Source organism: Leucopleurus acutus (assembly GCF_964270905.1).
Source record: "Leucopleurus acutus genome assembly, chromosome: 8".
Taxonomy (NCBI): Eukaryota; Metazoa; Chordata; class Mammalia; order Artiodactyla; family Delphinidae; genus Leucopleurus; species Leucopleurus acutus.
In genome coordinates this window covers 84,886,512-85,030,690 of record NC_139151.1, presented here as the reverse complement: position 1 = coordinate 85,030,690, position 144,179 = coordinate 84,886,512, and the positions used below count along the sequence as shown (strand labels likewise).

The 144,179-nt window shown below is 43.0% G+C and overlaps 3 protein-coding genes across 5 annotated transcripts; all 3 read left to right on the top strand.

Annotated features, from left to right (window-relative positions):
* Positions 1-16,320: 16,320 nt before the first annotated feature.
* On the top strand, positions 16,321-27,036 carry LMO2 (LIM domain only 2). Its single transcript, XM_082845781.1, has 4 exons — positions 16,321-16,759; positions 16,881-17,106; positions 21,194-21,409; positions 26,050-27,036. The coding sequence occupies exons 1-4, from the start codon at positions 16,753-16,755 to the stop codon at positions 26,267-26,269; spliced, it is 669 nt and encodes a 222-aa protein (XP_082701907.1). The 5' UTR covers positions 16,321-16,752; the 3' UTR covers positions 26,270-27,036.
* Positions 27,037-85,312: 58,276 nt separating this feature from the next.
* On the top strand, positions 85,313-117,560 carry FBXO3 (F-box protein 3). 2 transcript variants are annotated; one of them, XR_014326378.1, is made up of 11 exons: positions 85,313-85,425; positions 89,811-89,900; positions 91,836-91,999; positions 100,659-100,773; positions 102,289-102,493; positions 104,061-104,106; positions 106,970-107,054; positions 107,899-108,021; positions 109,325-109,440; positions 111,047-114,997; positions 116,378-116,489. XR_014326378.1 is itself a non-coding variant. In XM_082844610.1 (11 exons), exons 1-11 carry the CDS (start codon positions 85,322-85,324, stop codon positions 116,552-116,554), a joined length of 1,416 nt encoding a protein of 471 aa, XP_082700736.1. In that variant the 5' UTR covers positions 85,313-85,321; the 3' UTR covers positions 116,555-117,560. The 2 variants fall into 2 exon arrangements, 1 of the variants encoding a protein (XP_082700736.1); XM_082844610.1 differs by having other exon boundaries at positions 111,047-111,237; positions 116,378-117,560.
* Positions 117,561-120,744: 3,184 nt separating this feature from the next.
* On the top strand, positions 120,745-141,797 carry CD59 (CD59 molecule (CD59 blood group)). 2 transcript variants are annotated; one of them, XM_082845487.1, is made up of 4 exons: positions 120,745-120,846; positions 130,251-130,335; positions 134,040-134,141; positions 140,253-141,797. In XM_082845487.1, exons 2-4 carry the CDS (start codon positions 130,269-130,271, stop codon positions 140,453-140,455), a joined length of 372 nt encoding a protein of 123 aa, XP_082701613.1. In that variant the 5' UTR covers positions 120,745-120,846; positions 130,251-130,268; the 3' UTR covers positions 140,456-141,797. The 2 variants fall into 2 exon arrangements, with proteins under 2 accessions (XP_082701613.1, XP_082701614.1); XM_082845488.1 differs by lacking the exon at positions 120,745-120,846 and adding an exon at positions 121,529-121,551.
* Positions 141,798-144,179: the final 2,382 nt, after the last annotated feature.

The following is a 144,179-nucleotide window of genomic DNA, read 5'->3' as shown; positions in this document are numbered from 1 at the left end:
TCAGGGGATGAAGGAAGGCCTTTCTAATAAGGAGAACCTCCATCTGGAGAATAAGATTCCAGGGAGAGGGAAAGAGCAAAGGCACCTCCTGCCTCTCCCAACCCAATCCAGCCCCAGTACAATCCAGTCACACCCCTTCCCTGCTCAAAAGTCTGCAAAGGACTAACGGCTCATTAAGTTCACATTCTTAGACGCTGATATTCAAGACCATCTCCAGTATGATGCCACATTTACCTTTCCCACCCATATTCTACTGCTCTCCCAGAAATATTAAATACTAAGGGAGAGAGTCAGGTGCACTCTGTCACTCCCAGCAGAATGACTGAGAAGCCTAACCACACTCCCAAAGACAAATTGACTGCAGTGGAACCTTACCCCAGATTCCCTGAGCCATTGTATGCTCCAGCCACGGTGGACATGACACCTGTCTATTACTGGTTCACCCCTCCCACCATGCTACAATATCATGAACTCCGTGATAATGGGACTTCTCTTAAAGCTACAAAATGGCATATGGTTTCCCAAATCACTTTTCTTTCACTGCTCTTATCTCCCCTGATACCTGCCCCTATAGGCCCCTCACCCATAACAAAATGTCCTTATTTTGACTTTGCTGGTTCTAATGGGAGATCCAGGCTCAAGTCATGAATTCCTACATCCAACTCTCTGTCCCAAGATCTCTCCATCCCCCATTCTTCTATCCCCTTTCAATCTGCGCTCAGTCCACAAAGGACTGGTGCCTGGTCTGAGGGCAGATCATAAACTGGGACCCGCTGGCGCTACACGGAACAGCAAAATCCCTGATACTGTGCTTCTTCCAGCCTGACGAACAGGCACCACCATCCCCTAAAACATCCCCCATGGTGGAATTTATGATGAATTTATAGGCTGGCTAATTTCAGGTCCTTCTCCCAGGGAAGGCCCTTGGACTGACACCTACCACCATGTGGATCTTGGAGAAAAGCAAAAGAGATCCTGGGCCCCAACACCGATATTCTAAAATAGTATTCCTGAGGCTTTCTGTTCCCCACCACATGATGCTGAAGCAAGGACAGGCACTCGTAGCTGTGGGATACGGATGCCCCCTAGCATTATAAATGGGCAATCTTAGATACCACTGTAGAGCCTACAAACCTGAAAATGTTATTGTTGGGCTTCCCTGGTGGCGCAGTGGTTGAGAGTCCGCCTGCCGATGCAGGGGATGCAGGTTCGTGCCCCGGTCTGGGAAGATCCCACATGCCGCGGAGCGGCTGGGCCCGTGAGCCATGGCCGCTGAGCCTGCGTGTCCGGAGCTTGCGCTCCACGGTGGGAGAGGCCACAGCGGTGAGGAGCCCGCGTACCGCCAAAAAAAAAAAAATGTTATTTTTGAACCTTTAGGTTATCATTAGCTGGCTATGCTTGTTATGGTTGATATAGCCGTGGTCTGGGACACAGTTTTCCTACTCAATGCCAGGACACCTGGGCAATATTGCACCCACACTGTCGTCCCTATGTTTGGAGTGTACCACTCTTCTTCCACAATACCATAGGCCAAACGTATTACATCATCCTGAGCAGCCATCAGGAGAAACAAACAGGAATGTGGTCCTGCATTCTAGTGCCCCCCAAAGGCTACCTCCACCATAGTTATGATGCCCAACCGGCTGCCCAGCACATAGCTACATGTGACTTCGACCACTCCTTCCACCTTGCACATCTTTGTGACAGCCTTGCCAATGTCAATCTATGCCTCTGAGGCCTGGCTCAGGGAGCCAACCACCTCATTACAGGTGATGACCGCGGCCCAGACAACCACTCCATCTCAGAAGATGACTACCCGGCTACCCACATCATCTACCAAGGTGCCCCCTGCCAGAACACAGGCATCTTCCCCTCAGGGGATTCCCCCACTCAGCATGTACCACACACCCAAAAGAGTGAACACCACAGACCTCCAGACTCATAACCTCTCTCCTCCCCACCTTCCCCGCTGCGCACAATAAAGCCCATTACCGCTGTGGCTAAAACTTCCCCTCCTGGACTTCCTAAAGCAAACCTCCTGCTTAAGGCCATCCCCAGGCTAGTCTGTATGTACGTCAAGACTGCATCCCAGAGGCCCAGCCACTGGGTGCACTCAGCCCCCATGAGCAAGCCACCTCCTTATTCACAGCATGCCAGATGACCCAAGGCTCATGAAAAAGGCCCACAAAACCACCAACACTAATGCTACTGGTCTAGGCTCCTGGGTCTTGCCCTGTCTTATCCAGGACCTGATGGACAGGACATTGACTGAGGTTGTCGAGTCTGGTCCCTGGCCCATGAGTCCAGATCATGCATCTATCCAAATCCACAGGCCTATGTTGATACCTTCCTAGGCCCTCACAGCATGACGGGAGGCATAACCCTCCGCTGGCCCAGAGAGTAAAGGAACATGAATGATCAGAAGACCCAGAAGGAACCTGGTTCACCGGTGCCCTACCCTAGATGACGCCCTCCAGATGTCCCAACTCCTTAAACTCACACGCACACTCTGCTAACTCCACTGACCTTCTTAACATTTTCCAGCCACCCCATGATGGGCTCCTGCTGTTCACAGTCCCCAGGCAAAGGTGCTAAGCATTTCCCTACCCATCGCCCTAGGCATAAGAGTGACATTTGGGCTGGAGGAGTGGGACTAAAGGCTCGGTTACACAAGGAAAATAGCAGATGCAGCAGAGGAAATGTCCAAGATTCTATCAGAACCTTGTGACATTCACAGTGTAACGTAAACAGTGGCAGCACTTGAGGCTTTCACTGAAGGGCAAAAAGCCTAACTGCCAGGGGCCAGGGTGGCAGATAACAGACAAGCTCCAAATGATGTCCTGACTGCCCAAGAGGAGTATGTGCCCTCCAGGGAATTTCACATTTTGTGTGGATAAACAATGCAGGAAAAGTAATCTAAATAGCCCAACAGATGCACCACCAAACGAAAACCAAATTTTATACAAAGCACCCTGAAGTCCCTAGTTCCTGGATATCCCCTGCATCCTGGGGTGACCTTGTTACAGGGACCCTTCTGCCAGAAAGTGGACTTTACGTGCTGAACTGGCCACGAAAAACCAGTACAGCCCACAGCCAAGTATGTTAATAAGAGATAATTAATCTCTCCCCTCTACCACCTCCCAGCATTCTGCAACAGGTGGGTTCCTGTCCTGTATCTGTGTCCCCAGGACCATGCGTTCTCCCTCTGAAGATGATGGGGAGCCCTCTTTTCAGTGGGCCCCTCGCCTGGGATTTCCCTCACTTAGCCAATGTCTGAGTCGGTAATAAACCTTTGAGTCACTTGTGATCATGGCAGGGGTGGTGTGTTTGGACATGTAATGCCTTTAAACAGGAGGGAATGGCAGACTGGTCGTTGAGTTGCATTATAACAATATTCCCGGAAAAAGCAACTTGAACATGTCTTTATTCCATCACTGCCCCAGAACAGCACCTCAGACTCCTGATCCCACACCCAGACCCTTGCTCAGGCTTTTTCCTGCCAGCCACACCTGCTTCACTCACCAGGTGTTTAGGAGAAGTGGCTTTGAAACCACTGGCTGTTAATCCCTACTCACTTCTAAGCTCTGTGACCTGGAACAAGTTCCTTAGCCTTTCTGTGACTCACTTTCCCCATCCATAAAGTTATGAACACAGTACTTACTCCATTAGGGTGTTGTAAGGGGTATGAAAAACCCCACTCTAGGTAAAGCTCACAGTACAAGTCGGACACAAAGGAAATACCTAGGTATTTACTCATTTAGAGGCAACTCAATTTCTACTTCCTCCAGAAAAACTTCCATACCTATTCCCACTTCAGCTTATCCTTAATCCGACCAGTCTGATTGCATTTCTGTTCAGCACCTTGCTGTTGACCGTCTGTCTGTTCTCCATTACTTATGCGTTCACTTTGACCTTCCCAAGTAAGAGATAAAGGTCCATGAAGGAAGAGACAACATTATACCTGGCTCTCCTACTGACTTGCTGTGTCATCTTGCACATAATTTTCTTAGGATTGAGTTTCTTTCCCTGGAATGGCAATTACATGGCATGTGTACCAACACCTCCCTACCCCATGGCCTTGGGAGACACTAGTACCCAATAATAATTCTCTTCCCCCGAACCTTGGTCCAGACTCAGAATCCTTCTTAACACAGTGCTTTGGACGATGTCTAGTAATGTATTCAATAAATATGTATTGAGTACTTACTAGGTACTACTTCCCATTTAGTATCCTGGAGATAAAACTTTGGGCGTCCTGTCGCTGCACTTATGGAACTTGTCACTTAGTGAGGAAGAAAAACAATATGTAAATTCATAAATGAGGAAATATCAGATAGTGATCAGTACAGTGATGAAAATAAAATAGTGCTGTGTTAGTGCCTGGGGAAAAGGCTACTTTAGATTGGGTGTCCAGGGACTTTCTGAAGCCCCTGGAGATTTTGATCTGGTAGATTTTGTGTGGGCTCCAGAATATGTGTTGTTAACAAGCAAATGCAGGAAATTTGGGAAAGGCTGACACGGTGAGTAAGAGTGAGGGTACAGGGTCAGAAGACCTAGGTTCACATCCCGTTTCCTACACTTACGTAGTTGTGTGACCCGAGCAAGTTATTGAACTTCTGTGACCCTCAGTTGCCTTATCTGTAAAATTGGAATAATACTACTACTCATATCAGAAGGTTATATTAGGATTAAAATAAGACAAAAAACAAGATTTAAGATCCCTGGCACATAGTACGTGCTCAATAAAAGGCAGCAATTACTTACAACAATAGGCCCATCTACTCCTAACTATAATCTTCTGTTTGAATTACTCGAAAGACAGACCCAACAAGTACCACTTAGTAGGCAGTTAATATAGCCTCTAAGTTGATTTTTGCCCAATAAAACTCTTCCTCTTGAAAAATAAATTCTCAAAAGACCTTCTTGTGAGCAGGAATGCCAGAGTCCAATGAATGTATGTCCTACGGCACTCTAGTTTAGGCAGGTTTCAGGTTTGGAAGGGCTTTGGCCTAATTTCCTTCCTATCAAAAGGGAGCCTGGCTACTTGCCCTTTCTAATTCAGTGGGCAGTGGGGGGGGGGACATATTTCTGAGACCTAAAGGGATGTGAGATTTGCAAAGTGTAAGGCACAAACAGGACACTCGCCTTCTCAGAGCAGCCAGCCCATCCAACTGAAGGGCCCAACAGCAGCTATAAGCACGCTCCTGCTCTACTGGCCTCCACTCATTTGGAGAAGGGGGCTGCTCCCTCACGTTATAAGCTGAGCTGGTACATAAGGAAGAAAAAAAAAGTTGGGCAGGAAGCAGCCTTTTCAACCAGTGAAGAAACCGTTAGAATCCATCCCTTTGCCCTGATGCCAAAGCTCGGCCTGCACCACCCAGCTACACTATCGAGGACACTCAGGCTATCGCAGAGCCCTGGAGGTATTTGTCCCTAGTTTATCAGGGACCTGTGGAAACATTTCTCTAACTGAAGATAAAGGACTCTTCCTCCCCACCCCCGTTCTACTTCTAGCTACCTACCAGAGAGTTTCTCTTTTTCTTTCAGTAACACCAGTTCTGAAAAGAAGATATTTTTCAACCTGGACTTGAAGTAACTGGTGGAGAGGCAGGTAAGATGAGTTTTATTCATTCATTCCTTCAATAAATAATTATTGGGTACTTCCTATGTGCTGGGCTAGGCTCTTGGATTCAATTCCAAGCAGAAGGAGCTTGCAGTCTTTGGGGGAGCTCAACAGAACTTCACAACCACAAAACATAGAATTATCAATTGTGATCCAAACTGGGAGTGAGTAGATAAACAGCAAGGTCCTACTGTATAGCGCAGGGAACTATATTCAATATCTTGTAATAACCTATAATGGAAAACAATCTGAAAAAAAATAACTGAATCACTTTGCTATATACCAGAAACTAACACGGCATTGTAAATCAACTATACTTAAATAAATAAGTAAAAAGAAAAAAAAGGGAAAAAAACAATTTAAAAAAACCTGGGAGTGAGATCATATAATGATGGGTTCTAATCTAGTCATGAGAGGCTGGAGGCTTCCCTGCAGAAGTAACATTTGAGCTGAGAGAGAGTGCGTATAGTAATCTTCTAGATTTCGCTCTTGCCCTCCAAGTGGGTGTTTTCAGGGTTAAAAAGATGCCTCAGGGCCAGAAAGAATCGCTGCCATGCCATGCCAGTCCTGTTTTGAAGACCAAGTCATGATTCCTTGACCCTGGTGAAGGTTAGGATGGAAATATCTTATTGGAGTGATAGAGAGGCCAGCATAAACCTGCCAGGACCTCCTTCAAGATTCAGCTTTGTAAAAGTTGCCAGATAAAAGATATTTCCAGATGGAGGGCCACGCAGGAAATACAAATGGAAAAGGTTTTAATAGCTCTTCCTTTGCAAGCTACGACCCAAGGCAGCTTTTTGCAATGCGATGGGAGGCACTGTAGCCTGCTACCATAGGAGGAGCTGAACTGGCCCACGAGCATCCTGGGGGCCTTTGGAGAGGGGCTGTGGCCTGAAGGGAGCATTAAAGATGCTCTACTTACATGAGACCCCTACTCCAGCCATCCCCACCCCAAATGGAACCTGTGCCTGCTATACTCTAACCCTCGGCTTCTCAGAGGAGAGGGCAGATAGGAATCTACAAGAGCATGAGTCCCTTTAAGGATGTGGCTGTACTTATTAATAACAAGCTGCCCCCTTTTCCCCTGTCCTTGGGGCCTAGTGGGCTCCTGCAAAGAAGGTCACCTAGAAGTCAGGGACCAGTGCTGCTGATGGGGGCATAAGTGAGCAGGAATTGCCATTGGGGACCTGAAGAATGTCTCAGAGCTCACGGGACTGACTTCACCATACATTGGGGTTGTTAAATTGGTCCATTGATGAACCTGAGAATGTTGTGAGCTCCCTGAAATGAAAGGTAAAATTCTGCACCTTGGACAGCTCTGCACCTAGGGAAACGTCTTTAAATTTTATCTAAAAACTTTTAGATTTTGTATGTGTGTGTGTGTGTGTGTGTGGTAAAAATATACATGGGCATAACACTGACCATTTTAACCACTCCTCTGTATATAGTTGAGTGGCATTAAGCATATTTACATTGTTGTGCAACTATCACCCACCATCCATCTCCAGGACTTTTTCTTTTTTTTTTTTTTTGCGGTACACGGGCCTCTCACCGCTGTGGCCTCTCCCGTTGCAGAGCACAGGCTCCGGACGCGCAGGCCCAGCGGCCATGGCTCACGGGCCCAGCCGCTCCGTGGCACGCGGGACCCTCCCGGACCGGGGCACAAACCCGCGTCCCCCGCATCGGCAGGTGGACTCCCAACCACTGCGCCACCAGGGAAGCCCAGGACTTTTTTAATTCTTCCCAAACTGAAACACTATATCCATTAAAAAATAACTCTCCCCTCCCCCCAGCCCCTGGCAACCCCCATTCTACTCTCTGTCTCTGTGAATTTGACTACTCTAGGTACTTCCTATGAGTGGAATCATACAGTCTTTGTCCTTTTGTGACTGGCTTGTTTCGCTTAGCATAATGTCCTCAAGTCTCATCCATATTGTAGCACGTGACAGGACTTCTTTTTTAAGGCAGAATAATATTCCATCGTATGCATATTTATTTATTGGGTATATACCCAGAAGTAGAACTGATGACTCATATAGTAATTATTTTTTTAATTTTTTGTGGAACCTGCATGCACCATTTTATATTCCCACCAGCAGAGCACAGAATTTCCAATTTGCCCACATCTTTGCCAACACTTGTTATTTTCTGTTTAGGGGATAATAGCCGTCCTAATGGGTGTGAAGTAGTGCTTTATTGTGGTTTTGTTTTGCATTTCTCTAGTGATTAGTGATGTTGAACATCTTTCTATATGCTTATTGGCCATCTGTATATCTTCTTTTTTTAAATTAAATTTAATTTAATTTATTTTTCGCTGCATTGGGTCTTCGTTGCTGTGTGCGGGTTTTCTCTAGTTGCGGCGAGCGGGGACTACTCTTTGTTGTGGTGCACGGGCCTCTCATTGCGGTGGCTTCTCTTGTTGTGGAGCACAGGCTCTAGGCATGAGGGCTTCAGTAGTTGTGGCTCATGAGCTCTAGAGTGCAGTCTCAGTAGTTGTGGCGCACGGGCTTAGTTGCTCTGCAGCATGTGGGAACTTCCAGGACCAGGGCTCAAACCCGTGTACCCTGCATTGGCAGGTGGATTCTTAACCACTGTGCCACCAGGGAAGCCCCTGTATATCTTCTTTAGAGAAATATCACTCCAAGTCTTTTGCCTACTTTTTTTTAAAAAAACAATTTTTTAGTTCTCTTCCTTGTATTTTTTAAAATTTTATTTAATTCTGGCTGCGTTGGGTCTTTGTTGCTGCACGCGGGCTTTCTCTAGTTGCGGTGAGTGGGAGCTACTCTTCGTTGTGGTGCGCAGGCTTCTCATTGAAGTGGCTTCTCTTGTTGCAGAGCATGGGCTGTAGGCATGCGGGCTTCAGTAGTTGTGGCACACGATCTCAGTAGTGGTGGCTCGAGGGCTCTAGAGAGCAGTCTCAGTAGTTGTGGCGCATGGGCTTAGTTGCTCTGCAGCATGTGGGAACTTCCAGGACCAGGGCTCGAACCCGTGTCCTCTGCATTGGCAGGCAGATTCTTAACCACTGCGCCACCAGGGAAGTCCTTGTCTACTTTTTAATTGGGTTTTGGGGGGGGTTTGCTGTTGAATTGCAAGAGTTCTTTAAATATTCTGGATATTAACCTTTTATTAGATATATAATTTGCAAATATTTTCTCCCGTTCCATGGGTTGCCTTTTTAGTCTCTTGATACTGTCCTTTGATGCACACAAGTTTTTAACTTTGATTGCAGTCCAATTTATTTGTTTTTAATTTTGTAGCCTGTGTTTTTAGTGTCATAGTCAAGAAATCATTGCCAAATTCAATGTCATGTAGTTTTTACCCTATGTTTTCTTCTAAGAGTTTTATAGTTTCGAGTTGCCAGGTTTTTAAGAAGTCTATGACTGACAATGCATGGGGCCATCCTCAATACCGATTCTGGGGAGATCCTCAGGTCTTGACGAATGTGAAGCTAGGAATTGGGAAATTGATAACATGGATGTGATATCTGAAGCCTTTAATTCAAAAGGAATTATTGAGGATCTCCAAATTTATATCAATACCCTGGGAACTAGTAAAAATGAAAATCATGGCCTCTCTTCTCTAAGAACGTAAGCCACTTAACAAGGTGGCAAGATGGTATGCACACATAACATTATGGCACTGCAAGGCAGTCTAATGAGCACCTAACCAGGCCCTAGAGCCAAGAGCTGGAAGGAGTTGAGGTCAGGGGACAGAAAAACCTTCAGTGCAAAGATGTGGCTTGAGTGGGGTCCAGGCTGATGGACACGATTTGGAGAGGCAGAGAGGAGTCGGAGGCTTTTGGACTAACTGCAGTAATGACTGCCATTTACCGAGCGCTCACCCTGTGCCAGGCTCTGTGCTCTGACTGCTGCACACATTATCTCAGCTCTGCCTCCTCACCCTATGTTTATCATTGCCTCTAGTTTATCACTGCAAGCACTGAAGCACAGAGATTTGCCTAAGATTAATTATCCAGATAGTAAGTTGTAAAGTGGAGCCTAGAAACCAGGTTTATCTCTATTCTTAACCCCTCTGCTCTTCTAGCACCAAAGTTTTGAAGCACAGACAAAGCAGACATTCCAGATAGGAAGAACAGAATAAGACAGTGCGCAGAAATGGTCATGAGCAGGATGTTTGAGGTCAAAGAGGAGCAGCCTGCCTGGTGGGAAGGTTCAGGCTCTAGGGCTTTGGGGTATGAAGTTCATTTGATGGCGTGGGCAGGATCACAGGCACCTTTAATGGAATCATGGGGAGTTTGGTCTTGATTTGCTAGAAGGACAGAATCACACACAGAGCTGCAGCTCTAACCTTCCAGTCAACCTCTTTCCTCTATAAAATGAGAACATCGAGGTCCCAAGAGGTTAAGCTACTTGCCAATAATCAGAGGAAACAGGGAGCCATTGCAAATTCTTGAGCAGGGTGGTAACAGTGGAGAAAACAGTATTCCAGATGGGTTAGTCTGGCAGTCAGATACATGACGGGCAGCTGAAGGGAAGCAGAGAAAACTGGCAGGAAGAAGCAAGCAGCTCTTTCTCTCGTTTTGGCTGAAAGCTACCTCCCTCAGCAATTGGTATTTCTAGGAGCGTCACACACAAGACTCCTTTCCGCTGAGGTTTAAGCTTAGGAAGTCAAGTGTCATCAGGAAGGCCAGAATCTTCTTCCCCTGCCAGGCTCAGTGCCCTCAGCTAGACACGAGTGCCAGAAAACACCACTTCCCCGGAAGCAGCCTGGCCTCTCCTCCAATGGAAGGTGTGTTTGGAGTGCAGTGTCTCAGACCAGAGACCCCCAACCCTGAAGAGCCAGTGACCAGGACAGGCTCCTGACACCATCTCTTTATGTCGCCTTCCTGACCATGAAGCTAGACCAGGTGTCTGCAAGCCTAACCCATCTGCCCCGTGGGGGTTGGGGGTTGCCAGAGAAGGTAAGATTAGGCAAGAGTCCCCCAGGCAAGGAGGCTGACCCCACCTGCTTGGGCTGAGCCCTCATTGTGGCAGAACTCCAGTTATCCACCTCTGTGTCGAGAAAGGCCCGCCCTGGTTGACTATCCTCCTCTGAGGTTCTCTTTGCTTAATTAATTCTAATAATAGCTGCCGTCCATTGAGCACTGTACTAAGCATTTGACATGCATGGTCTCGTTTTATTCCTCCAGCCCTGTGATGAAGATATAATTATCCCTATTCTACACGTGACAGAACTGAGGCTCAGACTGTCAAATAATTTGCCTAAAATCACGTAGCTGAAAGAGCCAGGACTCAGACATAAGCCTGTCTATCTCCAAAGCCTGTGCCTTTACCCATGTAATTGACTGCATCCTACACATTGGTCCACTGTAGCCACATCTCCTTGTGGGTATGGGGGCCCTGCAGTGGAGAATCAAGCTTCAAAGTGGGGCCTTGTGGCTTCCTGAAAACACCTGTATCTGCGTGTTCCTAGCAGCCAAGAGCTTGATCTCAGTTCCCAAACCAAACTCTTGGGTCTGCATCTGAATGGTATCTGGGCCCTTATCGTCTCCCAAAAGCGATGCTCAAGGAAGACAAGGGATCTTCAAGTTCCTTCTTAACTTTTACCCAGAAAGCATAATGCAGGCATGCTTTGGCCAAAGGGGAAGGCTACCATTTGTACATTCATTCATTGAATAGTTATTGAGGGCCTACTGTGTGCTAGGCACATTCTAGGTCCTGAGGACACAACTGGAAACAAGTCATAAAGAATTTCTATTCTCATGGAGTTTACATTCTAGCTGGGAAGAAAAGCCAAAACCAAACCCATAAAAAACTACAAATACATGTGTAAAGTATAAGTAATGATGACACTAGGAAGAAAAATAAAGCAGGGTGAGGAGATGGAGAATGACGAGAAATGGGGTTTTAAAAGGCTCTTATGAGGGTAAACATTTGAACCTGAGTGAAGTACATGGGAGCTATGGGATGATCTAGAGGAAGAGCATCTCAGACAGAGGGAGGAGCAGGTGCAAAAGCCCTCCAATAGGAGTTGGCTTGGTTTGTTTTAAGGACTAGAGAAAAGGTCAGTGTGGTTCAAGCAGAGAGAGTGAGGGGGTTGTGATGGAAAAGAGCAGTAGGGGCCAGATAGTATAAAGCTTTCTAGGCCACATAAAGGAGCTTGGATCTCAAATGTGCTGTTGCAGGGTCCCAGGCACTGTGGTGTGTCAGCCGGGTGGGGCTGCCTCTGAGCAGCTAAAGAGAGGAAATGGAGCATGTGAGCAAAGGGCCCTGGGACAGCTCCGCGAGTCAGCTAGCTCACCCAGCTCTGACTCCCCCTTGAACACAGAGCAGCAGATAAGTTCAGGTCTGGTACCCAAAGAGAGAACGTGGGGGAGGATTTGATGCGGGCAGAGGTGGAAGAAGGAGCTGTTGACTCCATGTCTCATTTGCCTTGTCCATCAAAGGGGCTCTGAATCACCAATGGTTGTTCAAATATTTTAAAGTTGGAATCTCTCTGTATAAGCAAAATCTTCCACAGAAGCTTACTATGTGCCACTCTCCTTTCCAAGCACCTTATATGTTTCATTTCACAGAATTGTTATAGCAGCTCCATAAGAGAGGTACTCTGAATATGCCCACTTTACAGATGCAGAAGCTAAAGTCCAGAGAGGCTGAGCAACATGTCAATAAGTGCAGAGCTGCTACAGTTGGAGCAGGGGCGGTGGAGCCCACTAGGGAAGCACTTCAGAACCCCTGCTGCTCCAAGGAGCAAGCTGGGAAATCACATTTCAGAGGCTCCTTCTACTAGGACATGCTGTGAGGTTAACTCTGCTAAGACCTAGCTGTGGAGCTGTGACATTTGGGGGCAGTTACTTTAGCACTTGATTTTGCCTCTTCGTTGTAAAAGGTGATTTAGAAGTTGTTGGAAAGGGGAAAAGCAGATGAATAAAATCAGGGATGTGGCTGAAACAGGCAATGTGGTAGGGAAGCAGTGAAGCTGTCAGCAGCCTACCCAGGACCTAAATGGGCACAATCCTGAATTTCGGTTGAAATATGGGGGCTCCCCAAGCCTGAAGCCTGCTGATGTCTCAGGCACACTTCAGCTCTTTCTACAGCACCCCAGTCGCAGCATTCTTTGCCGGATGTCCTGACTAGCTGGGAGATTGTTGCTACCTAATACGGTGGTGATGACTTCTGAAAGATAGGGTAAGAACAACAGGTATCATTTCTGAGCATATATTATGCACCATCACTGTACAAAGCATTTTTACACACTTTATCCTATTAAATCCTCTTAAAATTCCTGTGAAGTAAGCAGGCATCCCTATGGCCTCACCCTAGTCCCAGCCCTGCTGAGTGTTACTATTGCCTCCATTTGACAAATATAGAAACTGAGGTTCAGAGAGGTGAAGTAACTTCCTCCAAGTCACACAGCTAGTAAACAGCTGAGCTATGCCTTCTGACACCTATGCTCATCTCCTAAACTCAGTTGATAAAGATTTTTTTTTTAGATTTTTGGAGCTCTTTTCTACTATATAGGAAATCTGGTTTATTTATCACTAAGGTCACTAATAGGTCTAACATTCTGGAAACATACCCATCAACATGCCCTGAAATGTTCTGAAATGTGTTTGGGAGCCAGATACTTGTGACAATTGAGTAGTTTAAAGAAGTTTGCATGGGAGCTGAAGCCATAATAAAATAAACCTTTATTTTTGTTCCTGTATGTGAATGTCACAACTAACAGGTATATGACGCAAGTTGGCTTCTAATGGTTGGAAAAAAATAAAAGAGGTAAATTGTCATTCTTGACATTTTCCCAATGACATTTGCATTTTCCTTTCTATTGGAAGTCCATTTTAACAAAGAAATGTAGCCTTAGTCACTTAAACTGCTCTTCCGGAGAAGACAATTGTAGATGTAATAAGCAAAAAAAGAATAGAAAATGCCAACAGGAAGAAAGTAATCCACCTAGGGTCAGATTCATCATGCCAACTCATTCAGTCTTCCTCTGACATTCACATTCAGGACGGAAAACTTGGAAATTTTCTAAATTTTAGGGTATTTAAGATCTGCAAGGAGTTGGGGGAGGGCAAAAGGAATTAAATGACAATCCCACTGGATAGGGATCAAGTATAGATTTCCCCAACTCTCAAGAACCATTTTACATGTTCAAATTGCCTCATAGGTACTGAGTCCCTCTTCTGCATAAGGCATAAGGTTGCTATGGAAGGATACAATAAGGTCATGATTGCTTTAAAATTAGTCATAATGAAAACACATTTTGAGACTCGATTCTAAATGTTAAACTTAAATTTGAGCAATTTAATTGCCCATTGAATAGAAATGAAATCCCACCGGTAGGCAGTTATTTCTTACAACTACTGTGTGTGAAATTGAAATCTTAAGATACCATTTCAAATATTCACTTTCTCTAAGGAAGTTCTCCCCAAAGAGTGGTGAGAGATAAGAAACTGACCCAAAGTCATCGGCAGTAATCGCTCTTTCTTTACACATTCGGGTCAAAACAGAAGCATATTATTAAAAGGAAACTTCATGCCCCAAAGTTGGCCGTTTAGAGGTTACCTCCGGAACCCAAGGATATATTTAATATAACAACTAACTTAAGCCCCATGCAAAACTATATAGCAAGGTAGGAAGCAACTTATCAGATTTAATAAAAGCAAGCAGATGCAAACATATCATGTAATCACCAAGGCAGTGAACATTAAAGTGGAAAATGCATATATGTTTTCTATACGAGCACAAGGAGGTGAAGTGAAGGGACCCTCCTCTGTTTGCTTTTAAAAAATGGGACAGTTTTTTTAATTTGGGCAGGAAATTCTTATTTTTAACCCCCAGCTCACCTTTAAATTTAATTTCAAACTCTTTTTAAATTCTCCCAACGATATTCTGCTGTAACACAGAAGCTACAATTTATGAGAGCTTAACACACACCAAATACTATCCATGTATGTAATCTCATGTCTGTATCTCCCCCAGCTCATTACACGTCTAAGGGCCACACTGCATGCAATCACTCATCCTCACAACAACTCATCAATAGATTCTGGCACCCCCATTGACAGATGAGGATCTTTAAATTCCTGCTGTTTGCCCAGGTTCACAGGTGGGAAATGGTGGGTTGCGGTGCAGGCTGTCTGACTCCAGAGCCACTACCAATACTGCCTCCTGAGGTTAAGTAACTGTCCTAGAAAGGCCCCGCTAGCTTATAACTAAGAGCTTAAATCAAACCCAGGCAGTCGGATGCCCAAGTCCTAGCATTTAATCACCACGTTGACTGGTTGTAAATAGGTGAACTGCTCCTCACAGCCTATATATATGTTTATTTTCATTTCCAATTGTAGAGTAGTAGGTTACATGGTTATCACATAATTTAGGCTGACCTAAAAATTCTAGGCATTTTCCCTTTTTAAATTAAAAACAAGGAGCAGAGAAGGCCTTTTTAGAGACTCAAGAAGGCTTTGAGTTGGACCCAAAGCTGCTCTTAAGGCTTCCTTTCACACACACACAGACACACACACACACACACAGACACACACACGCACGCACACACACACCCCGGAGGGGTGGAGATTGGGAGAGATTTTAAATATACCCATAGGGACCCAAGCTTTGGACATGGAGGTAAGGAAAGGACAAGAGCATGCAAGCAATAGTAAATTCTGGTTTTACGTGTGAGAAGTTAGTGAGGATAAGCTCTGAACAGGGAAAACGATGCCTACAGGGATGCAATTCTGATTTCAGCCACCACCTTTCAGGGTGAACTCATCCAGGTCCTTCAGTGCCATCTTTAAAATGGGAATACAATATCCATGACCATGATCCAGACTGCTCATATAAAACTATGGATCCTGAAAGTACTTGGTAGTTTCTTCCTTACAAGACTTGTGACTGGTGTCATGCACAAGTAGGCCTTTAGTAATCATTTCTGAATGCAGTTATTTTCAAGGAATTCTGATGAGGCCCAAGGGACCTAAAGTTTTGCTCTACACAAGGGCAGATTATTAGCCTCCTCCTCTCCCCTTCTGCATTCCTCCCTCTTCCTAGAATTTGCCCTTGAGGTTGGAGGGGAAACCTGAACTCGAAAATCAAGTCTGGCTTCTCTCGCTTTCCCTGACCCAGGGCAAAATAGTCTCTCCCTCATTGGAGAGGCACTCTTCTCTGTGCAGAGTACTATTGGCACTTTACAGGGGCCAGTTTAACCGCAGGAGTCCGATTTTTGAAAGATGCTGAGGGAGGGAATTCTGCCGCCAGCAGATGGAGAGGAGACTGAGATCAGCTTGGTCCCTCCCAACCACGCTCCCTCTGGGATTAGCAGCCCCTGGCACTGCTCAGGCGTACCCAGCCCGTGCGGCCTCTGCTCGCACAGTTCCCGTCGCCTGTCTGGAGCGCGGACGCAGTAACAAGCCCGCAGCCAGCAGAGCCGCGCTGTCTGGGGCATCTCCGCGCTCCGTGTCCGCGGACCTGGAACCTCGAACGGGCGCGAACGCCACTCGGAACGCGTGCATCTCTGTATGTGCTTATTTCGCATTCTTGTCTTTTCTTTCTTCCTCGAGCGGCCCGCTGGTTACTTTCAATCTTAGTTTACCAAAAGGGCAACGCCGAAGAGGGGAATCCCTAAAGAATGATTTAGAGGCAACCCAGCCGCCTCTCCAAGGAGAGGTGTTCACTGAGAGACTCTCCCCGTCCCCGACGCTGGCCCCTTTAAGACGCCAACTCAGTCCTGCGGCGGAGGTTGCGGCGGCGGCGGCTGCCGTTTGTATCGCTAATCCCCAGGAGCCCCGTTAAAAAAAAAAAAAAAAAAAAAAGAAGGGGGGGTGGGTACCGGGCAGCTGTCTCTTTAAATGTGATTTCCTTCTATTGTATTTGAATCGTGATCAGGAAAAAGGAAATGAAACCAGAGACAGAGGGAAGCTGAGCGAAAATAGACCTTCCCGAGAGAGGAGGGAGCCGGGGGAGAGAGGCGCGGTCCCCTCCCGGCCCCCAGGCCGCCGCCCCCTCCCTGCCCTCGGCGGCTAGCTGCGCGCCGCGACCCGGGCCGAAGGGACGAGGGGCGAGGGGCGGCCGGACGGTCGCGCCCCATTCCCGCGGGCGGCGCGGAGCCGGCGACAGCGCGCGAGCCGAGCCGGACCGGGCGGCGGCGGCGGCGGCGGCGGGACCGGGATGGAAGGTTAAGTCCTGAGCAGCAGCGGCAGCTGCAGCCGCCCGGGGCAGGCTGCGCGCCCCTGTCCCCGCCTCGACCGCGGCGCGCGGCAGCCCGGTGATTCGCTCTCTCTCTTTGGCGTTTGAAGGGAGCGCGGTGACTGTCCTTGAGCGCGGAGGGGCGAGCTCGCCGCCAGAGCGCCGGAGCAAGAGGAGGCGCAGGAGCGGAGGCGGCGGCGCCCGAGCATCCGAGGGGGTCCGAGCCCCGGCAGCCGGCCAGCCCCGCGCCACAAAGGGAGCGCCCCCGCTGCCTGGCACACCACCTCCCTCCCCAATGTCCTCGGCCATCGAGAGGAAGAGCCTGGACCCGTCTGAGTAAGTGCGGCGCCCCTGCCACCCACGATGTCCACGGCCTCGCGCCCCGGGGCGTCAGGGTGGCGCGGGCGGCCGGCGAGAAGGCTCCAGGTGCGCGCCCGCAGCGTGCCCTTGGTTCCCTCTGCCTTGCGCGGGGCTCCCGCATCCTATCGGGTGACTCCGGGGACACTGGGAGAGGGGCTGGGCGGCGGGCGGCAGGAAGAGAGGATCGACCCGGCGCCGCTGCGGGCCCCTCCCGGCTACCTGGGACTCTTCCCAAAGCCACTGCGGGCCAGAAAGTTTACACCGGAGCAGGCAGAGGGGGAGGTCGGAGGCGCGCAGGTGCAGTCCCGAGAGCCCTCAGGACTCGATTCTGCTCCTTTCTCCCCTCTCGTTCCTTCTCGGTCCCCTTTCTCTTTGTCCATTTGGTCCTGGAAAGGGGGACATTACAAGTGGAGGCCTCCCGAGTCCCCGACGGCCCCCTTCCCGGTCCGCAGGTGGAGCGGCTGCCCGCAGCACCAGGGACCGGCGGGTGAGGAGGTGCGAGAATTCACCTCGGAGCTCACTCAGGCCTCCAGAGACTTTAGAGCAGCTAAACACGGAGTTAATCTGGATACACGTCCCCGTCTCTCCCCTCGGGGTCCACCGATGGGGACCTTTGAACCTTGAAAGTTAGTGCACCATTTTGCGTATAGGTGAATTTTTTCTGGGGAGCGGAGTCTCACGGCTTTTATCACAGTCTCAAAGGGTTTGGAGTCTGGGAACCGGAGCTCTAATGAACTGCATTTGTTTTCTGAGGCTCTGACTGGTTTGAAGTAACCCCTCTTCCCAATGTTTACCTCCAGCCCATTCCTTAGTGTTAAGACGCGGAGAAAGGGTTGTTTTAAGATATCATTTAGCCGTCAGCGCAAATGCCCTTTTAAGATTCATTAGCTGTCTGGTTTTGAGAACATTTATTCCTTTGAAGTCCCCATCTAATCCTTTGAAGGGATTTGTTACACAGACCAAAGGAGCTGGTTAATGACTTGTCCATTTGTGCTTTTAAGAGGCATTTGTTTTGTTTTGTTTTCTTTTCTTTTTCTGCTTTAAAAGAATTGTGCTTTCCTGATTGAAGTACCTCCTCCTCCCAATTTCAGTCTCCTATGGTGTTTATATACCTGGGTTTTACCCTCAGTTACGAGCATAAAAGCTCAGCGTGTTCTCATAAAACACAGGAAGTACCATGATCTAGTGAGAATATAAACAGCCCTATTCAATCTTGAAGGTTCAGATGCCAGTTCTATAAGGAGTCTGGTTTGTTCTAACAAAAACCCAGCTTCCTTAAATTCTCAGGAGAAAGATAACATTCCTTTTTAAAAGTATATATCTACGAAAACACTGGGTTTAAAGGGGTGGTTTGCTCTTTTTTTTTTTTTTTTTAACAAACCAAGAATTACAACTTAGCCCTGAGTTTTCAGAGCCTGGGCAAGACCATAGTAATACAATAAGAGAGTGAATTGGATGAATTACCTTTGAAAGGCTCCTAATGCCTTTTCGATCAGTAGAACTCAATCACTAAGCCTTTTATTAGAAGATAAATCTGGAGGTTTCAGTTCCCTGAAGGAAGTGTTTCTCTTTTCAAAGTTTGTGCTTTTTCACTGAGATTGGAAAATTGAAACATCTTTACCTCATAACACAGCAAAGCACCTACTGAAGGGTGCTCTTCTCCATCCTTTGCTTCACTATTTGCCCAATGCAGACAAGCTCTCATTGGAGGTGGACCAGCTCACTGAGAAATTACTGCAGCACATTTTTTCCCTATCGCTCTTGGGAATTGTTGAGAAATTATCCCAGAAATCCAGGCCGAAGTGTGTTTAGGTATAATATTCAGATAGGCTCTAGGAGAATATAAAATATTAGGGAGTGAATCCCACTCAGTTATTGGCTTGGAACATCCACCAAAGATAATGTGATATTATCATTAATTATAGAAAGATAGAGCCAATATCTTATCCTATCCTTTCCTATCTCATCTCAGGCCATCACATGCTTACCATTTCTACTGCGAACCACTAGTCTACCAGAAGCTTCATTGTGTACATACTTGGGTCAGTGCAGCTGAGGTCAGTCTGATCAGCATCTCCAAATTACACACAGAAATTTGCCAAGGCATATGCAAATGAAACATTTAGACAGAAAGACAGCCAGAATTCACACAGAGATTTCCTCTACTGGACCACCAGTGGCCCCTACCGCCTCCCTGTGAGTAACAAGAGCAGTTCATTTTAATTCCAGGCAGTTTTGCACCAGCTAAGTGCAAATTCTCTTCTTTCACAGTTGGTTGGCAGCCTCAGCATCAGGGCATCCAGCAGTGTTGAGGTTCCATGAGTGTTTCTGAAAGCCTAAAGTAAGACCATGGGCTGTGGAAAGGGAAGAGATGCGATTCTGAGGTGATGCATGTGAAAATGCTGGTGTTTTATTTTTCAGGAGGGAGAATGGAAGTCTTTATGTATAACCCGTGGAAACAAAGAAAAGCAAGCCAGGCTTCAGTGAATTCTTAAAACTATTCAAAGTCTTGAGTTTTTAGGAGGAAACTGGTTTGGGTTTTACATTTCCCTGTTCTAAAAGGAGATCATCTCACAAAGGACCCTCATACTTGATCTACAAAGTGTGGGCTCAGTTTCAGTAGCCCTAAATATTCACAGGGAGGTATGCACATTACAGACAGAGTCACCCGAAGCTGTCAGAGTGTGTTATCAACACTGGTTCCCTGAGCCTTGTCATCCCTAGGTGTAAAGGACGCTGAGTGCTGTGGGCACAGGCCAATCGGGACACAAGGTCACCTGGTAAGTTAGCGTCAGCTGGAAATAGGAGACACAGATTTATACCCTCAAAGTACCGAGGGGGAAACTCCCTTTGGGAATTTCACAGTTGGAGGCAGTTCCATTTTTCAAAACATAATAGAATTTTGAAAAATAGATTTGTGTTTGAGTGAGGTTCAAGAAAGCACTTGTTAATTGTCACAGATCAACAGGTATACTGTTTTTCCTGTGTCCCATCTGGTGAGAGAATCATTTCTCCCACTCCCTTTATTTTCTTTTGGCAAATAACGTTATTTCTTTTAAAATGTAAAAGAAGTATTCAGATTCCAGTGAAGCAAAGTGAACTGGAGACACTGTATGACATTGTAGTGAAAGAACACACATCACAGGCTCACTCCTAACAATTGCCTGGATGGAGATTTCAGAGTCTGTTTAATTGCCTTCCACTCTCTCGAAAATAATTATTGCCCCTCTCCCCATTTTCTTTCCTAAATCAACTTCATCCGAATCAGTTTTGCTGCTGTAAAAATGTTCACGTGCAGAAAGTTCTGTTTGACGTCCTTTCTAAGTTTAACAGTGGCCTTAATTAACACCTGAGATTTTTCTCCAAGGATTCATTCAGTAAGAAGGATGGGATGCGGAATTTCTATTTAAAGATAATAATAATGAGAATTTCTATTATATCCTGATGGAATTTTTATCTTGGAAAGAGAAAGCAACCTAAAATAACTTGGGGTCCCTTTCTTCTTTCTTCCTTCCTCACCTCTGCTTTTGTGCACTTGGGAAGGGTTTGAGGCAGGATGGCACGGAGATTCAAAAGGGAATTTGCAGATTCTTAGCCCTCTAGGAAGTCACTGTCCTGGCAGCAAGCAACTCTTATAGTCCTGGGTGCCTCCTCTGGGTTTGGGCAGTGCCCTTGGGTCCTGGGTATGTGAGGAGCAAAGAGGAGAGGTGTGGAGATGGAGTAGGAGGGAGATAAAGAAGAGAGACCACAGGTGCCGAGAAAGTGGGGCTGGACTGTGGGTAGGGGTGCAGTACCACCTGCAGTTGCCTTGGTGCCTCTTGGTGCCCCGCACTTGCTTCTTCCGGGATCTAGGATGTAGGGTCTAGCTCTCTCCTGTCCTAACCCAAGGCTGGCAGGGTCTCTCTGCAGTCTGCCCTAGGTATATGCTATCCCCTCCTTTCTCCTATGTCACCTACAGGCAATTGAACGAGGTTTCCTTTTGGGCACAGCATGACTCCTGACCCCTCTCCCGTGCTTGTCTCCCCAAGATGAGGTCATCCCTAATGCTTGGCCTTCTTTCCAGGGAGCCAGTGGATGAGGTGTTGCAGATCCCCCCATCCCTGCTGACATGTGGAGGCTGCCAGCAGAACATCGGGGACCGCTACTTCCTGAAGGCCATCGACCAGTACTGGCACGAGGACTGCCTCAGCTGTGACCTCTGCGGGTGCCGGCTGGGCGAGGTGGGCCGGCGCCTCTACTACAAGCTGGGCAGGAAGCTCTGCCGCAGAGACTATCTCAGGTACTGTCCTCGCTGCCCTCCTGGGGCTGTGGGTCTGTCTCCCCCAGTGCCTGCCTCTTGCCCCAGCGAGGTCAGGCTGGGTCTCAGCTGCCCGATGCAGGGAAGCAGTCGGCCTTTCTTCCTGTTCGAGAAGCATGTTCTCAGGGATACATTCCTACATGGTCAGATTCTAATATTTTAAAGGCAAAAGAGTGATGAACACAAAATTCAGAATAGCGGTTCCCTCTGTGGGGCAGAAAAAGGGAGAAGGTTGGGGAGAAGGCACAGGACGTGCCAAAGGAACTGGGAGCTTTGTAGTTTCTCAGTTTGAGTGGTGGCTCCTAGGAGCTCATTTAATGCTTCAAAATATACCTATAGGTTCTAAATAGTCTTTTGTAAGATTCCAATATTATGTGATGAGAAATTTAAAAATAGAAAGCATGATCTCGCCATGGCATTACAAGGATTTGACGGTCACAGCAGGAAGGCCCTGAAGTCAGCTGTAGGTTTGAGCCCCGGCACCACTGCTTTCTAGCTCTGTGACCTTGGACAAGTTATGTAACCTTCCTAAGCCTCGATTTCCTCATCTGTAAAATGGGGATAACAGCGATACCTACTTCCAAGAAGGAGTGGGAATTAGATGGGGTGATTCATGTGAAGTGCTTAGCTTGCTGCATGAGTGTGAGGATCAAATAGGTGTTAGCTGCTCATGACATTGATCATTAGAGTCTTTTCCGATCTAATGAACAAAGAAATGGAAGAATGGAAAGGCAAAATAGGAACTCTAGAACACCCAGTGAGACAGGCACTGAGGCCATCTTGGATGCTCTGGGTCATAAGTTTGGCTATGTGAATTTTCCAGCACTCAGATGAGTGCCTTTGCCCGGAATGTTCTAGCAGCTCCAATTTCATATTAGCTGCTGCAGAGGTAACTCTGTGCCCTCTGCTGTCAAATCTGCTTAACTGTGTAGCTGTCAGATTTTTGCCACCTTCCTGTGGCAGCGGGTCTGTGGAGCATGGAGCCCTAATACATTAGAACCACCCAAACCAGGGAAGCTTGTTTAGACTCCAGTGCCCTTGGCTGCCAGGCCAGCTCTTCCTCCCAAACCTGCCCTCAGAGCATTTTACATTAAAAAAAAAAAAAAATGCAGGCAATTCCATGGTGAAGGAAGCTTATCTGTTCACCCAGAGACTGACAGAGTAAGCTTCCCACCCCCAAATTTCCTGATAAAGTCCTTGCAAATTTGGTGGTTCAGAGAAAAGAAGTCAGGTTTCCAAGGATCATGATTTTAATTTTGGTCAATTTTTTATTAAGTAACAAGAAAATGGAACTGGGATAGAGACCTGGTTCTGCTCACTATCAGTTTGCCAAGACAGTGCAGAAAGCAGACGGGTAAATGATTCCCATTGGGCCCCCTGACTACATCCCTGTCAAATCATTTGAATCTTATTAAATGAAGTACAGATAGAGTAAGGTCAAAAGAGCCCGGGCTTCTCCCTATTTCTGCGGTTTTTATATAACATTCAAGAATAAACCCCGTGCTGCCTGGGCTTGTTAATCTCTTGCATTTTTAAAAAGGAGAGAAAAAAAACAGTCTGGGAGAGCCCAGTGTTAATTAACCTGTGTCTTGGTGACATGAAATAATTCTTCTCCCTGTTACATTCCTAGGCAACATGTTAATTAACTCTGTGTTAGTGCAAGCGTTTCCAGCCATCCTTTCATATTTATATTATTGTTATTAAAATGGGCAGGAGGGAGCTTCAGACATGACATCTCTTGACAGAGGAGAAAAATCATTTCTTGCTGCAGGCATGGCCCTTTAGCCATGGACTTGTTTGCTTGCATTCTTGACATATCTGGCAGTGTCTTTGCAAAAGGCAAGTTGGAGGAGTGAGGAAATGGGTTCTATGATGGGGTTCAGTCCTTCTCCCCCTGCCCACCCTCCCCTGCCCCAGGAGAACTTCTCCCCCTGAGGGTTTCCAATGTTTGACTTGCCTGTTACTGTCCCTTTCAGACATTTAGCCTCAAATATTCATGAGACCCCCATGCAGAACCTAAATAAACCCTGTGCTATTATGTTGTTTTCTTGGGAACCGAAGAGTAGCTGTTAATATCAGTGCCCAGCCCAGATCCCCTCGGATCGCTTTTTACCAGTTTTTGTGTGCAGTGCCTCCCCACCCCTAAGTGTTTTACTTTCAACAGCCAGCACCTGTGTCTGTTAAAGCCAGAAGTGTGCCCACTGCCCACCCCCCCCCCCCCACCCCGTGCCCAACAGACCTGGCCCAGTGGTTGGCACTGCCGGAGACCAAAGTCCTGCAATCTTGCCGGGAGCCAGGGCTGCTTGGAGACATAACTTACACCCCAGAGTCCCCGTGCAGTCAGGCTGAAGCTCCCCTCGGACTTGGCCCGAGTGTGCAACTTTGCTTGCCTTGCACCCCTTCTGTCCGGCTTCCCTTGCCACCTTACCTGTTTCCCCTGATGACACATCCTTAACAAATCCTGGTCTCAGGGTCTGTTTCTGGGATATCCAGCCTAAGGCACCAGTTCTTGGTGCCAGAGGTGAACACCCAAGTTAGATGTCAAGTCCTGGCTATTTTCACTATTAGTGAAGTCCCAGCACACCAGAGCTTGTAAGGGCCTGCAGAGGCCTTCTCTTCCAGTTCTCTTGCGTTATAGCTTAAGACACAGAAGCCAGGGCAGAGGATGTCATTGGCTCTGGGGCACCCGGCTAGTTAGAGGTGATGCTGGGACCTGAACTTGTCTCCCAAATACAAGTCCTTCATCCTTCCCTTCGTTAGCTGCCTGACGTGTGTTGTAATTTACCCCCAACTTCCCTTTAATAAACGCTCTCCTTCCGTAAGGGTCACACACCCCAGGTGGTTGGCTTCATTCCACACACACTGTTTTGTAAGTCACTTGGGCCCAAACTCAACTTACTGAACAATCAGGAAATCAGAGCTGTCTTTCCACTCTGTGACCTCCAGGGTGGCAGTTCCCTACAGCCCCACCATCTGCTGCCTTGGGATAAAATGTTCCCCCCCAGTAATGAGCTTGCTCCCAGGTGGTGCCTTGAAAACACTCAGAGCTCTTCAAATGGAAAGCGGGATTCGGAGGGAAATTAGCTGGCCTGGCTGTAACCATGAGTTCTCTACCCACAGACCACGTCTTCCTGGTTCCATTAATTTTGTTCATGTGTTTCAAAATTTGTCAACTGCCCTCATCTCCCCTAGAACCTCTCAGAACGTACCAGTTGATTCTCTGCTCTTCTGAAGTTAATAAGAACTTCCAAGAAGAACAGGCATTCACCTAAAACCGCCCTGAAGGTTTTCCGTGAAAAGGACCTGCTGACATGCCATGTAATCAGGCATGTGGGAAAATGACTTCTGGCAGCAAGACTGGCCCTGTTGTAATACCCCCAAGATGTGTTAAAACCCAGCCAGCGCTGGCTTTGCCCTTGAACGCTGGTGCTTTGACATGCTGCGTCCATCCTTTAACAGCCGGGTGAGGGGCACGCTATGATCACTGCCAAGCTCAGAGGAATCAGAGGTCTCACCAGGGTCACTCAGGCACTCAGGGCTAGTCCTGGCTGAACCCAAGTCTTCTGATTCCAGTGCTTGTGTTATCCCACTCTTGCGGGCTGATTCTCAAACTTCAGCCTGCAGCAGAATCACCTGGCCGTGCTCAGGACCACACAGATGGCTGGGCCTCACCCGCAGAGCATCTCAATCAGGAGGGTCTGAGTGAACATTTCTAACAAGTTCCCGGGTGATGCAAATACGGCTGGTCCCAGGACCACACTTTGAGAACCACTGCACTAGGCTCCACCATATTGCATCTCCCACTTTGGCATGTGGCATCTCCCACATGTTGCTAAATATAAGTAACCTGTCAGCTGAGACTTAGGAGAGTCTTGATTTCAATGTCAGAAGAGGAGTTTCTCCAGAGACTCATGCCATTGGCGCAGCAAGGATCTCGAATTAAGATCTTCCATTCTATGTGGAGAAATGCTGCCCATCCTCCAGATGTCCGAGGCACGATTAACTATACTGCGTGTTTTCGGTTGAGCTCCCTCTGTCTCCCAGAAGCTGGGGTCCCAGCAAACAACCATGCGGAGATGGCCCTGGTACCTTTGAAGGAATTCAAGACCAACCCTCCCTATGGGTGGAATTAGTGGCTGTTGATGTGATAGAATTTGGGAGCCTCAGAAAGATGCCCATTTCATTGCATTCCTGGTCAGTTTCCTCTCAAAGGGGCCCCTGGGGTTTACTCCTGGCCCCTCTTCTAAAATGAAAGTTCCCCTGGGAAGGGACACACAGTCCATGCCTAACCTCCGAAATCACTTCAGCTGAGAGTCTTTTCCACGGAGGTGGGGCCCGGGGCAACCTGGAGGCGTGGAGGGTGGTGACTGCAGGCAGGGAGAGAGCTCAGAAAAGGGACGAGTTATGCCAAACACAAATGCCACAGATACGGTCTCATCCCAGAGGACCCACTTCCTTCTAGGAAGCACTGCGAACGAGTCAGCCATCGGTCTGGACCCAGCTCTTCCTTGCTGGGACGTCTTGGGAATCCAGCCTACACCATGGAACCCATCCTCAGGCCCTTTCTTGCAGTATTATCTGTGCCACTGTCTCTTTAGCTCTTCTCTCCGTTTTCTCCCCAGGCTCTTTGGCCAGGACGGCCTCTGCGCATCCTGTGACAGGCGGATCCGTGCCTACGAGATGACGATGCGGGTGAGGGACAAAGTATATCACCTGGAATGTTTCAAATGTGCCGCCTGTCAGAAGCATTTCTGTGTGGGTGACAGATACCTCCTCATCAACTCCGATATAGTGTGTGAACAGGACATCTATGAGTGGACTAAGGTCAATGGGATGATATAGGCCAGATGCCCCAGCATCTCTGGAGAGGTGTTTCACTGAAGTCACTGTCTCCGTAGGGTCTTCACTCTTAGGCATTTGGGGGATTTGAGGGTGGGCTGAGACATTTCTTAGGGGATGAAAGACCCTAATTGGACACCAAGAACCAATACACAGCATCCAAGTGACATAATGCAAGGGGGCAAAACTTAAATGTGACAAAATGACTGGCCTTGAGGGAGAACTTATGGACAATGGCCACAGCCTATGGGTAATAACTGACATGATTAGCGAGGGAGAGAGTGTTGGGGCTTCTGTGCCGTCATGATGGAACTTCCCATCTACAGATGGGGACTTGTTCTGCCCAGACTTGTTATGTCTTTAACCCTTGAAAACTAGAGATGTGCAATTGATTTCTTTTCTTCCTGGCTTTTATGAGAACCCTGTTCCAACCACTGTCCTCCACACAAGGGAAGGACAGAGAGAAGAGTGGCCATCCTTTTATTCTTGGCCACCTTCCCAAGGCCTTAAGCTTTGGACCCAAGGGACACTGCATGGAGACAACATTTCAGTTGAGAATGAAAACTGCAACTTTTAACCAAACAATTCTTGAAAGCAATGCTGATGAACCATTGTTTTTAGACACCTTAGTTTTGAAGTGAGGAGTTCCACAGATCGTTTCTATACAAATGTAAATCTAAAAAAAAAAAAGTTGTTCACCTATTTTATTATCTTAGATTATATCAAAGTATTTGTTGTGTGTAGTTTAAAAAAACTCCGAGGACAATAAAAATGACTGACTAAAATACGCAGTGTTGTTTACCTGGTAATGACTTACAATTTGGGATGGCAGGAAAAAAACGGCTTTTTATATTGTAAAGGAGAAGTAAATAAGCAATTTACTTTTCGGTCAAATAAAAACAAGTTTATGGCTAGGGTTTATATGAGGCAGGCACGTTTCTATATTACTAGCAATTAGTATCTAACGGGTCATCATGTAGCTCAGAGGGATGTAAAATAATTAGATTGCTATTGTAAAACCTGCATTTCACTTCAGCATTGTATAGAGTGAACAGAAGGCAAGATCTTTGCCTTTGGGAAACCTGTAACCTAGGAAGGACACAAATACATAAAACAGATTCCCTTGGGAGAGAAGGTAATTACCTAGTTTGAAATGTGGCAAAGATGCTGAGCTTGACACTTCGATTTTCCAAGACGTGTGTCTCAGGGTATTTTATGACAAGTGGTTAAGGGAACCTTACCTTGAGGATTTAAAGCAGGCACCTTGTCTCTGCGGTTGCCTTTCACCGCATCCAGGCAGCCATGAACTGACTCAGAGCGCCACCTGCTGGTCATCACCTCTCAGCTCACTAGTTCAAGAACGTCCCAATGAAAGACGAACGGGAGATGTATTTCAATTGTTACATAAAAATATTGGCAAGTAGCAAGAAGTCTTAATGTGTTTAATTATCAAGACATCAGAAACATGCATCTAGTGCTACAATTAATTAACTGTGATATTCCTTCAAAAAGTTCATCACTAGGGTTTGCTTGGTTTTTTCTTCTTCTGGAGAAATAATTAAGTGATGGCTCTCTTGGTCTGTAAAATACTAAAAGTGGTTGGGAAGTTTGACTGCTTAGGGTGGCCTATTTAAAACAAATCTAGTTATACTGAATTTCAACTAGGTGTTGGTAAGGGACTTCCAGTGAGGGGATATTTGTTCTAAATCAACAAAGGGAAGTGGTTCTCCGATTGTGGTCCATGAACCAGCAATATCAGCATCACTTGAGAACTTATTAAAAATGAAGATTCATGGGCTCCATCCCAGACAGAAATGCTGGGGATGGGGTTCAGCAATCTGTGTTTTAACAAGCCCTAAAGATGATTCTGACTCATGCTGAAGCTTAAGAATGTTCTGAAACATCCCCCAGTTTGGTAGATCATCTGCTCTAAGTTGTTAATAGTTAGTATTTGACACAATGGTTAATCACTGAGTAACTTTTCCACATGTAGACCAACACTGTCTACCCCTGGTCCCTAAGCTGAAAACCTTTACATAATTCTGTCACTCAGCTAGCAGTTGTCATCTACCAGATCAATCACAATTCAATCCACCATTTTTAACCGTATCGACATTAATAATAATAATAATAGATTTTAGTCACGTGAATGATCCTATGTGCAGTATTAGGTCAAAATAAAAATGGTTCTTGCTTTTGAAATGTAAACTTTATTCTTAATCCCCATGATAGTATAATACGCATAAGATTCAGGAGCTCAGCCAATACCTTTGCCATCCTCAACAGAGTGATAATTAACGTTTTCCATTTGTCCATGGCGCCATTTTGCAGAATTGTGAATGCGCAGGCAGAGTCTTTGTGGTAAGTCACCCCAGGGGCCCAAATGTCTAACCCACAACTGACTTGAGAGGAAGGACATGTAAAGAGAGGGACCAGCTCCCAGAATCTACCCTGGTGGTCCTTGCCTGAGCATGCAGGCTGTGTGCCCAAAACCCAGAGGCAGAGAACCAGGCACCTGCACCCTTCCCCCGTCCATGACTTACTTCAGCAATTTGGTGGAACATTTCACTTCCTCTTACCTTCTTAATGTCTTGTAACCTGAACCAGCTTCCTTTTATTACTGTCTCTAATAGAATCACTGCTTCTCAGGGAATCTTGGAATCCTACAAAGTTACAGCAGAGCAGTGGCTAGGAGCTCTATCATCATAAGACTGGGATATGAATGGCAATGATGTGACTTAATTATTTAACGAACATTTACACAGCAGTTACCACGTGCCAGATGCTCTTCTAGGGGCTGTACAAATAGCAACTCCTTTAAGTGACAGAACAGCGCCACGTGGCAGTTTCTATTTATTATCATCCACATGGACTCCCGGGGAAACTGCAGCACAGACAGGCTTAGTCACCTGCCTAAGGTCCTACGGCTAATAAAGGGCAGAAGTAGTCTGTAACTGAGGCCTCACCCTGTGCTCTGCTGCCTCTCTTAGGCTCACCTCCCTGAACCTCAGGTTTCTCATCTGCAAAATAGGGAAAATGAGTACCTTTCTCCCCAGGTTATTTGAAACCATTTGAGTACAGTTTAGCCAGAAATGTAACCAAAGTACAATGATATGAGATTAGCACCATAATAAAGATATGTCGAAAGTGCTATGGAAACACAGATGAGGGAACAATTCTATTGGCCCCTGGGCGGCTATCTGGAGTAAAGCAGAAGTGACATTTCAAATGCCCCTGGACCAGCAAGGAGGTGACACAGGCAAGAGCAAAGACTCAGAGACCTTGACCTAGTGGAGCAGGTAGTCAAGTGAGCCCAGAGTTTTCATGGTGGTGGTGGTGGAGGTGGTGAGCTTTGGCTGGAGGGGGGCTGGGCCAGTGAGTAAATAACAGGGGAGATGAGGTCTTCCACAGTTTTGAGACTGAATGGCAAATCAAAATCCAAACGCAGGAATCTCTGAGAGGTGGAGGGAGGGTGCAAGGAAGGTATAACAGGGACCTGGAACATCTTATTATGCTAGAAAATAAGGAACTGCTTTTAAAAAAGTGATGTAGGTATGCCACAAGGACAAAGAAGCCCGCTTGAAGGGGCTGGCCAATCTGGAGCAATTTGACTACCAAAATAATTAAGGATAGTAATGAGTTACAAAGTGTTGGGGGGAAAATAAGAATTCGTGAGTTCATACCAATAATAAATAAATGGAGAGAATAAAGGGCTCTTGTTTACAGCAGAATCTTGAATGCCAACAGGTAAATGTGAAGAGAGTGTGGGAGTTGGCAAGTCATCATTCTGCAACTATCATAGTGAAATGATAGAATCAAGCAAGAATCATCAAGAGTTGCTAAATTTCAACAAAGAGAGAGCGGGATACTTGGACGGTCTTAAAGTACCTTTCCATATATTGTTATTTGTTGCAAGGGGGAAACCCGTAATTACACAGTGGAGCTGACCAGGTGATCAGTGAGCTCCACTCACTGACCAGGTGATCAGTGAGGAGCGGATGGACCATGTGTGCCTCCAGATGTGATTCCCTGTGAGGGACATACCATCACTGTTTTAGGATTCCTCCTGAGAATGCATAGCCTGAATCTAAGTACGAGACAAATTACCAGGCAAACTCAAAACGATGAACATTGTATTTTTAAAAAGGGAGGAGATGGGACTCTATTTTCAAAAATGTCAGTGTCATAAAGAATAAAGAAAAGCTGTGGGAATGTTCCAGATTCAAGAAGGCTAAGGAGACCTGACAACTAAGTCCAATACCTGGCCCTTTACTTTCCCTCCAGTACTGGAGGGGGGAAATGCTATAGAGGATATCATTGGGGCAACTGATAACATTGAAATATGAGTGGGTAGATTAGTTCAAATTATTGCACAAATGCTAAATTTATTGAGGTTGACAACTGTACTGTGGTTACATAAGAGACTATCCCTATTTTTAGGAAATACACAGTGAAATATTTAGGACAAAATGGTCATGACATATGGAACTTAGTCTCAAATAATTAAGAAAAATTTACATGTGTGGTGTGTGTGTGTGTCTGCTGTGTGTGTGTAGAAAGAGACAGAGACAGAGACAGAGACAGAGAGAGGGCAGGGTGGGAGGAATAAATGGCAAAGCAAATGGGTAAAAATGTTAACAGGTGAATCTAGGTATGGGATACACAGGTACACTATTTTTATTCATGCATCTTTTCTATCAGTTTGACACGTTTACAAATAAGTTTTTTTAAACTTTAGAAATCTTGACCTTTTCTTTTTGGGAGCTTTTGATTTAATTAGGAGAAGAATAGGAGAGATGATAAAGAGAGGGAAAATATAGTTTGGAAGTCAGTGATACTCTACTATTCGTTTATCACAATTTTAATGTACTTCTAGCCTTAGAAGTAAAGTTCACGTGTCTCAAGCCAGCAGTTCCTTGCAAACACACACATGTAATGTAAATGATGTGTTTAGGAGGATTCACTTAGTGCCAGTTTCTGAAGCAGGTTATTTCTCAACCTTATAAAATGAGCTTGATACACATTCTTCATTTCCTTTGAAATTAGGATCAAGATGTGATCATCTGGCTCTGAAATGTGTGTATTTTAGGACCAGGAATCTAAGCTATAATGTTTTGTACGTAGATCTAAGAATTGAGTTGAAAGAAGTTTCAAAGCACTAAAGTGACTTTCGTCCTCTACCAGTGGCTGTGTGTTAATTCACCCAGAAAACCATCATTTCTCTGAGTTAATAGAATCTTTGAAGCTAAATCAAGTCCATTTCCATTGTAACGTTGTGAAGCTTTTGAACTGGGCTCACGGAATTATCCTACTTGATGGCCACCTTGAAGACGGCTTTGTGGTGAGCCTAAGAAAACTCACAGCTGCAGCTTCTGTGTATCACGGCCTTTCCACCCCACCTGATTCAGTCTCATTACTTAATGAGCAGCTCAGGACAAATGCCCCCCACCCCACCCCTTAGATAAATAGTAGGTAAAATAGATATAAAGGCAATCTAATGTGGTAGAAAGAACCCTGAAATGGAAATTGGAAATGTGATTTTGCCTCCAATTAGGGTTATGTCTTCAGGCAGACCTCAGTTTCCTCATCTGCAAAATGAAGAAAGTATTACAGGTTATCTCTAGGAATTTGCTACTCAAATTTTGGTTTACAGACAGGGAAGTGTGGGAATTGGGAATAAGCATTTGTAGTAGCTGGTCTCCAAGATGTCTCCAGAGATTCTCGCCTCCTGGCTTCAGGCTTATGCGGTCTCCGCCCACATCAAATAGGGCTAACCTGTCTAACCAACAGGATATTGCAGAGATGATAGAGTATGATGTCTGATGTTAGGTCAAAAAGGACTCTGCGGCTTCTACCGAGCTCGCTCTTGGATGACTTGCTCTGGAGAAAACCAGCTACCATGCCTTAAAGGTGCTCCATCAGCTCTATGGGGAGGTCCATGCAGTAAAAGGAACTGAGGCCTCTTGCCATCAGCCAGCACTTGCCTGTCCTATGAAGAAGCCATCTTGAAAGCAGATCCTCAAGCCCCAGTCAGGTTTTCAGGTGACTGTAACCCTGGCACACCTTGAATGTAACCTCACGAGAGACTCCTAAGCCAGAATTAGTCAATTAAGCTGCTTCTGAATTTCTGACCCACAGAAATTATGTAAGATAAATAATTGTTTTAAGTCACTGAGTTCTGAGGTATTTTATTATGCGGCAAGACATAATTAAAGCACATTTAGAAACTTTTATTTTTATTTTTTTGCGGTACACGGGCCTCTCACTGTTGTGGCCTCTCCTGTTGTGGAGCACAGGCTCCGGACGCGCAGGCTCACAGGGCCCAGCTGTTCCACGGCATGTGGGATCTTCCCGGACCGGGGCACGAACCCATGTCCCCTGCATCGGCAGGCGGACTCTCAACCCCTGCGCCACCAGGGAAGCCCGAGAAATAACAGTGGCTTGGACGAGGGTGTTTGCAGTGAGGATGGAGAAAAGGCGACAGGTTCAAGATGTATTTCAGAGGTAGCTGAAATTACTTAGTGACACTAAAATAATGGTTGTTTTCTTGTTATTATTATTAATAGGGACTTCTTAAACATCTTGGGTGTCAGTTTCTGCTGATGAAACATTGTCTTCATGGTGTTTGTTGCAACACAATTTGCCATGTTCTCTAAGGTTTTACTTGCTTCGTGTGATCAGAGGAAATGAGCTACTAAGAAAAGAAAATTTTTCAGGCTTTTCTGGTGGCACAGTGGTTAAGAATCTGCCTTCCAAGGCAGGGGTCATGGGTTTGAGCCCTGGTCCGGGAAGACCCCACATGGTGCGGAGCAACTAAGCCCGTGTGCCACAATTACTGAGCCTGTGCTATAGAGGCCACAAGCCACAACTACTGAGCCCACGTGCTGCAACTACTGAAGCCTGTGCACCTAGAGCCTGTGCTCCACAACAAGAGAAGCCACCGCAATGAGAAGCCTGCGTGCCACAACTAGAGAAAGACTGTGCACAGCAACAAAGACCCAACTCAGCCAAAAATAAAAATAAATAAAATAAATAAATTTATTTTAAAAAAAAGAAAATTTTCATTTGAATATAGACAAATATTTCCTTCCTTACCCGGTGCTTGAAGAAAAAAAAGATAGTTGGTCTTAGGTTCTGGGTAATTGGTATTGTTAGAAAAGAATGTGAATCTTCTTTTTTAAATTGAGGTAACTGGTTTAAAACATTATATGTTTCACATGTATTTCTGTATACACTAGAGTGTGCTCACCACCAAAAATTTGGTTTCCAACCGTCACCATACAGTTGATCCCCTTTACCCATTTTGCCTTCCTCCCCACCCCTTCTCCCTCTGGTAACCACTAGAATGTGAATCTTCTGATCCTGCCTGCCACGGCTTATAACAAAACCAAGGTGCCCAGTGATGAGTATACCCAGCATACACCCAGAACAAAGGGAAGGTAGGATGCGTCAGACCCAGCTGTACACAAAGATGTAGTAGAATCTAAACTGGAGAACGTTTAGTTTGGGCAAGATGGTCACCTAGGATAACCTACCACACCTATAAAGGCTGAATAAAACCAATCCAAAGATATTTAAACACAAAACTGAGCTGCAGGAAAAGCAAACATAGAAAATATTAGGTCCAGAAATAAATAGAGGTGGAAAGAATTGTGTAAAGCTGATCCTGAGATGCCCTGGGGGAGTTACTGGCCACTGCAATCTGGCTCCATGCAGGGATTAAGAGATGAGAATTGTTCTGAAGTAGGAGATTGGAAGCAAAAACCTACATAAAAGCAGAGATGGCAAAGGGCCACATCCACAGTGAAAGGGTAGACCGGAAAAAAAAAAACCTATCCACAGTCTCAGAGAGATGTCAAGGAAGTTTGTAATCTCTGCCTGGATATACTGGATGAGAGCAAACAAAAGTTTCCTCTGGGTACCCAAAACCTCAGGCCTACTGCTCACAGATTCTGAATTTATAATAAATGCACAGCCCAGAAAATTAAAATGAAAATCTACACTGGGCCAGTGATTCCTCTTGTCTCACTGGGAAGAAGAAAACATCAACTTTCTCTGAAGGGACATTTTTGCAACTTAGATAATTCAGAATTTCCATGGAAAACTAAAGCCTCACTCAAGAAGAGCTTTAAGTAAATAAGTAAGTAAAATCCAAAGTATGTACTCCTTCCATGAACAAGTATCAGAAAATACAACACACAGAGACCCCCAAGAACTTCAGTTCATAGAAAAACTGTTTAAAGGATAATATAAAATAAATATATTTTTAAATGATTAAATACATTAAGAATTGAAATCTATTAAAAGAACAAGTCTATTTTTTTTAAAAAAAGGTAGATTTGAACAGGTATCAGATAAAACTTCTAGAAAGAAAAAGAACTGAAATTTAAAGCTCAATGAATGGGTTAAACAGTTTAGACCACTGAACAAAGAATTCGTGAGCCTATAGACAGAGTTAAGAAAATCACCCAGGGTGAGATTTAGAAAAATGGAGGTTAGAACAAGAAGTTTCAACTTATACCTACTAGGAGTTCCAAAACAAAAGAATAGAGAGACCTGAGAAGAGGAAATATTTGAAGAGATAATGGCTGATAATATCCCAGAATTGATTAAATCACACATGAATTTTCACACGCCAGAGTCACAACATATTAGCCAGTGTTCTCCAGAGAAACAGAACCAACAGGATGTGTTGTGTGTATTTATATAGATACAATAAAGAAAAACCCACAATTAAAATTATACATAATGTGAAAGACTGAATACTTTCAATTTCGGTTTGGGAAAAATTCAAGGATGCCTACTCTCATAACTTCTCTTCAACATTGTACTAAAGATTCTAACCCGTGTAGTGAGGCAAGAAAAAAGAAATAGAAAGCATATGGACTGGAAATTGTCTTTTCATAAACAGAATGCTTGTCTAGAAAACTTGAAGGAGTTTCCCAAAAAAAACAACTTAGAACTAAAGAGTTTAGCAAGGTCACAGACAAAAATCAGTTGCATTTACATATACTAGCAATGAAAAATCAGACTTTGAAAGAAAATTAAATACCATTTAAAATAGCATAAGAATATTAGATACTTGGGGATCCATCTAACAAAATGTCCCAAACCTATACACTAAAAACTGCCAAACATTGCTGAGAATGATTAAATAAGACCTAGATAAATGAAGAGCAATACCATGTTCATGGATCTGAAGAGTTAGTATTGTTAAGATGTCAATTCTCCCCAAATTGTTCTGTAGATTCAGCATAATCGCAATCACGATCCCAGGAAACTTTTTAGGCGGTAGATATTGATAAACTAATTCTAAAATTTGCATAAAGTGCAAAGGATATAAATAGCAAAACGATTTTGTAAAAGAACAAAATTGGAGGACTCACCTACTACCTGATCAAGATAGAGTGATATTGGTGTAAGACTAGACAATGGAACAAAGCAGATAGTCCAGAAATAGACTCACACATATACGGTCAATTGATTTTTGACAAGATGCCAAGGCAATTCAATAGAGTAATTCAAATGGTGTTAAAATAATTGAAAATCTATACTGGAAAAAAGGGTAAATCTCAATCCTTTATGCCATACAAAAAATTAACTCAAAATGAAATGAATTATAGACCTATATGTAACCCATAAAACTATAAAATTTCCATAAGAAAACTTAAGAGAAAAATCTTGCAACTTTTGGGTAGGCAATGATCCCTTAATGCAATATAAACAGCATAAATCCTAAAACAAAAAATTGATAAAAGGGACTTTATCAAAATTTAAAGTTTTCACTCTTCCAAAGATACCATTAAGAAAATGTAAAAGCAAGATACAGACAGGGAGAAAATACTTACAAAGCATGTATCTAATAAAGGACTTGTATCCTGAATGTATAATGAACTCTTATAACTCAATATTGGAAGACAAGTCAACTAAAGTGGGCAAAAGATTTGAATAGACACTTCGCTAAAGGAGATGTACAAATGGAAGACTACTCAGCAATAAAAAGGAAAAATTAAAACCTACTGATACAGGCAATGTGAATAAATCTCAGAATCATTGCACTGGGAAAAGCCAGACACAAAAGGCTATGTATTATACAATTCCATTTACATTAAGTTCTAGAAAAAGGAAAATAAGTGATGTAAAACAAATCAATGGTTGCCAGGAGCTGGGATGGGGGTAGGGAGTATGGATTTCAGAGGGGCATGAAAGACATTTGGGGATGATATACGTGTTCCGTATCATGACCGTAGTCATGGCTACGTGACTGTACTTTTGTTAAAACTCATTGAATTGAACACTTAAAACTGGTGGATTTGATCATATGTAAATTATGCCTCAACAAAGCTTATTTTAAAAACTAGACATGGTCTCTCACTAGACAGGGCTAGAAATATATGAACAGTTTTCTGTACCCTTTGACCAAACACAATATCTGCGTGACTTTGGATAATGTAATTAACTTCTCTGGGTCTTGGTTTCCTCAATGCAATGTGGGGGTAATAACAGAATATTATGGATTGTTATGAGGACCAAATTACATAATACATGTAAAGTACTTTGCACAGCACCTGACACAAAATTCAATCACCAGCTCAGGGACACTTTCTAAGCCTCTTGTCTTTGTCTGACTCATTCAACAGCCTTCACAACAAACTTCTGTTAAGATTTGTCTTCCCTAGGAGTTTCCTCCAGGGAGAGTTGGCCCAAAGAATGTCCACTTCCCTAGATAATTTTATTTCAGAATGTTATAACTGCATTCTTGGTTATAGTTTAATCTCATGTGAGTTGCTTTCCTATCTCCCATCACCCTCTGGGAGGCTGATTAGATCCTGTCTCTAGACTTGCAAGGCTGAGAGCCTGATTCCATAGTGTGAAGGAAGGAGGCCCAAATGGGTGGACTTCCCTGGTGCCATTTCTGGGCCATCAGGCTCTAATGGTAATTCAAGATGGTGGCAATAAATGCCAGAGGGAAGCTGACCTCTCCAGTAACTTCCAGTCTTTAAAAATATTTTTGGATACAAGAAATATAGTTTAACTTGCTCAGGGGAGAGAGAGAGGTGGAGGCACTAATGAAGTATGATTTCATTTTCCTGGAATAGGCGTAAGTCTGGATTATTTTGTATGGCTATTCTGGCTTACACATGATATCCTCTTTTCTTGTTCCACAAGGAATTCCTGACTTTGAATTGAAATGCACATTTTGGTGGAATTCTCATTTCCAGTAAGAGCAGGTAAAAAAGAGAATAAATTCTCTTCTAATGCTTCCTAATATTCCCATATCCTGGCACATATAGAGCAGAATGCTGTGGTAATGGGAGGAGGCTGCTTGTTGCCCAACAAGATTTCTGAGTATGCTGATAACATAGACCCAGCTGTAACCCTTTCTAGGCACCCCAGGGTTCCCCAACACACCAATGGCTCTGCTCCTGGAGCTATGGCTGCAAATGAAGAGCTTGCTAACTAGGAAGGAATAATGGATCTAAATGCTGGCCAGCTGCAATACTAATTCTGTAGCAAGAGACCCATAAGTCAATCAGAACATCTCAGTGCAGACCCGTGACCACGTTCCTGGACAGTTTCCATGAAGGTGAACTGATATCACTGCTGAGTTTATCTTTGCTCCTTCAACATTGGCTTCATGTCTTAAGGTTCGATCCTAAATTCATGAATCTAGGAGAAAAGCTGAAGCTGGGGACATGTTGTCGATGAATTTTCATCCATTCATTACCTCTTTTTGACTGTCTGTCCAAAGTACTTCTGTAGCAGAAACAAGATATATTATAAATTATTTCTTACAACTGTTAAATTGGAATAATAATTCCTACCTACCTACTTCACAGGGTTGTTGTGAAAATAAATAAAGCAGTCGAACAGTACTGGTCACAGAGCAAATGCTCTGTAAATGGTTGCAATTATTATGTACATGTTCACTTTCTTAGAACCAATTAGTAGGTTAATAAAAAGTGTCAAAATGTTAAATTTTCATATTAATATTAAAGGAACATGACTTTTTTAGGAAACGTGGAGTCAAGATACCTGGGAACTTGGTCAATGCTACTATTAGTAATAAATTGTCAAATGAAATAATAGAATCAGGGAATTGAGGATGCGGAGGAAAGACCAACACTTTCCTTTTTTAGATGGAGAAAAGGAGTTATAGACAAAGAAAGCCACAGTGGCAAACCTGTGACCAGTAGCTCATATAGTCCCCATCCACAGTTCTTCTCCAGAACGCTACGCCATGGATAAAAAGGCTTTTTAAAATAAGTGCTTCAGAAAAGCTAAACACTGTACAAACAAGAGGTAGCATGAGCACTATATTTGGACAAATAAAGTCCGAATCTGCTTATCAGCTACCCTAATGGAAACGACAACCAGCACAAGCAAAATGCTTTGTGATTCAAAAGATAACAGGACCCAGCTCACCAGATCTCCTGTTATTACTGACGGAATCCTCCCAGCTATTACACCTTGGGAAAATATTCACGTGCTCAGCCAACAAAGACAAATTTAAAAGACGAAGCAAGTGATGCTACACATTGCAATGCCACCCGATATTCAAATGTGCTCTTCTGAGCTATGTCTAATGACAGCATCATTTTTTTAAGGAGACATATCAGTTTCAGTCAAGGTTTTTATTTCACTTTCCCCATTCTTCACCGCCTGGACTAGGAAAAAAAATAAAAAGAATTACCAGCGACATTACTTTTTAATTTAATGCCCTTGAGTAAGGGCAATAGCAAGGAGGCAGGATAAGAGATTTCGATTTCGGAAGGACAGTGGATGGAGAACAGTTGTTAATGCCACATCTTCCATGAATATTGGTTGCAGCAGCTGTCTCTGCCATCATTCTCTCAAGGTAATGCCTTGCTTCCCATTGTCATGGTATCTCAGAATCAAATTATTTGAATTCCAGACACATCGACAACACACTGAAGGACCCTTGCCAATTTTTGCAGCTCGCTTGGAGGAGAACATCACGAAGCATTACTCATTTATACGACTCCCAGGCTCCTGTTGTAAATTCAGCACGCAGCACTGCCTCCACGTGCTGCCCTTCAGCTTAGCTCTCTAATCCTGTAACCCTTTACCACCAACTCCTTCCCATAAATTTGTGCAGAAAATCCCCAGGCCAGGTCCTGCCCCTCTTTGAGCTTCCGTGGGTGCAGATGGAGTCCAGGCTGCCAGAGTCGACCTGGAGACAGAAGCCAGCTATTTTGCCTCAGTCTGGCCTAGGGGTGAAAGCCCCAAAGCACAATTGAATCATCCCCAGAGCCATCCCGCTGACATTCTCATACAGGTGAAGTCCAGTTGAAATTAACATCTGTCCTGCAATAGTGAAGCAGCTGATAATGGCCCGTCTCTTGGAGTGCGAGGGAACCATAAGCAAGGGTGTTTTGGAAGATTTCTTGTTAATGACCTAGGAAAAATCTCACCACATAAATGAAAAAAAAAGTGTGTAATCCCATATCTTATAGCAGTTTTATATATGCATGTAGGTATATTTACATATACGTATATATATATATATATATATATAAAACTAGAAGAAAACACATCCAAATTAACAGTGATGATTTTTCTTCTTTATTGTTTTCTATATTTTCTAAAATAAACAGGTATTTCTCTTATATTCAGGAAAATAGATCCTCTTTATAAAGAAAATTTCCATCAAGGGTGTTTTTTAAACAAAAGGACTGTTTTCAAAAGGTTCACTACCTAGTCAGCCCACACTCCCCCATTCTGAAAGCAAGGGGTTCCTTCCCACTGGCCCCTGTTTAGAAGAGCTGCCCCAGGGGTGTCCTCTTAGCACGCCCTTGGCAAGGGGGTTCTAATTAAGGAGTTTTGTCCAGCAGGACCCAAAGTGACCATATTAGTCCCATCGAATTCTTTCTCTTGAATTGACCCACACAGAGAAAGTAGCAAAGGCAGAAGAAGGGAAAGAGGAAAGAGGGAGGGAAAGAATGAGTCACCCTTGAATGGCTGCAGTGTGGATGGCTGAGGACAGAATAAACGAACTTGATAGGTAGAGCTGCCTTAGACCCTGGACTAGCTTCTGATTCCAGGATTCTATGCCACGCAGGACCACGATTCCTATTTCTCCCATGAGGTCTTGGTGGTTGGTCTTTCTGGGTATCTGCAGACAGACCCATGGCCAAATATCCTGTTCTCCTGAGTACCATGAATATCCTTGTAACAATCTATTTGGGGACAGATTATACTGTGATTCTTCTAATCACATGAGACAGGAATTTCAGGATACCAAAACCCTGAGACCAGGCAAATGGGTTTCATAGGTCATTTTATTCCTTATTAAGTACACTACACAAACCAGAGCTACCACCAGACCACTTGGCATTTTATACAACTTTGAAAAAGCTACCCCTTCCTCAAATTAACAAAGTTAATTACTTCTCAATAATAACAATTACTAAAAAATAATAATAACAATTACTAAAGAAAAACAGTCATTTTATATGAGTTGCACAGGTAAATGATTCATCATAAAATGATAGAAAATTCAAATGGTTAATGATAATATTAGAAATTTAAGTCACTTGGATCTAATGATTTGTTGTAAAATTCATAGACATCTTGCCTTGGTAGAAATAATTCTTTCTGACAGTTTTAATGCTTACTTTTTTATATAGTTCATATTTTATAGAAATGATCACCAGATTGGCAGTCTTTCTTATGACACTGTGGACTTTACCTTGGTTTTAACATATTCAATTTTGAGATGCCACATTCTTCACTGATATTGATATTTAAAAAATTAGTTTTACCTTGAAAGTTTCAAAGTTATTTGGAAATGGATAAATTATTGTCACTAAAACATTACAATATTTTGGTGGGAGAATATGAGATTATAAAAAGACAAATTTAGATTTTTAGCTCTTTATACATTGATGAATGATGCATAAAATTCTTTAATATGCTCATCAGTCAATTTCAGTCATACATTTTTACCTAGCTTTGGTACTTGGTATTGATAGTAATTCTTCAAATCACATGAGATATCCAGAACTCGGCTACTTCAAGTACCCAGCATTAGGGCATCACCAGGAGCTTGTTATAAATGTAGAATCTCAGGTCCCATTCCAGAATTACTGAATCAGAATTTGCATTTTCATAAGATCCCCAGGCACTCTGTATGCACAGGAAAATCTAAGAAGTACTGATCTAGGACACTGTAAAGGCCATCATATTCTTTCAGCAATATAAACCTTTCTTTTAAAGATAATATCAATATTACTGTTACCATTATAGAAAAAAACAGAAATCTATTTTGGATCAGAGGTGGTTTGATTGTGGAAATAACATTTGAAATGAATTTTCCTCCCCCTGTCTGGTGTTTTTATACTGAAGAAGTTGGAGTCAATGTCAAGAAGTTGCAATTTGTTGAGCAGCAATAATATCTTTTTGTAATTATCATAAATTCATTTTTCTTGAAAGATTTTCTTAGCTCATTATCTGTGTTCGAGGGAATAATAGATGTTGACTTTTGGCTCCCATCTAATTTTGCTTACAACATCAATTTTACCTTCACTTCAAATTAGTACTGAGCAATGCATTTTAAAGAGAATATTTTCAGAAGTATACTCTGACTTATATTTGAGAATCTGTGCTTTTATTTGTAACATCAATATGCACTGCATACTCCCTCTAATTAAGTTTTAGTAGCAAGATGGCATCTACTCAATTTCCCCATCTCATATTCAACAATGATTTAAAATTTTATGTCCCATAAATGCATTTTCAAGATACTTCAACATTTGATTGAAGCAAAAAGAGTAGTTTTATAATTTCTTGGATGATATAAAAAATTCAGTGCTGACAAAATAGATTTTTGCCACATGATTCAATACTAAATGTAAAGAAGATGCAAAACAAAAAATATAAAATGCCCTAGAATTTTTGAGGATCTTCTGTAACAATCCATTACATTCTGTACGCATACTTTTGGCATCGCTGAATCCAAGTTTTCTTTAGATTCAGTTTTTGTAAGTAGCCTTCTGAAAATACACATATGCTTTCTTTTGTCTTGTCATTTACTGGGCAACCCCCTTTGTCCAAACATTCACATATGAAATGTTTACTTGTTGAAAATCCACAAATCTAATAACATTATCTGTTCTACAGGGTTTATACCAGGGGTTACATCTAAAATGGTCCAATAATATTTGCATTTCTTACCTTTTTCAAAAATAATTCATTCATTGCATCTATTATAATTTTAATTATTTGGCTTTATATTTTATGACTTTAAAAATGTGTAACATTATTTGTTAATCGATGTGCCATTATGCTATCGAATTTTGTATAGTTTCTGCCAAAGGAAGGCAATTCTCATCATTGTACTCACAGTTGCCTGGATAATCTTCTCCCTGGATGTGGCCTTGCCAAAAGTTGAATCATGCATAGTATGTGTTCCCAGTGTTGTTTCTCATTTTCATAGTATCTTTGTTTGTCTGCCTCTCTCTCCATACATAGCTTTCAAATCATACTTTAACTTTGAATTCTTAACACTATCGGTGAAGTGCATTTTACCCTCTGTCTATTAGTAATGTGTGACGTATACTGCCAATCCTTCCTCCCTCCCTCCATCCCTGAAGAATTTACAATATAGATAAAACACAGAAATCATTGAGGTAGAATAATGTAGGGGCTTTGATCATTAATAAGAATTTATGAATAAACAATTTCTGAAAACTTCCCACCTGCACTGATGGTAGTTAAGTTTGATAAACTTTGATGAAAATTTAATGAAAATAAATTTAATAAAAAGTTACATAATTTCTTACATAAGATAGACAAATTTCAGCTAGAATCTTGTTAATATTCAAATCATTAAATATTCAAATTACATAGCCAGGTACCTGGATAGACAAAATATACATAAACATATATGTATATTAGATTGATAGATAGATGATAGATAGATAGATCAATCTCCAGTTTAATGTTTTCTTTTTCTCTTCCACATCCTAATCCAGCAGTCTGCCCCCATTCCATCTTCTCCAAAATGTATTTAATGATCTAAATTATTCTTTTTCATTTTCTTCTCTGTTTTCTGATTCTGAAATCAATTTTAAAATCTCTTTCATAGTATCTGAGCAAAATCAATAATTAGTATTTTATTTTAGAACTTAGATGTATGTAACACACAAAATACCTAATCGACAAGCTGCTAAATATTGTCGTGTTAATAGTATTACTAACAGAATATCCATAACAACAAGTGATTGCTATTATGTAATTTCCAGATCATTAAATAGTGATTTCTAATTTATGTGCATATAATTTTTTATGGATTATTTGAGCATATGTATTTAGTTTGATGATGATCCGTAGAATAATGAAAATCCTTGCAGATTTATGCTGGGAACACAGCAATACCTTTTGAAAACAGCAAATAAACAGGAGGTGATGTGATGCAACATGAAACATTAAATTAGTTGGTGCACTAACAATGGGGATTATTTATTTTTAATTTTTGAAATACTCACCTATCAGTATATCAATTAGAAAAGCAGTTTCTTGTTTAGAAGCAGAAATATTTTAGATGACATTAGAGCTGTTGTTGGTTTTGATTATTGATTCATTTTTCCTTTGTGCATGGAAGCAGAACAAAATATATTAAACCTCTTAAAACAAGACACTTCACTGCCATCTGCAGGGAGGTTGTAATAAATATACAAAGCACCCATCCCTGCGATAAACAATAATAACAAACATACAAACATTTGCAGGATAATAAAGGTGTCTGTGATGTGAATGGTGCCCTCTTAGATGAGGAACACATGTGCAGTGCCCAACCAACATAATCATATGTGGCAGCCCCAATCTCAACTGCATCTAGATTTCATTCTTGTCGTTTTCAATCTTCTGACAAAGGAGAAAAATTCCCATTTTAAAGACATTCTTGGGGTCCAGTCTGGTGTTGCTCATTCATGTTTTTGGGTAGAAAAACAGGGGAGGGGGATACAACCTACAATTCAGCTGCTACAGAATAGCCCCTCACTCTAGCAGGGAAGACTGGCTGTTCAGGACTTTCATCACTGGCCCCAGGCCAGAGAGCTGAGCTGTATTTAGTCTCCTCTGGGCTAAAGCCATTCACCCTGCAGGGAGTGGGAGTGGGGGAGGGGTTGGGCCCAGGCAAACCATCAAAGGAAAAATAAAAACTCTGCCTAAAGTTAGGGATGGGCCAGCAGGATCCCTGAGCAAAAGAACTTCAAGTGGGGGTGGGGATGGAGAGGGAGCTTTACACATATTAGTTATTCTTCAGTGCAAACTCACAATCATCTTGCTAGAAAGATGCCCTCTGGCATATTTTGCTTGGAAACAATGGTCATAAATCCAAGAATATTTTCTATTCTTGGAAGAAGATAAATTGTTAGATGGCAAGGTGATAAGAAATTCCCATTACCCAATCCCATGTATTTGAAGGAAAATATTGAGTGAGTCTATGTTTCTTGCAATTCAAATCGCAAAAGTTAATATTACCAATAACTAACACAGGGCAGAAAGTACCCCTAGTCCCTGGCCCATGATGGGCATTCGTTTGTTGAATAAATGAGAAGAGCTCTACTCCAGAGTTATCCCCAAAGTGTCAAGTGAGCACAGAGGATGTAGAATTGGGGGAACTGGGGAGGGCTTCCAGGTGAAGGTGTTACTTGAGTTAGATATTGACAAGGAGGCAGAACGTTGACAGGCAGACAGGCAGAGGTGGAGAGAAAAGGCATCCCAAGTGGAGTTAACAGTAGCAGCAGGACCCACGGAGTGGGAGGAGAAGGAGGGACGTCAGTCAGGCATTCGGGACAGGAGAGCATGGTGACAGTGTCCAGTGAGGGAGGAGTGTCTAGCAGGGGCCACTGCAGCTGGTGGCCTTTGAAGGTGGACATGACAGCCAGATTGCAAGGAAGGGTAATGATTAAGTGGGAGAGGAAGGAGGGAGGGAGTAGAAAAGAGAATTAGGCTACTCTCTCTCTTCTTTTGTTAATTTTCTATTGAAGTTATATATATTTATTATTATATATTATTAAAATATACATATTTTAATATACATTTATTGAAGTAATATATAGCATATAAAACACATACTCAGTATAATGTATGCTCTTTTATACATATAATATGTGTTTATAATAGAGCATAGTTGTGTTTACATATGTGTAGTATGTATATGCATATGTGTGTGTATATATATATATATATATATATATATATAGCAAAGTGCACGTAGTATAAAGCTCAACAAATAACTGCTTTCCTGACTCCTAAAAGCATAGATTAGTTTTTAGAGCTACTTTTTTGTTTGCTTTTGTTTTTTAAGAAGTAAAAGGAGAGAAACGGGATGGTAGCTTGAGAGGCAGGATCAATGGAAAGGGATTTTCAGGCCACAGAATCATTGTTCTTATGCCAAGCGGAGCCAATTAAGAGGGAGAGATTGGATATGTAAGAGGATGAGGGAACAACCGATGGAGCAGTACTAATGGACATGAAAGGAGCAGGCTCAAGGTAATGGATGTGGTTGATATTAAAAATAGAGAGGAAATTTCTTCCTGGGCTAGCAGGACCCAAGCAGAGAGATCAGTGTGGGGCAGTGGCTGGGTGTGTGGCCCTGGGACCAGAGAGTCCTGGATTCTATCTCAGCTCTGCCACTTACATAGACAGTTAACAGTCACTCTGGCTCCTTTTCTAAACTTGAATTGTCATGATAACAAAGGCAACAGCAACAAAAATAGCAATGACTCCTGTCAGAGTCCAAAAGCCCTAGGACCACCCTGAAATGGGACCTGCTTTTAAATTGGACTCAACTAAGTACACAAGACTTCTATCCTGACCCTAACCCTGCCCTATAACCTTGCCAGGAGACAGCCCACTTCAGGTTAGCCCTGAGTGTCACAGGAAGTGCTGTGCCAGCCTCTGGAATTCCAAAAGACATTTCAAGCCAAATCAGTCTGAGGGTCCAGGGTTGAAGTTGGAAAGTCCAGCATTTAGGAGGACTTCGGCCCCCAGAGCCTCCCTGCTGGTTACACTCACTGGTGGGTGGCACTGGGGGAGACGATGGCAGAACTCAGCTGCCCAAGGACAGAACCTCCCCCTCTTGGAGAGATAGCCAGAGCAGAACAGGACCAGCCAACACATGTTGTCAAACCTTTCTGAGGCCCACGCCAACTTCTCCTTCCCAGGGTCCATGTTTCCCACAAAAGGATTGAGTAAGAACCTCTTTGAATTCACCAAATATTCCCTGAACTCTTACCTCCTGTCGGCCCTGATCTTGCCTGAGAACCTCTCTCCCTGAAGGAACCTCTCTCCCTGAAGGAACTGGGGATACTGGTTGTATCCCCCTCCCCTGTTTTTCTCCTAGCTCTGTGGCTAGGACGGACTCACAGGTGAGGCTGAGCACATCTGGGGCTCAATCCACAAGAAGTGGGAAAGCAATGGAGAGAAGTGAACATAAATTTTTATTTCTGAAACGAAATCAAAGCCAGACTCTGAGGTGAGAACTGAAGGACACGTGTAGAGGGGAAGCCAGACCTGGCAGCTACGTTTCCACCTTTTCTTTGGGTGACAAACCTCTCACTGCTTTTCCTGCCACCAGTATTCTGGCTGCACAGGCACACTACTCACTCTTCGTACTCCCTTAATTCCTTGTAAGGCGTCTGAGACAAGACTAGAAAGTTCAAATAGGACCTTAGCAAATGCTGAAGTGAAATATAAACTCAAAGCAACATGGGTTATAAAGAGGGCCATGGAGCTACAGAGATCATGGGATCCAGAGAGGAGGTGAAACTTCTCCAAGATTGCTGAAATCCATATGAAGTTTTCACGGCCTCAGTCAAATCCAAAAGTGGAAAAGAAATCCAGCAGAGGAGCAGCAGGGTGTTATGGTTAAGGGACCAGACACAGGAGCCAGATGACCTGGGTTCACATCTCAGTTCTTTGGCAAAGTTCTCTGGGGACCTCAGTTTCCCCATCTAAAAACAAGGGCGATACTAGTGCCTACAGCATAGGGTTCTTATGGGAATTAAGTTAATATATGTAAAGCCCTTACAACAGTCTTTGGCTCATAGATGTTAAGTAAGCTTGGAATTTTAACATTATTAACGACATGCTCAATGTGACTAAAGGAAGAAAAGAGATGGGGGCCACCTGGGAGATAGGCAAAGAGGCAGGAATGAGATGGACAGGAATGGCACCCAGGAAATGGAGGCCACAAGGAAGGATGGAGGAATGAGAGGAAAATAACATATAGCGTGGGACAGGGGTGGGGCATAGGAGACACTCAGGTGAGTGAGACAGATGGAGAAAGGCACTGCCGCCTTTACACCGGAGCAAGAGACCCACACTTGAGAGAGCCTGGCTCTGGCTCTCCTCTAGACTCACCATCCTTCCCACTGGGTAAGAAATCCTGGGGGCCAAGGGATGTGCCTCCTCAGCCACCCCCTTTTGGCTGCTTAGGACTCTGGAATTCCCTGCCCAACCCCCAAAACCCCACTGCCAGGTGCTGCCCTGTTCTGGTCACGCCATCCTAAGGCTGCCGTCTACCCCCAGGTGAGAACACCCATAAGTTCAGAGGAGGCCAAGGGGCCGCTACTTGCAAGAGCATGGACAGAGCTTTAACGCGGCAGCTGAGGTGTCCTTTGGAGGCCCCTCAAGGTGCGGGATGGAATTAGGGGTGAAGGTGGAGTGTCCCTGTGAAAGGCGTAGGGGTTCCAAGTGGGGTGCGGGATGGAATTAGGGGTGAAGGTGGAGTGCCCCTGTGAAAGGCGTAGGGGTTCCCAGTGGGGGGCAGGATGGTCCCTCGCTTTCCTTTGAGGTCTTTCCGATAACCTTCGCGCTGACCGCGAGGTGGTGCTCCTTCCCTGTCAGTGTTCCTGTCGGACCCCAGTCCTGAATCTCACCAGTTAACCCAGGGGCGCTGCTGGAAAGAGTCCCAGCCTTTTGCTAGGCCTCCGGCAAACTACGCGAAATGAATGCGGAGAAAGCCAGGCAATCTGTTTCCACCACGCAGTTTCCTCACTGCGGCTGGGCTTCCGCCCAGGTGTCCGCGGGGCCGGGTGTCGGGTTCACCCCAGGTGGGAGGTGCTGGGGACCTACCTCGAGGCCCAAGAAGGCGAGGCCGCCCTTTCCCACCTTTTAAACTCCCTGCTTCTGGGTTTCGCTCTGTGAGCCGCCCCCGTTCAGAGAGAAGGCGGAGGATACCCTCGCCGGTGTTTACCAGGAGGCGCGGCTTTCAGCGCCTGGCTCTGGGGAGAGCGCAGCGCCTGAGTGTGGGGAGAACTCTAGCGTAAAGTCAGATGACTTTCAGCCCTTGCGCTGCAGGGTCGCCACTAACGTAGCGCGGGAGGAGGAGCCCGGGCGGCGCCGATGCCCTTCCGCAGTGGACTGCGGGCCCCTTGGCGGCACTGGGCAGGCAGAGCCGGGCCGAGACGTCGCCGGGTCTCCGAGAGGGGCCAGAGCCACCTTCGGGACGCCGCCGGTCACTTTGTCCCGGGAGAGGTGAGGAAAGAAAGAGGGATTGGAGGGCCCAGGGGTTGAAGCGATAAGGGAGCCTGGCTTGATGGCCGGAATGGACCGGGGGAGAGGGGTGGTGATCTTAGATGGTGCCGGGGAGCTGGGACCCAAGCCCGAGCACGACCCCCCCTCTTCCCTCCTCCTGCCCGGGCGCGGGGCTCCAGGCTTGCTATTCAGGCGCCTCTCCAGCACCTCGCTGGGTCCCAGGGTCTGGGTTTCACCCTGTGGCTGCTCCGGGATCCTCCAACCCGGAGGGGAGACAGCAGCATCCAGCGAGCCCCGCAGCCCTGCAGGGGAGTTGCGTTTCTAGGTGAAACGCAGAGAGGGACTTATTCTCCGCAAGAGGCAGTGTTTGAGGACCTAGTACCCCATGCAGCGCAACCTGACCCTAACCCCCGGAGGACCCGGAGAAAGGCTTCCGGGGCTCTGGGCGCTGCAGGGTGCCCAGGAGCCGCTGAAGTGTATCAAGTGGGGGGCGCACACCCTTCCCCGCCGGCCTCGGGCCTCAGTGTCGAGGCTGAGTGCCCTCTGCTGGCCTAGTCATGTCCTGCTCTGTGCCCCAAGGTGGGGAAGAGAAGGCCTAGTCCTTCCGACTTACTGGATTTTGCTCGTTACGCAGCTCGCTACCAATCAGAGCTTTATCAGGAAATCCACCCGCAAGGAGATAGGAGGCAAAGCTCTCAAATCTGTCTCCTTGATCCAGGGTTCAGGGGGAAATTATAGGGGTTAGGGAAATTTCTAACTTGGATGCTGATTGACGGTCTTGATTTAGTCCATATAAGCTACTACTGATCCTGGAAGCCAGATTTTCCTTATTGAAGGGCTTCTCGCTTTTTAAAGGGCTCTGGTGGCATCATTTCTATTCTTTGAGTTCTGTAGACTAAAATTCTCTGTTCCAGGGTCATCCTGGAGACAAGGGTTCCCGTCTTGCACACGGAGCAGTGCTGTTTCTTTAAAATAATTCAGGTTTGATTAATCTATCAACCTGTCTAAGGAGGTAAAACCAGTTTAAGCTTGGGCTGTTTCACCCTCATGGCTCCATCAGGGAGGTCCTGGAGGGCAAGTTCCCTGTGAGGTGCTTATCTTTCACTTCATCCCCAGATGGTGACAGTGACCTGGCTTTAGGATGAGGAGTGTCTGAGCCAGAGCGCTGCAAGAGCCTGGGACCGTCCTGCCCAGTGGGGATAGGACCAGCAGATCCCCCTGGGCAGAAGTGGAGACCAATCTGCTACAGGGAACTTCTGAGGCTTCCTGTGATGTTCTGTGAGGAAGTAGGGGTACCCTGAAGTGGGCTCTCCCCTGGTAGGATTAGGGGCAGGGAGGGTCTCAGAATAGGAGTCTTGTGGGTTCAGGTGGGATTAGCATAAAGTCAGGTCCCATTTCAGGGTGACCCCAAGAACAATACTGTCATTGTTGCTGTAGAGGTTGCTGCCGGTTTGTCTGATGACTTGAGCTGAGAATATCAAAAGGCAAGTGCAGAAGATACAGGTGAGGAGCAGACCAGGCTGGGAGTGGGGAGGAGAGGGGCTGTGAGCTCTGGCTCTCCCCTCAGCCAAGCATCCAGAGAGAGCGACACAGCATGTTAAATTGTGCTCTTTAACACCCTTCTCCACTAAAATGAATCAGGGCTCCGTGGTGAAAAGTTTTTTTAATTTTGAGAGCTGGGATTCCCTTGGAGTGTAGGGATAAAATGGTTGTTTCAGCACTTGCTAACAAAGCAAACAGGACGAATAAAGTCCAACGTTGGCTAAACGTCATTCAACAAATATTGATTGAGTACCTAATATGTTGCAGGCACTGTTCATAAATAATAGAGCAAAACATAAATAACGGAGACAAAGATCCCCCTTGTACTTAGCTCACTCGTATTTGTGCATGTGTGCCTTTGGGATAGAATTCCTAGAAATGGGGTCCCTGAGTCAAAGGGCAGCTGCATAGGTAGTTTTGCTAGATAGCGGTAAACGTCTCTTCCTAGGTACTGTACTATTTTATATTCCCACTAACAGTGTATGGGCCTGTTTCCCAAGCCTTGTCAACAAAATATGTTGTCAACTATCAGATTTTTGCCAAGCTGATAGATGTGAAATGGTATCTCAGTGTAGTTTCCCTTATCATGAATGAGGCCCATCACCTTTTCCTATGTTTATGGGCTTTCTTTTCTATTAACAGTTTGTTCATATCTTTTGGTCTTTTTTTCTATTAGGTTATTGTACACAGTAATGAAATGAGATAGGCTATTGCGGTAATCAAGGCCAAGAATTGGTAGGGACTTGGATCAGGGTGGTAGCAGTGGAAAGGGGAAATATGGTCAGATTCGAATTGAATTTTGGAGGTAGAATCCACAGAATTTATATATGGAGTGTAAAATAAAGAGAGGAGTCAATAACAATCAGGTTTTGATCCTAAGCAACTAGATGAGAGTCATTTTCCATGACTGAGATGGAGAAAACTAGGAGGATAAGGTGTGACGGGTCATAGCAGGATTAGAAATGTGTATTAGACCTCCAAGTGCAGAAGTCAGTTAGATAGTTGGCTATATGAGCCCAATGGTCTGGGCAGAGGTCAGGGCTGGTGATAGCAATCTGAGTATCATCCAACAGATAGTTGAAATTTAAAGTCTGAGGCAGGAGCTGAGCATGGAAGAGGTCCAGGGATTATGTTCTGGGGAGCTCCAATGTTTGAAAGTCAAGGAAAGGAGGAGGAAGCAGCAAGGGAGACTTGAGGAGAGGCCAGAGGAGGAGGAGGAAACCAAGGGTACATCACAGGGGAGAAACCAAGTAAAGAAAGTATTTCAAGGAAGAGAGTGATCGGCCATGTCAGATCGGCTGGTAAGTCAAGGAAGATAAGGCCTGAGAATTAAACATTGGAATTAGGAACAGGAAAATACTGGGAGGCCTTGATAATTTAGGCAAATGTCCTTCTGTATTTTCCCTTTGCTTATGCAATCATATGATTTTTTTTTTTTTTGCGCGGTACGCGGGCTTCTCGCTGTTGTGGCCTCTCCCGTCGCAGAGCACAGGCTCCGGACGCACAGGCTCAGCGGCCATGGCTCATGGGCCCAGCCGCTCCGCGGCATGTGGGATCTTCCCGGAACGGGGTACAAACCCGTGTCCCCTGCATCGGCAGGCGGACTCTCAACCACTGCGCCACCAGGGAAGCCCTGACTTTTTTCTTTTTAACGAACATGATATGATTCATGTAACCAATTCTTTTCACTTAATATATTTATACATTTTCCAAGTCAACATATAAAAAGATATCTCTTTCTTAAAAATAACCAAATAATATTCCATTGCAAGGATTTTCTATTTCAAGCTTATAGGTGCTACACTGATGCAGACCCCGAGGCCCCCCAAAATATGGCAATGGTAAATATGACCTTCATAGGGCAAAGTGCCCAAGATATAAGAAGAAAATTACAAAAGTTAGATGGTACATTTGGAATGAACCCTTCGCAACTGGTAGATGCTGCTTTTAAATGTTGAGCAACAGGGAACAATGACAGAAGGAAGAAGATGCAAAATGGAATGCAGCTTTTCTGGCAGCAGCATTAGATTCTCGGAAGGCGAGTAACCCGAAGAGAGGTAAGCCACCGCTGGGGAGGGAACAGTGTGCTTACTGTAAGGAGGAAGGGTATTGGAAAACAGATTGCCCTAGACAAAAAAATAAGAATGAAAACAATGAAAGAAAGATGGGGGCCTCTCATGTGGTAGAAAGAGAGGAACACTCTGAAAATGAATGAAGAGGCCTGGGGGCTCGGCTTGAGGCGTCCAATTCCAATTCCCCCACAGGAGTCCCAGGTAACTTTGACAGTGGGGGACAAGTTGATTGACTTTCTGATAGATATGGGTGCAACATACCCTGTGGTAAATACCAAGGTGGCGCAGAAAACATCTCAATCCATCCTGGTCAAGGGAGTTTCTGGAGAAGTACAAAATCATTCTTTCTTACAACCTCTAGAATGCCAGTTCGGGGACCTCACCCGGAAACACAGTTTCTTATATATGCCAGTATATCCAATCTCTCTTTTGGGCTGAGATCTCCTTTGGAAATTAAATGCTCAAGTAATTTTTTTGCCAGGACAGCTTGACATTGGGGTCCCACCAGAGCACACTGTAAGCCTACAGATGGCCCTCATGGACACCCCAGAAAAGGAGACAGAGCTCTGTCCCCCCCGAGGCTTCGAAAAGGTAAGGCCAGAAGTGTGGGCTGGTGGCACCCCAGGGAAGGCCAAGAACGCATGGCCAATGCAAATGCCCTTAAAAAGAAATGCTGGGACACCTAATCTAAGAGGCCCAAAAGGGAATGCAGCCAATTCTCAAAAAGTGTTTGAAAATAGGACTGAATAAACCTTGCAGGTCCCCATATGACAGCCTTAATCTCCTGGTCAAAAAGCCAAACTCAGCAGAGTGTTGCTTTTCCAAGACTTGAGGGCTGTTAATGAAATAGTCCAAGATTTGCAGCCCTAATGGGTGGTACCTAATCCACTCTGCTCACAACTATTCAGGGAGAACACAGCTGGTTCGCAGTTCTGGACTTGAAAGATGCTTTTTTTCTGCATTCCTATTGCAGAAGAATCATAGCAGCTGTATGCTTTTGAATGGCAGGGCCCAGAAACACAGGTAGTCCAACGGTATTGTTAGACAGTCCTACCTCAAGGATTTAAGAATCCCCCTACCTTATTTGGGGAAGTGTTGGCTAGGGACCTTAGAAACTTCATGTTGGATGAAAGACTCCTATTCCGGTATGTTGATGATTTGCTCATAGCGAGTCATACATATGATAAGTGTTTACAAAATACCATCAGAACCCCGAACTGTTTGGCCAGTTGTGCATATAAGGTCTCCCAGAAAAAAGGCCCAAATATGTAAGCAACAAGTCATATATCTGAGCTTTGTCCTTTCTCAAGGACAGCGGGGTCTTTTGCCTGATAGAAAACAGGCAATTGCAGGCATTGGAACACCCAAGACTCACAGACAACTGAGGGGGTTTCTGGGACTAGCAGGGTTCTGTAGGATTTGGATCCCCACATCTGGGCTCATAGGAAAGCCCCTCTATGAGGCTTTAAAGGGACATGATTTTGAGCCCCTTACTTGGACTAAAGAGTGCCAAACAGCCTTTGAAACAATAAGAATAAAGTTAATCTCAGCCCCAGCTGTGGGACTACCAGACTTAGAAGAACCTTTCCGATTATATGTCCATGAGAGACAAGGCATAAATTTTGGCGTGTTCATTCAAACTCTGGGGAATATCCCTCTACCCCGTTGCCTACTTCACACAACAACTAAAACAGACTGTTAAGGGATGGCCCCTTTGCCCTGGAGCTATAGCAACTACTTGTGACAGACCTCAGGAAGCTGAGAAGTTTACCCTGGGGCAGCCCACCACTGTGTTTGTCCCTCACCATGTCCGTTCTTTACTGGAGCAAAGCGGGGGCTGCTGGCTGACTTCTGGGAAAATGGGAAAGTACCAAGCCATTCTCTTAGGCAACCCCAGTATCAGATTTCAGGTCACTTCAGCCCTAAATCCAGCCACATTGCTTCCAATTGATGCTGCACAGTCCCCAGAGCACGACACCTACACGTCATGGAGCTAGCGCGCTCTAGCAGACTGGACTTAATGGACCAACCCTTGGTCGAGCTAGATATGGGACTGTTCACCCATGGAAGCAGCATCATGGACCAAGGTAGGCCACACTCTGGGTATGCAACGGTACCCTTAAAATGACTGTCGAAGCCAAAGCCCTGCACCCAGGGAGCTCAGCTTCGAAGGCAGAAATCACTGCTCTGACAAGAGCCCTGTTTCTCACTGAAGGGAAGTGAGTAAATATTTACACAGACTCTCGCTATGCATTCTGTGTGGTGCATGCTCACGGGGCAATCTGGAAAGAAAGGGGGCCCCTCACTTCAAACAATAAATACATAAAACACGCTTCTGAAATCCTGTCACTATTAGAAGCAGTCCATAAGCCCTCACAAGTGGCCACAAAGCACTGCCAAGGCCACCAGAAGGACGAAACTCATATAATAAAGGGCGACTCGTTAGCTGACCGAGCTGCAAAGAAGGCAGCAAAAGAAGGCGATTATCAAGCCATGATAGGGTCACTTCTCCTGCAGATCGACTTGTCAAAATACCAGCTGGTGCATTCAGAAAAGGACAAGGAGAGGCTGAAAAGTGGGGATTCACTTGATCACACCTCGCCTGGCTGGAAATGTCATGCACAAGGAATTGTTTTGATCCCTGAGACACTCTTGGACACTGTGCTGTGGCACGTTCATGATAGTGCCCATCACGGGAGAGGTGCCACCTTACAATGGATTCAAAAATATATAATGGGGCCTAACCTACAAAGGACCGTCCGACAAGTCACTCAAAATTGCATGATTTGTGCTAAAAATAACCCTAAGACTGCTGTCAGACCTCCCCAGATGGGGACCCAACACAGAGGAACCTGCCCCACCAAGGACTGGTAAATAGATTTGACTCAAGTGAGCTGCAGGAAATTTCAGATACTTGTAAGTGTTTGATGACACTTTCAGGATGGGTGGAGGCATATACCACCCAGACAGAAAAAGCCTCCAGAGTGGTTAAAGCCCTCCTTAAGGAAATTATCCCCTGATTTGGACTCCCTGCCTCCCTTCAAAGTGGTAACGGGCCTGCTTTTGTCTCTAGTATAATCCAACAAGTGTCCAAAGCACTGCAAATTAATTGGCTGCTACATTCATCCTGGAGACCACAATCAACAGGAAAAACCGAGAGAGTGAATTATATTAAAAAGGAACATTGCTAACGTATGTCAATTTAACTTGGGATAAGGCCTTGCCAGTTACCCTGCTGTGGGTCAGAGTGGCTCCCAGAAGCAGGCTTAAATTAAGCCCCTTTGACATATTGTATGGTAAGCCTTTCCAGGTGCCTGCCCAGGTGGGAGAATCTATAAATGCTCTGAAAGACCTAGCAGTTGCCAATTATGTTAAAACTCTGGGCACTATACTAACCTCTGTTCATGAGTTTGCCTCCAGCAGGTCTGCCTATCCAACTGAAGTAGCCTTACATCCTTTCCAACCTGGGGATCAAGTCCTCCTTAAAACGTATAGAGAACAAAGGCCTGAACACCAGCTAACTGCACAGTGGACAGGACCACACGTGTTATTACTTACCATGCACTCATCTGTCAAGTTAGCTGCACTAAAGCCATGGATTCATCACACTCAGTTTAAAATAGCCCCACTGTCATCCGAAAATGACCCAACTCCTGAGAGGCCTAGAGAGCAATGGGTTTCTGAACCCTTTAGAAGACTTGAGGTTGCTCTTCAAAAAGGATAAGTATTGAGATTAAAATTTCATTGTAGAAGAGATTTCATCAGGTTCAAATAGTTGTAGATAAAGAAAGAAAGAGAACTTCCCTGCTGGTGCAGTGGTTAAAAATCCTCCTGCCAATGCAGGGGACACAGGTTCGATCCCTGGTCCAGGAAGATCCCACATGCCACAGAGCAACTAAGCCCACAAGCCACAACTACTAAGCCTGCGTGCCACAACTACTGAAGCCCAAGCACCGCAACTACTGAAACCCACATGCTCTAAGGCCCGTGTGCCACAACTGAGCCCGCGTGCTGCAATTACTGAAGTCCTCGCGCCTAGAGCCCGTGCTCTGCAACAAGAGAAGCCACTGCAATGAGAGGCCCGCGCACAGCAACAAAGAGTAGCCCCCACTCACTGCAACTAGAGAGAGCCCACGCACAGCAATGAAGACCCAACACAGCCAAAAATTTTTAAAGAAAGAGAATTGTATTACTTACTAAAAATTTTAAAGAATATTCCTGGCCCAAGGCTGATCAATTCCATTCCACGATCACCCCTTCATCACCCCTGTTCAGTAGGAAGTAGCCACAATGATTGTTACCCCTTTTTCCCACAAGACTGTAGAATGGACACTGACAGTGGGGAATTGTAATAGGGGTGGGCCGGCCATTAGTGGTCCCGCTCCACCAATGGGCAGCCTCACAGTGGTCTCCACAGTCACCAAGTTTGCAACAACCAACCACACCCTCTATCCCCCTCCCCCTTCTTGTATAAAAGAAGCCTGAAGTCGGACTGGGGGAAGATGGTTTTTTAGACACTAGTCCACCATCTTCTCGGTCTGCTGGCTTTCTGAATAAAGTCGTTATTCCTTGCCCCAACACCTCATCTCCCGATTTATTGGCCTGTCGTGCAGTGAGCAGAACGAGTTTGGACTCGGTATCAGAGACAGTTAGGAGGTTAGTTTAGCAATTTATGTCTGATATGAGGTAGCCTGTGCTAGAGATGAGCAATGAAATGGTAAGAAGCGGGTGGATGCTGAGCCATCGTACCTGCTGTTCCCTTTGCCTTGCGTGCTGTTTCTTGTATATCTGCTTGCCCATCTTCTTCAGTTCTCTGCCCAAATAGCACTTTATTAGAGAGTCCTCCCTTGACCAACCCATATAAAATTGCAACATCATGCCTATATATACCCTCCATTTCATTTTCATACTGATTTTTCGCCATAGCATTTATCACCATCTAGCATATCTCTTTCTTTCGTTTAATTATCTTCCTCCCCTGACTAGAGTAAAAACTCTGATAGTAAAGACTTTGGCTATTTTGTTCACTGCTATACCCCCAGTACCCAGGATAGCTGACCCATAGTAGCAGCTCAAAAGAACTGCGTTAGGGGCTTCCCTGGTGGCGCAGTGGTTGAGAGCCCGCCTGCCGATGCAGGGGACACGGGTTCGTGCCCTGGTCTGGGAAGATCCCTCATTCCACGGAGAGGCTGGGCCTGTGAGCCATGGCTGCTGAGCCTGTGCGTCCAGAGCCTGTGCTCTGCAACGGGAGAGGCCACAACAGTGAGAGGCCCGCGTACCGCAAAAAAAAAAAAAAAAAAAAAGAACTGTGTTAAATGACGAAGTGAATGAATGGATCCCATCCTCTGTATTGGTTATCTATTGCTATGTAACAAATTACCCCAAAATCTAGTAGCTTGAAATAATAGGCATTTATTATCTCACACAGTTTCTGAGCATCAAGAATCTGAGAGCAGCCTAGTGGGTCCTTCTGGCTCAGAGTCTCTCATGAGGTCCATTCAACTGTCAGTCAGGGCTGCAGCCAGCTGAAGGCTTGAGTGGGGCTGAGGATCTGCTTCCAAGATGGATCACTCATGTGATGTGGCTTTTGGCAGAAGGCCTTGCTGCATGGGTTGTCTGAGTGTCCTTACATTCCTCAGAGCAAGTTAACACACACACACACACACACACACACACACACACAGATATCCCAATGTTGTTTACAACCTAACCTCAAAGATGACATACCATCACTTCTGCCATGTTCTCTGGTCATACAGACCAACCATGAGACAGTGTGGAAGGAGGCTGCATGAGGGCATGAAACCCAGAAGGCAGTCATCCTGAGCTGTGGGGGCCATCTTGAAGACTGAGCACAACGCCCTCTTTTTTTTTTTTTAAGTATCATTTCTGGTTTTTTTCTTTTTTTTTTTTACGATGTTGGGGGTAGGAGTTTTTATTAATTAATTAATTTATTTTTGCTGTGTCGGGTCTTCGTTTCTGTGCGAGGGCTTTCTCTAGTTGCGGCAAGCGGGGCCACTCTTCATCGCAGTGCGCGGGCCTCTCACTATCGCGGCCTCTCCCGTTGCGAAGCACAGGCTCCAGACACGCAGGCTCAGTAGTTGTGGCTCACGGGCCCAGTTGCTCCGCGGCATGTGGGATCCTCCCAGACCAGGGCTCGAACCCGCGTTCCCTGCATTAGCAGGCAGATTCTCAACCGCTGCGCCACCAGGGAAGCCCACAACGCCCTCTTTTATCAAGACCTTTCTCCTCCCCGCTCCAGCTATTTGTAACGCACAGGTAGTAAACTCTCGACCCACAGCTATATTCAGGGTAACTGATTTTTAAAAAAAACATTACCATGTTTTAGGTTATTAGACTCCACATTTAAAAATAAGGGGAAGGGCCAGCAAGCCATTGGGATGGCCAGATGGTGAAGGGTTGGTGCTGGATGACAGTTGTGCAGTTGGAATGAGGCAGCCGTGAGGAATCTGAGAGACAGTTGGAAGGCAGCCCTGACCTGGCCGGTGGGATGTGGGAAACAGAGGCCAGGGGTGAGGCAGGGCAAAATTTCAGAGGCAGGAAGAAAGGATAAGTAATAGTTCCCTGAGCAGAAACAGGGAAATTGGGAGGGGATATGATCTGAGAGAGAGCTGAATCTGCCTTCAGTGCACGCGAGGCAGAGAGAGGCACCAAGAGGACAGGGTTCTGCCTCCGGGTACCTCGCGGCTGGGTAAAGGAGACAGGCAAGCTCACAGGAAACTAGCCTGCAAGGCTGAATGAAAGAAATTCGCCGATGAAGCTGCAAAATCACATTGTTCGAGGCCAGAGGAAGGGGTTTGAAGTAAGTCTGGGGCTCTCTGATCCTGAGAGACCATCAGGAGGAGGTGGCCGGCAAGCTCAGAGGTGGGAGGTGGGCTGGGAACTGAGACTTGGGAAAGAAGTACACGAAGCTTTGTGAGCAAATGAAGCAGGGAGAGTTGCTTAAGGTGGAGCAAGGAGTCCCAGACCCAGACTGGAGCACTCAGAACCACAGGCAGAATGGAGGCGTGGTTAAAAGCAAGGGGCCTGGAGCCAGACGGCTTGGATTTGAGCACTGGTCCTGCCCCCTGTTGGCTGTGTCTTCTTGGGCCATTATTACCTTCTCTGTACCTTAATACCTCCATCTGTTAAATGGGTGCTATTATAGTACCTATGGTGAAAGCCACACATATTTGTTCTTCTCTTTCTGACTTACTTCACTCTGTATGACAGACTCAAGGTCCATCCACCTCACTACAAATAACTCAGTTTCGTTTCTTTTTGGCGCCAAGTAATATTACATAGTATATATGTGCCACATCTTCTTTATCCATTCATCTGTCGATGGACACTTAGGTTGCTTCCATGTCCTGGCTATTGTAAATAGAGCTGCAATGAACATTGTGGTACATGCCTCTTTTTGAATTATGGTTTTCTCAGGGTATATGCCCAGTAGTGGGATTGCTGGGTCGTATGGTAGTTCTACTTTTAGTTTTTTAAGGAACCTCCATGAGAAGCTCAGGTTTGAAGCCTTCTGGGTGGCCGCGCGTCTGGAGTTGGGGGACATCTGGGTGGTTTGGGAGAGATCCGAGAAGGAGTTGGTGACTTGGAAGCTGTCAGCACGAAGGTGAAGTCCCTAGTCTGGGGACAGCGTGTGGAAGAGTCCTGCTTCATCTGCCGGGGAATAGAAGACTGCTCAGCCTGGGACAGATGAGAAGGTCAAGGTTTGGTTTGGGTTTTTAAGGCAGAGGAGAAGCTGACAGGAAGGCAGTGGTAGAGAGGCAGGGGGTGGACTCCCAGCAGAGGGAGGGGAGTCTGGAGTGGAGTAGAGTCGGGAATCCACCTCGGGCAGGAGAGGAGAAAAAGGAGTAGGGGCTGAAGTTTCACATGCTGCTCTAAAGGGGAGGAGAGAACAGAGCAGGGAAACTTGGGGAGACTTGGCCAAGCAGTGCAGGAGCTGGGCTGGGCTGGGCTTGGAGATGGTCACTCCGCAGGGGCAGAAGAGGGTGATCTTTGACTATTTTTGTCCACAGGACTCGAAGCTCAGGTGCAGCGGAGGAAATTGACAGGAAGCTGAGGCCTGTGGACCACAGACCAGGAAGGGCCTTTGCACCCACCCTGCATTTCCAAGGAGTGAACTGAGGTACGCGGGAAAGACTGTGGGACAGCCCCCGACAGATGTCTGCACCTGAGCTGTTTGAGCAGCCCTTTCAGGGGAGTGTAAGGGGCTTCCGGCGAGAGACTTCATCCTGAGGGGCATCAAGGCCAATTCTGATCACAGGCCTTTTCACTAGAAGAGCAGACAAGGGTCTGGAGGGGCCCACAGGGCAGCAGCCCAGCTCAGTGAGAGACCACTTGTTTGTGGGAACATCTGTCATGCTCATGGGGGCCGCCAGGGAAGAGGGGGTGTGTGCAGGTGGCTTTGCAGGAGGAGAGGAGCTCGGGGAAGCAGAGTGACCGCGGGTGCTGGGCTCAGCTTCACATCTGGCTGCTGCTGCCCGGGGATGCTCCAGCAACATTTGTGCACACAGACCACCTTTAATGCAAAGCTCACACCCACTGTGTCCAGGGCTCCTTATAGGCCAGAACATTTGCCCACCAAGGACATCATTTAATGCTCACAATCCCATGGAAGGGGCACTTTGATGCCTATTTTGTAAACAAGGAAAGAGCAGATTGGAGAGGTTAAGTGATTTTTTCTGAGATCACACAGCTCAGGTGTGGTGGAATCCAACCTCAGTTCATCCTCATCTCTTTTCCTCTCCAGCTGACGTTCTGTGGTTGTTATAAGCAGTATCCCATGTACACCACAGCCCCCTTCCTTGGGCTTATCCAGCAAGCGGCAGCCCCAGTCAAGATCAGCTCTTGGCCTGCTCCCGCCTCCAGGAGCATAGCTAGAGGTGGCTGGAGAAAAACCTCCACCACAATGACCGAATTCATGACCTTTAACCTCAAGCAGGTCCACGGGGCCTTGGCGCTGGCTGGTCCTTGCACTCTCCCACTTTCCCAGACAACTAGTTCATACCTCCTCCTTTTCTGAGCTCCCACTTCCTGGGAGCACCCAGGGCCCCAGCGCGCTCTGTGGTTTATGGTGGAAAAGACCCATCTCTGACCAGAAGGAGACTGAGGTCTGGAGGTGGGCGCTCATGGCGGAACTATGCTTCAGACCGTGGCTCCCCCATTCTGCGTGACTGAGGGCTGGGCCTCATACCTGTACTGACCACTCCCCTGCCCCGTCCTTAGGGATCAACTAAACGTGCAGAAACCGTCCACATTTTGGCAACAGCTCCTCTGACACTAATTCATGTATTTTGTATGCTCTTTGGGAGCGAAGGTATTTTGAAAAGAGGTTCCACTGGTACCAAATTTTTCTCTGGACGTGCAGGGTTATGGGAACCATGACAACGGCCCTCCAGGAGGAAGCCAGTGGTGCTCTGCCCTGTCCTGTCTTTTCTGTCTGCATCGGGGGAGCCTTGGAACTGCAAGCTGGCTGCGTATCACCTGGGAGGGGTGAGGTTCCTTGGGGGGACACATCACTGCATGACCAACTTCTTCTGGAACCCTTGGGGCCAGCAGAGCTGCTGTCGGTTCTACCCTGGCCTCAGGCACCACCTTTGCCTAAAGAGCACCTGGCACCAGGAGAAACATGATGTCACGATGTCATTAGAGCCGGATAACTCCTCCTGGCCAGCCCTGCCAAGGGTCACGGAGCACAGAAGTTGGACTAGGCCCCAGTCTCTCCTGACTCCAGGGCCACTGTCCTTTGCTTACAGAGATATTAGCAAAAATTATTTAAAAGCATTCGATTTCTAATAACATTCTCGCTCCATACCTATCTCAATGACTGCTGGAAACAGGTAGGCACTTCCTCCTTAGGCTCCAAGTCCAGGTGACCTTCCTTAGTGGCCAATGTTGTGTTTTAAAACCACGAGTCTCAGAGTTGACTCTGGTAGGTTGAGTCCACACGGACACGTAGACATGCTGATGACATGTCTCTTACCCATGGTAAGAGTCTCTTAAGGGTAAGACACAACAGAAATCAAAGTTGAAGAAGTGACAGATGTCCATAAAGTCCTCTCAGTGGAGGACTTGGTCCAAATGGATGAGGTTGGAGTTGGCATCCTTCTCACAGGGAGACCAGGCTGGGTATTTTGCTGGGAGCAGGCCTGTCGGATTCCCCGGCTACCTAGATGCTTAGCAGCCCTGGGAAAACCCAAGTCCACAGACCAAGGTTTTTCTGTTAGGTCTCGGGGTCCTGGCAGCTTGTCTTCTGCCTGTCCCCGTGTCTGTCTGGCCAGTTCCCCGCCCTTAGTTCTTATTGCAACAGGCCCTCACACCTCCCCCGCTGCCACTCTCCTGACTCCATGGGCGGATGCCTCTCTTGTGAGCTTCCCAAGCACTGTGCTTCCTGAGAGCCTACTGCTTCCCCAAAACCCCAGAGCCCTGGAAGTTGCAGGGACCTGGGAAACAAAGCAGAAGGCTTTTCCGGGATGTGACCCCTGCAGAGTCCCCCACGTGGCCTGGAGTTTCCATAATGATGGTAAGGAGTCTAAGATTCTAAACTGAAAAGGCAGCTGGTCAAGTGAGACAGTGATAGGGAAGAGGAATCTGGGGGGAAAAGAGCTCCAAGGTGAATTGCGGGGGGCTGGGGGAGGAATGTGTGTGGGCAGGGCACAGATCTGAGGTCCATTTTTTGTCTCCCACTCTCTGAAATGACTTTCACACCTTGTTGTCACCCCCCCCAAAACCTCCCATGCCCTACCTCTCTCCCTCTCAGCTGCTACACTTCTTCCTGTTTAACCAAGAAAACAGATAAACCGCCTCTGATTTTATCAATAGGCTGTGGACCCCACCCCCCTTCCTAACCAAGGACATCCCTCCTGCAACTGACCTCTATCTACCTGCATCACTAGGTTTTCCCTCCGTATGGGATCCTTGTCAAGCAAATAAAATCACTCTAGGAGAGTGAATTTTTAGAAATCAACTCTATTGAGTTATGATGTGGATATAAAGGCACCCATTATAAGTGCAAAGTTAGATGAGTTCTGACACGTGTATTCCCCTGTGTAACTGCCACCACCGCTGTGAGGTCAGAGGTCATTCCCTTCAACCCCGTGAGGGATCCCACTGCTGAGGAGTGTTCCCTTGTATGGATGCAGCACAATTTGTTCATGCCTTTGCCTGTTGGTATACAATTGGGCTATTTCTACCTTTTGGCTGTTATGAACAAAAAGTGCAGTGAAAATGTATAAGTCTGTGTGGATGCACGTTACTTCTCTTGAGTAAATATCTACAGGCAGAATAGCTGGGCCATATGATAATCTATGTTTAGTTTTACTAGAAACTTCCAAACTTGTTCTCCAAAGTGGCTCTACCATGTTACATTTCCATAGTGGTCCGTGAAAGTTCTAGATGCTGCAATTAGCATTGCCAGTTTTTTCTCCCTATCTTTAGCCATTCTATCGCGTGTATAGAGGGGTATGCATTTTGGTTGTAATTTGCATTTTTGTTTTATGACGAATCGTGTTGAGCATCTTTTCAGGTACTCATTGGCTATTCAAGTATCATGCACATGTATTGTTTCACAGTTTCCATGGGTCCTGCAGGCCTGGCTGAGCTGGGCCTTCGGCTCAGGGTCTCACAAGGTGTTGGCCAGGGCTGCAGGTCTTTTTCCAGTCACACATGGTTGTTGGCAGAATTCACTTCCTTGCAGTCGTAGAACCCGTGGTGATTCAGGCCAAAGGGAAAGCTTTGCCGCTGCTTCTAGAGCCTCATTTAAAAGGCTCACCTGATTAGGTCAGGCCCACCCATTGGTAATCTCCCTTTTGACTGACTCAAAGTCAACTGATCAGGAACCTTAATCACATCTGTCAATCCCTTCATATAATATGATGTAATCCAATCACAGGAGTGACATCCACAATATTCACTGGTCCCACACATACTGTAAGGGAGATTATTATACATGGGCATGGGTCATCTTAGAATTCTTACCACATCCATTTTCAATTGGCTGGTTTGTCTCCTCCTCACTGTGTGATATGAGTGCTTTATAAATTCCAAATACAAGTCCTGTACAGATACATGTATTGCAAATATTTTTCTCCCAGCCCCTAACTTGCCTTTTCATTTTCTTAATGGTGTTTTTGGAAGAACCGAAATTTTTAATTTTGACGAAGTCCAATTTGTCAGCTTTTTCTTTTATGGTTCACACTTCATATTTCCCCACAAGAAATCTTTGCCTACCTAAAGTTTACACTATTGTCTCCTATGTTTTCTTTTAGAAGTTTTATAGTTTTACATTTAGTTCTGTGACTCATTTTAAGTCAACTTTTGTGTATCATGTGAGATAAGAGTTGACATTCACCTTCTTTTCCCAAATGGATATACCATTTTACCAGCATTATCTGCTGAAAACACCATCATGTCCCCCATTGAATTACCTTGGCACTTTAATTGAAAATCAATGAATATGGGTCTACTTCTAGACCGTTATTCCATTGATTTCTATTTTTATACTTAATCTATAGTAACCTACTTGATTACTGTATATTTACATTGTCTTAAAATTTAGACAGATTACACCCTTAAGCTTTGTTCTTTTCCAAAATTTTCTATTTTATGACCTTTTGATTTCTGTATAAAATCTCAGAATCAGCTTGTCAAATTCTAAAAATCAGAAATAAGCCTGCTGGGATCTTGATTGGGATTGCATTGAATATGTAACTCAGCTGAGAGAGAAATGCCATCTAACAATATTGAGTCCTCTAATCCATAAGCCTGGTATATATCTCCATTTATTTTCTCCCAGCTTCGCTTTATAGTTTACAGCATGCATGTTTTTCACATATTTCATTAAATTTTCCTTTAGTATATATCACCTTTTTAGATGCTTTTATAAATGGTACTTAAAATTTTCCTTTTCCAGTTGTTCATTGTTAATGTATAGAAGTATAATTGATTATTGTGATATTGACCCTGTATTTTGTGACTTAGCTAAGTTCACTTAATAGTCCAGTAGATTTTTTTTAAGATTCGTTAGAATTTTCAAGTACATGATCATATCATCTGCAAATAAAGTTTTGGTCTCTCCTTTCCAATCTGTATGCCTTTTTGCGCTAGCTCGGACCTCCAGCACAATGTTAAAAAACAAACAAACAAAAAAACAACTGGAGAGACCAGACATCCTCACCTCATTCCCATTATTAAGGAGGAAAGCCAGCCTTTCCTGAGGATTATTCAGTAGCTGCTAAGTCTCAGGCAACAGTTCTGAATCACTTTCTCTCTTATGTGTATGGACATACACATAAAATTTTATATAAATTTCAGTGGATTGACCCCCATTCAGGCTGCATATGTACCTTATTTGGTTGTATGGACCCAAAGTTAATAAATCTTTGACTAACATCAGGCCCTGCCTACAGAAATAAGAGGAAGGTAAAAGTGGGCTTCCAGCTGCTTCGAGAGAAATGGAAAACAAAGGGAATCTCTGGACTACCGAGAGTTATGACCAAACACCCCCGACTACCAGTCTAGGGCGGGTGGAGACTTGAGATGATGCGATAATATTTGTAAAGTGCCTGGGAAGTGAGTGCTTAGCGTGAGCTTTATCATTATTCACTGCAACTTTGGGCAAGATCATTTCTCTGAGCCTTGGTCATCACTGCCCACCTCACAGCACTATTGGTTTTTCTTTCTTTCCATGTCACATTATTCTCTAGTTCTATGCAATGAATTCATCAGATACTACTGGTTGACCCTTGAGGATGATAACTGGACCTTATTTGATTCCTTGAAGCCCATTTTAAAAAAGCGTAGGGACTTGCCTGGTGGTCCAGTGGTTAAGACTTCGCCTTCCAATGCAAGGGGTACGTGTCCCATCCCAGGTCAGAGAGCTAAGATCCCACATGCCACGTGGCCAGAAAACCAAACTATAAAACAGAAAAAGCAATATTGTAACAAATTCAATAAAGACTTTTAAAAAAATGGTCCACATCAAAAAAAAATTTTTAATAAAAAATTTTAAAAGCCTTGGCTAGGATTAGCCCCATACATTTGAAAATAAGGAGACAAAAGTGGACATTCAGTCTCCTAGGAGAGAAGAGGAAGACAAGGGGATCCCCCGACTACCAAGAACAAGACCAGACTCTGGCCTGAGGTGAGGACAGGTGTAATACAAGATGGGAAGCCAGATGTCCCCTGGGGAAGGAGGAAGTTATACTGCAGCTAAGAGAACACGGAGCCGCCAAGAGCTGCAGAACCTCCTTAACGCAGGATTCCTACAAATCGCGGGGTTTGATTTGTTTGTTTGTTTGTTTGCTTGTTTTGTTTTTCCTTTTCTTGGTAAGAGGAACAAAACTGATTCTAGTCAAGTTTTAGGAGTACAGGTCATTCTTGGCAGTGCCCTTGGCCCACTGTTTCTAGAAGTCACCAACAGGGGTCGCTCTGAACGTCTCTAATCAGTACCTTCAAAGGCCCAAGATCGTGCATAATTTTGTCTCTACAAACAAAAGAACTGACTACTACTAACCAGCCAAGTAAGCTCTGGTCCCCAGCAGATTCAGGAAATTTTGAGCATCCTCTTGCGGGAGAGGGAGGGGTTAGGGACTAAATCCCAGACCTAGTCCTGGTTCCTGCTGGTCCAGTGTTTGTAATTTTCCTGGAGCCATTCCTGGTTTTCCCTTTGTACCCTAAGCCTCTCAGGGTTTTTGCCTCCAGGAGTAGCGAAATCCACGCCAGGTTTTCTTATCCGCTCACCAGCTTGGCTGCGAGTCAGGCAGCGGCTGCTGCCTGTCTTCTCTACCCGCCGCTGCCTTTCCATCCTCTGCTTCTGCCACCCGCCTCCCTTTGGCAGCCTCGCTACCAGGTTTTTCCTCTTAAATCTACCTCTTAAAAATGGCGCACTCGCTTTGCGGCTGCTACCCCTCCGCTCCTCTCCCCCATCTCAGAGCCCACCCACCCCGAGCATCTGGATTCCCGAACTCTGAGACCCTCACCCACTCTCCAGCCCTTCCTGAGACCTGACACGACCTCTGAGAAGAAATGTTTGCCACCTCTATGGTGGCCCGGCTTCAAATGACCACTTGCAAAAACTAGAGACAAAGTGGACGTGTGCCTCTGTGGTCGGAACCCTCATACGGGAATACAAGGGTACGCACCCCACTGAGGTCGCACGCAGTACAAATAGAGTTCATGGGACACCCAGGGGCAGGGGAGGCAGAACCTCCTACGCGCTCTCAGCTCAGCACACAGGGTGTGTCAGGGCCGGACAGGGCTGGCCTGGGCACTGCAGTAAGGTCTTGGCCGCCGAGTGTTGCTCTTTCTCTAGGGGGGAAAGGGAGGGGGGGCCATGGGGGAGTCCACATTACAGCAGGTCTTCCTGGTTGAGGAAATCGGTTTGTTAGAAAGGAGACGCCTCTGGAGTCCAGACTGTCCTTCCTCTGAGCTAACTCAGTCCTGCCGACCAGCACCTTGAAAACCACCAAAACACAAGGGCAACCTGCCTGGGTCCCTCCTTAATCAAGTATTGCCTTTCTTCCCTCTAGGGTCTTAAGAGCACAAACAACATCACATTAATCTTTGTAACTCCCTCAAATACTGAGGAAGGAAAAACCATCCCTGCTATTCATCAGGCTGGGACAACAGACACAAATAAAGACGGCTGCCAAGTTCACAGTAAACAGTATTTCTCCCAAGGAAACGCTGAAAAGTGCCATAGGACCCCTTCTTAGGATGACTACTGCTGTCCTACTCGCCATTCACCTGTCCTCTAAAATCAGACTATCAGAAACTTTGCTGTTTGAAGTTATTCCGGTAAGAATGAAACCCCCTCCAGTTTTGCCTGGAATAACCAAGACACTCTGACACAAAGAAGCGACCTTGATTTACAACCCAGGTGCAGACATTCAGATAAAGGTGTCTGGAACACAAGAGTCCACATTTATCTTAACTTAGTGGTTTCCAAGGAAGTATGACCCTGGATCCATTTCACAGTCTAGCCATGCTGTGACCCTTTTGCACTCACCCTGCATTGCTTTAAATGCATTAAAACACCTACTTCATCTGAATTTTACCCAGGTTCCATGCTTCCCCCAAATTCTATAATAACTCTACTTTTCCCTTTGTTTGTTGAGAAGCTCCATAGTAACTAACTCTACCGTGTGGTTTTTCTCATTGCAATGAGCCAATAAACCTGACTTTGTCAAACTGCAGGTTTGTCCCTAGTGGTCTTAGGCTGCCTGGGCTCTGACAGTAACAAGCACAGAGACTCACATGTGCACTTCTGATGGGTTCTCCAAATGGTCAATATGGACTGTGAAATAGATATGGTGTAATTATGTAGAGGTGGGCAGTGTTCATTATACTGAGTATATTCATTTCTGCAGCATTATCCAACTGTTTTCCTGAGAACACGTAGTATATGAAAAAATGATCAACTTTGTTTTTAAAGTGTACAGTTCAGTGGTTTTTAGTATAGTCACAGAATTATGTAATCATATCCACTGCCTAAGTTCAGATGTTTTTATCACCCCCAAAGAAACCCTGTACCTGTTCCCAATCACTCCCCACTCCCTCCTCAGCACATCCTCTGGCAACCACTAATCCACCTTCTGCCTCTTTGGATTTGCCTATACTGGACATTTCATGTGAATGTAATCATACAATATGTGTTCTTTTGTGATTGGCAACTTTCATTTAGTATATTTTCAAGGTTCATCCGCATTGTACCACTGTCCTTCGGTTTGTTTCATTTCTCTTTTTTTGCCAAATAAGATTCCATTGTATGGATGTACCACATTTCATTTATCTGTTCATCAGTTGATGGACATATAGGTTGTTTCCACTTTGGGGCCGTTATGAATAATGATGCTATGAATATTCATGTGTAGGTTTTTGTGTGAACAAATATTTTTAATTCTTTTGGGTATATACTTAGGAGTGAGTCTGCTAGACCATATGATAAATTTGTATTTCATATTTTGAGGAACTGCCAAACTGAGAGGTCTTACGGTAGAGCTAGGACCCACTATTTTGAGCGAACTCTGTATTATATAAACCAGTCATCTGTTTGGTCCTTAACACAATTTTAATTTGGATAGATTTATTCTAGTCACGTCATGTGTCAACATGTAAACTTGTTTGGATTAAATAATTTTTTATCAGAAAAAGGTGACTGAAAAATTTTATCTTCCCACCAGCAATATGTGGGGTTTCCAATTTCTCCACACCCTCATCAACATTTGTTATTATCTGTCTTTTTTATTATAGCCGTCCTCGTGGATGTGAAGTGCTGCCTTATTGTGTTTTTTATTAATTTTGTTTTATTTATTTATTTTTTATACAGCAGGTTCTTATTAGTTATCTATTTTATACATACATTGCCAAGGTCATGAAGATTTACCTATATGCTATCTTCTAAGAGTTTTATGGTTTTAGCTCTAATTTAGGTCATTGACCCATTTGGAATTAATTTTTGTATAAGGATCCAATCTTATTCTTTTGTATGGGATTAGCCAGTTGTTCCAGCCCTATTTGTTGAAAATATTATTCTCTCTTCACTGAATTGTCTTAATATCCTTGTTGAAAATTGACTTAAATATACAGGTTTGTTTCTAGACTCACAATTTTATTCTGTTGATCTATATAATTCTCTTTATGCCGGTACTACACTTTCATGATTGCTGTAGCTTTCTAGTAAGTGTTGAAATCAGGGTATGTGAGTCCTCCAACTTTAATTCTTCTTTTTCAAGATTGTGTTGGTATTCTGAGTCTCTTGCATTTTCATATGAATTTTAGGATCAGCTTATCAATTTCTCCAAAGAAACCATCTAGGATTTTAATAGAGATTGAACTGACTCTATAGATCAATTTGGGAAGAACTGTCATCTTAACAATAAGTTTCCACTTATTAAGGTCTTCTCTAATATCTTTCGATAATGTTTTAGAGTTTTTGGTGTAAAAGTCTTGCACTTTTGTTAAATTTATTCCTACGTATTTTATTGTTTTTGATGCTATTGAAAATGGATTTGTTTTCTTATTTTTCATTTTGGATTGCCCATTGCTAATATATAGGAATACAATTAATTTTTGCATATTGATCCTATATCCTGCCACTGTGTTGAACTTGTTCATTAGCTATAGTATTTTTGTGTGTGTGTGGATTCCTTAGGATTTTCTACAAACAAGATCATGTCAAATGCAAATACAGTTTTACTTCTTCCTTTCCAATCTAGATGCCTTTTATTCCTTTCTTGTTTAATTACCCTGACCGGAATCCCCAGTATAATATTAAATAGAAGTGATGAGAGCAGACATCTTTGTCTTATTCCTGATCCTACAGGTAAAAGCTTTCAGTCTTTCCCTGTTAAGTGTGACATTAGCCGTGGGGATTTCATAGATGCCTCAGTCTACTGATTCAGTTGTTAATCTCACCCAGAAACACCCTCACAGACACATCCAGAATAATGTTGGACCAAATGCCATTGTCCAGTGGAGTAGCTAGATAAAATTAACCATCACACCAGTTATCACTGTAACAACAAAACAATACAAATGTATAAAAAGAAATAAAATAATTGTCTCCCTTCATGCGCTCTTATTTTCCTTACTCACGTTTTCTACAACATCCCTGTCTCCATCCCCAGAGAAGCCACTTTAAAAAATATATCTTTTTACACCTTTCTCCTTGATTTTACACACACACACACACACACACACACACCCATGATAACATTGTTTCTTTCCCCCAAAAAAGGACTCAACTGAATTTATAAGTTTGAGCTTTGAAAACACTCATAACAACAAGGACAGTAAAAAGTATATCTTTCTGGAAAAAGAAGTTCTACATACCTCATTTTTCCCATTACATACTTAGTATATAAAATACTGTAACTTAGTCATGGTATACCCAACAGATAAATTCCTAAAAAATTTAAAATTAATGAACCCTAATCCATATGGTTTAACAGACTGCATTCCTTGACCACATTTAGATCCTTGAAACATGTCCTTTTCATAGGATAAAGTAGGTTTTCAATATATCTTTGCATGCTAACTTCATCAGCTAAGTACAGATAAGAAACAAAAAGACATTTAATTTCTATGAAGTTCATTTTCTGCCATAATTACTAATAATATAAACCAGGCTCTAAAAATAGATGACCTCAATCAAAAGAATCACAGTTTTAAAAGAAAGCATATAATTAAAAATGATAAGGCTGCATCTTTAATAATCCCATGAATGTCTCGGACTGATTAGGCATGGAAAAAAATTCTAGCTCCTTGAAAACAGTCACACATCTAGGCTTCATTTTCTCTCTACAAGCATTTTACTTGGCAAAATCCGAACCATCCCATGATGTTCAACTCAGCTGTCACATTTTTTAGGACGCTTTCCTTCACTGACCCGCCCACTGCTAAATTAGTCACTTCCACATTTGTGCCTTCATGACGCTCTGCTGACACTGACATTATCCCAGTTAATCTCACTGCAAGTGAGGTCAGGTTTCTCTTGTCTCTTGAACTGTCAGCAAAATGTGGGAAGATTCCATGGTGCTCCCTGCTCCATTGAGCACATGTGAATACGCACACACACAGAAATGCACCAACACTTACACAAACATAGAGCAAGATATGGAACTTACATGTCAATTCCACTATTTTCTATTCCTAATTCTTTCCATTATACTTTTCCTTAATTTATATATATATATATATATTTTTTTTTTTTCTTCCTTGTCTAATACAGAAAATATTTAAGGTTTTTAATTTGCTTCTAGGTAAAGTTTTGGCAGAAAAATAAAAAAATTTATTATATGCCATTCTGGTTGTCATTACTGTCAAATAATTCTGTAATATCTGCTTTAATTTCTTCTTTGACCAAAGAGGTTTTTAGAGGATATCTTCATTTATTTGCTTTTTGAGACTAAACTGGTGGGGCTTTGAGAATATACATTTATTATTTGTTCCTGATTTTACTATATTTGGGTCAGAGAATGTGGGTCTGTACTACTTCTATACCTTGAACTCAGTGCTTTGTCTGTAGCCTATTTTGAGAGTCCTTTAGAAATAGGTGACAAACTATTTAAAAGTTTGTAAATTTGACCCAGCGATTCCAAACCTAAGATTTATGCTATGAACGTAACAGTAACAATTCACAAAAATGAATGTACAAGGATACTTATCACAATGCTTTTATTATAACAAAATTGGAAATTGTCTATATGTCTCATAATAGGAGATTAAGTAAAATATGATGCATTCAATTAAGAAACATACATCTAGTCATTAATAATGATAATGTAGATGAATATTTCCTAAGAAGGAAAAAAGTTTACAATCTGTTCCAAAAATACAAGTTGTACAAAAATATAAGGAGAATCCTTTAAAAATATATATGCATTTCTTTTTTACTATATTTGTGTTTATTTTTTATCTTTCCCATTTTATTTTTTTCAGCTTTATCGAGGTATAATTGACAAAATTGTAGTTAAGTGTACAGCATGCTGATTTGATATACATGGCAAAAGGAGTCCCACAATCAAGTTAATTAACACATCTTACAAATTCACCTTTAAAAAATTTTTTTTTGGTGAGAACACTTAAATTCTACTCTCTTAGCAAATTATACAATACAGTGTTATCAACAATAGTGAACATGTCATATGTTAGATTCTCAGACCTTATTCATTTTATAACTGAAAGTTTGTACCCTTTTACCAACCTCGCCTCACCTCCCCCACCCCTCAACCCCTGGCAACAGCCATTCTATTCTCTGTTTCTATGAATTCAACCTTTTTTTTTTTAGATTTCTCATATAAGTGATACCGTGCAGTATTTGTCTTTCTCTGTCTGGCATATTTCATTTAGCATAATGCCCTCAGGGTTAATCAATGTTGTCGCAAATGGTAAGATTTCCTTTTTTTAAGGCTGAATAATAGTCCACTGCATTACATACCCTGCACTTTTTTATCCATTCATCTATCTATAGACACTTAGGTTGTTTCCATACCTTGACTATTATGAATAATGCTGCAATGACTATAGGAGTACAGATATTTCTTTGAGATAATGATTTTATTTCCTTTGAATTTTTACTCAAAAGTGGGATAGCTGGATAGTTCTATTATTAATTTCTTGAGGAACCTCCATACTGTTTTCCATAGTGGCTGCACCACTTTACATTCCCACCAACTGTGAACAAGGGTTCTCCTTTCTCCACATCCTTGACAGCATGTGTAATTGCTTGTCTTTTTGATAATAGCCACCCTAACAAGTGTGAGGTAATATTATATTGTGATTTTGATATGCATTACCCTGATGATTAGTGATGTTGAGCACTTTTTCATGTACCCGTTGGCCATCTGTAATGCCTTCTTTGGAAAAATGTCTGCTCAGGTCCTTTGTCCATTTTTTAATTGGATCATTTGGTTTTTTGCTATTGAGGTGTATGAGTTCCTTGTATATTTTGGATATTAACCCCTTATTGGATATATGGCTTGCAAATGTTTTCTCCTATTCCATACATTGCCTTTTCATTTTTTTTGGTTGGTTTCCTTTACTGTTCAGAAGCTTTTAAGTTTGATGTAGTACCACAGGCTTATTTTTGCTTTTGTTGCCTTTGATTTGATAACAAATCCAAAAAATCATTGCCATGCCCAGTGTCAAAAAGCTTACCCCTATGTTTTCTTCCAGGAGTTTTACAGTTTCACCTTTAAGTCTTTAATCCATTTTTGGTTGACTTTTGTGTATGGTGTAAGATAGTGGTCTAGTTTCATTCTTTTGCATGTGGATATCTACTTTTCCCAAAACCATTTTTTGAAGAGACTATTATCCCTTGTTGTATATTCTTAGTGCATTTGTTAAAATTAACTGACCATTAGTTAATTAACTAATGCACTAGTTTATCTCTGCACTCTCTATTCCATTTATCTATGTGTCTGTTTTTATGCCAACACTATAATATTTTGATTAATATAGCTTTGTAATACAATTTGAAATCAGGAAATGTGATGCCTCCAGTTTTGTTCTTCTTTCTCAAGGTTGCTTTGGCTATTCAGGGCCTCTTATGGTTCCATACAAATTTTAGGATTGTTCTATTTTTGTGAAAAATGCCATTGAAATTTTAATAGGGATTGCATTGAGTCTGTAGATCACTTTGGGTAGTATGGATATTTTAACAATATTAATTCTTTCAATCCATGTACATGAACTATCTTTCCATCTATTTGTGTCTTCTTCAATTTCTTTCATCGGTGTTTTATAGTTTTCAGTGTACAGATCTTTCACTTCCTTGGTTAAATTTATTCTTAAGTATCTCATCTTTTTTGATGCTATTGTGAATGAGATTGTTTCCTGAATTTCTCTTTCTGATAGTTTGTTGTTAGTGTATAGAAATGCAACTGATTTTTGTATATTGATTTTGTATCCTGAAACTTTACTGAACTAACTTATTAGTTCTAACAGTTTTTTGGTGGAGTCTATAGTGTTTTCTATATATAATACCATGTCATCAGCAAACAGAGATAATTTTACTTCTTTTCTGATTTGGATGCTTTTTTATTTTCTTGACTAATTCTTCCTTGTGTTAATTATTTACCTCTTGTCTTTTAGCTTGTGGCTGCCCTTATGTTTTCTATTCAGTGAGGGTGGGCCTGTAAGACTGAAAATGACACTTCCCTGATGCTTCTGCAAGCTGAATTCCGGTTAGGCACTGCCTATTGGGAAGCACTGGCAGGAGACTGGAAGGAAGGAGGGGCGGGGGAGTCTCCTGCTGATTTCCAGCCCCTGCATGTCTCTCTCCGGAGGTCTTTAGGCACTCTGATCCCCAGCCCCAGGATGCCCTTTCAGGATCCAAATCACTAGCTGTGAAGTTGTCCTTTTCAAAGGTCCAATACCAATCAAGTGGTACCCTTTCGAGTAGGGTTGCCAGGACTCCTCTATATGACATGTCTTGTGTTTAACGATTGTGCTCTGTATTCTGTACTGACTTTGCCCCAATGCCTTCAATGCCCTCTAGACAGCTTTTCTTTTCCAATAAATTACCAAGTATCAGCAGTTAGAGTATTTTTTTGCTATAGTAATTGAAGCTTAAGTCACTTGAATGCAACATAGCTGAAAATCATACCTCCACAAATATAGTTATGGACAATTCCACATGGTCTGTCCTGCAGGTTTGACTTAGGATAGGCCAAAAAGGAGGTTTGAGAATTAAAGTACTGATTCTTCTTATCATCAAGAAAGAAAAAGATTGTTCTTTGGTCAAAGTCCCAGGCCATGAACAAGAAACCACCACTAATTAGAGATAACCTGTGTTCTGAAAATCAACCAGTCAATGACAGCCTCACTCCAATAACGCACACTACGGAAAGTTAGCAAATCACAGATAGCCCCCAAACTTCTGAAATTGAGCCAGTCGGTGACAGCCAGTACACGTCAGCACACCAGCTCACAATGCAATTGTTGAGCGTGTTTTCTCATTAATGGACGTTCAGTAGACAAAAGAACAAAATAAGCTGGATGTGACCACTGTAGAAACTATTTTACAATGTAAATGAAACAGATTGTAAATTCAAGGACTTATACATGCAAATTCTGCAACACAAAGAAACGTTAGGGAGACCCAAATCACCAGGGAAATATAATTAAAGAAACAGGTAGGTAACTTATGTAGTTATAATTTATTTCAGATAGAGAATGAATAATATTTTAGTATAAATATGTCCCATGTGATATTTTTCTTTTATTTCAATGTATATGCACATAAGCAATTAGAAATCATTCAAATTTAACTAGGTTTCCTGGTGGCGTTGTTTTTCCTTTGTTTTTTTGTTGTTGTTGAAGGTGGTGATGGTGGTGGTGGTGGTATGTGTGTATGTGTGCTAAATCTGGCGACTTCAAGACTCTGAGTATCTGCTGTGAGTTACCTGCTCTGATATGTTCGTGATAGGGACAGAGTAAAGGGCCAAAGTAGGTAATTAAATAGTTAATCCCACTAGGGGATTGTAAGTTAAAAAAAAAAAGCCTGTAAGTTAATGATCACTCAAGAAAGCAGGTTTGGGGCTTCCCTGGTGGTGCAGTGGTTGAGAATCTGCCTGCTAATGCAGGGGACACGGGTTCGAGCCCTGGTCTGGGAGGATCCCACATGCCGCGGAGCGACTAAGCCTGTGCACCACAACTACTGAGCCTGCGCGTCTGGAGCCTGTGCTCCGCAACAAGAGAGGCCGTGATAGTGAGAGGCCCGTGCACTGCGATGAAGAGTGGCCCCCGCTTGCCACAGCTAGAGAAAGCCCTCGCACAGAAACGAAGACCCAACACAGCAAAAATAAATAAATTAATTAATAAACTCCTACCCCCAACATCTTCTTTAAAAAAAAAAAAAAAGAAAGCAAGAAAGCAGGTTTGCTTAACTGCAAAACCAAGCAGGCTTGCTTAGCAACAAAACCATGCAACAAAAGCATGAGACATGCCCCCAAACAATAAAACAATGGTGGCATGAAATCCACATCCTGCCCAGTAAGCTCAGTGAGTTAATAATCCCTAGGACGTGAGCTCTGCACACAAAAAAATAATAATTTATGTAAAGGAGGCATTTCAAAGTGAAAGACCCTCATTGTACTACAACCTGAAATAATTTTACCAGAGTGCCCTGACAGTCCCGGCTTAACCATGTAGGGAGAAGGAAACTCTCCCACCTGATGAGGAGGAGCTAAAAATGGAAGTTTAATGTCTACTAAAAAAAAAAAAAAAAAAAAGTGGTCTTTTCCCCCTCCCCACTTTTCTTTTAATTATGAAACTGTAGCCCACTAAGTTCTTGGGGCACAGCACCCTCTCACCCACCCGCTTGTAAGCCTCACAAGCATCCTAGCCTAATAAATCACTTCTTATCTATCACTTTTCCTCTCACCAAATTCTTTCTGAGCTAAAGCATAAAACACCAGAGCTCCTCGAAGCCCCCCGAAACACCACCTAGCGATTTCATTAGCACCAGCTGTGAGGTGACCCCTCTCAGAGATCTTGACACCAGCTGCACGGGATCCCTCCCTTAGACATCTGATCATTCGATCCTCAGGCACATACTTCCAGCTCCTCTGTTCTATAAGCTCTTTTCCGTTTTGTTTCCAGAGCCCTGGGGTGGTAGCTGCTTCTGGCAGTCCTAATTTCTGGATCCCCTCAGTATTCTTTCCCTGCTCTTTCAGCCTTTCCACATTGTCTAACAATTCTTTGTGTTAAATTTCCTCTTTTGAAATATGGAGCATGAATTCTTTTTCCCCAAAGTAACCTGATACATTCCTCAACTGTGTGTTATTCCATGATAAGGGGGTGGGGTGGAGAGAAGAGTGTCCTCTTCCCACTTACATTTTCCTCTGTGCCTCCTCATTGACTCCCAGGTGCCCAGTTGCTCAGTCAAGGCAGAGGGTACTATGACAGTGTGCAACTTACAAATGGCCCAAGACAGCTGAACAGGCCAGGCTTGTAGAGACCACCAGGTCATCACTGGACAGAGTGGGACAAGAACGCAAGCTTTTTCAGTAGCAGTAGCTTCTATTTGTGTCAAAAGAATTTCCAGTTGGGTATCCCCATCCTTTTGGTGGTTCCATTGGTGTAGTGGATTACAGCATAGAGTCAATGGGCTGCCATGGATAGACACAAAGCCCATATATACCTCATCAGTCTTTTTAAGTAGGTTGTTTTCCTCTAGATTTTGCCACTTCGTAACTATGTCCACAGGGGATGCCCCATATTGTTATGCCTCTATTAATTCATTCTTTGGGTGTCCCAATGGTCTGACCAATTGCTAGACCATTAGGGATGTTCTGTGTATGACAGCCATGGAAATAGCTCAGATCTCCTGCTGCAGGTAGCATCATTAACTGACAACTCCCGTTTGATACCCACAACGTTTCTGCATCAAGGTCACACTTCCTCTGGGGTGCTCCCAGTCCAGGCCTGACCATGATGGGGTGTTAGCGCAGGCCAATCCCGTGGGTCTCTGGACTACTCCAGTGGGCAGCTTTGGCTCAAGGACTCTCCATCGGCCTGGCTGAGACATTCTCAGAGCTGCAGTCCAGTCTGAGATTCTTCCTTCCCAATCCTCTTTCCTCCACCTTCTCTTTTCCCAAGCATCAGAATTGCATCATGGTCTGAGGCTCTTTTTGCCTGTTCTCACTCCCTATTTTTTATCCCTCACAACCTCTACTCACAACCGCAGTGCATCTCTCATGAATCTAATCCTATCCCAGCATTTGTTTCTTGGAGGACCCTAATGGACACACTGCGTAAAGGTTTGTTTCTGTCCATCTTGGGGCAGCGTGCCCTACAGCCAAGAATAGCATCTGAAGTTTACCACATTGTTCAGCATGTCTAGTGCTGAACTCCACAATTTATGGCTGTGGCATTCCATGGGGTTTGCCCATCTCAGAAGCAAGCTATTTCATCAGTGAACCATGCTTTTTTGTCATATGGAAGTCTTGTTGAAGAGGTCCCCAGTGAGCCAACTGCTTACGCTTAACAGTAGGTGGGTCTCTCTGTGTCTAACGGGTGGGCAGCCACCTGTTCCTGAAGTTGGCTGAGGTATCAGGAAACAGGCTTGGGCCTTGACTGGAGGGACCATTTCTATATCACTACAGAACTTTCTGGGTATTCCAGTTCAGATGGTATAGGACTCAATGCAAGTTGAGAATGTCAGGTGGCAGAGTCATTTTCTTTTCACTGACAGTCTCTTTTTCCAGAATGGGCTAGCTTCAGGCTTGGCAACAGAAGGAAGTTCTTGTAGACCTGGCTGACGAGAAAGTAGAGTCCCATTTCCACAGTCTACAACCTGCTTCGAGATTGAACACTGATATCTGTGATTCCATGGGTGGTAAGGAGATAGGAGAGGAGGCCTCCAGCACAGGTTTGCTTTACTGATGACTGGATCACTTTCCAGGCTTCTTGCCACATGTGCCCCCTCCCCACGTGTGGTTGTTTGTCTGGTATATAAAGGCTGTAGTGAAATTCCTAGGTACGGAGAGTCTTGTTTCTAAAATAGGCCAATCAGAGGTTGGGCCTCCAGTCCCATAGCTAGTAGCCACACAGGAAGTACCCAAGAAGGTCCCATGAGTGGCAGAATCATTTCTTCTTCTTCTTTTTTTTTCTTTTAAAGATTTATTGAGGTATAGTTGATATATACCAAAAGTTTCACATATTAACTGTATAGATTTTGAAGAGTTTGGACATATACATACCCCTGTGATACCATCACCATAATCAAGGTAATAAACATATCCATCACCTCCAAAAGTTTTTGAACCCATCCATCTTTGGTCAATTTTTCCAACATGGGACATGATGGAATGCATGAAGTACACTCAATGCTTGTGTCATCAATATAGTGGAATGTTTGGCCCCAAGCAGCAGTTCTCACTGTTTTAGCCTGAGTTCAACCCACTGATGATGTACTAGGGAGTTTCTTACAGTACTGCTTGCCTGGGTGGGTGAAGGCAAATGATATCAGTCAGGGTCTTACAACAAAACAGACAAAACTTTCAAAGGGACATTACTGAACAGAATTCAATGAGGAGATCACGTAAGAGGTATGAACAGGATGAGGGAACAAATAAGGGATGGTGAGGTGCCCAGGGATTAGTAAACAGGGGGGAGATGTCTCCAAGCCTGAAACAGCAATGGGAAGGAATAGTGTTACCATAGTGGGACAAGCCAAAGACTTCAAAGAGGGCACCAAAAAGTTTGGTCTACACAGAGAAATACCCTAATTTCTCTTTTCTCCCCCGCTCCTCAGTTGCCGACCAATGCTTTTCATTGGCTGAACCCCACCAGAAGCCAGATGACAAGAGAACCCAGGTGAAGGAGGTCATAGAGATCAGCCTCCCAGGGCACAGAGATGAGCATAGGTCAGAGACTGAATTTTCCCTTCTTCCTGGAAAGTATCCCGCCACCCCACCAAAAAAAAACACCGGCCCATCCAAGCCCACACACCAAGCATCACTGGTTCAGCCACTCTTATGATGTCTGTCAGGCACTATAGCAACAACAGTGGACAAACTGACCTGCATAAGCCTCAAAAGGACACAGTAAGACTCCAGACACTAGTGGCTTCCCCAGCCCTGTAGGCTATTGAATTGGATGGCGTTATTTGGCTCCCTGACCTGTATAACATCTTGTATGAGAAGACTGCATTTTTCTCTGTCCCTGCGAGGAGCTGTTGTTTCCATGATGCAATCTTGGTAAGCTTTGGGATTACAGGCCATTCTTGGCCACACCTTCAGTATTCACCATATTAGAAGCCACCAATAGGGGACACTTTGCGTCCAATAAGCAGGTCCATTCACCATGTGTCCAGAAAATTCATATTAATTATACAGGTTGCAAGAAATCAAGAAGCATGTTCCAGACAAAACAAAACAACAGACATATGCTCAGCAAATTCAGGAATATTTAAAGTCTTGCCTACGGGAAGAGCAGGAGTCCCAGAACCTCGTTTGTGTGACTGCTGGAACTGTGCGTTTAAATCTTACCTTCATTCTAGGCTTCTCATTAGCCATGGGTTTGTCTGTGTTTTTGTTCCACAGAAACAGCTAAATCCCATCCAGATTTTTGCATCAACCCATCAGGATGGATGCCTTTCTGAGCAACACTGATAGCCCCTAACATCCCTACCACCCTGTAATTTTATTCTTCTCCCTGCTTTCAGCCATGAAGCATAAGCATAGTCTTGAATTTTCCTGGGCTCTGCAGAGGCAGGCTTCCTTTTGACCAATCACCAGCAGCCTTGCAGCCCGGTTTTCCTTCTGAATGACGCACTTGTCTGCGGGAGCTGGTGTCTGGCAGTTCCATCCTGGTCCTCCCACCGCCTCATCTGCCTCACCACAACTAGGAGAGCTGACACCAAGGCTTGAACGGTCCAATCCCAGGCCTGCTCTACAACCTGCCAGGAACCCCTGAGAATGTATCCTGCCCCTGAGAGGCCCAATTGGTCAAGGCCCTTTCCCAAAACACTGAGCATGAGACAAAGTGGAGTCTGACCTTCGTGCAGCTGCTATTCACGGGCCCAGGACGCATGCCACCAAGGCCATGCAGTGTCAACACACAATGTTCGGGGCGGGTCTACAAGCAGAGAAGGAGGAGAATGCACGTGAACTCCCACCCCACCCCACCTCCCGCCCCATTCCAATTCACAGCTTTCATTGTCCCACTGGGAGGCACACTTAGGCTGGGCAGAAGAAGACTGGACACATCCCAGAGGGTGGTCAATAGAGAAGGACCCTAAACTATGGTGTTTTACACATGGGGGGCCCCTGGGCACCATTTACACCATTTAGCAAGCGCCTCTAAAGCTCAGTGTCTACTGTCTGTCCTGCTTGCCAGCAAACTCAGATCTGCTGATGCAGCTACTTGCTAAACCATGAAAACGAGGGAGAAAACAGACTGCAGGGCCATGAGGATTTGTCTCTCCCCGAGCAAACAGGTGTATCTCTCACCTTCTAATGAGTAATTGCATCAAAGCTGGAACAGCACTGTGTCTTGATCCCTTCCAGTCCTGAGCCCAGACCCTCGCATGTGATAAGGTATGAATGATGTCTGAGGGATTTACCAAAACAGCCAATGGGAACCTTGAAGCTAAGGCGTAATCATGTGTAAGGAGGTAGGCATTGTGCACTAAAAACTGCTTGCCAGTGAAGGCAAGAGAACATGTAAGTATATTTACTTCTCAGGCATTATCTCTATTCCTGAGAGAATAGAGAAATCTTTTTTTTTATGCCACACATGAACTCTTCTTTCAGAACCTTGTGCTTTCTGACCTACCATAGGAATATTAATGGCAAGCAAATTCTGTTTTGGTGAAATCCTTCCATGCCCTTTAGAGACTAGCTTCCAAAACAATTAGCAGACTCGGAGAAACTGTTTCTCCCACCAAGGCACAAAGGCTATGGAGCCCTCACCCTCAACCTTAGCCCAGGGGACCCAAATAGCCAAGTCCCGGCTTCCTCTTCCTACCCCTTTCCAGCCATGATTAGGGGTATGGGGGTTGGTAACAGGAAGCCACAGCCCAGGAAAGGGCTGTCCTGGGTCCTGCTCAGCTACATTGCTCCCCCAGCTTCCTCTACCTGCTTCTACCATGTTGCGGACAGAAATGGAGCCTGGGCTGGGACCACTTCCCCAGGGAGGTGTGGGCTGTCACAGCAGGGGCCAGCAACCTGATGTCACTCCCCAAGGATGGCAAGAGCTCTGAGCCCTGCCACATGGGAGAAGCAAGTTCCCTGCCTGAGCACCCCCTCCTGGCCTTATAGGAAAAAAATAACCATTTGAAAAGACATAAAAACATATATTTTTCCTTTTGCCTTAGGCTCCAGTATGGCTTGCATAGCACTGTGGGATCCCGTTTTTGTTTAAGATTTTGTTCATCATGGGTTTTTGCATTAATTTTTTAAAGTATTGTATTAAAATATTAACATCATCTTGATTACTGGTTTTTTGGTACTCCCTTAAATTTTGTGCCCCAAGTGAGCGCAAATCTTGCCTCACCTTAATCCTGGCCATGACAGATTAACTTCACACTTCTGGTCTTCTCATTAGGTAATAACTGGACCAAGTCCAAAGGGAAGGAAAATGCAATAGGATAGCAGAAGCAAATGCAGTCCACTTGAAACTCCTACCAGTTTTTCGATTTAAAACAAGTAAAGTAGCCCATCTGAGGGAGAAATAGACAAAATGAATTAGAATCAAATGCCTTTATAAGCATTTACCTATATCAACAGGCAAGGTTCCCTTGTAAACAGAAATGACAGCTCTGTCTTCATCCATTCAACCTGAACTTAAACTTTCTACTTGTTGTAGAAAGGCCTTGGGGTTACAAGGATGAAAAAGACTGAGAGTTTACAGCCTGGTGAGAGAGACAAACAGGGAACAACTGACCTGAATCCGGTTCAATTAATGCTCTAAATATGTGCATAAATAGTTTGGAAATACAGAGATGTAAGCAGAGGGTTTTGTTTTGTTTAGTTTTTGGTTTTTGCTGGGTGGCTCTCATTTTACCTGTGGGATTTTAGTTTATGAACGTGATTGAATGACGACATGGCAAGATCAGTGCCATTGAAAGAAGATTTTTATTACATTTCCCTAGAGAAAGGGGCACACGACACTGTGAAGGTGCCCAGTGGAAGCATCAGGTTTGGGTCAGGAGGCAGAAGCAGGAGCAAGAGGCAAATTTAGGCCAGAGCCTTTATTGGAGTTTGCACTGGGCAGGGCAAGTAAACAGCTTGGGATTGGCTAATTTGAACAATAAATGGTGGGCTTTGGGCTATAGAGGTGTTCTCTCATTGCCTGGTACCTAGCCCTGAGACAATTTAGGCAGGGGAAATAGTGGCTCGGTGTGTGACAGTTAGATAAAGGGGGTGGTTGGCTTGCATTTGAGAGGTGCGTCCATGTAAGTTGTTTGCTATCTTTAGGAACGAGCTAGCCCTGGGGGGGGGGGGCAGTCTCTCCCCAGCCAGCAGGATTTTTAGGATGTCAAAACATCATAAGACACAGAAAATAAAAAATGTAATTAATACAGTGGGGGGGGGAGAGGGGTTATAAAATTAGACAAAACCATAATTATAAAGCATTAATGGCATGGTGAATAGAGGAAATGGAGTGTTTTATTGTTGGGGGTGGGTGAGACGGGAGGGGTAGAATCATTTCCACTTTTCCACATAGTTAGGAGAAAACTTTCTCCAGGATGTGGAAGAGTTTGGAAAACTTAGTGATGGATGTATACTTAGGCTTGGGAAATTAACATTTATTGAATATCTAGCCAGGCACTTTGCAAAAATCTTTATCAGCATCCATAAACCACTTTAGGGAATGGTTGGTTTTTAGAGTAAACAAGCTCATAGAACTTAGGTATAGTTAACTAGTCCACCATCTCACTTCTAGTAAATAACAGATGTGTGAAGTTCGTGTCTGACCAAACTCCCCACAGCTGCTTACACCATATTGCCTTTGGAAAGAAACGGAAAAGAAGAAATCCGATAAGTGATGTATTCCTTAGCTCACAATCCATGACACGTCTCCCACCCCCATTTTAATACCATCTTGTCTAAGCTGAAGAGTGGCCATCATGTGCCTCATCAAGCCCAGCCGGGTCTCAACCCATCCCTTCACACCGGAAGTACTTAACCCTCCGAGATTAAATCTTGGCAAAAAAAAATCCATTTAATATACGCTTTGCATTGCCCTAATGGGCTGAAAAATAACCGTGACAACCTAATTGAGAGAGGCTGACCCTTAGATTCAGACCCCATGCACCGTTTACTTGGGAGGGCGTTAAAATTATGCCCTCGACGACCATTTCCCTAGTTTGGAAGAAGAGCCTCTAGTTGATTCCCAACTCTGCCCACTACAGAGCGGACAAGGTTCCTGCTCTGTGCAAGGGACACGCCGGGCGAGGGAAGCTGAAGGGAGAAACGAGGAATTTCTAGGTCGGAAAACGAAGAGAAGCGATGGATTTGGGGGCCAAGGGCAGAGAGAGAACTTACTGTGAGATTTGGGGGCACGGTTCGAGGATACCGGATGTAAAATTTCGCATGAGGGGCTGGAGTGACCCAAGCAGATTTAGTAATAAAGGCTCATAGGGGTCCGGGCTGGGCAAGTTTAGGGACCGGAATGGGAGGAGAGAGACCGGGAGATCTAAGGGTGAGCATGTGGGCACCTGGCAGAGCTCGCGCAGCTTGGCTAAAGAGGTAACCGAGACGCAGCCGGACGCCACCGCGCTGGCCCTTGACCCGCAGGACGGTGGGCGGAGCCTTCCAGGGAGCCGCCCATCGGCCTCCCCGTGGGCGGGGCTATCCTGTCGGTTACACAACAAACCTGTGCAATCGGCTAGGGAACTGCGAGGGCGGTGGCGGAGGGGGCGGGGCCGGGGCGGGGCCAGGCCTGCACTGGGCCAGGCAAGATGGCGGCCGTGGAGACCGAGTCGGCGCCCCTGACCCTAGAATCGCTGCCCACCGATCCCCTGCTCCTTATCTTATCCTTCTTGGACTACCGGGACCTAATCAAGTAATGGGACGATGCGCACGGCAGGGGTGGGGTCACGGGTGGGGGAGGAGGCGTAAGGCAAGAGGGACGGAGGCCCGGCTCGCCGACAGGACCTGGACTCCCATGACAGCCAGGAGGTGACGCCAGGGCCGCCCTGATCCTGCAGAGCCACCCGGGGGCAGGGGCGAGACCGGGGCGGAAAGGGCCCCGCCTTGAGGTCTTCCTCCCGTCCCGGGCCCAGGCCTGAGGAGCGACAACAGCTCTTTCTCCCAGGCTGTGGCGAGGCCCAGTTGGAAGCGGGGCCAAGTGCTCCCCGCTGCCGCCGCGCGGACCCCAGCGCCCCGCACCTCCCGGCCCCCGTGGTCTTTGCCCGCTAAGGGCAGCCCTGGCCGCTTTGGAAAAGTCCCCGTCCGGGCCGAGCGCTCTTCTCTGCCTGGGCCAGGAGCCTGTAGAGTCAGGCGCCAAAGTGGGCAGGTGGGACGCCGGAGAGGAGCCAGGCGACCCCCTGACCCCTGGGTGCGACTTACGCAGCGACGTAATATCTGGCAGGGCTCACTTTCGGACTTCTGTGCTAGATAATTGTTTCGCTTTCAGCGTTCCTTCTCACGGTTGCATGTTGGATTTTGTGTTTTGGTACTGACTTCCGGTGGTGCGGTACAGGTGACCATTTTCCCTCCTGTATGCTTTGGGTTTCCCAAGTTACCGGCATCTGTTCCAAAAATAAACACCGTTTGCTGGTAGGGGTGGTTAAATGCCCAGTTACTTCAGCGCTTGGGACCGTCTGGGATGGTGGAAGAAATGGCGCTGTTTACACCCTTGACAGCTGGTGGCATGGGTCTTTCTTGTGCCACCACATATATTTGTAAAGGAGGCAGACTCGCCCTCTTAAGGATAGGTAGGCGAGATTCGTTTTGTTTTGTTTTGTTTTTTGGATTAACCATTGGATTTTAGTCATTTGCTGATTGTACCCTGTGTTGTCAGGGATCCTTTTAGAAATACAGCCTTCTTGAAGTTACTGGTAGCTGTTGGTTGGTTTAGCTAAGTGGTGACAGAGGGATAATTCCAGTTTCTGGCTGCTATCTATATTAGTACCTGTAACACTTTTATTTTTCTAGAAAACAAATTTTTCTCTACTCAGGCTTGTAATAAAGTTTATCTTTTTCTTTCGAAAAGGCTGTTACAGTTCCAAACTATTTTCATCTGAAATATTCTGTTGCTATAGCCTTTTAGAAATCTAACACATACACACACGCTTTTTGATCTGTGGGCCACATTGCTCCCAGAGTGATTTTTCTAAGACAGATCTGGCTGTCATCCTCCTTAAAAACCTATAATGCCCCTTGTTATTTACAGATTATAACCTAAACTTCTGGGAGCATTTAAGGCCTTTATTATTTGGCATAGTCTACTCTGGCCAAATAGACCTCTGCCAGCACACTTGTGTTTCTTTGTTCTGTGGCTTAAACTCCTGACCCTGCCTGGAATGCCATGCCCCCTTCTTCTGAACCTGGCAAGATGGAATTCCTTTAAGGACCCCCTCTCCCGAGTCCAGTCTCTACCTTTCTCCTTCCTCTGCAGAAGGAGAGGTATTTACCATACCAGATAGATTATGCATTTCTTAAATGTAACGACTGTCTTGTTTATCTTTGCAGAGTCACCATTTATTCAACAGATTTGCTTTTTTTGGGCGCCTGCTGTGTGCCAGCCTATTAAATGTCGGGGAAACAATAGTGAACAAGACAGACAAGGCCCCTCTCGTAAGCTTACAGTCTAGCGGGCAAGATGGAAAACAAATAAGTGCGTAATTACAAGAGCTGCTGTGTGCTATGAAGGAAGTGAACCAGTTGGTCTGTTAAGGAATTGATTCAAATTGGAAGGAGCTGCTGTATATGACGGATAACATAGAGCAGTCCTGGCAGAAGGAACGGTGTTTTCAGAAGCTGATTGGACAATAGCATAGCCTGTTGGAGGAGCTAGAAGACTGGTGTTGCAGGAATTAGGGAATGATTCACAGGCAGAGAGGCTTGGGAAGAGACTAGTGAGATCATGCAGGACCTTGTAAAACAAGGTGAGGAGATCGGATTTTATTTTCAATGATTTTGATAGTAATCAACATTTTAAACAGAAGTGATCCCTCCATAAATGTTTGTGGAAGTGAACTGAGTTGAATACTGTATTAGGGTTCTCGAGAGAAGCAGAACCAATAGAGAGAGAGAGAGAGAGAGAGAGAGAGAGAGAGAGAGAGTGTGTGTGTGTGTGTGTGTGTGTGTGTGGTTTTTTATAAGGTATTTGCTCATGAATTATAGAGGCTGAGAAGTCCTACAGTCTGCCAAATGCAAGCTGGAGACCCAAGAAAGCTGGTGGTATAGTTTAAAGGGCTGAGAGCTGGAGAGCTGATGAAGTAGATCCCGGTCTGGGTCTGAAGGCCTGAGAACCAGGAGTGCCAAGGACAAGAGAAGATCAGTGTCTCAACTTAGCGGTCAGGCAGAGAGCAGACTCAACCTTCCTCTGCCTTTTTGTTCTATTCAGGCCCTCGATGATAGGAAGGTGCCAACCCACATTGGGGAGGGCCATCTGGCTAAGTTAGTCCACCAATTCAAATGCTAATCTTTTCTGGCAACATCTCACAGACACATCAAGAAATAATATTTAGGGGCTTTACTGGTGGCGCAGTGGTTAAGAATCCGCCTGCCAATGCAGGGGACACAGGTTTGATCCCTGGTCCCGGAAGATCGCACATGCCGCGGAGCAGCTAAGCCTGTGCGCCACAACTACTGAGCCTGCGCTCTAGAGCCCACGAGCCACAAGTACTGAAGCCCACGCGCCTAGAGCCCATGCTCCGCAACAAGAGAAGCCACCGCAATGAGAAGCCCGCGCACCACAACGAAGGGTAGCCCCCGCTCCCTACAACTAGAGAAAGCCCGCACACAGCAACAAAGACCCAACGCAGCTAATAAATAAATATGTTTTAAAAAAATAATGTTTAACCAGCTATCTGGGCATCCCTTAGCCCAGGAATGTTGACACAAATGCCATAGAATTTTATCCACAGAAAAGTTTCCAGTGTACTGCAACTTCTTTCCTGTAGTTTATAGCCCAAATTTGTCAGGTGTCCTGCTGATTGCTAAGCTCTGAAGGTTATGGTACATATTTGCTGAACTGGATTGGGTTGGATTGAATTAGTCCATTGGGATCATTATGTAATATAAACTGCATAGTTTGAATCTCACTGTGTATCAGAATTACATGTGGCACTTTTTAAACATACACATGCCTGAGGTACAGATCTCACCCCATGCCAACTGAGTCAGAAGCTCTAGGATAGTAGTTTTCATCCTTGCCTTGCATCAGAAATCACCTTTGGTGCATATTCCAGAGATTCTTTTATGTTAACTCTTGGGGCAGTGATGGACTCTGAATTCACAAAACTGGAAGGATTCCTATGTTTGCAAATGTTAGTTTGGGCATCTCCTGAGCTTGGCAGAAAAGGATGAGAATTATGTTTGTATAAAATCTGAAAAATGAACAAAGGCTAATCTGTTTACCATCAGTTGTTTTTTAACATGCCCCACTTATGGCCTTGACAAATCCCATGTGATTTAAGATTCCCTTAATTGATTAGCTATTGCCCAAGTGAAATCTTTTATACCTACTTTCTATAACTTGTGATTTCTCTTCTGAAAGGATAGAAATGCACTTTTTAAATCTTAAGTTCATTCTTTTTGAAAATTAATTATGTAGGGTAGGATTTACAGGATTCAAGCACTATTGTATTAGAAATCTCTGTATAAAAAGAAAATTATTTGTTTCTAACATTCCAAATTTTTGAGCAGCTGATAGTAACTTGAATAGCTATGGATATTGAAACAGAATTGTTGAGAATCTGACACCTTTTATAGGTGGGCTTTCCAATAGTTGCTATAGTTAAAAAGTGTTTTTGGCTGTAATATTTCTTTCTGTTAAGAAAAAATTAGAACAAACAAAAGCCCTGTGTATTTAATATCAAATGTCTCACAGATCTTAAAAAGAAAAAGCACTTTTTGTTTACACCTGAATAACGTTTCTATATGTAGAAATGATTACTGCCCCAATAATAAATATAGGAAAGCTCTTTGATTTGAAATTAACTCCAATGGTTTATATGTTTTATAGACTTTCGTATGAAAATTACAATTGTAGACATTTTGTGGTTTGTGAACTCAAATAGTTAAGATTTCACTACTCACAAGGTAATTATACTAGCTAACATGTTAAACAGGTTTTAGAAAAGATTGTTTTGCAGTTATAAAGGTAGATAGTGGCAGAAAAGCAAAAGGAATAAAACCTAACATTGACTATTTTCATCTTTACTTTTAAATTGTTTTCTTGTTTTCTTTTATACTAACTGTGAATCTGGTTACTGCCAGTTGTTGCTATGTCAGTCGAAGACTTAGCCAGCTATCAAGTCACGATCCGCTGTGGAGAAGACATTGCAAAAAATACTGGCTGATATCTGAGTGAGTATTTGGGAAATGTATTCTTGAAATTTGGCCCTTGGCTTCTATTAATGCTAGTCTATCCTGATTCTCCTCTCTAACCCTTGTCTCTTTAACCCCTTTGGTGGCCTTTCTTGTGCCTGCCAGTAAATGCAGGTGTTCTCTAAGCTGCTACCCTTGGCTCACTACTCTTCTCTGTCTGTGAAGTCTCCTGCATGCACTCTTGCACTTTGTAGAGACTACTTGTATGCTTCTAACTCCCAAACCTGAGTGTCCACCCCTAACATTCCCACTGAGCTCCAGATTTCTTTGCACAACTGTCTGCTGGATCTTTCCGTTGGATGACCCACAGGGTTCACTGAATTCAGTAAATTTTAATAAATTTGATAGAATACAAGGGTAGATGACAGAAGGTGGGAGTTGGGAAAGATGAAAGAGGGTAGGATTGCTAGTATCTTTTTCTTAGGTTGAGGGGAGTCAGGTAGTGACTGAAGTTGGTGAAGCAAGAAATAGAGGTTTAAATATACTATTTAAAGCTGCAAGCTACTCAATAGAATGAAAAATTAGTAACAGAGCCTCCAAACATTGGGAGGAGGAAGAATGAGGAAGAGGGAATTTTAAGTATTGCTGTATCCTGGTCTTTTACTTTGGGGTATCAGTAGATAGATATAAATTGGTAAACCAAGAACTAGAGGCATAAACATTTAGAATTATAGAGATAACTTCCAGAAATAACTAAAGATTTCTTTGAGAGGTTGGACTTAGAACAGGAGACTGCCTAGTTTTTCATCTTAAGTTCTTCAGTACTTTTTGGTTTTAATAATATATATGTATATTACTTAGATTAATAAAAAGATACTTCCCTTCCACCACTGCCCCCACCCCGAAAAACGCAGGCACATGTATACAACACCCTGAATTGTTCTTTTCCCCATCCCTAAACCTGATCCTCCTGCATTCATATCTTCATAGCAGTACCATCCATCCTGCCCTCCAAGCCAGAAACAGGAATCATCCTAGATCTCTCTTCTCCTTCTGTCTCTACATTCATTCAATTACCAAGCTTTTCTGATTTTAGCCCCTGTATATTTCTTGAATCTTCCTTCTCATTTCATCTAGCCACCACAGTTTTAGCTCAGTTCATCATCTCTTACCAAGACTGCTGCAAAACCCTTCCAGTCCATCTCTGTGGCTCTAGTGTACACCCTTCCCAAACCACAACCACAATTCTGCTCTTTTAACTCTCCTGTTAAAACTCTTCAGTGGCTCTCCATTCCCTACAGGATAAGGTCAACCTCATTAGTATGTTACCTTAAGGCCCTTTCTGGCTGCCTTATCCTGTACCACTTCTGACTCTTAAATTTATACTTCCTTCTTTCTCCCTGATTAGATTATACATTTTTGAAGGCAAAAAATGTGCCTTACTTTTAATATCCTCAGTAGCTAAGTAGACAGTAAATGTTTGTGGAATTGTACCAAATAGGAATGTTGAATCGTGTGATTCCTTTGATATGCTATATGATTCTCTAGCTAATCCAATGTAGATAAGTTAGATTAATATTATTGTATCATTAGATTCTAAATATTCTCTAAAATAGAAAAATTAAACATATGTTTAAAAATTATGTAACTGGCATGTTTTTAGGAGTAAGTTGAAATTCATATCCCATATACTATTCACATTATATCTTATCAAGGATTAGAAACTTAGGAAAAAAATAAGTAGAAAGTAAGAAAATAAGTGACTCATAATCCCACCATGCCAACAGTAACTTGTTAAATTTTTTGATGTATGTGTCACTTTTTGTTATCTAGTCTTCACTTGTAGCTACAATAAATGAAAATGAAGACAAAAATAACCACAAATTCCCAATAAAGTATGTTGGTATAAGTGTCTAAAATATATGCTAATTTCATTTCAAAAGATTTTTAATTTTATTTTTTAAATCTATTTAGGGAAGAGAAAACACAGAAGAACCAGTGTTGGAAATCCCTCTTCATTGATACTTACTCTGATGTAGGAAGATATATTGACCATTATGCTGCTATTAAAAAGGCCTGGGATGATCTCAAGAAATATTTGGAACCCAGATGTCCTCGTATGGTTTTATCTCTGAAAGGTATTGGGAATGCAGGGTCTCCCTTCCCCATTTTAGTTTCATAGTATAAATAGGTTAAATAACTTTGGGTTTCTATCATCTGTGCTAATCCAACATTATCTGTAATTCACCATTCGCATTTGGTCAAGCACACAGAAAGCCTAATTTGCTAAAAGGACCCTGGTTCTAGTGCTTGCCCTATTTTTGCCTACCTCAGCATCCACATGATTATTAGCAGTGACAGCTTCTTTTTATCCTTACATTTGTTTTACATAAAGAAACTAGTAATGTTATTGTTGCTTGAGGATAACTTGTAATTTCTTTTAAAAGGCTTCTTTTTTTATTTGAAAAATTGCCTGCTGTATCAACCCTCTTCCCTCTTTTTAGTACAAGTAAATGTTTATTTGACAATCTAATATTTGAAAGACCAAATATTACAGACTGGGTCTTTAAGCATGTAGGAGCAGCCTAATAGAGTAGGGAAAACTTTCATCCCTATTTTGACATTTACAGAATAATGAAAACTAAGATTTGAACTGAAGTCTATTTGACCCCAGAATCTATGCTGTCTCTACTATACTATTATTGTCCAATTTTGGCAAGAAATATTAACAAGCTATTTCCCATTACTTTGATTTTTAAATTTATGCCCAAGAAATACATAAATGGATTGCAGATATATTGCTACTTACCTGCTTTAGCCTCCAAGTTTTTTTCAAGTTTCTCCACTAAAAGGAATTTTATATGTGTTTTGGTTTTGCTAAGCTGAAATTGGGATCAGTTCTTCTCAAATGTGTACCTTTTGAACTAAGGACTCTTTTGACATGGCATTCCTTTTACATTTCATATTTCTGCTGTACGTTTCCATGCAAATATGAATTTCATACAAATCATGATTGAATGACCAGGTACTTAAAACTGAATTGCTAGGACGTAGAAGAAAGAATGATTTGGCAGAGAGAGTACAGCTTTGAAAGAAAGTACCCTTGATTAATATTTTTAATAGGTTTTTTCCTTGGAAGAAAAGAAAAATATTATCCACTTGGTGTATGGGGTTAAATAATTTCAAGAGGAAAATAATTCAGAAAATAGGTATTTGGTAATGATAAGTAAAATATGTAAGGGTTTGCAATAGCTGTTATTTATTAAACACAAAGCTAGGTACTAAGCCAAGTACTGTATATTATTCCGTTTAAGTTGCCAAAATCCTATGAGGTAGGTCATTACTAGTCTTATTTTATAGGTGAGCTACCTGAGGCATGAAAGGCTAAGTAAGTTGTTTGCTATCACAAAGGAGAGCAGAGCCAGGATTTGAATATAGGGCTGACTCCAGAGATGTGGTCTTACCAGCTGTTGAAGGGAGAGAAGACCTATCCTATTTTGTTTAGAATGTGTTAGGAGTCTTAGAGAGCTAGTCTAATATTAGAATATTTGGAATATGGGAATATAGACATGGTTCTCCTTTGAGACACAGAGCTACCAGGAAAGGAAGAAACTAAGGATACATAGCAGCTTCTTCCTTTTTCCTTTTTATTTTTTTTATTTTTTAATTTTTTGAGGGGACACTCAATTGGTATTCCCAGGCTCCCTGCTCACTGTTTTGTACTTAATGGTTGAAGGTGAGGTTGTCAGAGAATTCCTTGTCAGCCCCTGTTTTACTCCCAGGTGCCAGTTCTCTGGGGTCTTTGCCATAAATTGGAATAGGACAAAGGCTCTGATATCTAGAAAGCTGGGGATTCTATTAATGTAGACCTATGAGTTTTAGGGCTGAATCGGGAAACTAGCTGCTCATCTCAGGGGCCATAGTCCCTGACTCAGTTTCAAGGGTATAGAGATCACAGATAGGAGGGAAACTTGGAAAGCAAATAGGCACTGGGTTTGGGAAAATTTTTATTAAGTATCTTGAAATTATAGTATATTGATGTACATTCTACCAATCTATCTCATGCTATATATCTCATATCTTTGAATTTCATATGAACCTTAAGTATTGGCTTAAAATTTTAAAGTCAGAAGGGACTTTTAGAGATCATTTAGACCAGGGATTAGCAAACTTTTTCTTTAAATGACCAGATAGTAAATATTTTAGGCTTTGAGGGACAGATGGCCTCTGTCACAACTATTTAACTCTGCTATTGTGGGAAAGCAGCCATAGACAATATAACAACAAATGGGTGTGGCAGTGTTCCAAGAGAACTTTATTTATGGAAATAGGCCGCAGGCCAGGATTTGGCCTGCAGGCTGTAGTTTGTGGATCCCTGATTTATACCAGCCCTTTCATTTTACAGGTGAAGGAACAGGCTCAGAGAGTTTAGGTGACTTATTCAGGGTCCTGTAGCTAGTGAGTAACAGAGATAGAACTCTAATCTAGGTTTCTTGGCTCCTAGTAATCTTTTCACTGCTTCCTCATACAAATAGGCTGGGGGCAAGGGAAGTACATAAACACTTATTGTATGCCAGGAGAGCACTTTATTAAGCACATGAAGCTTATTTAATCCTCACTGTAATTCTCCTGGGTAGGTGGTATTATCTTCTGTCTTGCAGATGAGGAAACTGGATTAAAGAGATGAAATAACTTGCCAGAGATCACAGTCAGTCTAGTCATCCCTTGGTATCCACCGGGCATTGGTTTCAGGACCTGCTAAGGATATTGAAATATGCAGATGCTCAAGTCCCATAGTTGACCCTTTGTACCCTTGAGTTCCACATCTGGATACAGAAAGCCAGCTGTAATTGGTAGAGCTGAGATTTGACCCTGATCTGCCTGGCCCCCAAACTCTGTTATAGTAGGATGCCCCTCTAAATGTATTTCCTTATATTTGTCTTTTGCCATGTTTGCTTGTTGTTATTTTACTTTTTTTCTGCCTTGCTCTCTCTTTTCAAGAAATTCTTGGTTTCTTAATGTTACATGTTAAATGTCCAACGTGTAGCACTAACTATATAAATATTAGTGTTTTTTTTCTCATTCACCTTCTGGTTCAGGCAGCTATTCAGCTTGTTTTCTTTTGTATTGAACTTTTTAAAAAATAAACTTTTCATTTTGTACTAATTTTAGATTACAAGACAGTTGCAAAGATAGTACAGAGAATTTCTGTACACCCCTCACACAGTTTCAGTTTCCCCTAACATACCAACCCATTGGACATTTGTCAAACTAAAGTCTTCACTGGCACCTTACTACTAACTAAATTCTAGACTTTATTCAGAATTCACCAGATTTTCCATCAGTGGAATCCTTTTTCAATTCCTGCATCCAATCCAGAATACTACATTGCATTTAGTTGTCATGTCTCCTTAGTGTCCTCTAGTCTGTGGACACTTCCCAGTCTTTCGTTGTCTTTCACACCGTTGACAGTTTGAAGGAGTACTGGTCAGGTATTTTGCAGAATGTCCCTCAAACTGACTTTGTCTAAAGTATTACTCACAATTAGACTGGAGTAATGTGTTTTCAGGTTACCAGCGAGGTGAGGTGTGTCATCACATAGCTGGGGGTATGTGATATCCACAGCCTATCACTAGTGATGTTAACCAACCTATAGAAATGTGCACAGATCGTAAGTTTACAACTCAGTGAATTGTCACAAGGTGAACATGCCCATTGTAACACCCGTCAGGTCAAGAAGTAGAATAATTATGTGTACCTAGAACCCTCTGTGTTTCTCAGGGGTAACCACTATCCTGATTGCTAATGCCACTGAGTAGTTTTCTCTCTTTTTGAACTTTATATAATTGGCATGATTAAGTATGTTTTTTGCGTGAATTATTTCTGTTTCATTTGTGAGATTCAGCAGTGTTGTGTGTAACAGTATTTTGTTCATTTTTGTTACAGTATAAATACTCCGTTATATGATTAGACCACAGTTTATACATTCATTCTACTGTTGTTGGATATTTGGGTTGTTTCTAGTCTTTGACTATTACAAATAATGCTGTAAATCATTTTTGATGTACATATGAGCATATTTCTATCAGGTAAATATCTAGGGTTGCGTTTTCTGGGTTGTATAGTGTGCTTGTATTAAACTTCAGAAGATACTGTTAATTTTCCAAAGTGGTTTTACCACTTAACATTCCTACTAGCACTTTAATAATGTTGTCATTCTTTTTATTTTAGCCCTTCTAGTGGGTGTGTAGTGGTGATTTTAATTTGCATTTCTTTAAGGATGTAGAATGATAGTTTTATTTCTAGCTTTCCAATCCCTATATGTCATTTCTTTATTTTTCTTGCTTTATTGAACTGGCTAGAGCCTTCAGTGCAGTGTTGGATAGAAATGATAATAGTGAGTATCCTTATCTTTCTGACTGCAGAGGGAAAGCTTTCAACATTTCTCCTTTAAAGCTGATGTTTGCTGTAGATTTTTAGTAGACACTCTTTAGCATGTTGAAGAAAGTCCCTTCTGATCCTAGTTTGGGAAAAGGGTTTTTTGTTTTTGTGCTTTAAACAGATAACTGAGTTTTATCAAATGCCTTTCCAGCCTTGTCATTATCATATGATTTTTCTACTTCATTTTGTTAATGCTCTGAATTACATTGATTGATTTTCTGAATGTTAAACCAATTTTGCATTCTTGGAATAAACCTACTTTGCTTGGAATGTATTATCTTTTTTATGTATTGTTGGATTTGATTTGCTAGTATTTGGGGTTTTTACATCTATGCTCATGAGAGAGTTTGGCCTGTAATTTTCCTTTCTTGCAATGTTCTTGTCAGGTTTTGGTATCAAGATGATGCTGGCCTTGTAAACAAGTCGGGAAGTGTTGCCTCTTTTTCTGTTCCCTGGAAGAGTTTATGTAAGCTTGGTCTTATTTCTTGTTTAAATGATTAGTAGAATATACCAGTGAAGGCATTCAATCCTGGAGTTTTCATTGTGGGAAGGTTTTAAATTAAGGATTCAATTTCTTTATCAGATTTAGGACTACTCAGATTTTCTACTTAGTCTTATGTCAGTTTTGATAAGTTGTGTTTTTCTAGGAAATTGTCTACTTCATCTACATTTTCTAATTTATTGCCATAAAGTTTTTCATAATTATCCTCTTCGTAATGCTTGTTAGATCTCTAGTGATTTCACCTTTCCATTTCTTATATTATTTGTGCTTTCTCTCTGTTGTTCTGGATCAGTTTTGCTAGGTAAGGGCTAATCAGTTTTATTAGTCTTTTCAGAGAACTGACTTTTGCCTTTGTCAATCCTCTCTATGTTAATATCTTATTTCTTATTTCATTAATTTCTCTGATTACTTCTCTTTAAGTTTACTGTCACTTTTCTCCTGACTTGAGATGATTACTTAGATCATAGATTTTTCAGCCTTCCTTGTTTTCTTCAAATGCATTTAGGGGTATAAATTTCCCTTTAAACATAGCTTTAACTTCATCCCACAAGTTTTAATATGCTGTATTTTCATTAACATGCAGTTCAGAATATTTTGTGATTTCTTCTTTGACCCATGGATTATATAGAAATGTATTGCTTGATTTCTAAACATTGGGGGCTTTTTTAGTAATCTTTTTAATGTAATTTATATTTTAATTCCACTATGATCAGAGGATATACTCTATATGAGTTCAGTCATTTGAAATTTATTGTGATTTGTTATGTGGTCCGGCATATAATTTATCTTGGCAAATGTTCCATGTATACTTGAAAAGAATGTATATTCTGCCACTCTTGCCATTTAGTACTATATATATGATTAGGCAAAAACAGTTGATCTTGTTCAAATCTTCTGTACTCTTAATGAGGTTTTTGGTCTCCTTGTTCTGTTAGTTACTGAGAGAGGTATGTTAAAATTTCTCACTGTGGTAGGCAGAGTTCTAAGATAGGTCCCAAGATTCTCACCCACTGTGGTACATGCCTGGTATAATGATAGCTTCCCCTTGAGTGTGAGTTGTACAATGGATATAATTGATTTCTGTCTTGTGATTAGGTCATATTAGATGACAAAAGGGTTTTACAGATGTAATGAAAGTCCCAAATTAGTTGCATTTGAATTAATCATTAATCAAAAAGGAAATTATCCTGAGCAGGCCTGACCCAATCAGGTGAGCCCTTAACAGGAACTGGGCCCTTCCAGAAGTCAGAGAGATTCAAAGCCTGGGTGTGTCTCCTACAGGTCATGAATAAGCAAACTGGCATGTTGTGGAGAGGGCCAGGTGATAAGGAATGGCAGGTGGCTTCTAAGAGTAGAGAGCCTCAATCCTGCAACTACAAAGAACTGAGTTCTTCCAACAACCAGTGAGTTTGGAAGAGAACCCCAAGCAAAAGATGCATAAGGTGCACTAGCAGCCCCAGTTAACACCATGATTTCAGCCTTGTGGGACCTGAGCAGAAGATCCAATTCAGTCATGTCCAGAATTCTGACCTACAGACACTGTGAAATAATAAATGAGTGTTATTTTAAGCGGCTAATATTGTGGCAGTAGAAAACTAATACACCCATTATGATTACAAATATATATTTTTTCCATTTTAATTCTGTCATTTAAAAAATGTATTTTGGGGCTTCCCTGGTGACGCAGTGGTTGAGAGTCCACCTGCCGATGCAGGGGACGCAGGTTCGTGCCCTGGTTCGGGAGGATCCCACATGCCACGGAGCGGCTGGGCCTGTGAGCCATGGCCGCTGGGCCTGCGCATCCGGAGCCTGTGCTCTGCAACGGGAGAGGCCACGGCAGTAAGAGGCCTGCGTACTGCAAAAAAAAAAAAAAAAAAAAAAGTATTTTGAAGCTGTGTTATTAGATGCACAAAATTAAACTTATAATACCTGTGTAGTGAATTTAACCTTTTTGCCATTACAAAAAGTCCTCCATTACCTCGAGTAATGATATTTGCCTTAAAGTCTATTTTGTATGATTTTAGTAGCTATTTTAGCTTTCTTTTCTGTATCTACATCTTTAAGATGTGCCTCTTGTATATGATTGTGTTTTGTTTTTCATCTGGTCTGTTTGTCTTTTAATTAGATTATTTAGTCTGTTTATATTTAATGTAATTACTAATACATTTGAGTGTAAATATACCATGTTTCTGTTTTATATTGGTGGCACCTGAGCAGGTATTCCTTTTTTGCGTTCTTCTTAATTATCTTTTATTCCATACTTCCTTTCCTTTCTTATTTATCTAACTTTTTTTTTAGTGATTAGCCTAGAGATTAAAACATGTATCTCTGACTTAAAGTCTATTGTAAATTAGTATTTTTACCACTTCCTGAACAATGAAAGAATCTTAGAATACTTTAATTTCAATTACCTCCCTCCTGTCTTTTGTATTATAGTTTTGTGATTTTAGTTTTCAACATATTTTATATCCTTGAAAACATTATTATTATTTTACATGTTCAATATTATTTTAGATTTACCTGAATATTTACCTTTTCTGGTTGCACTTTATTTCTTCCTGAATCTTCATGCTTCCATCTGGGATAATTTTTCTTCTGCCTGGAGAATTCCTTTTTGTTTTGTTTTGTTTTGTTTTGTTTTTAACGAGGGAATGCTATTGCTGAATATTTTCAGATTTTTTTTTTTGTCGAAAAATATATTTATTTCATCTTCACTTTGGAAGTATGTATTCACTGGATATAGAATTCTAGTCAGCACTTGAAGATACCATTCTTCCAGCTTCTATTGTTCTGTTAAGAAGCTGTCTTATTGTTGCTCTTCTGAAGATGACTGTGGCTTTTCCCCTTCTCTGCCTGCTTTTAAGATTTCTCTTTGTCTTTGATTTTCAGCAGTTTTCCAGTAATGTGTCTAGATAATGATTTTCTTTGTAATGATTCTCCATGGGGTTTATAGTGCTTCTTAAATCTATGGTTTGATGTTTTCATCAGTTTTGGAAAATTCTCTCAACCCTGTGGTACTGCTGAAAGCTTTGCTCAGCTTCTCGGCCTCTCAGCCTCATGTTTGCTTTCAGAAGTGGCAGTTGCCTCAGAGACAAGGTGGCTCCAAAGCCCTGGCTAAACTCTCAGTTTCCCTGTTCTTCTGGACCAACCTTGCCCCACCCCACCCCTGCCAGTTCTCACTGTCTTTGAGGTTCTCCAAAAGGCTTGAAACCAATTTTCTGTTGTTCAGTTTTTCTAGTTCTCAGCAAAACGTTTGGTCCAACAACCTGGTGGGCCATTGCTGGGAGTGAATCTCTTCTCTTAGTATTTGTAATTACTGCTTTTTAAAGCTAGAATATATGGCAAGCTTATAAACGTGAAAATCAAATTCAAGGTAATGGCCTCCTCACAGCATGAACCTACACCTATGTCCTATATTTCCCATTAAGAGACTAGGTTAACACTCTTGAACAACATCCATTTAGAGAACTTCTGGAGAGTTTTTTAAATAGAGAAATTTGAGTATATTAGATTAAGAAAAATGAGATATGCTCTAAAGTTTGTATTGTACTGCGAAGAAACTATTGTGGATTTCACTGGTGCCTGCCATTCCATATTTTGCTTAGTGCCAGTGTTTTCCCCATGGAGAGAAAACTGAGAAATTTGCTTCCTCAGTGCTTCAAACGTCAGAGCTAATCTAAAGTGATATAATATTTCTGTGAATTTTCAATTCATTTCCCTATATTTCAGCAAGTACATTTTGGACAGAATTCACTTACTCTAAGATTGTATCATTGGCTAGCAGATAGATTGCATTTCTTCTTAGATTTAAGGCTTATGGTTTCTTGATAATTTGCTCTTTTGTGCATCTGCAGAGGGGGCTCGAGAGGAAGACCTAGATGCTGTGGAAGCTCAGATTGGCTGCAAGCTTCCTGATGATTATCGATGTTCATATCGTATCCACAATGGGCAGAAGTTAGTGGTTCCTGGGTGAGATGTTCACTGTTTGAGTTATTTTTAATGATACAAGTTATTTTCTAGAATGTAAACAAATTGTATTTGTAGTTACTCTTAACAGATTAAAAAGTATAAGAACTTCCTCCTGTTCCTTATAACAATCCATAAGACAAAATCTATAGCTTGAATTTGATTTTACCAAAAGAGATAATGTCTCAAAAACATGGTTTCTATCAACACATCTTTACAGTTAAATGGTTGGGGTGGGCCTACAGGACAGGAGAGGAGATGTGTGTGTGAGTATAATTTAACTAAACCTGTTTCAAATCCTTGAAGTGTTTATCCTGTTACAGGCCAAGTAAAGTATTTTAGAAAGCTTGATATAAGTTCTATGAATCATAGATGTTAAAAGTAATTTGTTCAGAGCTACATACACTTAACTAAAGAAAATATTAGTTTTGTCCTATTCAAGCATAGTCTATAATTGAATGGCCTATTTTAAACTTACTTCTAAATGATATGAAGTATTCACTGTGGAACCTTTTGTAAAAGCAGACCATGCAGTAGCTCTCAAATTTACTCACAGTTTTTGAAGCTACATGCTTCTAATGGTTCTACTCCCTTTGTTCCCTCATGAAATTAAGGTATTTCAGAGACATTGCACTTGTGACATACTGATAGGAATTTAGGGAGAACTTTGCATTGTTCTTATTAGAACTTGGTATCTCTTTGTGTGTGAAGAACCGTATGAGGCTCTGTTACCATTTCAGATCAGAGTTGAGTGAGTACAGGGAATCTAGGAGGTGATCATACTGAGGTTACAAGGTAGTATTCAGAAGTCAAATATTGGGCAGTTGGGACTAGATAAGCCTAAATCACTGGGTTTTTTCCTATTCTGTTTTCCTGTCAAGCTGAAACTTGACAAAATGGAAAAATTGTCATATTTCAAGAACCAACAGGAGAGAACTATACTAAGCGTTGCTCAGAATTGACATGACAAACAGATCATGCAACAAAGGTATTTTTATCTACCCACAGCCCAAACAGTGAGACCTAGGATGAGACTCTCATCAAGGACCGACACCTGTGTTGTTCTCATACGTATGAGTTTAGACCCCATACATCCCAAGTTTATGAAAATTTGGACAAGGATTAAGCTGATTTCCATTTATACTGCCTGGTAGGATAGTGTAAGCTAAAGGTTGTATCAAGATGAAGGTATCAGAGAGAACATTAAACATTAAATTAGTCATACATATATATATAGCAAAACACTGGCAAATTATGGCAAGATAGATTTTTGAAAGCAATAAAACTATTTTTCTTTTTAAAAGGTTGGCATTTAGACAGTTTAGACATTTAGGCTTTTAATTTAAATCAGAATCTTTCCACTCAAGAGTTTGAATTTAATATATGCAGAAATTGTAGTGTTTGGGGTATTCCTGGTTTAGAATTGGCATGTTAATCGTTCTTATAAAGTTGTCAATGTGAAATTATTATTCATCAAAAAGATTGCAGTTGACTAAATTTTTGAGTCTATATTCTCAGGTTGTTGGGAAGCATGGCACTGTCTAATCACTATCGTTCTGAGGATTTGCTAGACGTCGACACGGCTGCTGGAGGCTTCCAACAGAGACAGGGACTGAAATACTGTCTACCTTTAACTTTTTGCATACATACTGGTTTGAGTCAGTACATAGCAGTGGAAGCTGCGGAGGGCCGAAACAAAAATGAAGTCTTCTACCAATGTCCAGTAAGTAGGAAGCATGTTTAAATGTGCCTTTAAGATGTGTTCTGATGGATGTATAAAATGTGCATTAGGAATTTTCAGGGTTGTAGAATGGGTATAGAGCATTATGCAATTTGATTATAGACGGATCTAACTAGAGGGCTAATATTCTGATATAATGGCATGGAATGCTAAAAGAAAATTAGCATTTTCTTCTAAAATTAGCATGTGTACAGAGGGAAGCTGTGATTTGTATTAGGACATTTTAAGTTTAAGAAAAACTAATGAGACACGCAAGAGGGAGGGGATATGGGGATATATGTATATGTATAGCTGATTCCCTTTGTTATACAGCAGAAACACACCATTGTAAAGCAATTATAGTCCAATAAAGCTGTTATAAAAAAAAAGAAAAATGAATGAGCTTTTCGTTGAAGTGATTAATTGTAATATAAATTTCTAACTTTAGCTTTTGGACATCATCCATCATCATTCGCTTTGGATTCAAGTTCTGAGTGCAATAGAAACTTTCTAAACTCTTTCTTCAGTAGGTATTTGAGTTGTTGAAAAATGTAGATCTTTTTTAAGAGGATTTTGTTATGATTTTAATGTAAGCACAGAAAATATGGCATTTGGTTTCATTCTTATTTCTTCAGTTCTCAGTCATTCCTCAGTTGCAGACCTTCTGCTTTCATTTTTGCCTAGATGTGAACTTAAATAGAAAATATTTTTCAGGGGCTTCCCTCGTGGCACAGTGGTTAAGAATCCGCCTGCCAATGCAGGAGATACGGGTTCGAGCCCTGGTCCGGGAAGATCCCACATGCCGTGGAGCAGCTAAGCCCATGCGCCACAACTACTGAGCCTGCGCTCTAGAGCCCGTGAGCCACAACTACTGAGCCTGCGTGCCACAACTATTGAAGCCTGCGCCCCTAGAGCCTGTGCTCCGCAACAAGAGAAGTCAACGCAATGAGAAGCCTGTGCACCGCAACGAAGAGTAGCCCCTGCTCGCCACAACTAGAGAAAGCTCGCGTGCAGCAACGAAGACCCAATGCAGCCAAAAATAAATAAATAAATTTATTTTAAAAAAAAATTCATAGTTATCTGAGACATGTGACTCCATATAACATTTAAGTTATTTAAAGAGCTTGCATAGCTTTTAATTTTTTTTCTAAGCATTTTCACATCTTTTATCTCATTTTTGACTTGATAGCTCTGTAAGGTTGTAGGGTGATGACTTGGTCTCTCCATTTACTGAGAGAAGAGACTAATCTAGAACTGTTCAGGTCCCTTGACTGAATTCAAAGCCCTGTCTTCTGGGTTCATAGGCCATGTGTCTTCTCACGGTTTTAATGTCCTAATTGTTTTCTTGAAGGATCATTTATTAGTTCATTGTAACTAACAGGAAGAGCCTAAATATAGAAATCATAAGAGCAGAAACTGAAAAGTGTGAGGAATGTCTGAGTATTGGTTAGAGCACTTAAGTTATTTTTATCTGTTTTGTCTTGTCCCCAGGGAAGGATACAGGTAGTGAACAATGGGGAATTAAGTAAAATGTATTTTCCTTGATTACAATATTCTTTTTCTCACCTAGGACCAAATGGCTCGGAATCCAGCTGCTATCGACATGTTTATCATAGGTAAGAGAAAAGTCTCTTCTTTCTGGTCAAAAAAATTAAGTTGGTAAAAACTTTTCTATTAATTGATCAACTGGCAATTTTATATTTGTATTTCTTAAAGCTTGCTGGTTCATAAAGTACTATAACTAGGTTCTCATTAGAATAGCCCTTGTACTTTATTTGACTTGGGTTTCCATTTGGAAAAAGCTATGCCATATACAACCTTGTGCTCTTAGGATTCTGCTATAGAACAGTGAAATGTATAGAATTGCTAAGAATGTGTATATAGTTCCCTTACACACACATGCATTTTCCATTGATCATATTCATACATAATTAGAGATATAGATACATAAAATAACTATACTTTTTCTCTTCTGGTGCCAGTGCTATAGTAAAATACTGATGTCACACCAGAGACTTCAGACCAGCAGTCTTCAGAGACCACAATAAACTGGGCCTTATAAACTGCTTGGCACACCTGGCTTTTCTTGGCCTTAAAAGCATATTTCTCATAGGATTTTGAGAACAATTCAATTTTTATTCAAGAGCAGCTCACCCCTGTGCTGTTCATCCATTCTTGTTTTGCTTAGATTTTGCTCACGTAGAGGAAAAAGAGAAGCTTCCTGACTATCCATGCTGCTTTTTAAAGGCATTTCTGGAACATATTAAACATCATTATATATTAATAGTAAAAGGATCTTGCAGGCCAAGGCATCTGTATTTAATTGTATCTCCTAATTGGAACCTTGAACAGAGTATAAGTCTCTGTGTGTTCAAACTACAGCATATTCTAGGTTTGTGGCATACTTCACAATATCAAGAAGTTCTCACCCCTACGCAGTCAGTTATAAAACACTTTTAAGCTTGGTTCCTAGCCTTCAGCTAACCCTGATTCCTGTGGTCTATGGTATCTAAGTTAAGCACCCTCTGGGGGTTACGCCCTTGCTCGTTGCCCTCTTTGGCTTCTCTGGGTGGCACATACTCTGAGAACATGATCGTCCTGGCTCTAGTCCAGTGGTGCTGCTCAGTCTATAAACTAAAGGCTGCCTGAGCTCTAAGGTAAGCTGCCGGCTAGGCTCTGTGAGTTTCTTAGTCTTAGTTTGGTGCTGGTCTGACATGGTGTGGAAGACCCCACCACTACAGCAGAGTACTAAGGTCTGAGAATACTCTTCTGGGAGTTGGGGTTTCTCCTAGAATGAGAGAGTAAAGCAAAAGATTTGAGATGCACTGGAAGAAATGAGACTAACTGGAAGTTAGTCTGGGAGGAAAGATGAGAAAGCATCTGATCTGCCTTTACACTACCTTGATAAAACCCCAATACTCTCAAAGGAACTGCAAGATATGGGCTTACTTTAAAAGGTAAACTACTGTAGAACATATAAATTACATCTTAATTCAACTAAGTTTGACTTTCTTGGAATTTTTGGTAAAACATAAGATGGAATCTCCTGATATTCAGTGCATTATTAATACATATTTAAGAAAACTGGAATCTATGTGCAGATAAGTTTAGTGGTGAAGGCTGCATGGAAAATTTTATCCTTATTTTAAAGAACACACTTCGGTATGTGTTATAATAAATTAAGGCACATTAAAATACACCATGCCAATTTCTTTTTTAATGTAAATCATAAGAAATTTCTTTTTTCTTATATAATATTTTAGTTCATGAAATTTACAAAATGATTTTTTAAACTCTGCAGGGAAACTGCTAGTTCTCAAAACAGAAAATTGTACCTTCTATGAATTTAAAAACATTCATGTGGCCCCTTAATATCTAGCTCAAAGTGGATAGAAGATGATCAGTGATCATTTGAATAAAGTAGCAGTTAATAAATAAAGGGTCAGAGTGGGCCATTAATAGGCATTGAAAAAAGAGTAAACTATTGTAGTTTACCTTCTGTCAGTTGATACCTTTAAAATTTTAAAGCTGTATACTCTCAGACTCAAGCTTAAATTGTATCTTCAGTCATTCCCTAAATAGAATTATAAGTAAATACATACTATAAATTTAGCATCTGACTTTCAGTGTGGCAGAGTACAGGAACTGGGTTAATAGAAACAAGATTATGAAGAAATTCATTAAACAACATTGATTAAGGGACTAGTATGTGTTAGGCACTGAGCTGTATTAACAGTCAATGATGGGGGTCTGAGAAAGTTATGTTGTATTACCCACAAGAGGCAACATAATTCATGTAAATACTTGTTATTGATCCAATCACTAGGTCAGGGATATATGGTCTGGACTGGACTATCCCAGTCATTCTTCTCTGCGTTGAGCTGGTCACTGAGAATATGGAGGACCGCTGTACATTTGAATCTGTAGTAATGCAACTGGGCTACTTTGGGATTGGCCTGATGCCCAGAACTCCACAGTGCTATACCCCTATTAGATGTCCAGACTGAGCCTGGCTTCTGCCAGAGTTTTGTGCATGAGTCAGGATGTGCCTGGACCAGGGATGTACCCTGATCATATGAGGATAGGTGCTGATACTTTTTCTGTAGTTTCTTCATAGACATAGCTATACCTCCTTTGTTCTATATGTTCCAGAAATTATAGACAGAAGGCTTTTCATTCTTGTACCAGAACAAATTAAAGTTTAAAAGTCAACTATTTAGTTTTAAGTGTAAAAAGTAGTTTGAAGGTAGTCGGAGGATTCCCTAGCAAGGTAGTTTGGAATAAGATTGATAGAACTGAGGATAGAAATTTACCTAATAAAGGATTAGTAGAATGGTATATATAAATATTTCTAGCTTTGGCATCACTAGATATCACTATTAAGCATAGAGAAATTGTCGTTTTTCCCCTTGTTTCCTGTATAAATTAAAAAAAACCTATTTGTCCTTTTCTCTTTTTTTTTCCCTTCCTTTTTTACAGGTGCTACTTTTACTGACTGGTTTACTTCTTATGTCAACAATGTTGTATCAGGTGGCTTCCCTATCATCAGAGACCAAATTTTCAGGTATTTCACTTGGGGCTTTATGGATTGGAATGATTATAAATCAGGAAAAAACATCAGTTACAGATCAGGAGATGAAGTTTCCCATGAAGGTTAATAACAGAACCTCTCATCTTAAGTCTCGCTATTTTATTCTCACTTTAAAGCCAACACATCCAAACAGTTGAACAGCCAGTATTTTTTTCATCTTGAAGAATCAAGAGAAAAAACTGATTTTGATTTAGGAGCTGTGGCTTTATAGTAGTTACATAGTTGTGGGGTTTTTTGGCGGTGGAGTGGGAGGCTGTTGCCAATAACAGATTTACTGTGAATAGCAAGTCAGTAACTATTAGCTCCTGGAAATATTAGTCATTATCTCTAAATGGAACACTCAGGTATTATAGATGGAACTAGAGGTTGGTTCACAGTAGCTCAGTTGGCAGAAATGATACGTTAATTATACATTAGAGGCCTCTAGAATAACAATACTAACACATTTTTATTGTCAGAGTCACTGTGTATAGGGCATAGCTGGGCTTTCAGATGTTCCAAAAGTTTCCTTAGCTCTAAAGACTGAAGTAAGCTCTTTTTAGTTTCCAAGTTAGTTACTGATCCATTATTTGAACCACTGGTCAACCACTGGTTGAACCTTGACTACTATCATTACTGATTCAGAGTCTTCAAGGTTTTCTAGTTTGTTTGTTCTTTTAAGCTTAATAACTATACCTTTAAGGTGCCAAATATGATTTAAATTTGTTTTTATCGTAAAGTAAAATATAAACTATTTTGCATTGTATCTTTAAATCTTTTATCTTACAGAATTGATGTTTGTTGATTAAAAAATGTTTAATTTTTTAAAATTACCTAGATATGTTCATGATGCAGAGTGTGTAGCAACGACTGGGGATATTACAGTTTCCGTTTCCACATCGTTTCTGCCAGAACTTAGCTCTGTACATCCACCCCACTATTTCTTCACATACCGAATCAGGTGAGAATTTTAAATGGGGTTGCCTTTGGGGATATACCTTATGGATGTGTTGTTATCACCCCATTTGACATGATATAAAAACACATTCTGAAAGGCAGCTTCTTGCTAAAGTGTGGAGGTAGGTGGATAACAAACAAATTTTCTACAATATAGTGTTTGTAAAGCACCTTGAGTTTGTATCAACTTTTGTGCCAGGTACTTTGAGAGGTGGACCACTAAGCTGTAATCATCATGAAAGGTCAGTATTAGAGTTATAATGCGTTCTGAAAGCTATGAAATTGCCCAAGATAAAACGATGCATTTCAGTTTTATCTTGCCTGTCTATATTTAATTAAAAGTGTAATAAATATTTATTGAGTACAGCCTGTATATTAGACATAGTGCTGAGCAAGCCCTGGATTTGGTTAAATAAAAAACAAATATTAAATACACTTTAATTAGAAGTACTCTGTACTGCTAGGTAAAGATAACTCATTGCCCTAAGGGATTAAGAATGCTTTGTTTTTAGATGTATTTTTAAATACTTTATGATATATATTTTCAAAAAATACATATACATGCATATATACATACTAGAAATAATAATAATGTATACTTAACCAGAAAGCATTCTAGGATTTTGGTATTGTATGAAGCCTTTGATATGTCCAGTTACACATATTCAGATGAATGTTGTTTTAATTGTTTAATTTAATCCTGCCTAGGATTGAGATAAGCTTAAAATAGTAATACCTACACGTGCTTATACAGTATTCTAAATGAAAATAAGAGTCAGCAGAGTCTCAGAAAAAGGAGGGAAATAATAGTATTGGAAAACAGAGTCAAGGTATAACCCCAGTAACTAAATAGTAGATGCACGAAATAGTGACATTTTGCTCTGAGCTTTCTAGAAGCTAATGGAGAAAAGGGCTGTATAGCCTTGTAGTGAAAGAAAAGACTCCATTTTTTAGAACAGAAGTTTTTCATGGCACCATATTCTAGAAAGTGTTTCCCACATTGGTCTTTATTTGAACAGCAAAAGATTGTTGTCACCACTATGTTTGTAAATTTTTATGTTGCCCATTCTATTGTTAAATCCTAAATGAAAGTCAAGTGTGTAAATTGAATGAAACCATTTCTGTGGGGGAGTTCAGCTAATTAGGCCAGAATCTTTGCAAACTTACAGGAATAGATGATTTACACAGACTTTGGGTTGGGTTTCTTAATTTCCTTTGGAAATCCCTTTCACCGGCTTAGATCAAAATACTGTAGCTCTTAAACAGAAAAAACCAACGTGTCTCTACCACTCCATTCTCTTCTCCAGGATTGAAATGTCAAAAGATGCACTTCCTGAGAAGGCATGTCAGTTAGACAGTCGCTACTGGAGAATAACAAATGCTAAAGGTGACGTGGAAGAAGTTCAAGGACCTGGAGTAGTTGGTATGTATCCCAAGATTTGGGTTTATACATCAGTTGCTTCTGAAACATTTTGGAGAGTATATATGTGATACATAGCTTGGCAAATGCATGATGTAGTTAGTGGATAAGACTGCATCTTTTTAATAGCTGTGTTTCAGTGTGAAAGATATCATAGATTCTGAATTCTTCTCCTAACTACAATATTTTGCTTCATAAATATAATGTGTAAAGGTCATTATTTTATCAGTTTAGTACCTGAAACATGAACTTTTCTAAAATTATAGCAAACTCAATTATTCAGGGATTGAATTTCCCTTCTGTAGATCACATGGGTTTCTTGCTTTTCCTTCTTAACTGCTTTATTTTTTTAGCTGGATAATTATTCATTATATTCTGTAGGGTTACGGGGTGTATGGCAGAAAGAGAAAATAAATTTCATATTGGTCATCTTTTTGAAATTTCAGGAGAAATGTTAAACTTAGTAGCACAGATTTTATTGTTTTTTGATTTCAATCATCTCTAGCCTCTGATTACCATTGACATTTGGCTTTTTAAAAAATTATGATTATCATAAGTTTCTGAGACCTCAGATTCTTCACGTTTTATATGTGTCCTTCAGGAAAATAATACTATTTAAGCTATGTGCTTTTGTTATTGGCCCTAAGCATATGTAGAATTCAGTTTAAATTGAAGTTGTTTTAACTAATTGCCACAAATAGATTCATATTCTACGTGTCTTTTTAAGGAATTTTTCCTGGATATTAAAGAATTTTATTAAAGCTGTAATTCTTTTTCTGTCATTTCGTCTATTGGTGTAAAACCTTTCCCTTGTGACTGCCATTTTGTCTGGGCTAAATGCTTAATATGCATCTTCAGAGTTTTATGTTTTAGTCTCTTGCTACATTTAAACATTTAGATTATCCTTATCTCTGTTTGAACTAGAATATGTGACACTTTTTATTACCAGTGTCTTAAAGATTGTGTCCTCAATGCCGCTCCGTTTTTTTTAAATTAGTTTTTTATAAATTAATTTTATTTTATTTATTTTTGGCTGTGTTGGGTCTTCCTTGCTGCACACGGGCTTTCTCTAGTTGCGGTGAGCGGGGGCTACTCTTCGTTGCGGTGCGCAGGCTTCTCATTGCAGTGGCTTCTCTTGTTGCAGAGCACGGGCTCTAGGCACACGGGCTTCAGTAGTTACAGCATGCTGGCTCCGTAGTTGTGGCTTGTGGGCTCTAGAGCGCAGGCTCAGTAGTTGTGGCACATGGGCTTAGTTGCTCCGCGGCATGTGGGATCTTCCCGGACCAGGGCCTGAACCCATGTCCCCTGCATTGGCAGTTGGATTCTTAACCACTGCGCCACCAGGGAAGCCCCCCTCTCTTTTTCTAATTTTCATTCTACTGGATATCACCCCCCCACCCCCAACACACTATAGGGAATTAGGAAAGTACAAAAAAATGTCAAAATACTCATAATCCCATCCCAAAATATTAACATTTTGTTATAGTTCCTTTTAGATTTTTTCTAATTATGCATTTTCTTTAATATAGTTTAAAGAGGACATATCGTGTTTGCTATAATGAAGAACTAAATATTATACTTTAATTTATTGTTACTGTTTTCTCTGCAGGTGAATTTCCAATCATCAGCCCAGGCCGGGTGTATGAATACACAAGTTGTACCACATTCTCTACAACATCAGGCTATATGGAAGGATATTATACCTTCCATTTCCTTTACTTTAAAGACAAGATCTTTAATGTTGCCATTCCCCGATTCCATATGGCATGTCCGACATTCAGGGTGTCTATAGCTCGATTGGTAGGTTAAATTTTCCTCTGGTGCTGATTTTACATGACTTTGTGGAATGAACTCCACAGAGGGTCTTTGTTGATTACCCAGACAGATAGTTTGTAAATGGTATTTCAGAGAACCCTAGAGATTTTGAGGGAAATATCTTTGGGGGGACGGGGAGATGTGTGAATATGTTGGGGGGGGTGGACAGTAAGTAAACTAGGCTCCAGATTCTTCAATCAGAGTAACTCTACTGTTATGTTTTTGTTGTTGTTTTTGTTTGTTTGTTTTAAATAGACTTTATTTTTTAGAGCAGTTTCAGATTCACAGCAAAATTGAGCAGAAGGTACAGAGATTTCCCATATACCCTCTGCTTCAACTCATGCATAGACTCCCCCATCATCAATATCTCCCGCCAGAGTAGTAACTTTGTTACAGCTGGTGAACCTACATTGACACATCATTATCACCCAAAGTCCATAGTTTACATTAGGGTTCACTCTTGGTGTTGCATATTCTGTGGGTTTGAGTGTATGTATAATGACATGTATCCACCATTACAGTATCATATAAGGTAGTTATTGGTTTCAAAGTTTCAGTGTCTTTTCCAGTTTCCAAAAACAGTTTTGTTGCCTAATGAGAATCACCACACTAGACCAGTTAGAATCGCCTTTATTTCATTTCATTAAGACTGGGGAAGCAATTTCTTACAGTGGTTTTGCTAAAACTCCCAATTAAAAAAAAATAACACAAATATCCTATAAAATCATTACAAAGAAGATTTAATGGGTAGACTTGCACTTTTAGTAGTCTCTCTTTGGGATCATTTCCTAAGTCAACTAGCTGTTTTTTTGAAATCTCATTTCTAGGGTGACAGGTATAGCAGTAACCCCAATCTTACAGGCTATAAAATGATTAAAGAAAATTGTGACACTTGAGTTATACAATAGGAATAAATAATGAATTGCATACCCAGAATATAATCAAGTCATAGGTGTCAAATGTTCAAAAAAAGCCCTCTAGCTCCTGGGATGACCCCGATGGGTGGGTCTAATGGAAGTCTGGGAAGATAGACATGATATTAATCTGACTTAGAGTGGATACATTCCCAACTCCAGTTTGGAAAGAGAAGGATGATGATGAGACTTTAGGCCATTATACTTGTGGTATTTCTGGTGAAAAGAGTCTACAGCCTGGGTTTGGAAGTGAAGTTTAGCTTCCCTCCCAGTGGTATATTTCCAATACTGTAAATTTGCTACTTCCTATAACAGTCTTCCATTTTTGACTAGCCCCATTTCTGTATGAGATTGGTATCATCTTGTCCTTAAATATTTGATACAATTTATCAGTGAAGTCATCTTGGGCTGGAGTTCTCTTTGTGGGAACGTTTTGAGATATGAATTTTATTTCTTTAATATTCATATTTTCTGTTTCGTGTTTCACTTTCGGTAATTTTGTGTCTTTCAAGGAATTTGTCCACTTGGTCTAAATGTTGAATTTATTTCCATAAAAGTTATTTGCAGTATTCCCTTGATATCCTTTTAATGGCCGTAAGAGCTATAGTTATATGTAGTGTTTTGTTCTTAATATTGGTAATGTACATCTTCTCTTTTGTTCATCATCTTAGCCAGGGGGTTGTCACTTTTATTGATTATTTAAAGGAACAATTTTTGGTTTCACTGTTTCTCTCTGTTTGTTCATTTTCTGTTTCATTGATTTCTGGAGTTATCTTTATTTCTCTCCCACTTACTGTGGGTTTAATTTGCTTTTTTTTTTTACTTCTTAAGGTAGAAGTTTAAATTATTGATTTTAGACCTTCTCTCTAAGCACTGTTTTAGCTACATTTCACAAATTTTGATGCATTATTTTTATTAACATTTAATTCAAAATATTCTCAGATTTCCCTTGTAATTTAATTTTGATCTATGTCTTTTCTAGAAATGTATGAATTTCCAAACATTTGGAGCTTTTCCAGTTACCTTTTGGTTATTGATTTCTAGTTTTGTTATGGTTAGAGAACTCGCTGTGTATAATTTCAATATTTTTAAATGTTTTATGGCCCAGCATTATGGTCTATCTTGGTAAATGATCCTTGTGTATTTGAAAAGAATGTATATTCTGATATTTGGGGGAATATTAATTCTATAAATGGCAAGTCAAATTGGTTGACTGTTTTTCAAGTCTTCTATATATTTACTGATCTTTTGTATGTGTGTGTGTTCTCTGAGAGATGATTGTTGTAATCTCCAACTATAATTACAGTTTTGTCTATTTTTTTAATTCTGAATTTTTATTCTCTTTTTAATTTGCTTCATGTATTTTAATTATATGCAAATATGTTTAGCATTGTTACATGTTTTTAATGAAGTGCTTCTTTTATTGTTATAAAATCTCTATCTATGGCAATATTCCTTGCCCTAAAGTTGCTATATATTCCTGACCTAAAGCATAAAGAGTGTTGACATTTGTTTGCACAGGTAGTTTGCGCAGTTACTTTTGGGTCAGTCGATCCTGTTGAGGCTTGTTTTCAATGTTTGTTAGGGTGGGGATAGAGTAGTTTTTACTTAAGGACAGTAGTTCTGAGACTTTGCCGTCTCATGATCCCCTTCAGCTCTTAAAAGTTATTGAGGACTCCAAAGAACTCTTGCTTATATGGGTTATATGACATTTATCATGTTAAAAATTAAAACTGAGAAGTTTTATAATATTACTCCTTTTTTAAAGTTTTAAATTTTTAAATTTATAATTTCAAATTACAATAATAAACTCATTACATGTTCGACCCTCTCTTAACTATGTTCTTACTTAAGAGTTTTAGTTTCCTCCCAACCACAAAGAAGCATATAAAATCTTGATCTGCCTTGTGGAAAATGTTTTCTCTTTCTCAAGGATGAGAACTCAATAAAATGAAATGAGAATTCTGGACTTATTTCTAATCAACATGAAAGAGGCAGTGGGGATTGTATTTGTATTGTGTTTATTTGTATTGTACCTTTCCTGTTTAAAAATTAGTTTTTTTGATATGGAAGTTGAGTTGTTCCCCTTATTTGTCCACTAGCCATATATTATCATACTTAATACTTCCTTTTGCTTTATACTTTGAATGTTGCTATAAAACATTTTTTGGTTGGTCTTAAGCCTTTTCTTGGTCTAGGTAGTTTGTTTTTGGACACTTGAGAGGCTCCTGCTGCTTATTTATTTCCATTCTTGTCTGTGTGTTCCTCTTTCCATCTACTGTTTGTATATGTACACTTTTGTCTGAGATCATCAGCAATCTCCCTCTTTAGCTACATTGATTTCTTTAACAGTTTTTCTGGTTTCTTCCTTAAGATAATTAATAATCATACTACCTGGATTTAATGTTTCAGAATTTCCTAAGCCTTAATCCTCTCCCCCTTTTGTACCTTCTACTGAATTTTAAAGTCTTTATTTCCCAGATTAAAAAAATCAAAAGATAAAAGTAATGAAATATAGTTATGTATATTTTCTCTGATTGTTGTTGTTAGTGTTATAATAAATCCCAAGTGACAGTTCCTTTGACAAATTCTAAAGGACATTTCCTTTCCCCCACGTTAATTAATTTGCTTGCTCAACAGATATTTATTGAGTACCTACTAGGTGCTGGGGAAAATGCAGTGAACGATATAATCAAAATCTCTGCCTTCAGGGATGTGATGTACAGCATGGCGACTATGGTTAATAACACTGTACTGCATATTTGGAAGTTGCTAAGAGAGTAGATCTTAGAAGTTCTCATCACAAGAAAAAAGCCCTGTAACTATGTAAGGTGATGGATGTTAACTAGATTTATTGTGGGGATCATTTTGTAATGTATACAAATATTGAATCATTATGTTGTACATCTGAAACCAATATAATGTTGTATGTCAATTATGCCTCAATAAAAATAAAAAAAGAAGAAAGTTGAGGAGATTAAAAAAAAATCTCTGGCTTGGAATTTACATTCTAGTTGGAAGAGACAAAGTGTAGCAAATACACACTCCTCACTTATGTCAAGTAGTAATACGTGCTCTGGGAGAAAAATCAGAGTAAGGGAGCTAAGGAGTATACTGTTGGGTTGTTCTGATATAAAGATGTGTCAGGGAAGGCCTTGGTGACATTTGAGTTCAGACTTGAAAGAAGTAGAGGGAGCTGGGTGGATGTGTGGTTGAAGGGTGTTCCAAGCAGAAGAACAGCAAGTACAGAGGTGCTGAAGCACTCATGTGCTTGGTACGTCTGAAGAACTGCACGGAGGCCACTGTAGCTGGAGGGCAGTGAACAGGGGAGAGTGGTTAAAGACTCGATCACGGGGTAGTGGGATGCTGCATATGCAATGCCATAAAAGCCTTGGTGGAAGGACTTTTGCTGCCATCACATCCCAAGTTTCCCAATACTTGCCACATTACCAGCTAGGTCCTCCTTGCCGTTCAGAGTTCTGTCCAATACAGGAGGTCCTCTCACCTAGTCTTCAAATGTGTGAGAGAGAAAACCAACAGCAGAATGGGTCAAGACTCAATTAGAGACACTGCTTAAAAGGAACTGAAGTTCCCAAGAGATGTTCAGATATTGGATGTTCAACATCACTACTGCCTTATTCTGAGAGCCTTCAACAAATTAATTTAAAAGCAGAGGCTACCAATGCTGATTGTCTTTATACTAGGAGCTCAATAGAAATCTCAGACCTCCTGTTGACAGTACATAAAACTTACCAGTAGAGGTCATACCTTAGCAATATTTTCAGATCCTCTTTTCTGTAAGCATGTAGGTTAATAAAGAATTGTTATTCAGTACACTAATAAGTTCAGTAAAATTTTATCTTGGGCTGTTAGGAGTGGTCTGTTTGCTACATTGTGTGAATTACCAACCACCATGTAAAAAATAAGTACTATACTGATGAAATATATTTACCATTAAAACCACATTGAGCATTTTAAAACTTGTGATAGAATATATACTCTAGAATTTGCATCAGCATGTGCATCATGAAAATGTATAAAAGGCTATAAAATTCTATTTTAAAAATCTATAAACATTCTCTGAGAAGTCTATAAAAATTCATATTTGGCATGCCCAGTTGTTTAGATTCTAGGTAAATGAGAACTTATATTAAATAAGAGTAAAAAAAACTGATGGAAGTTCTTATCAAAAGATTGTTTTCTCTTTCAAGGAAATGGGTCCTGATGAATATGAAGAGATGGAAGAAGAAGAAGAGGAGGAGGAGGAGGAAGACGATGATGATGATTCGGCAGATATGGATGAATCTGATGAAGACGACGAGGAGGAGAGACGGAGGAGAGTCTTTGACGTTCCCATTCGGAGACGCCGCTGCTCTCGCCTTTTTTAGCAAGCCTCTGCTGATGGAAGCCCCGGGGTGAATCAGCCTGTTAAATAGATTTCTCAGTAATGTAAATAACTAAATTGTTCTCAGCTTATAGCAGGAAAACTAGCATGAAATATTGTGCCAGGACCTGGGTTCTATACGACACTACTTTAGGAGCTGGATTGTTTGACTTTGCGTAGTGTTTTTGAGGTAGAGGAGGAAATGGGAATCTTTTTTTCCTCTTCTAGAAGTCAGTGGGAGAATAGTTCTCTAGCTAAGGAACAGACTTTTTTTTGTTTAAAGATATTTTATACTTATAAAAATATGGAAATGGGAGGGAGTAGAATAAGGATTTAAAATGAAGCAGAAATACCTACACAAGGATAGAGAGAAACTGTGTGACTGAATGATTCTGTGAAAAGACATAAGTTATTTAGAGATGAACAGAATTTGTAATTAGGCTAATCCATTTAGTGAGTCCTGTATATTTTGTACTCACAGGGAACTGATTGACTAAATAGCTTGAATGCTAGCTGTCCTTTCTTAGACAATCTGTCCTTAAATTTAGAGTTTTTGTCACAACCTTGAATTTAAAGTCTATCAGTATGACTTTGACCTTGAATTTAGTCTTCAACTCTGCCAACCTTGAACTTAAAGTCTTCAACACTATGAACTTTATCATGTTGTTCACGATGCATCATTTTTGAAGTGTAGTGTGTAAAAGTATGTATTGTGTTGCTTATTAACAAAAGATTCTTCACAATATCTCATGTAGTCTAAATTTGAAAATACTGCTTCTGTTTTGTTTCCCCTCTATATACTTGACTGTCTAACTTTGTGATAAGTGACATGAATTTTAAGTTAAGATTAAGTATGTTTCCCTAAAACATGGATTTTTTTGTAATTATGTAATTGAGAGTTTGGAATGAAATCCTCCAAGTGTCAAAAACTCACATTTTGAAAACATATTTTGATTCCGATCCTGTATTTTGTATAATTGCCTATTTCCCATAAACTAATATTAATAAGCCTTTGCTCTTAAGATGGAAGATGAGATCAAAACTCATTGGCCTATTGCCAGAGGCCCATTCAAAGTCATTTCCTGGCTTTGCCGATACTCTGTCATGTACTCCACCTCGCACTTCCCCCAGGAACAGTTCTTTTGTAGGGAAAACTGTAGGAAGAGGGAGGTATATACAGGATTAAGCAGCTCCCATCAGGGACCATGAAGGCAAACTTAGTCTTTCATGCTGGCGCATGGCAAAATGTTCTGAAGTGGAGTAGGTAGCTTTTCCTGCTTATTTCTTTGCAAATAGGCTCCCAAATCTATTATGCCTACCCTTTTTTTTTTAATCAACCCACTGGTTTTTTGAAAAATAAACTTCCCCAGTAAAGTAGTGATTTAATTAAAACTAGTTAACGTTGGAAGTTAAAGCTGGAGCCAGGATACCTTGCCATTCTTTGCATCTTTCTTTTTTCAGAATGGCCTCTCTTCTCTCAGTTCCCAGAGTACTCATGATGTCCCAAATCTCCCTGCCACCCCATCCAATCCTTGCTCCTCAGAATGCTTCAGCCTTGCTTATCCTTCCATCAGAATTCATTCTCTTAGTATGTTGAATGAATGGGCTCTATTTCTTACTAAGGTGTGATTGATTAGTTGATAACAACCTCAGGTGTTTTATTTCATTGGCAAGAACGTGTATTCACACAGAAAAGGGATCTAACAGTTGATCAGACTGCTTTTGGTGGAGTGAAGCCCATTTCTGGCTCCTAGGTCCATTCAGAAAACCACTTATCTTTTACTCATTTGTCTGAAGCTTGATGTATCAGGATGAGGCAGATATGTAAATAAACCAGAGCTTAAATAGCTTAGGGTTCTTTTTTTCTCTTGTGAAAAGTAGAAAGTAACTAGCTCAGGACTGATAAGGTGGCCCAATGGTGTCAACATTCTAGGTTCCTTCCATCTTCCTGTTCTACCATTCGTAGCAGACTTTAATCTTTAAGGTCACCTCATGACTGCAAGATAGCAACTGCAGTCATATTGTATTCCAGGAAGGATGATGAGAAAAGGGAAAAATTAAATGGAAAGTAAAAAGTCAATCATAAGGCTGGAGAGAGGTAAACCAGCCAGGTCTCCAGCAGGAGCAAAAGTAGAGAAGGGGCAAGAGATGCAGGTATTAACATGGGCAGCCTGTAAACCTGGTATGAAGGAATTGTAATGGCCCAAGTAAGACATGCTACAGGCATGAATTAGGGCAGTATCCGTAGGAGTAGAGTGAAGAGGGGATGAAATTGAAGTAGCTAAATGATAAAATAGGCAGGAGTTGGTGATTGCCTGTGTGGGAGTGGAAGAAATAGAAGTTGATTCCAGGTACGGGGCTTCATTTATGAAAAAAAATTGCAGGAAAAGCAGTGGAACATTTGGACACATTTTGAGTTCAAGGTGTCTGTGGGACATACAAATGGAGTTGTCCAGTAATCAGTTGGATATGAATATGAAGATCCAGGGAGTGGTCGGGACTGGAGAATAAAGATTTGCAAATCATCTGCAAACATACATACAGTCATCCCTCGGTATCTGCAGGGGATTTATTCCAGGACCTCCACAGATACCAAAACATGCTCAAGTCCCTTATCTAAAATGGTGTCATACAGCCAGCCCTTGGTAACTGCATATTCTGCAGTTGGTTGGCCGAACCTACAGATACGGAGGGCCAACTGTATTCCCAAGGTAAAACAGTGGGTGCACTATAGTCTCCCAGGGAAAACATATAGCCATGGTTCTCAGTCCAGCCCTGGCAACACCACATTATGAGGGGGTAATGGAAAAGAATCTCAAGACCGAGGGCTTCCCTGGTGGCGCAGTGGTTGGGAGTCCGCCTACCGATGCAGGGGACGCGGGTTCGTGACCCGGTCCGGGAGGATCCCACATGCCGCGGAGCGGCTGGGCCCGTGAGCCATGGCCGCTGAGCCTGTGCTCCGCAACGGGAGAGGCCACAACAGTGAGAGGCCCGCGGACCGCAAAAAAAAACACACACACACAAAAGAATCTCAAGACCCAAAGGTCAAGGAACTGGACGCAAAACCAGGAGAGAGTGGCATCTCAGAACCCAAGAGAGTTTAAAGGAGGGAAGAGCTTATAGAATGCATAGAAAATGCATGTGGAAGAGCTTTGTAAAGCTATCATAGGAAACACATGTATTAGCTGATTTAAGCAGACACACTTTAAATATCAAAGCAAATCTTTCTGATTTGAGAATACTGTTTGTATAGAGAAAATCCAAGATTAAGGCACCACCAAATGAAATTCATTCCCTGACATCCCAAAGCCATCAGAGGATCATGGTAGAAGGCACGTGTCATGATCAGTTGTCATACGATTTCCCCTGCTTGAACTTTGTCATGGGTTCCTCTGCTCCCAATTCAACATGAGCAGTCCTGAGATGCAATACCTTCTTACCCTGATCCTCAAGGAGTCTCACAGTCCCCAATAGAGGTCAATCTCTTGGAGAAAGACCTGTACTTTTGGCCTGCTTTTCCCACTCCCCCTTGTATGGCCCTCTTTAAGCCGGTTCTGCAGTGGGTAGTGACAAAGTGATAACCAGAAACTTCAGATTACATCTTCACCTAAAAATAACGTTCTAGAGACTTCCATGGCGGTCCAGCTGTTAAGACTCCCGGCTTCCACTGCAGGGTGCGTGGGTTTCATTCCTGGTCAGGGAACTAAGATCCCACAAGCTGCAGGGCACGCCTCCCCTCCCCCCCCCCAAAAAAAAACCCACAGCAGAATTTCATCTCGGTTCCAAACAAGTCACAGAGGTGACTATGGCTGAAGGGTACTTGGAGGCTACCAGAGCCCGGGAGCAGAAAGGAGCCTCAGGCTGCAGCCAGGCTGGCTAACCCGACATCCAGGCCAATTGGGAGCTTGGCAAGGGCACACAAACATTTTGAAAAACATTTTCATATTTTTTTCAACAAAGGAGGAAAATTCATAAGTGTTGGAGTTTCATATTGTTTTTGTTTTCGATAACAAATCGGAGGAAGAACATCATAAACTTTCCGTTTCAGTGTTTTATCATAAAGGTCTTAATCTAGTCCTGGCCACAGGGCTTTTTCTGCACCGGATCCTGGAGCCCGCAATTGCGCCGGCTCGGGTGACCTTCGCTGGCAAACTGCGGCGCGCAGGGCGAGGCCGGAGTCTGGGCGGGGTGGGGCCGGCGGGAGGAGGCGGAGCCCGCCCCAGCCAAGGCGATAAAACGGGACTGGACGACCCTAGCAGGCGTACCCGCGCAGAAGCGGACGACGAGGGCTGGAAGGTGAGGTCTGGGGGCCAGGAGGGGAGCGGAGCCGCGCTCCGAGTCCGGCACTCGGGGATTTGGGCCGGCGCATGCGCCAACGGGCAGCTGGGCCCGGGCCCCTGCCATCGCTGGACTGGGGGGTTTGGAGGGTCCGAGAGGGCCGTGCCCACCCTGCGCCGGCCTCCGCGCCCAGGGACGGCGAGATCCGGCGCCCTTCCCCCCGCCCGCGGCCCGCAGAACTGGTGATTCCTTTGTATACGACCAACGAGAAGGGGGGAGCGGGCGCGCTTTCCAAAACATCCCCAATTCCGCGGGCCCTGCCCTCCATTCTCCTGGGAGTATTTGTTTCGAAATTTGAATCTGAAGGGAAGCTCTTGCAGTTTAGGGAAAAGAAATCGCATCGCACCTTGAAAGGAGGTTAATGCCATCCCTGGAAGTTATGGACATTCTTCTCTTCCTCTGGAGGTTTAAATTTTGAGTTTGAAACAGCAGGGTGGGGTCGTGACTTAGACATTTTGAGTCCAATTTTAGTTTGCTTGGGCCAGCTTGGGCCGCACCCTTCATAGAGTCTAACGGCAGACTTAAGGAAACGTTAAGTAGTGGTTTTCTCCATGGATCCTGGAAATGTACCAGGTAACGTTCCATTTCTCCTCTGACGTAGGGGGCTTCACCCCTTATCCCGGAACTCACACGAAGAGCTGGGATTTGTGACTCACCCTGGCGGTAGTTGTGTGACTTCTGAAACTCGGATCTCGTCCGTGCCCTCGGAGTCTTTGTGAAATAGCGATTTGGCCTGGTTGCCACCTAGTGAAGGCTCTGGCCCAGGCTTCCTCCGGTTTTCCTTTTGACCAGTGCTTTCCTTCTTTCCTATAATGCCTCATGTCCGCTTTGAAAGTGCCTCCTGATTCTTGGCCAGCTGATTCTTTTAAAAATCCTGTTCTTGGCCAGTTTTTTAAGGATATCAGGGGGCCCCAGCTGAGACCTGCCCACCACTCTCAACTGCAATAATTCTATTTCATTCTAAACAAATCAGCCCATACGTTTTACAAACCTAGAGACATAGCCCACACCATATCAGGGTTGCTTGTGATGATAGACATTTCTTAAAAAGGAGGGAGAGACCTCAAATACAGGCGAGATAATCCGAAGATTACTTTGTGTGCAATTCTGAGAATCACAGATCAGGGAAACAGCTCTTTCCTACCACCTTGCTCTCCGTTGTCTAGCTTCATCTGTCGGTGATGATGGCTCTGGAATGCTCCTAAAATAAGTACAATTTGACATGGTTTGCTTGCAGAGAAGTGATGAAGTTCATGTGTGGTCAAGGGCCTGGGCTTGGCACCAGTTTGAGCCTTGGCTCTGCTCTTACTGGCTGCGTAATGCTGAGCATGCTATTTAACCTCATTTTCTTATTGCTAAAATAACAGGCCTTACTTCTTAGGGTGTTATAAGGACACGAATATCTCACCAATTATGAGATAATTCGTGGAAAGGACTCTGTGCGCACCTGGTAAGCGGAGAACAAATGTGGCTGTTAATGTTTCGGTACCCATGTTCCCCGTTGGGGGCAGCTTACTCCCAGTTCTCTAAGGAAGGCACATACAGCTCAGAATGTTAATTGAGGGAGGTGCCTGACTGCGGACCAAATGTGTGAAACGATGGCTTCTGTATTTTCAAACAGAAAACTATAAGGAAAACACCTCATTATGCTGAGTAGCTTGTAAGGTAAAAGTCCAAATAAAAATGGATGTTAGAGTGTGGAGAGCGGGTGTCTAATGGAATTCAGCTTTGACAGCTGCAGGTACAAGCTCTTGAAAAGAAATGCATTAAAAATTCTGGGCCAGCTCCAGAAGAACCTCACGAGCACAGACGCCATAAACAAAACCAAGCCCAGAGATGCTTGAGAATTTCTGAAGCGGAGGACATGTTATTACTACACCCTATATCTTGTGAAATATCTTCACTACACAGTTGGCTCTCCATGTACAATCTCAAAGGGCAGGGCCGTGAGGAAGCTGTCTGGAAAGGGCCCTCTTTGGAGAACTAGAGACTTGAGTTCCTGGAACAAATTGCAAGGAAGGCCCTTCCTTGTTGAGGAAGCTTCTGATTTGTGTAGTTTAGAGAGTTCTGAGATGGTTGTCTCTGGCACCTCAGAGTAGCTGGGAGGGACTGTTCATTATGATGGTGGCTTTCTGTTTGTCTCTACTTGCTGAAGTAATGACTTCTCTGAATTGAGTGATCTTTGTGTAAGATCAGTGATCTTCTCAGCTTGCCAGGCTGTGTGTGTACAAGGTGATAAGGAGGCAAAGCCCCAAGCCACTAACACTACTGGCCTCCGGGTAATGTTAAGCTACTTGTGAGTTACTGGCCCCTGGTAAATAGAAGGGAGATCCACCCAGTGTGTCTTTGCAACTAACCTGTTGCCTTGGGAACGGGTAATTTCATCCCCTGGGGCCTCCATTAATTTCCTATAAAATAGGAATGTTGGGTTTAATTTTTGAGAATACTTCTAGCCTTAAAGTTTATCAGCCTCTGAGGCTCCAGGCTCCCAGGAACAGAAACTATACTCCTGGGCATCTGTGAATCTTGTGGCAACGTTGCCAATGTAAAATCGCTTCTCTGGTGGCCTGTGTTAACCAATTTATTTCAGAAGCTGAATTCACAAGAAGTTTCCCCACCAGAGAGTTTAACTGTGGTTAAGAGCTCAGACCTGGGTTTAAATGCTGCTCTGCCACGTACCAGTTCTGAGGTTGGTGTATTCATTTTCTATTACTGTTGAAACAAATCACCACAAACCTAGTGGCTTAACACAACACAAATTTATTAATCTTACAGTTCCATCTGTCAGAAATCTGACCCGGGCCTCACTGGGCTCACATCAACGTGTCAGCAGGGCTGTGTTCCTTTTTGGCGGCTCTGTGCGAGAATCTGTCCCCTTGACCATTCAAGCTATTGGCACAGTACAGTCTTTGGGGTTGGAGGACTGAGGTGCCATTTCCTGGCCGAGTGTCAGTTAAGGACCATTCTTCACTCCTAGAGACCACCTGTATGCCTCAGCTGTGACCCCCTTGCTCTGTCTTCAGAATCCCCATGGGTGGGCAAAGTCCATCTCACTCTTTGAATCTTCAGCTCAGTGTGGTCCCCCGTTAGAAATGCTAATTTCTAACTGGGCCCCACCCAAGACCTGCAGAATCAGAACTTAGAGGGTCAGGGCCCAGCAATCTGTGTTTAACAGCCCTCCAGGTGATTCTGATGCCCACTAAAGCTAGAGAACCAATACTGTTACCCTATGTTATTTTCTTCCTGGTCTTTAGTGTTAGTTGGTGTCCACCTCCGCTAGATTGTAAGGTTCTTGAGAGTGGGGCTTCGCCTGGTTCAGCAGTCACTGTAGCCCAGTGCCTAGCATGGCACCTGCTCAGCTCACAGTGGGCTCATAAATGACTGTTGTGGAGATGACTGGGGGGTAGGTGCCGAGACTGAACTTACTTCGTAGAGTAAATATATGCACCAATGGATTCCTTCAGTTTGTTGGGTCATTGGTGTGTTAAATATTTTATGTTCACATTTATTTCGATTGTTTAGATGGATAGATAGATAGATACATAGATAGGTAGATAGATAGATAGATATTTGGGGGGACTGGCTGGGGTCTTTGGATGGACGGCAACACGTCTTTGTTTTCCTATTTAAAATAATGGAATATAGGCTTACACTATCCATAAACTGGCTACCCAAAACATTTTCAGGAACTTGATTAGGGGTGCCTGTATTTGTAAATCACCTTGCAACTTGTAGCTTCCCCTTACATCTCAGGTGGATGGAAATGAATAAATAATGATCAGGTTGGTTCTTATTGTAGGATGAGAATCTCTAGTACTTCAGAGATCTTTTGTTTTAACCCCTTGCTGCTTTCTGCTGGCATCTTTCTGCATCATCTCTGATCTGTGATCTCTGCTCTCTGTGTGAACATTTCCAAGTGATGGGGAGTTTTTCACATTTCACCAGGGAATTGATTTCCATATGTGCTGACACTGTGCACAGTGCCTGGCACATGGCAGGGAGGGAGGGAGGGGTGGAGTGATAGCAAGCAGTTGCTCTTAGGAAGCTCAGAATGCCTCCCTAATTGATCCTAATGCTGTCTTTGTAAATTACACAGAATAACGTCTCCCTCTCTTCCTTGGTGGCCCTTACCCTATTTGAAGATGGTTACTGTCTCTGACTATACTTTTCCAAATAGGACAGCCCTGGTTTATCCCAACCGTTTCTCCTGGCTTTTACAGCTGTGTACTTTGCTGTCCTGATAAACTGGAAGAAGTTCAGAAATCTGGCACCTAATAGTAAAAATATTATTTCCAGCTCAGGTCTAAGCCCAGGACAGAGTAACCCCAGGATTGTGTGTGCATTTGTCTGTTCCTTAAAGTGCCACGTAACATTTTAGCCCATAGTGAGCTTTAAAACCCGCAAGTCTTATTTTTATATTTTATCATTCTATAAAATCATTATTACCACTTCACAAATTAGGAACTGAAGTAAAGTAGTTGTCTGCATTAAGGTTATATAAATTGACAGCAGAGTGGGATTAGAATATAGGTCTTTCAGGACGACTAGAAAATCACACAAGCCTCATTTTTTTTTTTTTTTTTTTTACAAATATAGGGTGTGACTAAAATAACTATTTTTAGACATAGGAGAATATATACCCATGAAATATTTTTTACCTTAATGTAGCAAATTTTGAAAGGTGGTATATATTTTTAATACTTAATCAGGTGGAGTAGTAGAAAAATAAAAACTTAAGCTGCAAGTGAAACGACACCTAAGTACATTAAAATATTCTTCACTCATGTTGAGAGCTCTTTCTGTAAAAAGGTTCATTGTTAAGAAAATATATTTAAGCATAAATAAGATGCTCATAATTCTACCATGCTGTTAATCCCATGATCCAAAATTTTTGGAAAAGTGGGAAGGTGTTCCAAGCATTTTTTTATACGAGTGTGTATGTATGTATGTGTGTGTGTATATATATATATATATTTTTTTTTAAGACAAAGTAATAAAATTATAGCTTTTTTTTTTTTTTTTTTTTGCGGTACGCGGGCCTCTCACTGTTGTGGCCTCTCCTGTTGTGGAGCACAGGATCTGGACGCGCAGGCTCAGCGGCCATGGCTCACGGGCCCAGCCACTCCGCGGCATGTGGGATCTTCCCGGACTGGGGCACGAACCCGTGTCCCCTGCATCAGCAGGCAGACTCTCAACCACTGCGCCACCAGGGAAGCCCTATAGCTATTTTTAAACTGGCTTTTTTTCTTAATACATTGTGAATAGCCTTCCATGTCTGTTACTCTTCATGGCTGTGTAGTTCCCCACCATGGAAGTGTACCATAATTTACTCATCTTCTTGTTGGAAATGTATGTTACCAAATTTTTACTATTTTAAACAATGCTTATATATCCTTGACTGTTACTTATTCCTCTGGTGAAAAGCCTATTTGGCGTGCCCCTGAAGGAATTCCCTTTAGAGTCAACTTCAGAGCCACCCAGGAAAATCTGTCCAGACTTCCTAAGGCTGGCTCCAGACGTGTCCTATGACTCCCAAATGGTGTTTTCCAATAGGCTCACCTATCTTATTCTGTGGACCTTTTCCAGAATGACTTTGGGTCTACGGCCATACCACCCTAAACGCGCCCCATCTCATCTGATCTCAGAAGCTAAGTAGGGTCGGGCCTGGTTAGTACTTGGATGGGAGGCAGAATGACTTTGGGCTGTTTCCAATAATTAAATCCATTTAAATGAGTCTCAATATGTTTAGAAAAGAGTGATGAGGTCTTCTGGATGCATCTTGCATCTAAGTGTTTGGTTGGGTGGATTGAAAAAGTAATGGCAGCTCTCACTTCATCTACCATCTGATCTACACTTAACTTATGGGCATCATTTTTAAATTTAAAATGGAGGATGTTTTAGACTAGGGGGAAGAGTTTCAAGCCATGAGGTTCGGTTCTCTTTTTAATTCTGTAACAGACTTGCCAGAAGACAGGTGATCTATGACTACTAAAAGGGAAAGTTTTGTAATGTGCGGAGTTTCCTATTTCTAATTATAAAAATAATGCTTGGCTCATTATAGAATATTTGGGGAGGTATGGCAAAAAGTAAAAGGTCAGGAAGAGAAATAAGAGATTATAAATAATCCTGCTTAGTGTTTACTACTATCAGCAGCATTTTGGGAGCATTTATAAAATAGCTTTAAAACAATCAGCTATTTTCTGTCCCCCACCCCTGCCATTTCATAACAACATATCGCTCTTGGAAATTCATATTTTAGTAGTGGTTAATGAAGACCTGGTCTTCCGATCCGAACAGCTCAACATCCGTACACTGATCACTTCCTCTCTCTGCCACACCCTCCACCCGCCAACACCCCCTGCCTGCCCAATTTCTTTTCCTGGGAACCTCGTGACTTCCCAGTGATACTCATGGTGGCTACTGCTTTTTGAGGGCCTTCTTTGGCCAGGCACCATGCTGTGCAGTACCTGTGATTATCCCTGTGTTTACTTGGTGAAGAAGGGAGGCCCAGAGGTTGAGTAACACACGGCAATAAGTGGCAGAGCCAGGTGAACTTTGTTCACCGGTCGACGAGAAAGCCTGTCCCTAGACCAGTTCACTGTGCCGTTTCCGCAGCTTTTGTTAAGAGATGAGCCTTTCTTAGTAGACCCTTCTTTCTGATGCGTGTCATCAAGGGCGAGTTCACTGCACTGCACCCTCTTTGTTGTAATGGTGTTATTCATGCCAAGGACAATTCCGAGGGAAGTCTCCTGGAGCTTGCAGCTCCTGCCAGCCCGGCGCCCTTCCAGCACCTACCCGCCCCCGTCAGGAGGTCCCTCCCTCCTCCTCCAATAGGGCTACCTGAGGAAGCAGATGTTCTTAACTTTTAGGGAGAGTCTGATGCTCTCCGCGTCCCTGTTCGGGGACCTCAGATGGGTGCCTTCCTCTCCTGTTCTCTCGCAGCACTTCTTCCCAGCCCCAGGCCTGCCTAAGCTGAGTGTGTGCATCATCCTTTCTACCCAGATGCCCCCGAGCATGAGGAACCAGGCAGGGAGCTGGGGTGTGCTGGGCCTGGGCCACTGGCTGGGGGGTCGGTGGCGCGGGAACGCTGTGATTCTCTCCCTTGACCCGTCTGGCTCCCGACAGACGGCATTGCAGGGGCGTCAGGTGCTGGCAGGAGGGGCAGGGGCCTCTCCCTGAGCTATTAGGATGCAGAGACCTCGCTGCCTCCATCTCTCAGGCTCAGGGAACAAGAGAGCCTGGAGAGGCCAATAGTCTGACCCGGAGGTATGGACGTGCCTGACTTTGGGCAGGAAATCTGGGTGTGGTCAGGAAGGAAGTCCAGGGTGAGGTAGGAAGCGGTGACAGCCACCACTTTTCTGTGACTGTCAAGCACATAGTTAACTTGTCTTATCTCACCTCAGTCTCCTGGTGTAGGAAAGCGCCCATGTACCTGCCCCTTGTCATAGGTGAAGAGAACGAGGCTCGGTAGCCGTGGCAGAGCCAGACCTCGTGTCCAGGTCTTTGCCAGCCCAGTCTGAGCTTCTGACCACTGGCATCGGGCAGCCTCAGGTCCTCACCGCACAGGGGTGCTGTGGGCAGCTACGCCCCGGGAGGGTCAGCCCGGTGGCATTAGTAGGCTGTGGTAGGTGTTGCAGGTACCAGAGGGAAGTGGGGGGTATTCAACCTGTAAAGAAAGGCCAGGCCCAGTTAGATTTTCTCCCCACTTTCCCACACGTCAGCAAGCAACCTGTCTCTCTCCCGGGCGTGGCTTTACTCAATGGCGTCTTCTTTGGGCAATGCCAGGCCCTGCCCTGTTCGCTTCCCAATTCTCCCCGGCCTTCCTCAACCAACTCCTCAGCATCACATGACCTTCAGAGGTGTGAGAGATGCCATTTCCAACCCAGAGGAGGGCAGGGCCCACCCACCAAGAGCCCCGTCTGTCTACCAGGCAGAAATCCTGGCCTGTGCGGCCCAGGAGAATAGAACGTGGAGCTGCCCTGGTTTGGGGCAGCTGCTGCCTCCTTGTTGGAGGATGGCCTCAGGGGAGTCGGGTAGGGTCGGGAGACTCCTTAGATCTACTGCTCATGATTTGGACTTAAGCAAGTTAAAAACCTCCCGGTGGGGACTTCCCTGGTGGTCCAGTGGTTAAGACCTCACCTTCCAACGCAGGGGGTGTGGGTTCGATCCGTGGTCCTGGAGCTAAGATCCCGCATGCCTCAGGACCAAAAAGAAACCAAAACAGAAGCAATATTGTAACAAATTCAATAAAGACTTAAAAAATGGTCCACATAAAAAAAAAATCTTTAAAAAACAAATAATAGGACTTCCCTGGTGGTGCAGTGGTTGAGAGTCCGCTTGCCGATGCAGGGGACACAGGTTCGTGCCCCGGTCCGGGAGGATCCCACATGCCGCGGACCGGCTGGGCCCGTGAGCCATGGCCGCTGAGCCTGCGCGTCCGGAGCCTGTGCTCCGCAGCGGGAGAGGCTACAACGGTGAGAGGCCCGCATACCGCAAAAAATAATAATAATAATAATAATAAAGTCTAAAAAAAAAACCCTCCCTGTGTCTTGGCCTCCTGCTCAGGTAAAAGGAGGGTTCAAGGTGTTTCAGCCCTCCCCTCTTCTCCCCTGATGCTCACTGCCACACATCTAGGCATTAATGTAATGGGGACTTGTCACCAGAGGTACCTGGAACCCCTCCTTACTTTTCCAGAGTGATTAAGGAGGAGGTGGGGAGCCAGAGCTTCTGTGCACGCTAAGCCTTTGCTTCCTGTTCTGAAGGCACACTGGTGCCCTCCAGAGTTACCCCTTCCATCTGATGCACTGGTGCCCTCCAGAGTTACCCCTTCCATCTGATGCACTTAGTGGCGTGGCCTGGAGAAGTGGCCCTCACTGGGCTCAGGCTCAATTCGGCCAGCAGCTGGGGGTGGGGCCTGCAGAGCTGAAATCGCAGGTGCTGCATTATGTACTTTGTTAATATTCTCATTTGAGTCAGCGACCCTGAGGGGGAAGATAGTGCTGTCCCACTGCTCAGTCATGAACACTGAGGCTCAGAAGAACTGAATTTATTCAAGGGTGCACGGCTACTGTAGGTGAGAGCTGGGGTGGGCCCGGTGTGCTTTGACTCCCTGCCGCTGCCCCTCCCACCAGGCCCGGCAGCATTTCTTCAGTAAGCCGAGGTCTCAGCCAGGGAGGGACCAAGCACGGCCCCAGCTGAGAGCACCCTAGGCTCGTCGCGCCCAGCCCGGACGTCCCCTGCCTTCTTGGTCTGCTCACTCCTTCCCATGTGTCCTGAAGCCCCCAGGCCTTGCACCCCTTGGTTTCTGAGATACCCGGCAATCACCTGTGTTCATGACCATGCTTTGTGCTCCTTTCTTCCAGACCCTGCAGCCGGTCACAATGGGAAGCAAAGGAGTGTTCGCCTTGCTCGGGCTCCTGTGCAGCCTGGCTGCCGTCTGCCGCGTAGGTGAGTGGTCCACAGGGACAGGAATCTGGATCAGGTAGGCCGCCTCGGCCCTAAACTTTTTCTTAGGCCTCAGGAAGACCAAGCTGATGCCACAGACCTCGGGCCGAGCTTCCGTTCTTTCGCCATCGGTGCTACAGGTCCAGGGTGGTGTGACTGCTCCTTCCTGTGTTACGGCCCTACCCTGAGTGGAGCACCTTCCTGAGTTACAGTTCATCCTGGGTGACAGAGCTGCTTGAGTGGGGAGCGATTACACTGAGCTGCTTGAGTTTCACCCCATCCACCACCCGCCGCTGGGGCTACCGATGGATGCCATCTTCAGAGTGCTGAGCCCAGCCGCCCGCCCTGGGCTTCTCCTGTGTGCTGCTGCTGCTGCTGGTAGCATTCACGTGCCAATCACTATTCTCAGCATTTTACATGTATTTACTTATTTAATCCTCATGTCCACCCTGTGGAGCAGGGACTATTTTTCTTGCCATTTTACAGGTGACAAGACTGAGGCCCAAAGAGATTAAATAACTTGTAAAATATCACACCAAAGTGGTGCAGCCAGAATTTGAACCCAAATAAGCCTGGCACCAGAGTGTCTGCCCCAGCTCCTTCTCGGGGCCGCCCCTCCCTGCCTGCTGGAGATCCTCGTTACCTCTGTAACAGTAGGAACACCTGTGTTATTTGCTTTGCTTCACTGTAAACATCAAAGGTCATTTTCTGCCTATGTCACGTTGGTACTACTAACTGTTATTTATTTATTTTTTTTGCGGTACGCGGGCCTCTCACCGTTGTGGCCTCTCCCGCCACAGAGCACAGGCTCCGGATGCGCAGGCTCAGCGGCCATGGCTCACGGGCCCAGCCGCTCCGCGGCATGTGGGATCTTCCCGGACCAGGGCATGAACCCGTGTCCCCTGCATCGGCAGGCAGACTCTCAACCACTGCGCCACCAGGGAAGCCCTACTAACTGTTATTTTTGAGGGGTGGGGACAGGAGGCAGAAAAGGAAGTAGCCATGCGGTGGGCACTACAGAGGCATCTGCATTTTGGAGCATGTCTTAGAGCTTGTAGCTTTAGTAGCTCCCATATGATGAATGCTTACTAGGTACTAGGACCTGTACCCGACCCTGGCTCATTTAATCCTTCCAGCCATCCTGTGAGGGCTCAGTACTATTACGCCCATCTTACAGTTGAGGAAACGGAAGCAAAGAACAAAGTAGCCCAAGGACATGTTTGCACAAGTTTTCCCTTTCTGAGAAAAGACAGAAGTCACGACCCCCCTCCCTCCCCACGTCTGTTGATTGTAGTCACGGAGGTTTGTAATGTGGTTCGCTATGTTACAACATACGTTATTGTCTTAATTCTTCTACCCAGTGAATTTTCTGTAGGAAGAATAGCCTGGTCATACCTGCTTTCCAGCAGTCTACGTTTGTTTATGGATCAGGCTTGGGTTTGGCGCTGTTAGCTGTTCTGTGACGGGTCTCGGGGGCACTTAGGTTTTTCCTGAGGGAGTTGGAGTGTGAAGAAGATCCCCTCCACCCTGGCTAAGTAGCTAGAATATCAAACAGCCACTGACTTATTGCTTTGCCCCTGACCCGGTCTCCCCCATAACTGGTCCTGGTTTCTTCTCTTTCCCACTCAGGACAATTAGAAGAACATCACGGTAAATAAACCAAGCGTGGGCTTCAGAACTGATCGCCTGGGTGTGAGTCCCAGCTCTCCTCTTAGTAGCCGTGTGACTTTTGACAAGTTAGTTAACATCTTGGTCTTAATTTTCTCTTGAAAAATGGGGATGGAGATCCTTGAGCCTGCCTCTTATAGCAATTCTCTGAAGATTGAAAGTTTAGGTATTTGAACACTGTGTTAGCTGTGAATATTTCTGCCTCACAGAAGTTCCAAAGGTGAGCTCTCTTTCCTCTGTCTGAAGGTTTGACCTGGCCATTTAAGATGTTATAGGGACTTCCCCGGTGGCGCAGTGGTTAAGAATCCACCTGCCAATGCAGGGGACACAGGTTCGAGCCCTGGTCCGGGAAGATTCCCACATGCCGCAGGGCAACCAAGCCCGTGCACCACAACTACTGAGCCCGTGTGCCATAACTACTGAAGCCCGCGTGCCTAGAGCCTGTGCTCCACAACAAGAGAAGCCACTGCAATGAGAAGCCTGCGCGCCACAACAGAGTAGCCCCCACTCGCTGCAACTAGAGAAAGCCTGCCTGCAGCAATGAAGACCCAATGCAGCAAAAAATAAATTAATTAATTAATTATTTTAAAAAGATGTTATAGAGAGCTTCACTCCTATCTGTGCTCAGGAAGTGAGGAGCCACTTTCTTCTGGCCTTTGGAGAATTCCTCTTCCTGGTGATGAACTTTGGCCTTAGAACTAAAAGTCAGCTCTTGGGTTCTAAAACCCACATTTCGTCTTGGTTTAACCATGCCATTCTTTTATGAGGTTTTACATATTTCATCTTTGAAAATGTCTTTTCACACCGATAGGTACTTCCAAATACTGATTACGTGGCAGAAGCCATGTGGCCAGAAGAAGGTGATCTCTTATTGTAGCAAAGAGTATGTCCACATGAATCAGGAAAACTTGCTTCCAACTCTTCCCATCACAGATGTGGAATATGACTCATCTTTTTCCATCACCATTGTTGTAAAAACAGAGAAGGGAAAATAATCCAGTGAAACTTGAAGTCTAGCCACCAAAGATGAATCCTAAGAACATGAGTGGGAGCAGTAGTCATTTTTCAAATTGGGGAACCAGAGGCATTTGCTTCTGATATAAGTCGATCCTCGTGTTCAGTGTCACTGTGCATGTCTTCCCACCCACATGGGTTTAAAGTGTATGGCTGCTGCCTGCCCCTTGACTGTGTTTGCTTCTGGCGATGGGTCAGTCCCTCAGCAGAGAACAGCTGCAGTGAGGACGCCTTATCCCAGAGGCCATCAGACTTGTTCTGCAGAGGTCCAGATAGTAAATATTTCAGGCTTTGCAGGCCAAGAGACAAAAATCAAGGATATTATGTAGGCTTTTATATAAATAAGAGAGAAAACAAATTTCTCCAAGTTTTTAATTGGCAGAATTCAAAAATTTAATAATTGAGTACAATTATTTATAATACAGATCTACTAATGAGAAGAATGGAATTCTTTCTGGGAGAATAACATTTTGCTTACTTGGGATTCAAAAGTTAGTGCTCCCCATCATCAAATTGGTTGCAAACGTTCATCTGTTAATACTGATCTGTAATGAGATTTCATGCATTTCGTCTTGGAGCATGTCTTTTCACACAGATAGGTACTGCCAAATACTGATGATCAGTCTGTGAGAATGTTATGTGATAGAGCATATTCATTGCTTGGAAGGTGTTTATAGAATTCTGTTAGTTTATCCTCTTAATGGATTCCTTTTAATATGTCATTGCATTGCAGATTAATCACTTCCGGTTGAAAGTAGGAAAAATCTTCTCAATTGCACAGTTAAATGGATTTTGAAATCTGGAAATTCCCTTTGCACTTGCCTCAGGGTCCAAAAAACTGCTGCTGGAACTGTAGTTTGAGCTTGGAAAAATATATCTGCTGCAGATATATGTGGGAAGGAAGCCCACTCTGAGTTGCTGACCTCTGACCCACACTAATGGAGCTGGTGGGCTTGCTTCTGCTGCCAGGAGGGTGAGTCATTGCTGGTCTACCAGGTTCTGACAGGCATTCTTCCTGATCCTAGGTCACAGCCTGGAGTGCTACAGCTGTATTAACCCAGCTAATGGCTGCACTACCACCGTCAATTGTTCACGTAATCAAGATACTTGTCTCATCGTTAAAGCCGGTAAGAGCCTCCCCCTCCCCCTCTTCCTGAGTGTAATGGGATGAAGAGAGCCTGGGAAAAGATCTGTGCCGCTCTCATTCTTGTTAGACTCGTATTCAACAAGTAATAGCTACCATTTAATAGCACCAGTTGTGTGCGGCACTAAGCACTTTCCATTTGTTTTTTTATTTAATATTTCCCAGCTACCACTCGGGGTAATATTTTATTCCCGTTTGGTAAATGAGGAAACTGAGACTCAGGTTAAGCGACAGACTAAGGTCAAGGAACGAGCTCAGGATCTGAACGTGGGAACCCATCTAATTCCAACACTTGTGCTCTTAACAGCAACACTGGCTGCCTCGCAAACTTTTGAGAGCCTGCCCTGTGCCAGAGCCTGAGCTAGCAGGTCGGGGTGCAGAGATGAAGAAAGGAGACGATGAAAATTGTGAAAGAGGCCTGTGTAGCTATTACAGATGTCTTTATTGATACCCGTGTCTCATTCCGTGGGGAATTTAATACATACAGAGTCCTGAGGGGACTCAAGCTGAGCTCAGAGGACAGGTAGGAAGTAAGAGGACTAAGAGAGGAAGGGTGTTCCCAAGAAAGGCAACAGTAGCTACCGAGGCTTGGTGGCCTCAGAGAACAAGGCACTCGTGGGCTTGGGGTAGGGAACTGGCAACATTGACAAATTTTGTCAAATCTGCATTTTCCAAATTGGTTAGACTATGGAATCGCTTCTTCCATAAATCCTATTAAAATAGAATTTAGGAAACCTGATTGAAAGGAGGAGGAGTTTCACTTCCCCAGAAAGGAAGAATCCCTCAATAAGTAAGGACGAATTAGAATTATCCTGTTTAAAGAACAGGAGTACCTCATAATTTTGATATAAACTCCTGGAATACAGCTCAGATTCCAAGGCCTACATGTAAGGTCCTTGATTCTGTAGGGGACAGTTCCTCTGCCTCACCTGGAGGACTGTATTAACTCATTGTTAATGTAGAAAGCATAGTGAGGCCCCCAGAGAGAACAGTCATTCACTCCACAAATATTTGAGCACCAATTATCTATGAGCACAGAGACCTACTTCTTAACCCTGATTGTCTGTGTCTCTTGGACCCCCACTACAAAAAGTATAATTTCCAAATGAGAGAATAAAGGCAATATTATGTGTAGAATAAGTATTAGATTATCAGTTAGAAGCTTTGAGCTCTGATCTCTGTCTTGCCACCAGTAAGTTCTTCCGGCCTCTCTTTTTTATTGATGAAGTGGGTGTGTCAGATGATAGAGGTGGAGAGAAGGAAAGAGGGAAGTAGACTAGACTAGGAAACAAATCCCATTGTTTCCTACCTGAATGGTTAAACTTTCATTTTAGTTGTTTCCAACATTATTGAAGTATAATTGACAAATAAAAACTATATATGTTTAAGGTGTACAACATGGCAATTTGATATACATATACATTGTGAAATGATTACTGCAATCAATCATTGTTACCTTTCTGTGTGTGACGAGAACACTTAAGATCTACTCTGTTAGCAAATTGCAAATAGACAATACAGTCTTGTTAACCACAGTCATAATGCTGTACATTAGATTCCCCAGAACTTACTCATCTTATAATGAACTGTTATGCTTTGTAAAAATGATTAATGTAAACAAGGAGGCACGTCTATTAGAATGGCCAAAGTCTAAAACACTGACAGCACCAAATGCTGGCAAGGATGTGGAGCCCCAGGAGCTCTCATTCATTGCTGGAAGGAATATAAATTGGTACAGTATGTACTCTCACCATAAGATTCAACAGTTGCATTCCTTGATATTTACCTAAATGAGTCAAAAAATTACGTCCACTCAAAAACCTACACATGGATGTTTATAGCAGCTTTATTCATAATTACCCAAACTTGGAAGCAACCAAGATGTCCTTCAGTAGATGAATGGATAAATAAACGGTGGTACATCCAGAGAATGGACTAAAAAGAAATGAAGTATCAAACCATGAAGAGACATGAAGGAAACTTAAATATGTATTACTGAATGAAAGAAGCCACTCTGGGAAAGCTACATTGTTATGATTCCAACTATGTGATGTTTTGGAAAGGGCAAAACCAAGGAGATAATAAAAAGGTCAGTGGCTGCCAGGGGTTAAGTGGGGGAGGAGGGAGGGATGAATAGGGGAGCACAGGATTTTTCGGGCAACGAAGCTAGGACTCTGTGTGATACTATAATGAGGGACACATGTCATACATTTGTCAAACCCTATAGAACGTACAGCACCCAGAGTGCACCCAAATGTAAATAATGGACTTCGGGTGATGATGATGAGTCCATGTAGGTTCATCAGTTGCAACAAATGTACTGGCGGGAAATGTTGATAGTGAGGGAGGTTGTTTGGGGTGGAGGTGGGGCTGTCGGGGGCTCTATGGGAACTATGTACTTTCTGCTCGATTTCGCTGTGAATCTAAAACTCCTCTCAAGTCTAAAATCTATTTTTTTAAGGATAATGTGAATCTTAAATAGTTTTCTTCTTCTCATGAACATAGGTCCCAAAACATCAGCTAGACATGTGGTAACAGCAGTTCTTGAAATATAGATATTCAAACCTTACAGTAAGGCAGATAGTAACAGAACATCTAAATGCCCCTCCGACTCTGATTGACGTCAGCCTGGGAGAGGCAAGGCACACTGTCATAAACAGGAATCAAAGGCCACGCATACACTGGAGAAATTATTTAATTAATCTAGCCACATTGTCTCCCCAGCTGTGAAGTAGGAATACTTACCTCCCGGGGTCAGTGGGGCAGTTAGTGGAGAAATGTGCGTGATAGCGCTGTGCGGATTCAGTCTAGAAGAGAGACAGATGGGCACTACTTCAGCCACTCATTTACTGGCGTCCTGGCTAGGTCCTGGAAATATAAACCGTGTACGGAGAGTCTGGCAGAGCCTTTGATGACAGTGCCAAGCAATCATTTCTATAATGGCCTTTCAAATAAGGGACACACTGAAGGATGCCTAAGGCAACTGGGGGCTACTGCTTGGTAAAGGCAGACTCAAGGCAAATCTTCGAAGAGTGGGGAGGCTGTGCCTAGCAGAGAGAGAACCTCTAACATTCCGGTGACTCTGTGATATGATCCACTTTTACTCGTGTGATTCTGACAGTGGCTTTGGTGAGAAGCTCACCATTGAAGGTTGTTCTGCAAATAAGATCATTCAAGGAAAGTGCTTGGCTCACTGCAGGACACATAGTAAGTGATTAATTGGTAGCAATTATTAATAAATTACTACCTGCTCTCCCCAAGCTGTTAGGTTTCCCTAATTAACATTTTGGTGACTTTCATGCTTTTGCAGTTCCAAAGCCTGATGACTACTACATAAGACAGTAACTTGTCCTATTCAACAGCATTCTTTGGTACAGTGTTAGAAGCATCCACTTAAATATTTATGATCCAAGCAGGTAGAGTCACTGGAACACTCTTATCTGGCCTCTGCCACTTGACCAGACTTCATTAAAATCCAGGCCAAACACTCATCTCCTCTGAGGGGGAGGACAGAACAGTTATACCTGCAGTTATAAACTTAGAAGTTTTGTTCTGAGCTGTGAATGAAATAGAATAAACTAGTTATTGGCCTTAAATAAGGAAATAAGCATCTGTATTTTTTTCTTTCCAACACAGAAGAAAAGAAAATGATTCCAGGGTGGGGACCAACCTTCTATATCTGTGTGTCCCCCGCATCTAGTACAACTAACTTCTCTTCTCTCTCAGCTCTCACTTTTTTAAAATATTTAACGTAATTTTTCTCAATATTAAGTCACTATAAGCTAATTGGCATCGTATATCTTGGCCTGCATCTTCCTTTGTGTGTAAAAATTGGGACCATAATGGCACGTTCTTTTGGAAAATTTTCCTGCTTTGCGGAATAATCTAATGATTTTTAAAGGAAGTTTAGGCTATGTTTAAAATAAATTCATCCAGTGATTTTTTTATTTTAAATCTCAATCTACAGAGAAATGTATAAATGAAAGATAGCCTTCTGTGAGGGTAACACTGTTAAATTACTTGGGAATCTTTCCAGAGAAAAGTAGTATACTCACCCCCACACATAGACTTTATACAGGTGGGTCACATTCTACATGTTGTTCTGCATCTAGGCTTTTTTCTATTGAGATATAATTCACATATCTCAGTTCCAAAGTACATTTTAAAGTGCACAGTTCAGTGGCCTTTAGTATATCCACAACTCTGTACGACTATCACCACTCATTTTCAGAACATTGTTATCACCCCAAAAGGAAACCCCGTACCCATTAGCGGCCACTCCCTATTCTTCCCTCGCCCATACCCCAGCAGGGAGCACTATCTACTTTCTGTCTCCACGGATTTGCCTATTCTGGGCATTTAGATATAAATCAAACCATACAGTGTTGGAGTCCTTTGTGACTGGCTCCTTTCACTAGCATAATGTTTTTTTGTTTGTTTGTTTTTTTAAAGTATATAATCTATTATTTTTTTAAATTTTTTTATTCATTTATTTATTTTTGGCTGCATTGGGTCTTCGTTGCTGTTCGCGGGCTTTCTCTAGTTGCAGCGAGAGGGGGCTACTCTATGTTGCAGTGCACGGGCTTCTCATTGCGGTGGCTTCTCTTATTGCAGAGCACAGGCCCTAGGCACACGGGCTTCAGTAGTTGTGGCTCGCGGGCTCTAGAGCACAGGCTCAGTAGTTGTGGTGCACGGGCTTAGTTGCTCCACGGCACGTGGGATCTTCCTGGACCAGGGATCAAACCCATGTCCCCTGCATTGGCAGGCAGATTCTTAACCACTGCACCCCCAGGGAAGTCCCTGCGCATAATGTTTTTAATGTTCACCCATGTTATTGGATATATCAGTACCTCATTCCTTTTTATGGCCAAATAATATTCCATTGAATGGATATACCACATTTTGCTTATCATTTACCATTTAATGGACATATGGGTTGTTTCCACTTTTTAGGTGTTTTGAATAATGCTGCTATGAACATTCGTGTATAAGCATTTGTGTGAACATAGTTTTCAATTCTCTTGGGTAATATATTTACCTAGGAGTAGAATTACTAGGTCATATGGTAACTATTTTTAACCTTTTGAGGAAATGCCAGACTTTTCCAAGATACCTGCACCATTTACCTTCCCACGAGCAATATTTGAGGATTCCAATTTCTTTGCTTCCTTGACACCACTTGTTATTTTCCAATTTCTTGACTATAGCCATCCTAATAGGTGTGAATTGATCCTCACTGTGTTTTGATTTGTATTTTCTTAATGGCTAATGACGTTGGGCATCTTTTCATGCACTTATTGGCCCTGTATATCTTTGGAGAAGTATCTATACCCTTTGCCCATTTTTTAATTGGGGTGTCTTTTTATTATTGAGTTGTAAGAGTGTTTCATAGATTCTGTATACTATACTCTTATCGGATATATGATTTGCAAACATTTTCTCACTTTTTGTGGGTTTTGTCTTTTTAATTTTTTAAAATAGTGTTCTTTGAAGCACAAACGTTTAATTTTGTTGAAGTCCAATTTAACTATTTTTCTGCATTTAAAAAAACCCTCAAACTCCTCCCATGTCAATACACATGGTCTGTGGCATTCCTTATCTGCATGGAACTTCGTTGTGTGGAACTCTACCATAATTTATTCAAGTGCTTTTTTATTAACCAACTGTTTGTCTTTTAGTTTCTTGTTGCTACAGATAGTACTGCAGTGACCATTCTTAAGCATATATCTTAACCTTTTTTCAAGTAACTTCATAGGGTAAATTCTAGAAGTGGGATTCCTGGATCAAAGAGGGCATGTGTTTAAAAATCTTTGTAACTCTCTCAAACATTAGTATGATTGCCTGTTGCCTTCCATATACACACAACTGTATTGGCTCTGATGAGACTCTGCTTTTATGGAAAAGTTCCATTCAGAGCTGGATCATTATTTACTTAATTTTTCCCCTTTATAAGCTAACTGGGATACATATTTTTACCCAAATGTCTCTATTTCCCCAGGATAAGTTCTAAGAAGTAGAACTGCGAGTTCAAAGACAGGTGCAGCGTTTTACCTGCTTGAGTGCTTATCTTTGCGTGTGTGTATTTCCCCCACAGTGCCAATGAAAACTTACTACCAGTGTTGGATGTTTGACCGTTGCAATTTCGAAGCCATTGCGAAAGCCTTAGAGGAGAAGGAGCTTAAGTACCACTGCTGCCAGGAGAACCTGTGTAACAAAAGTGACGGGACGAGTATATCAGGGAAAACAGCTCTGCTGGTCATCCTGCTGCTGGTGGCGGTCTGGAGCTTTTGTCTCTAAATCTACACCAGAAGGGCTTCTCCTAAATCTCCTGTTTCTGTATACTCCTCATTTCCTGTGCTGCTGCGTTCCAAAGGCTTTATATTTTCCAGCTGGATCCTGTTGGGAAAGACTAAAACTAGCTTGAGCAAGTTAGATTAGAGAGAGGAACTCAGAGGGACTCTGAAGACCAGTTCTGTTGGCAGAGAAGACCTGTTTGAGGGAAAAAGTTTGAGTGAAGTGCATGTGATTTGAGTAAAGTTGTATGCTTCTTACTCTGCTCTTTGCAGTGACAGCTTGAGTAGATTCTCTGCAGTCCTCAGCTATTTCCCTCTGGTTCCTTGGATGTAGTTAATGTGATCAGTACTTTTTTGGGTGACTGGGGCAGGGGGCTCCTTTTCAACAGTCTCTCACAAGGCATGCATTATTCTCGCCTTTCATGGTCCCTGTATTGCCAGGTAGGCATGGTGCATGTTCCAGGTGTGGGCTGTGGACAATGAGATTCTTAATGACTGTTGTATTCTCAGCTAGAAGGTGACTGGCTGGGAAGGAGGTAAGCTTTCCAGATGGCAGGGCACGGAAGCACAAGGTTTATCTTTAGAGAGGTACCAGAGGCTGAAATCTGTGTTTTCTTCTGTCCCGAAATTTTGTATTGTCTTTGCTGTCTTTCAGTAGAAAAACGCAGTAACATAAATTAATGGTGTGTTAAAACTATCCCTCCCACTCCCCGTCTTTTTTATTGGAATGGTAGGCTGTCTTAGCTTTGTCACACACAGTTAAAAACTAAACATTTGAATATTCTATGTTACTTGTGACTTGCAGTTGTTAAGGGTGCTTATTTTAAATGTTACTGGTAGGAAAACTCTTCATATGTGTGTGTATAATACATGAATGGAAAAGGAGGAGCCTTTGGGGTTGCGATTTGAGATTTCCAAATGTCATCATGAATAGTAACAGGTCTGCAGGGATGTGTTTTACCTGCCGACATCCAGCCTGTTGGCTCCTAGCTGAGTCAGCACAGATAGTGTAAAATACATCTGTAAGGGCTGTTAGCGTAATCACAAGTGCTGAGGCTTTCAGAAGCGCTACCGGTTTCCTAAAAAGTGATACACCTTTTCAGGAGGACAAAGTTTTGCCTCTTTCTTGTGGGTACTGGTGAATAATTTAAGATCCAGTAGACAGTGACATTTGTATGCTTACAGTCTTGGCTGTATTTAACAGCATAGTCTGACTTTTGCCGACGCGAGTGGAATTTATTGATTAACATTTAAAAAAAAAACAAAAAAAACACCTTGATTATGTGATCTGTTGGACAAACCAGAATGAATACTGCCTTTCTGAAAATAAAATCTCATCAAATGCATGAGTGTGGTGATTGGCCCAAAGGGTAACAACATAGGTGACACGCCCAATGGTAGCAACTGAAAGAAGAGATCTTGGACAGTACCAGATTTCCTCTGTTGATGCCATTACTTAAACACAGACCAATAGAGGCTTCCCCATCAAAACCTAGCATTACCTTAGTGCTCTGTGTTCCCTATTGGCTCAGAGCTTTTCCTTACATCATCTTTAATCTTCTGTTCAAAGACAAAATACTAGGTGTGACTCTTTCGTCAACAGAACTTTTTCTGCCCAAGAAAGTACTGACCATGCCCACAGCAAAGTGGCTCATTTCATGCAGTGCCTTTTAGTTCCAAGGAACAAGAACCAATTTTGACTCACTTAAGCAGAAAATGAATTTGGGGGAACTTTGAAGGGGCATTCAACCAGACTGCAAAAAACCAGTAGTCGGGGAGAGTTCCCTGGTGGTCTAGTGGTTAGGATTCAGTGCTTTCACTGTTGTGGCCCAAGTTCAATCCTGAGTCGGGGAACTGAGATCCCGCAAGCCATGCAGTACAGCCAAAATATTTAAAATGTTAAAAAAAAGCCAGAGAGGAGGAGTCAAAATGGTGGTGTGGGAAGATGCGGAGATAGCGTCTCCCCACAAATAGGGCATCTGCCGGCCGCTGGTGGGGACTCTGACCCCCAAGGTGACGGGAGGAACCCCAAAGTGAACCAGTAGGACGTAGGGGGACCGAGGAGGGAGGAGGAGTGGAGAAGACAAGATCAGCACCCCTGAGGCCAGGGAGATCAGGAGAGGCATGTGGGAGGGACTCTGGGAAGAGCCGGAGAGGAGCAGAGGGCGATCGCCTTGCCCACTTGGGCACGGGGAGCCTGCTGAGCTCCCAGGCGGGTCCCCTGCCCTCCAAGGCTCTCCCATCCCCCACCCCCACCCCCGCCTGACTGCATTGGACCTGGGGACATAGGAAGGAAGCCAGGGAGATCAAGAGATGCAGGCGGGAGGGGTGCTCCCAGACCCCAGACTGGAGGAGCAGGAGAGGAGAGGAGGGTGTTTGCCCCGCCCACTCGAGCCCAGGAAGCCTGCTGAGCTCCCAGTGAGGTCCGCTGCCCTCAGATGGGGATGGGGGGGCACGCCTGGGCCCCTTCTGTTCCTTGAGCCTAAGCCCCACCCCCCACAGCCCCCAGGGCCTTTTCCAGCCCTGTGGGTCCTGAGCATAGGCCCCACTGCCCAAAACTTGCCCTTGATTAGGCCCCGCCCTCCACAGCCAAGGCCTACCCCCCCCTTTTTTTCCTTTCCCTCCTCTTTTTTACTATTTTGGTACTGATGTACCTTCCAGTTGTTGATTCATCTATATTTTTATTTTTATATTCTTTCTAACATATCTGTTAGTTTCCTAGTCTAATTTTATTTTTTACTCTGTTCTTTCTCTCTTTTTTTTCTTGTCACCCCACACGGCTTGCAGGATCTTGATTTGCGAGCCTGGGGTCGGGGGGAAGCTCCTGTGGTGGGAGCTCTGAGTCCAAACCACTGGACTAACAGAGAACCTCAGACCCCAGGGAATAGTCATCGGAGTGAGGTCTCACAGAGTTCCTCATCTCAGCACCAAGATCCAGCTCTACCCAATAGCCTACAAACTCCAGTGTTGGAAGCCTCAGGCCAAACAACCAGTAAAACAGGAACACAATCCCACTCATAAAAAAGAGAGAGAGAGAGAGAGAGAGAGAGACAGCAAAAAAATATGTCACAGATGAAGGAGCAAGGTAAAAACCTACAAGACCAAATAAACGAAGAGGAAATAGGCAATCTACCTGGAAAAGAATTCAGAGTAATGATAGTAAAGATGATCCAAAATCTCAGAAATAGAATGGAAGCACAGATTGAGAAAATACAAGAAATGTTTAACAAAGATCTAGAAGAACTAAAGAACAAACAGAGATGAACAACACAATAATTGAAATGAAAAATACATTAGAAGAAATCAATAACAGAATAACGGAGGCAATAGAACAAATAAGTGAGCTGGAAGACAAAATGTAGAAATAACTGCCAAGGAGCAGAATAAAGAAAAAGAATGAAAAGAATTGAAGACAATCTCAGAGACCTCTGGGATAACACTAAATGCACTAACATTTGAATTATAGGGGTCCCAGAAGAAGAAGAGAAAAAGAAAGGGTCTGAGAAAATGTTTGAAGAGATTACAGTGGAAAACTTCCCTAACATGGGAAAGGAAATAGTCACCCAGGTCCAGGAAGCACAGAGGTCCCATACAGGATAAACCCTAGGAAAAACACACCAAGACACATATTAAACTAACAAAAATTAAATTCAAAGAAAAAATATTAAAAGCAGCAAGGGAAAAACAAAATAACATACAAAGGAATCCCCATAAGGTTATCAGCTGAT

What these genes read in the sequence shown, in the direction of transcription:
- LMO2 (XM_082845781.1), top strand. An exon ending in AAGAGCCTGGACCCGTCTGA is followed by an intron (nt 17,107 to 21,193) that starts GTAAGTGCGGCG and finishes CCTTCTTTCCAG; the next exon opens with GGAGCCAGTGGATGAGGTGT. An exon ending in TGCCGCAGAGACTATCTCAG is followed by an intron (nt 21,410 to 26,049) that starts GTACTGTCCTCG and finishes TTTTCTCCCCAG; the next exon opens with GCTCTTTGGCCAGGACGGCC.
- CD59 (XM_082845487.1), top strand. Translation starts at nt 130,269, where the DNA reads ATGGGAAGCAAAGGAGTGTTCGCCTTGCTCGGGCTCCTGTGCAGCCTG. An exon ending in GGCTGCCGTCTGCCGCGTAG is followed by an intron (nt 130,336 to 134,039) that starts GTGAGTGGTCCA and finishes TCCTGATCCTAG; the next exon opens with GTCACAGCCTGGAGTGCTAC. An exon ending in TTGTCTCATCGTTAAAGCCG is followed by an intron (nt 134,142 to 140,252) that starts GTAAGAGCCTCC and finishes TTTCCCCCACAG; the next exon opens with TGCCAATGAAAACTTACTAC.
- FBXO3 (XM_082844610.1), top strand. Translation starts at nt 85,322, where the DNA reads ATGGCGGCCGTGGAGACCGAGTCGGCGCCCCTGACCCTAGAATCGCTG. An exon ending in GACTACCGGGACCTAATCAA is followed by an intron (nt 85,426 to 89,810) that starts GTAATGGGACGA and finishes GGTTACTGCCAG; the next exon opens with TTGTTGCTATGTCAGTCGAA. An exon ending in GGGTGTCTATAGCTCGATTG is followed by an intron (nt 111,238 to 116,377) that starts GTAGGTTAAATT and finishes TTCTCTTTCAAG; the next exon opens with GAAATGGGTCCTGATGAATA.